The 107,687-nt window shown below is 40.0% G+C and overlaps 8 protein-coding genes across 12 annotated transcripts; 3 read left to right on the forward strand and 5 right to left on the reverse strand.

Annotated features, from left to right (window-relative positions):
* Positions 1 to 4,993: 4,993 nt before the first annotated feature.
* On the reverse strand, positions 4,994 to 19,024 carry LOC133017892 (cilia- and flagella-associated protein 251-like). Its single transcript, XM_061084138.1, has 3 exons — positions 18,751 to 19,024; positions 11,293 to 11,673; positions 4,994 to 5,931 (listed from the first exon to the last, which is right to left on the reverse strand). Exons 1-3 carry the CDS (start codon positions 18,923 to 18,925, stop codon positions 5,336 to 5,338), a joined length of 1,152 nt encoding a protein of 383 aa, XP_060940121.1. The 5' UTR covers positions 18,926 to 19,024; the 3' UTR covers positions 4,994 to 5,335.
* A 915-nt stretch (positions 19,025 to 19,939) lies between these two features.
* Positions 19,940 to 23,748, reverse strand: slc22a13a (solute carrier family 22 member 13a). Its single transcript, XM_061083658.1, has 10 exons — positions 23,374 to 23,748; positions 23,195 to 23,298; positions 22,950 to 23,104; positions 22,125 to 22,293; positions 21,756 to 21,876; positions 21,301 to 21,395; positions 21,012 to 21,226; positions 20,818 to 20,926; positions 20,497 to 20,703; positions 19,940 to 20,015 (listed from the first exon to the last, which is right to left on the reverse strand). Exons 1-10 carry the CDS (start codon positions 23,746 to 23,748, stop codon positions 19,940 to 19,942), a joined length of 1,626 nt encoding a protein of 541 aa, XP_060939641.1.
* Positions 23,749 to 24,389: 641 nt separating this feature from the next.
* On the reverse strand, positions 24,390 to 36,948 carry oxsr1a (oxidative stress responsive kinase 1a). 2 transcript variants are annotated; one of them, XM_061084072.1, is made up of 17 exons: positions 36,680 to 36,948; positions 36,008 to 36,120; positions 34,955 to 35,063; positions 33,272 to 33,413; positions 32,088 to 32,143; positions 31,779 to 31,888; positions 31,572 to 31,673; positions 31,260 to 31,393; positions 31,110 to 31,158; positions 30,939 to 31,004; positions 30,701 to 30,823; positions 29,889 to 29,924; positions 29,583 to 29,732; positions 29,378 to 29,483; positions 29,212 to 29,280; positions 28,423 to 28,487; positions 24,390 to 28,300 (listed from the first exon to the last, which is right to left on the reverse strand). In XM_061084072.1, the coding sequence occupies exons 1-17, from the start codon at positions 36,747 to 36,749 to the stop codon at positions 28,226 to 28,228; spliced, it is 1,575 nt and encodes a 524-aa protein (XP_060940055.1). In that variant the 5' UTR covers positions 36,750 to 36,948; the 3' UTR covers positions 24,390 to 28,225. The 2 variants fall into 2 exon arrangements, with proteins under 2 accessions (XP_060940055.1, XP_060940056.1); XM_061084073.1 differs by lacking the exon at positions 29,889 to 29,924.
* Positions 36,949 to 41,662: 4,714 nt separating this feature from the next.
* LOC133018099 (1-phosphatidylinositol 4,5-bisphosphate phosphodiesterase delta-1-like) lies at positions 41,663 to 49,962 on the forward strand. 3 transcript variants are annotated; one of them, XM_061084403.1, is made up of 15 exons: positions 41,663 to 41,810; positions 42,094 to 42,252; positions 42,743 to 42,971; positions 43,069 to 43,198; positions 43,575 to 43,803; positions 44,826 to 45,027; positions 45,760 to 45,904; positions 45,994 to 46,146; positions 46,260 to 46,415; positions 46,501 to 46,660; positions 47,463 to 47,579; positions 47,700 to 47,878; positions 48,023 to 48,155; positions 48,616 to 48,765; positions 49,008 to 49,962. In XM_061084403.1, the coding sequence occupies exons 1-15, from the start codon at positions 41,711 to 41,713 to the stop codon at positions 49,097 to 49,099; spliced, it is 2,334 nt and encodes a 777-aa protein (XP_060940386.1). In that variant the 5' UTR covers positions 41,663 to 41,710; the 3' UTR covers positions 49,100 to 49,962. The 3 variants fall into 3 exon arrangements, with proteins under 3 accessions (XP_060940386.1, XP_060940388.1, XP_060940387.1); XM_061084404.1 differs by lacking the exon at positions 41,663 to 41,810 and adding an exon at positions 41,845 to 42,010 and having other exon boundaries at positions 49,008 to 49,961; XM_061084405.1 differs by lacking the exons at positions 48,023 to 48,155; positions 48,616 to 48,765; positions 49,008 to 49,962 and having other exon boundaries at positions 47,681 to 47,835.
* A 932-nt stretch (positions 49,963 to 50,894) lies between these two features.
* LOC133017685 (CTD small phosphatase-like protein) lies at positions 50,895 to 65,285 on the reverse strand. Of its 2 annotated transcripts, XM_061083834.1 has the most exons (8): positions 64,612 to 65,285; positions 58,459 to 58,616; positions 58,189 to 58,221; positions 57,179 to 57,280; positions 56,371 to 56,427; positions 55,160 to 55,252; positions 54,466 to 54,651; positions 50,895 to 53,877 (listed from the first exon to the last, which is right to left on the reverse strand). In XM_061083834.1, exons 1-8 carry the CDS (start codon positions 64,685 to 64,687, stop codon positions 53,752 to 53,754), a joined length of 831 nt encoding a protein of 276 aa, XP_060939817.1. In that variant the 5' UTR covers positions 64,688 to 65,285; the 3' UTR covers positions 50,895 to 53,751. The 2 variants fall into 2 exon arrangements, with proteins under 2 accessions (XP_060939817.1, XP_060939818.1); XM_061083835.1 differs by lacking the exon at positions 58,189 to 58,221.
* Positions 65,286 to 67,048: 1,763 nt separating this feature from the next.
* On the forward strand, positions 67,049 to 74,883 carry hhatla (hedgehog acyltransferase like, a). The gene is made up of 12 exons (XM_061084982.1): positions 67,049 to 67,200; positions 68,351 to 68,478; positions 70,472 to 70,539; positions 70,632 to 70,745; positions 71,482 to 71,676; positions 72,590 to 72,799; positions 73,136 to 73,307; positions 73,570 to 73,714; positions 73,819 to 73,854; positions 73,945 to 74,146; positions 74,257 to 74,398; positions 74,741 to 74,883. Exons 2-12 carry the CDS (start codon positions 68,373 to 68,375, stop codon positions 74,881 to 74,883), a joined length of 1,533 nt encoding a protein of 510 aa, XP_060940965.1. The 5' UTR covers positions 67,049 to 67,200; positions 68,351 to 68,372.
* Positions 74,884 to 77,697: 2,814 nt separating this feature from the next.
* On the forward strand, positions 77,698 to 80,909 carry LOC133018432 (kelch-like protein 40a). Its single transcript, XM_061084800.1, has 6 exons — positions 77,698 to 78,819; positions 78,938 to 79,098; positions 79,233 to 79,340; positions 79,671 to 79,856; positions 80,051 to 80,200; positions 80,798 to 80,909. The coding sequence occupies exons 1-6, from the start codon at positions 77,698 to 77,700 to the stop codon at positions 80,907 to 80,909; spliced, it is 1,839 nt and encodes a 612-aa protein (XP_060940783.1).
* Positions 80,910 to 83,554: 2,645 nt separating this feature from the next.
* LOC133018354 (vasoactive intestinal polypeptide receptor-like) lies at positions 83,555 to 100,924 on the reverse strand. The gene is made up of 13 exons (XM_061084709.1): positions 100,868 to 100,924; positions 99,107 to 99,200; positions 97,322 to 97,435; positions 92,256 to 92,362; positions 92,037 to 92,134; positions 90,776 to 90,905; positions 87,948 to 88,101; positions 86,849 to 86,909; positions 85,044 to 85,110; positions 84,863 to 84,954; positions 84,581 to 84,710; positions 84,156 to 84,197; positions 83,555 to 83,746 (listed from the first exon to the last, which is right to left on the reverse strand). The coding sequence occupies exons 1-13, from the start codon at positions 100,922 to 100,924 to the stop codon at positions 83,555 to 83,557; spliced, it is 1,338 nt and encodes a 445-aa protein (XP_060940692.1).
* Between the last annotated feature and the right edge of the window lie 6,763 nt (positions 100,925 to 107,687).

Consider the following 107,687-nt stretch of genomic DNA (forward strand, 5'->3'; position numbering starts at 1 on the left):
ACAGCTTCAAATAATCAAGAGTCTGATTTACAGAGAAGTGAGACTAAAGGTGTGCAGGTCACTGAACATGGAATAACTGAGTCTGGAGATGATCCTGCAGGAGTCCAGTCAGTCAACCAACCATGTGAGGAGTCACTCAGTCAGATAACAGCAGAGAAAAGTGGTGAAGAAGTTTTGAGTGACATGTTTGATGATGATATTTTTGGAGACAGTATCACTCCTGTCCCTGTCCCCCCAGTTGTAACTCAGACAAACACTGACGGCTGCGTTCAAAGTCCAAATGACTTGTTTGATACACCAGACGATGAAGCAAGAAAACCTGAGTGTGGAGCATTTTCTGATAACAACCAGGAACCTCCTCCAGATTCCTCCCAACTTTTTGTCTCATCTGAATATCCAGGGTGTTTAGGGAATGCTCCTGGAGATGTGTTTTCATCTTCTGTGAGCGACACACCTTTGTCAACAGGTGCTTCTTCTGAAAGTCTGACCCTGCTGGACTCTCAGCCATTATCAACTGAGAATGAAGAGATTCTCACCTCTGCAGATCAGCCGATAGTTCCCAGTGCAGCACCTCTAAACCAAGATGAGTCTCAAACTTTCTTCACAAACAACCAGACAATGGAGCAGGGAGCTGATCTGGACATATTCAGCCTTAATGATGTTCTGTTCAGTCAGCCGCCTGCTGTTAATATGTCCAATGCTTCCATAACCCAAACATTCACCCTCTCCGATGATATCTTTGGATTGAGTGACACCTCAAACCGTACAGATGTGTTTGCAGCGCTACAGAGCAGTTCAGCCACCTCTGATTCATTGCATGATGTATTTGGTTCAGATGTGTTTTCCACTGGCGCTCCTTCAACTCAGGTTGATCTATTTGGCGATGACATCTTTGCATCAGGGACAGGGCTGCTGCCAGTTTCTGAGGCAAGTGATGCGGCTTCATTTATGGACAGTCTGTTGGTGTCAGAAAATACTGAGAAAGCAGCAGGAAACACGGTCACAAACAGCAGCTGGATGGATGATCTGCTTGGGTGAAAATGGGACTTTCTTGGTATCATAAAAAAAACTACTGTAAATGTCTAGAGAATGAAAGAAATCATGTTAACATTGTTTCAAAAAGCACATCTTGAGTAAACAAAAATGATCAACCACTTAGCAGTTACAATAACAGCTAATATTGTTTTTCGACTGGTCACCAGGTAGCATCTGGCTTTTACGGAGCCCCTGAAGATCTGTAAGTAGACATAATTTTTCTTGTGAGCACAAGATATTTATCTTTTGAGAACAAGATAAGATATAAACGCAACTCAGTGTTGTCTTCAAAGCATCGTCCAGTCATCTCTTTACTAAACAGATATTAACTCTGTGTGCACAAGATAAAAAAAGTATCAACTTTATGGAATCCAGGAGTTCCGTAGGCTTTCATCTACATTTGAAATGGATATAATCAGCATTCAATCCTGTGTCAGCTCCAATCAGCTGTAATAGAAGCGTGACACCCTGGTGATTACGCTTATTTGGGAAGACAGCGAGGTGAGAGAGCGCCTCAGTTTTTGGCATGTTTGTGATATTTAACATGACACACCAGAAAAAAAAAAGGAAAACTCCTCTACTGGAAATGGGAAATGATTAGAGTGTTCACCAGGGCTTAAAAAACCTTCCTATACCTAATTACTGGTTTAACAGAGGTTTACGTGTCCTTTTACTCAAACTGTTTGTAACTTTAACATGATCTGATAAATATGTCTCAATGTTACTGCTCCGAAAATGAATTTTACATGAATGTGTAAAAAAGTAACTGCACATAATATTTCTCATGAATACACAGGTGACAAATGATGAGAGTCACAAGTAATAACTAAGTTGAATCAGATAATTTGTCAAATATACTACTTCTACTACCACTATTACAATCAGCAACCTTGATACCAAAGTATAATGCAATGAAAATCAACTCAAAAATCAAAATGTAATTAACAACTTGCTGTTATTCAGCAGTTGACAGAAAATTACGTTATTATGTTAGAAATGGCTTTGAGCTCGAAGACACATGACTGAACATAATGCTTGATTTGATGATTAAAACAGATGTTAGTATCAAATATTACCCCTAAATTCCTATCAGCCTTCTTATCATTTTACAGATCACCACGATTAGCACCAGCACGTCTGATGGCATTTGGGGAACCAAACAGAATGACCTCAGACTTATCATTATTACATTTAATAAAGTCTTGGGACATCCATATGTACATGTGTTACTGATTGATAACCTGGCTAAGAGGCAGCATGAATAAAAACAACGAAAGAGAATCAAGAATGGATCCCAAGGGGACACATTGCAGCTGAGCCTTCTATTAAGTAGAGTTATTGAGAGGTCCAGATTTATTTCTGTTGGAGAGGTTTGAATATAGTGAGCTAAGAGCAGTGCCCTTTTTACAAAGGTCAACTGAATCAAAGAGATCTCACATTCACACACAAGAGGTCAAAAGAAAGAACACACACATACAGTCAATTGAATGTTAATTGTTATTGTTTACAGCTTGAGATATGCTGTGGCACTGCACCTAATGCCTGCTCTGTATACATCGTGGAAAATTATTTGCTTTGAATGAAAATAACGATTAAACAATCTACGACAAAATGAGACCTTTGAAGTCACTCTCCTCCCTACGTGTTTTGTTCATTGTTGTATGTTTGATCTTTGCATAATGGTTTGTGTGCAGTTTAACACTTACAAAAATTCTCTCAAATTCATCTGGTAAAAGTGGAACATTTCAGTTCTCACCTACTATCTAAGTATGTGTGTACATGCAAGCATCATTTGTGACATCACAATTATGTTGGAAGTCAAACCCTGGTCCAACGGCAACTTAGAAGAGTGTAGGCGTATTTCTCCAATGGTCTACAGGATCTCTACAGAAATAGATATGTTGATGTCAACTGTATTTCTCTGTGTTAGTTTTAAAAGATTGAACCACAGGTTTAAAAAAATCCATAAATTTTTTATTTAATTAAATAAATATATTTTTATACTTAAATAAATAGTAGATAAACATTATTACTATATTAGGCTGGTGCACTGTATTAAACATATTAGTTTGTTGCCTATCATCATCATATTAAAAATACAGAAGCAAGTACAAAAGTTGCAATGATAATAATAACAATAATAACTTAAACATTAAAATTACAATTTCTACAATTTCTAGGACTGGAAAGCAGCACTGAACGGGCCCGAGCACATGCCACTCATGCTTCACTAAACACTTCACTTCCTGCGTCTGTCACGTGATGTCGATCCTTGCCTGCTAATTGCTCATTAGATTAAATATGGTTGTTTTGAATCACTGCCCTATGATCTGTTGTTTTATATAGATCTGTGATCCACTGAGTCCAGTATCACACAGAATGATCGAAGGAACCAAACCATCCCAGTACAAGCATAGGCATATAAAAATAATTATTTTAAATTGTATAGATTGGGGACATCATAACTGTAATTTAACAATCCCGCTGTTTGACATTTACCGTCATTCATGTCAACGAGGGCTCCTCTGTCATCGCTGCTTCACTGTCCGTGTGTCTGAGTGTAAGGCTGCGTTCCAGACGACTTGTAGTCAGATATTCTGACCTGAAATTGCCCAGTTCCAACTTCATGCCAAACGTAACAAACATGTCTGATTGTGAGAAGCTGATTAATTTGTTTTGTGATTTGACAATTCAACTGTAGCCAGTGCAGCCTCTGTTCGTACAGAAACAAAGAGAAGGAGGGCTACCACGCCATTATCTCTTTATTAGACATTTATTCTTGGAAACCCATTCAATACATAAAGGCGAACACACACTGTCATTGAATCTCACGAACCAAGAAACCATTGTCTTAAAACAAACATATTTAATCATATGAACTAGTTAAGAACACACATAAATAATGTGAAAGGATTTATTATACAAATAAAAATCTTTCATATTTTAGCAACATGTAGCAGTCACGACCGGGGACGAAACACGGACGCACGATGCACTGGGACCAGCTGGACACTGTTGAGGAGGGACTTGCTTGTGTCCCCTAAATTTTTCCCTTGAAGCAGCACATCTGCATGTTGGAAATTTCATTGGCTAAACTATACGCCAGTCATCAGAACAATCGGTTGCAATTGGCTCAGTCTTCACACGTCAGAAGAGGGGCTAGCTCTGTCCGTCAACGAGGTGTCTTGTTGGCTATTGTAGGCTGTGGACAGCCCGTGCCAGCTACCAGTGGGTCAGGTTTAGATTGACAGCTCGCTTAACCCAATAGGAGCTGCTAGCCACCATTTTGATATCAAGAGACTGGCTTTGTTTACATGCAAACGGGAGTTACGAAGGAAAATACATCAGAGTTTACACATAGCAACTGGCTGCTCTGAGATTACGCAACAGCGGACTGTTGCTATTCTTTGAAATAATAGTGTGTTTTGGACTGATTATGTTACTGGTTTTGACCGTCAGGACCTTTGGCAATGCACCAAGACTGTTTTTGTTGGAATGTTATCGATCTGTGGATTAATATTATGCTTCTTAGGTGAGTGACGTCAACTTTGTCAATGTTTTGATTTTGTTTCTGGTCTGACTGAGACGTTGATTGTACCGGCTGTGGTGATCAGATCTTGAAATGGTTTACATCAGTCGAATAAGAGTAATATTAGCTTTCCAAAGATATGTTGCGTCAGTACCTAGATGTAAGTTAGCTACAGTTCTGTAAATAACAATGTTTGATGCTTATCGGTAAAACAGCCCACCTGGAGGACGCCCGCGGGCTGATGCTGCTCAACAGGTTAACCTTAAAATGACATGAAGGACTTTATGAAAAAAAGATAAATTATGTAGAAATCAGTAGAAACAAGATATATAAACACAAATCTTTCGTGTTATTCAATGAGTTATATTTTCTAGAGACATAAAAACTGTTAATAGTCTACCTAAAACAGTGAATTATGAATATGTAGAATATGAATATCTGCTGATAAATCCTAATAAATATTTTGTTGCAAAGGTTGCAACGGAATCACTTCTCTCCTTTATAAATCCTTACGTCTCGTACAATAGGACCGAATCTTAAAGCTTTTACCACTCTCAGATCAACTAAACTGTTTCTCTCTTGTATGAATCCTCATATGTAAATTCAGACTGCACCTATGTCTAAATCTTGTACCACACTCAGGGCAACTAAACGGTTTCTCTCCTGTATGACGCAGCATATGTCTATTTAGATTGCTCCTAAGGCTAAATCTGTCGCCACACTGGGAGCAACTAAACGGTTTCTCTCCTGTATGACTCCTCATGTGTGTATTTAGATGGTTCTTTTGGTTAAATCTTTTATCACACTCAGAGCAACTAAACGTTTCTCTCCTGTATGACGCCTCATATGTCTATCTAGATTGCTCCTATGGCTACATCTTTTATCACACTCAGAGCAACTAAACATTTTTTTTTCTGTCTTACATCCCATAGCACTTAGAGGCTGTTTGTTATTTCTTGTATTTAAACCAGTCTGAGTTTCCATGGTCTCCATCCAATCATCCTCACTGTCTTCAGTCTCAGAAGAGTCTTCAGTCTTGTCCTCAGGACCTGGTTGTAAATGTCCACCAGGACCTGAGTTCCTGGCTGGTTCTGGTCCGCCACAGTCCGCTCTGTTTTCCTTCGTCTCACTCGGATGAAGCTTTGACGATTTAAGTTTCTCTTCATCTTCTTCACTCTTCACAGCGACAGGAGTTAATGTGAACTTGATATCAGCCTCCTCCAGTCCTTGAAGCTGCTGTCCATCCTGATTGGTCCACTGTTCCTCCTGTTCCTCTTTACTGTTGGGGGGCTCTGGGTCCTCCTGGTCCACAAGAGGGCTCCACTCCTCTTTATTCACCATCAGTTGCTGGACATCTGCAGGACACACTGAAACACGAATACATACGTTTATCATTTCAGAGTTTCCTGAATGTTTTGAAAAACTTGTGTTGTGTCGTTTAATGTCGACTGTTGTGATTTTTTAACGATCGCATTCAGGAAGTAGAGATGTGTAGGTTGTTTAAAGTTGGTGTTACGATGCAGCTCGTAAAGGAAGCAGCATAAAACAAAGGGTTTCTGGTCAAAAGGTTTTTAGGTCACTCACAGAGGAGAACAGGGCGAGGGGCAGTTAGTTAATTGGTTAAGCTGCTTTCAGACAAGACCTGTGGGTAAAACGCAGAGAAATGTGGCGGAGTAGCGATGTGTGTGGACAGGACTTAATCAACGCATGCACATTCCCTATCCATCTATTCCCTTTAGAATGATCCAGGTGCTCATGCAGGAGCTCGGTTTAGTTCAGTCTTTAGTATTCTGTCTGAAATTTGGCAGCAAAACGAGACTGTGTCATGTGATTTTTCTTCCTGTACTAGCCCTGTGCAGGCTGTTAACAAAAGAGAAACTATCATATTTTGTGTGCCTAGTTTCCATTTGATGAGTTATAAGGGGCATTGTGTATCACTCTTGCTACTGATGAGAAGTCCAAGTTTAGTGATATTTACAGAATGTTTTAGTGGTTATACTGTGGTTTATTAATGTTCTTGGGCAGACACAAGAGGCACTTATTTATAGTTGATTATTCTTCTGATTAAATCTTGAGGAGAAACATTTTGGGTTGTTTTGTGTCTGTATAGGCCTACTATAAAAAGCACTTTGCATTTTTAATTGTGGTACTTGTACTTTTACTTTTGATACTTAAGTACATTTCAACACCAGATTCTTTTGATACTTAAGTACTTTTAATATGGGCTACTTTAAGACTTTTACTCAAGTCATTTTCTGACGGCTGACTTTTACTTCTACCGAAGTCGCTGTCAGGTAAGATATCTGTACTTTTACTCAAGTATGGCTTTCAAGTACTTTGTACACCACTGTCCCTGGTGGATAACTTGTCATCTGCAGAATTGTAAGATAGAGTGGGAATAGTGTTACAGAGGGTTAGCACAATAAGTACACCAACCTTTCCAATAAACAAATGTTGTTGCTTATAATTATTACTAGTAGTGACATCTGTAGAGGCATGAGTATTACCAGTAGCTTTATCTGCATTCTTTATCAAAATGGCACAGCCTAGACATTGAAAGACAACCCATTGCGTGAGTACTTTTACTTTTAATACTTAAAGTACATTTAAAAGTAAGTACTTTTTACTTTTACTTACGTAGGATTGTTGATGTAGTACTTTTACTTAAGTATATATTTTCCTGGGTACTTGTACTTTTACTTTAGTACTTAACTTCAGTACCTCCTCCACCACTAGTCAACAGTATATTTTGAAAGATCGCTTTGGATGCGTTTACCATGAATGTCAGTATATGCGCGCAGTAGAATTTCTGTGTCGGCTGATTTGACCGCAGTCGTAAAGTGAAGGAGGCGAGGACAATTAATAATGAGGAAATTTCAAAGTTCTCAGTTACAAAGTGTTTTTTTGGAGAGTGTTAGGCTTGCCATTGTTAAGGGTTTGAGTAACTGAGCACCGATATCCTGGGTTCACGGAGGAATAAAACACGCAGCCGTAATCGGTGTTGACCTGAATCGGAAGTGATTCACTTTATTGCGCACGCTACAGTCATTAAAAGGATAAAGCGTAGACTTCAGAATGAGGGCACATATTAATAATTGTTTGAATAATCGTGATTTCGATATTGTCCAAAAATCGTGATTATGATTTTTTCCATAAGCGAGCAGCCCTACTTTATACATATCTATGATCTGCACTAGGCCCGGCACGGAGAAATCACTCGGGCGGTTACAGAGTTCATCGCAAAAGATATGGTGCCTGTCAGCACGGTGACCAAGCCTGGGTTCATGGCATTGATTAATACGATAGATAAACGGTACAGTATACCCTCCCGGACATTTTTCAGTCAGACTGCCATACCGGAGCTTTACAAAAAGTGCAAAGAGAAAGTCGCCGCGGAGCTTAAAACTGTGGGGGTTTTTTGCTACGACTACTGATATGTGGCCAAGCCGCACATCTGAGCCTTACCAGAGTCAAACGGTCCATTTTATTGGTGAAGATTTCAACCTAAAAGCTCGCTGTATACAAGCTGCCTACTTCCCAGACGACCACACAGGTGAAAATATTGCAGCCGGCCTGAGAGAGGGGCTTTCCAGCTGGGATCTCCTTGAGGAGAAACACGTCTGCATCCCGACGGACAACGCGTCAAATATGGTGCTGGCTGCACGGCTTAATGAATGGACGAGGCTCCAGTGTTTTGGACACAGATTACATCTTGCCATTGGTAAGTTATCATGTCGTTCATGTGTGTGCAAGAGAGAGAGAGATTCACCAATTTACAAAAATCAGTGTAGGCCTATAGTATTGTAACGTCCCCGCCTCACAGATGACAAGGGACTTCTTCTCTGTTTAGTTACTTTATTACAGTTAACACAAACATGTCACATGTCCTACTCCGTCCTTCCACACATCAACAACGTCCTCCACTTCAATTCCTCATACTGTGTGTGTGAGCCTGACATCACACAACACCGCCCCATTGGTCCAGAACAATCACATGTCCCACCCCCGACCCCTTCATTGAGCCTATGGACATCTCAAACTGTTTATGTGTTGTGTGCGTGTGTGTGTGTGTGTGTGTGTGTGTGTGTGTGTGTGTGTGTGTGTGTGAGATAGAGAGAGGACAGGGGTGTGGGTGTGTGTATTTCAGAATGACAGAGAATGTGAGTTTGTAATGTTGATAGCCCTGTATCATAAAACTTAAATTGTTTGTAATACACTACTTTTTATTTCTTTCACAAAATGCACTCAAAGATGACAGTTTCAAGGGCAACAGCACTGTGCAGGAAGCTGGTGGGGCACTTTTCCCACAGTTGGAAGAAGAAGGCAGCATTGACAGAGGCACAGAGGGATCTCAAACTCCCTGAGCACAACCTCATAACTGAGTGTTCAACAAGATGGGGATCTAAAGAAATGATGATTGCCAGAGTGCTTGAACAGGCCAAAGCCATTTCTCAGGTATTGTCTGGTGACAGATATGCACGCTCCCTCATCCCAACCTGGCAGGATATTGACGTGTTAGAGTCAATCCACAAGGCACTGCATCCTCTACTGGAATTTACAGATGCTCTTTCTGGAGAGGAATATGTGAGGATCTCCTACCTCAAGCCAGTTCTCCACCTTTTTGCCACATCAGTCCTGGCTGAAGATGCTGAGGACACTGACCTGACTAAGTCAATAAAAAGCAAAGTCCTAGCATACCTGAATAACAAATATGCAGACCCAAACATCCAGGAGCTTTTGGATGTTGCCTGTTTCCTGGACCCTAGGTTCAAAACTCAGTTCATCATTCCTGACAATATCCCTGCCATCAAGACCCGACTGAAGACAGAGATGGTAGACTTGGCAAAACGCACATATCATCGGGTAAATGATAATTATGTATTTCACAAAAACACAATTCTTCTGCTAAATCTAACTGGAAAACTAATAGCTGTTTTTTTTCATCTAATAGGACAAGAGGTCTCGCACTGAAGCTGTTCCTAAAAGTGCACAGCCCTTTGGGGAAAAGGCGAAGAGGTCTCTTGGCAGTTTTTTCAAGACCAGTGCGGCCTCTCCATCTTTGCCTGTACAACCTGAAGATGTCGCAGAGGCAGAGATGAACAGTTACCTGATGTCTCCTGCCATTGAAAGAGAAGATGATCCCTTGGTCTGGTGGAGGCTGCACGAGATCAGCTACACACAATTGTCCACCATGGCCCGCAAGTATCTTTGTGTACCTGCCACAAGTGCTCCCTCAGAGCGTCTTTTTAGCACAGGAGGGAATATTGTGACTTGCACTCGCTCATCGTTGAAGGCAGCAAAAGTTAATATGCTGGTTTTCTTAGCAAAAAACATCTGAGCCACTGAGAAAAAAACTGTTGGATCATTATGGCTGGCAGTGCCATACTCATTGTGAAAAAGAGTCTGTGTGGTGTGTTATTGTGTGGTGTGTTATTGTGTGGTGTGTTATTGTTGTATATTTTAGATAAGTGAGGTTGATCTGTATTATAATATTCAAAAAAAAAATTATTGTCTCATTTACAAAGTTTCTGTAATGAGCAGTTCAATAAAAATGTAAAATGTATCTAATATTGTGTCGGTCATATTTAAATCATTTTTTTACATTTTTTGGGGGGAAAAAAATAGGAAAAAAAAAAATCGCATATTAAATCGCAATCGCAATTCTTGGTGAAATAATCGCAATTAGATTATTTTCCCAAATCGTTCAGCCCTAGTCTGCACAGACTTGTTCACAACATCATCAAATCCTCCTCGTTATTAAGACGAGAGGTGGAGCAGCAGGTAGAGTCAGGAAGTGGCGTAATTACTCCACTGCTCGAGCTGATGCTAGCTAACGTTAGCCTGTCAGGGGTTCCTCTAGAGACTGACCTGCTCTGTGCAGCCAGACTATGGGCTGCATCGCGACATTGAGCAGCCTCCTCGGGCGGCAGATCTCCCACTCGGACCTTTCTGACTGCTCCACTCGGTCTTCGTACTCTAACAAGTTTTCCTCAAGCCCCGCGAGGATCTCCTCCCCTTGCAAAGGTTGCAACTGATTCCCTTCTCTCCTTTATGAATCCTCACATGTCTCCTACAATAGGCCTGAATCTTAAAGCTTTTACCACACTCAGATCAACTAAACTGTTTCTCTCCTGTATGACCCGTCATATGTGTATTTAGATTGCCCCTTTGGTGAAATCTTTTACCACACTCAGAGCAACTAAAAGCTTTCTCTCCTGTATGAGTCCTCATATGTTTATTTAGATTGCCCCTTTCAGTAAATCTTTTACCACACTCAGAGCAACTAAACGCTTTCTCTCCTGTATGAATCCTCATATGTTTATTTAGATTGCCGCTTCCGGTAAATCTTTTACCACACTCAGAGCAACTAAATGGTTTCTCTCCAGTATGAGTCCTCATATGTTTATTTAGATTGCTCCCATGGCTAAATCTTTTACCACACTCAGAGCAACTAAACGGTTTCTCTCCTGTATGACTCTTCATGTGTGTATTAAGATGGTGCTTTTGGTTAAATCTTTTACCACACTCAGAGCAACTAAACGGTTTCTCTCCTGTATGAGTCATCAAATGTGTATTTAGATGTCCCCTTTGGGTAAATCTTTTATCACACTCAGAGCAACTAAACATTTTTTTTTCTGTCTTACATCCCATATCACTTAGAGGCTGTTTGTTATTTCTTGTATTTAAACCAGTCTGAGTTTCCCTGGTCTCCATCCAATCATCCTCACCGTCTTCAGTCTCAGAAGAGTCTTCAGTCTTGTCCTCAGGACCTGGTTGTAAACGTCCATCAGGAACTGAGTTCCTGGCTGGTTCTGGTCCTCCACAGTCCGCTCTGTTCTCCTTCGTCTCTCTCGGATGAAGCTTTGACGATTTAAGTTTCTCTTCATCTTCTTCACTCTTCACAGCGACAGGAGTCAATGTGAACTTGATATCAGCCTCCTCCAGTCCTTGAAGCTGCTGTCCATCCTGATTGGTCCACGGTTCCTCCTGTTCTTCTTTAATGTGGGGGGGCTCTGGGTCCTCCTTTTCCACAAGGGGGCTCCACTGCTGCTGCTCAGAGGGATCCTCTTCTTTATTCACCATCAGTTGCTGGACGTCTGCAGGGTACACTGAATCACAAATACACACGTTTATCATTTCAGAGTTTCCTAAAAGTTTTGAAAAACTTGTGTTGTGTCGTTTAATGTCGACTGATGTGATTTGTGCGATCAGATTCAGGAAGTAGAGATGTGTAGGTCGTTTAGAGTTGGTGTTACGATGCAGCACGTAAAGGAAGCAGCATAAAACAAAAGGTAACTGGTCAAAAAGTTTTTAATTTTGAGCCCAAATAAACCAATTAGGTCAGTAACAGAGGAGAACAGGGCGTGGGGCAGTTAGTTAGTTGGTTAAGCTGCTTTCAGACAAGACCTGTGGGTAAAACGCAGAGAAATGTGTCCAGACTTTCTGTTTCAGACATGAGCAACACAGCAGCAGGTTGTCTGCACCATAGATACATATAGAGGCTAGATGTCTCGTCCGCGTTGCAGGCCAACGTAGTCGACTGTCCGCACATGGCGGCCATCTTGCCACAGTCAGATCGCTCACCCTTAACATTGTGTTGGTAGTGGTTCATGTACTTTATAAATAAAATAAAATAAAATAATTCTTGATGTATTTGTAAAGGGATATCTTGTACCTATTTTAGAACATTCTTCTTTATTTAGAACATAACATAAATATTCATAAGTATGCAGTGTCATAACTACATCTCTGACGTTTATAACAAACCAAACCGTTTAAAAATCGGTGTAAAATTGAGCAAGTTAAGCTTATTTAAAAAGTACGTACCACTATCAACACAATGTTATGGGTGAGCGAACTGACTGTGGCAAGATTGGCCGCCATGTGCTGACGTTCAACTCCGTTGGCCGAGACATCTAGCCTTTATATTAGGGCTATGGAATTAGTCGAAATTTAATCATGATTTTGATTATGGGGTCAAACGATCTCCAAACTACTATTATCGAGTTGAAACGATTATGTGCCATTTTTTTCAAAAGAGACACACATGCGCAATTCAGTCCTTCCCCCAAAGCATTCAACGCGGCCCAGCTGACAGGCACTCACTCTCAAGCAGCCGTAAAGTACTGCGGTCAAGCCAGCCGACACTCGCATCTCTGTGGTCAAATCAGCCAACACAGAAATTCTACTGCACTCGTATACTGACACTTATGGTAAAAGCATCCTAACCACCCAGAAAGGGGATGGCAACGGAGTACTCCAAGTAAGAGGAAGAACACATGTGGGCCTACCTCCGGTTTTCAAAATAAACTGTTGACATGGAGCCTATACAAAATGCATGATTGATAAATCATTTCTTGGATTAAATTCACAAAAAGTATATATTGTCTTACCTGTGTCATTTTTATGAATAGCATTTCGACAATATCAATGATGAGATTTTACAAACTAAAAATCACACATTTTTAGCTTCAAGTAGGTTATTTCTGTATATTTCAAAGTTCTATAAAAACACTTTGCTCAATAAGTTCAGAGAGAGACTGATATGCCTCCGTTCAGGACCTCTCTGACTACCTACATTCTGAATATCAAACATATTTACTATATGGATTTGGAGATTTTTCAAAGTTAAGTCCAACATTTTCACTGTGGATTAGATCATTTCAGGATACTTCAAAGAACTGTAAAAACACTTTGCCCAATAAGTTCAGAGAGAGACTGATATGCCTGTGTTCAGGACCTCTCTGACTACCTACATACTGAATATCAAAAATATTAACTGTATAGATTAAGAGATTTTCAAAGTAAAGTTCAACATGTGTACAATCAAATCAGTTCATTTCTGGATATTTCAAAGTATTATAAAAACACTTTGCTCAATAAGTTCAGAGTGAGACTGACATGCCTGTGTTCAGGACCTCTCTGACTACCTACATTGTGAATATCAAAAATATTAACTGTATAGATTAAGAGATTTTCAAAGTAAAGTTCAACATGTGTACAATCAAATCAGTTCATTTCTGGATATTTCAAAGTACTATAAAAACACTTTGCTCAATAAGTTCAGAGTGAGACTGACATGCCTGTGTTCAGGACCTCTCTGACTACCTACATTCTGAATATCAAACATTTTTACTGTATAGATTAAGAGATTTTTCAAAGTAAAGTCCAACATTTCAACTGTGGAATATATCATTTCAGGATACTTCAAAGTACTGTAAAAACACATTGCTCAATAAGTTCAGAGTGAGACTGAAATGCTTCTATTCCCAATTCTATGACTAGACCCCTTTCTTGGAATCTGTAACTGTCCAACAGCGATATTTTCCATGACTTTTGATCAGAGCGTGAAAGACTCTTTGTTTGTTAATTGTGTCTAGCTTTTTGTGTATTATCTTACCATTTTATAGGGATAATGCTGATGTTAGATTGGGGTACCCCTTTACACTACACATAAAATCTTTTTTTCTATAAAATATTACAATGAAGAGGTTACTGCTTACTTCGGGTCCCTCTTAGAGTATTTAGATGTAGTTTTGTCCCCGCATATTCTTTGATTACGTTGAATTATGCTCTGTTCAATCAGTAATGTTGTATTTTGTAATATTTTTTGATTTGGCACAAGCTGTGGCTCCTTTGCTCCCTTGAGCTTGAGTACTTATCACCTTTTCACTATTGCAAATCTTGTAAGTACAGGTAATATATAACCAAATAAATACATAACACCAACAATGGAGGAAAAAATAGTTTTTATCGATGAAACACCTCGTAGTTCAGGTGCCATTGTTGGGCCACAACCATCTTCAAACTCGGCCTTCACTTTGATATCAAAGACACATAAAAATATGTCCACAGAGAGATAGATATTAAACACCTGGGGACTTGCACACAGACTCACAAAGTAAAAACAATACCAGTGTTGCTTTTGCAGCTGGTAATGTTATGATAAATTATGAATTATGAAAATATGTGTTTTAGGTCACCCTTTCATACACAGACAAAGAAAACAGATTTTATGTGTAGTGTAAAGGGGTACCCCAATCTAACCTCAGCATTATCCCTATATAAGGATAAGATAATAAACATAAAGCTAGACACAATTAACAAACACAAAGAGAGTCTTTCACACTGCGATCAAAAGAAATGGAAAATATCGCTGTTGGACAGTTACAGATTCCAAGAAAGGGGACAAGTCATAGAAGAGGGAATAGAAGCATATCAGTCTCTCTCTGAACTTATTGGGCAAAGTGTTTTTACAGTTCTTTGAAGTATCCTGAAATGATCTAATCCACAGTGAAAATGTTGGACTTTACTTTGAAAAATCTCTTAATCTATACAGTAAATATGTTTGATATTCAGTACATTGATAATTTGAGAGGTCCTGAACACAGGCATATCAGTCTCTCTCTGGAATTATTGATCAAAGTGTTTTTACAGAACTTTGAAATATCCAGAAATTAGCTACTTGAAGCTAAAAATGTATGACTTTTATTTAGTAAAATCTCTAAATTGATAGTCAGAATGCTATTCAAAAAAATGACACGTGAACCATTATATACTTCTTGTGAATATAATCCAATCAATTTCCTTTTCAATTAAGCATTTTGTATATGCTCCATGTCAACAGTTTATTTTGAAAAAACGCTTTGGATGCGTTTACCCTAAATGTCAGTATATGCGCGCAGTATAATTTCCGTGTCGGCTGATTTGACCACAGAGACGCGAGTATCGGTTGGCTTGACCGCAGTCGTAAAGTGAAGGAGGCGAGGACATTTAATAATGAGAGGAAATTTGTTACAACAAACCAAACCGTTTAATAATTGGTTGAAAATTGAGCAAGTTATGGTTATTTAAAAAGTACGTACCACTATCAACACAATGTTATGGGTGAGCGAGCTGCCTGTGGCAAGATGGCCGCCATGTGCGGACATTCAGCTCCGTTGGCCGGTCTTCCAGTTTAACTGGCGACCAGATCAACTGGCAATTTGTTTACCTTTTTCCAGATGTTGATGGTGGGATGCAGTGCTGGTCGCAGATTCGTCATTTTCACAAAGCGCATGTGTGTGAAGTTCGGTGATCTACTGAAAGTCTCGCTGAAATAAAAATCCTACAAAAACCCTTCCCGAGTTCATGTGTTCGTGTCAGCATCACGTTGAGACTTCATTATAGATTAAATGGTTAAAAAAAAAGAAAATCTTGACCGGGACTCGAAACAGCGAGCCGAAGCACTAATAACTTCTGGCCTGATGACGATCTCACTACGCCACTGAGCCGCTGAAGTTTCCATCGCGCAATAGATAAATGACTCGTTCCTTGCTTTGTCAGCTGTATAACAACAGATGTGCTTTAAGGTAACGCCCAGATCATCTGGTGATAGTCCCAACACAGACAAAACGCATATATACTTAATACCAGGCTTCACAATCTGATGCTCCTCTTCATTGGAGACACAGGGAGTTCTGAAGAACACACACGCGTGACCAGCTCCACGCCAAGTGCTTGTGTTTGACGCTGGTGATCATTACAACGCGCACACACCAAAGCAGTGTCAGATGTAAACATCGCCTCACAACAACAAGGCGGAAGCCTTAAAGTTAGCAGACGTGATTTTAAAACACAAATTATAATAGTGATAAATAATAATAATAAAACTATTTATATTTTGTTGTATTTTCACAAACAATGTGGTCTGGTGATACAAGCAATTGTGGACACTTCATGAAACATCATCATTAAAAATAAAGTGCATTTTGTGTCACTAAAAATGCCCCCCCCCCCCCCCCCCCCCGAAAAAAATAGGAATTGCAACTTTCAGACGGTATTTTGCCCTGTAAGACTGCATTTCTTTTCAAATAAACACAACGATTGCAACGACATGGTGCAAGCATTCATTTTAGACAGCGTCTCTCCTCAGGAGAAGGAAAATATTACGTAACGTTTTAGCTAGACCTCAGATAATATGAACGTGTTCACCGTTCGAATTGATTATTTGTCATTAAGTTGCGTTCAGTTCAACGTTCTCATAAAAATGAACGTGTTCAATGAACGCGTTCTTTTGAACGTGTTCATGCACAACACTGCCTGAAACTAATTAGCCTACTGGCCTACCTGCCTCGGCCCCCTGCGGGTGACTCTTCAGCTGTGCTGGATTGCTGTTCGCTGCAAAGTGAACCCGGATGAGCTCTACTCACCTTGAAAATTAGCTGCTGCTCAAACTCTACAAGCAGTTTGTAGACTAGTGCTCTAATGGTGGACCAAAGTTTAACCAAAAGTTTAAATATGCAGTGGGACAGCGGCATTTTAACTTTTTATTTTAGCTGTCAGTGTTGGGGAGTAACGGAATACATGTAACGGCGTTACGTATTTAGAATACAAATTATGAGTAACTGTATTCCGTTACAGTTACAAATTAAATAGATGGTATTCAGAATACAGTTACATTGTTGAAATCAGTGGATTACATGACGGTACTTCTCGAGTTTATTCACTCTCTCGTAAATCCACCGGCGGCAAAGCCCCCAGGAAGCAGCTTGAGACCAGGGCTGCCGTAAGAGCGCCCGGGCCCCCGGCGGCGTGAAGGAGCCTCACCGCTACCCGCTCGGGACCGTTACAGGCCCGGGACCGAGGCTCTGAGAGAGTTCCGTCGCTACCAGAAATCTACGGAGCTGCTGATCCGCAAGCTGCCCTTCCAGCACCTGGTGAGAGAAGACCGACCTGCGCTTCCAGAGCTCCGCTGTCATGGCTCTGCAGGAGACCAGCGAGGCACGCCGGGTTCACACCGGACGCTGAAGCGCCGGGCAGCGCTAATAATATCACCCGTTGACCAAGTAGTATAAAAGCATTTAGTCACTTGTTGCTCCAACATTAACTGCAACCGCGTCCCAATTTAATTTCATCCATCTTCAAGAACTTCTCCGCTGTTCTCTCCGTTCAATGTCGGGTGTCGAGGGTAAATTACGTATTCTCCGCCCCCCCCTCTCTTTTTATCTTTATGACTGCTTGTGTGTCTGTAGTGGATGGGCAGAGGGGGGCATTTAATAATGTGATCGGTAAAATTGGTAAAATTAAAACTCCAGGACAACAGAAGGGGAATACAAACTATGGGATGCATACTTTATCATTTATATCATATAAAATGTCATCAATATCGTTTAAAATCATTTTTCAGTGTGTTTCATGGAGCGATACGCTCGCGTCAAGCGCAAAAAAAAATAAACTCGACGCCGAAACGATCGTAGCACGGCGCGAGGCAGCCTTGGCGCAGGGGGGGGGGGGGGTCCTTCAGCCTCCGGTGGGGCCGGCACAGAGGTGGGAGTGGATGGGAGCCGGACATCCAGCTGGAGAGAGAGTTTAAACTGCTGCTTCTCCAGTGACTATAACAACGCCGCAATCATACACTTAAAAAATGCAATACAAACCGGAAGTATTCCAAGTATTCAGAATACGTTACTCAGATTAGTTAATGTAATGGAATACGTTACAGATTACATTTTTGGGCATGTATTCTGTATTCTGTAACGGAATACGTTTTGAAAGTATCCTTCCCAACACTGTTAGCTGTCATGTGGTTCATGGTTTGACATGTCCTCCCAAAGGTTCTTAAATGTTGTGTTGACATGTTAAATGTTTGACATGTTTAATGTCATTGCACTTAAATTTGTAAAGATCTCCTTTAATTAAAAATAACTGTTTTTGGACTGTATAGGAGCGGCCCCCATCAAGTTGTTGGAAGTAACTAAGTAACTTTTACTTAAAGTACATTTTAAATGAACTACTTTTTACTTTTACTTGAGTAGATTTTTAGATTGGTACTTTTACTTGTACTTAAGTAAAATTTCATCAAAGTAAAGTTACTTTTACTTGAGTACAATATTTCAGTACTTTTTACACCTCTGCTTCACACACATGCGCTTTGTGAAAATGACGAATCTGCGACCAGCACTGCAACCCACCATCAACATCTGGAAAAAGGTAAACAAATCGCCAGTTGATCTGGTCGCCAGTTAAACTGGAAGACCGGCAACGCGGACAAAACATCTAGCCTTTATATATATATGATCACATCCTCCTAGTTATTCAGGTGAGAGGTGGAGCAGCAGGTAGAGACAGGAAGTGGCGTATTAACTCCGCTGCTTGAGCTGATGCTAGCTAACGTTAGCCTGTTAGCGGTTCCTCTAGGGACTGACCTGCTCTGTGCAGCCGGACTACGGGCTGCATCGCGGCATCGAGCAACCTCCTCTGGCGGCGGATCTCCCGCTCGGACCTTTCTGGCTGCTGCACTCGGTCCTCGTACTCTGCCAAGGTTTCCTCAAGCCCAGCGAGAATCTCTTCCCCCGCCGCCATTAGCCGCTCGGTGAGCATCGCTCTCAGCTCCGGGACTTGAACCTTTCCTCCTCCTTTCTCCACCTGCAGCAGGAAGTCTTCAGCGGCAGCGCTGAGCCGCTCATGTACCGACACACGCAGCAGCTGCACGGCGGCCATGTTCCTCCTCTCTGCACTCTGAGTCTCGGAGGGGACAAGGACAGCCAGCGACCGGAAACAGAGACTCCGGGCTCCGAGCCAGCAGCGACCCCTTTTGGACTGGTGGACGAAGAGGAAACGAGAGTAATACTGCACAGTAGAAAGTACTAAAGTATAAGCAACGAAATAAACTTTACCAATGGTGGAAGAAGAATTCGGATCATTCCCTGAGGCTAAAGTACCAAGACAGTAAGTTATATTCCATTACAAGTAAAAGTACTAAGAACGTGAAGTAGAAATACTCAATAATTAAATTAAACAAACTCTGACAGTAAACCCAAAAATAAACAACAATTTCTAGGATGTCAACGAGGGCTCCTCCGTCATCGCTGCTTCACTGTCCGTGTGTCTGAGTGTAATGCTGCGTTCCAGTCGACTGGTATGTCAGATATTCTGACCTTAAATTGCCCAGTTCCGACTTCACGTCAAATGTAACAAACATCTCTGACTGTGAGAAGCTGATTAATTTGTCTTATGATGAGACAATTCAACTGTAGCCAGTGCAGCCTCCGTTTGTACCCTAAATAATAGCTTAGCACAGAGGATTGGATAAAATTCCCCCTGAAGACCAGTACACAGAAAACACATTTAGTTTGGCCCCTTAATTGAGATTTTACTGCTAAACTGAGCCGACTCAGTGACGCAGAGCTTTTCATCTTTACTATCCGTTCTCACAACCAATACTATTTTATTAAGTCAAAAGAGCACTACATACAGCAGTAAAAAAAAAACTTGAGTCAGATGCAGTAAATAAGCAAACACACTGAGTGACAGCAGTATCGAATGAAAATTTTATTTTTTATCTATATACAGCTTGTGTTACATACAGCAAAAAGAAAGGTTAAAGTATGCAAACTAGAGTTTCGTGGATTTTGTTATGTTGTTTTCCGCAGTGTCGGAGTCCTCTGCACTCTTCTTGGTTGTAATATTCCTAGAATGAAAAGGAGCAGAACATGATTGCATAATTTCAACCTCTACCTTTCTGCCCTCTGGTAAAGTTTTATCTTTATCTTAATTATTACTGGAGTGACCACGCATGGGTATTTCATGGGTTTCACTAACACTGGGAGAAAAAATGCTGACTACTACAAAACCAAGACAGTTTATGGATTCATGAACTCAGGTCTACTGTTTGGCGGGTCGGTGTGTGGCATCAGTACTTACGCAAATTGTACAGGACTGTTGTGGTCCACATGGAGCTGAACCACAAGGTAAAACGATAGATATACCCTGGCCTTTTAGTGGACATATATCAGAGTGGTATCAACCTTCTTATAACTCAATGCACTGTTCAATACAACCTAACTCCATGTTATATGTGTTAATGGGGATGGGCACTGACCCCTAGTAAAAGCAAACATTACTTCTTCTGTAAATCATCACAGTAATTTGGTATCCAAGTAGTTTTTTACCGGTTGTCCTCGGCCTCCTCAATTGAAGAAGGAAGATCCTTTTTGCTGGTCTCAGGAAGGAGGAGGGCAAGAGCTCCACTCACCACCACAAAGCTGCTGAAAACTGCGATGGGTATTGAATGGTGGTAAGTGGCCAACATGTTGAGCAGCGGAGATATCAACCCCGCTACTCTAAATGCTGTGGAGCCCAGGCCAACAGCTGTCTGCCTGAAAGAGGGAAACATGGTGTTAATTTTTAATCCTAAAAATATATATATGAATATATATATAAAATGTACAATTTATATAACTACATATTTCGCATTGGCTACTTTGACATACCTGACAGAAGTGGGAAACAGCTCTTGAATGTAGACCATACAAACTGAACCACCCCAGTTCAAAAAGAATTTCCCTGTGGTTACAAGGGATGTGACTACAACAGCGTTTTCTGAAATGTAAGAACAATACATTACATTTCAAGTTCAAATTTAAATTTATCATCATGTTCTGAATCGGACACATTTGAAATTCACCTTGAGGAACAACCAGGATAAGGAGGCAAACCAAACCTCCTGTCAGGAGGGTTGATATCAGGGATATTTTTCTCCCCACCAACTCCAGAACCCAGATACAAAGGAGATGTGCTGGGATCTCAGTGATTCCAAACAGGAACTGAACCAGGAAGATGCTGAGGCCAAACTTACCCACATTCAGAGCGAGGCAAAAGTATCCAAGATTTAATGAAAACCTTGATACCACAAAACACAAAGAAAATCAAAGTATGTCATATATTTCAAATAAGATGTAATTAAATGTTCTTACCAGGCAAATGATATAATAAAGAAATATTTCAAGAGGACTTTTGAGGTAAATATTGTTTTGATTCCACCACTCTGAACTTCTTGTTCTCCAGTTACCTGCAAGGGAAATGTATTTTGATTAAATAGAGGACAACACTAACACAGTAGAGTTATCGCCCTGCAGTTGTATGCCTCTGCTAACCAGTGCAGTTATACGAGGTCATTGTTTATGACTTTTGACCACCCAAATCTAATCAGTTAATCCATGTGTCTAAGTGAACAGTTGTGCTAAATTTGAAAGGATTCTCTTGAGGTGTTTGTAAGATAATGCATTCACAAGACAAAAAAGGGTTTTGTGAGGTCAGAGTGGACTGATATATCATGAGGTCACTGTGACCTTGACCTGTGACCTTCTAACTCCAAGATGTATAAGTTCATTCACTAGCTAAATTGTAGATTCAACTTATTCCAACTTGCCGTGTGGAGAAGATTTTCTGGGATGTTCTTCCTATTGATTGCTGAAACTTTAGATATCAACTTATTAGCTTCTTCAGTTCTTCCATGTGCCAACAACCATCTTGCAGATTCGGGGATCCACCTTAAAAAACAACAATTTAAATGTCAAACAAAGAATATTTGCCTTATTCAGAAACTGAGCTTCCTGCAAGAATAACTGTTCAACATGCATTGTAAGTGAACCAGTTTTACATTTGCTCATTAAGTGACGTAACACAAGAGCAAAGATGCCAGATACACATGGGCAGACCGAATTTGGTCAGATAGGTGTAAAAAATAGCTGAATACAGCCACTGTACAAAGAATTGAAATAAATTATAGAGCACATACCATATGTACAAGAATACAAAGGCCTGTGCTCCTGCCAAGACAAACTGTGCTTTTCTCCAGTCACGAATAACATAGACCAGAAGAGAGGTGGCGCACTGTCCAAGAGCCCCAAACATCTGGCTCAAACAGGACGCAAGGGACCTTTTGGTGACCCCAGTCCACTCAGTGGCTACAGACAATTTGAACAGCAAAATCATGATACAGCAAAGAATATTTCTAATCTTCAGGATCTTTTAAGTAAAAGAATGAAAAAAAGAAAAAAATCGAGAATTAATTCCGAATGTTACAAAAGAAAAAGTCAGAATATTATGAGAATGAAGTCGTAATTTAAGAGAATAAAGTCCTAGCATCATGAGGAAAAATATGTTATCTTAGGTTACATGTAATTTCAGGAAAGCAGCCTGCGCCTGTGTTTAAGTGACATGGAGCATCTTGAGAAACTATACTTCGCTATAGGTTTCACAAACAACAAATTACTCTTTTGCCACATCAGCACCACATTATCTTAAGTATGAAAAGATTCGGCAAAAAAAACATGTCTATTCAAACGAAAGAGCCACACAGATTTGGTGGAAAGTGTCTCTTTTGTGGAGGAGGACATTATTGTGTTTTTCTCCCTCAGTTTTTACGAATTTATTCTCATAACTTTTTCCTCAAATAATTACGACTTTCTCCACTTAAAATTAAAAATGTATTCCCGTAATATTATCCTGCGATTCTGCTCACGTAATATTAGCCTATGATTTAATTTTTGTACAGCAGTAATACTCGTAATCGTCTTACCATTAAAAATCAAAGAAAAGGAACATTAAAAAAGTGTCATACCTATTACAATGGAGTTAATCCTGTAGCCTCCAAGTGCAGCTGCAACAATGAACTGCGAAACTATGTAAACATAGACATTTGGAGACAAACCAGAAACTACGACAAATATTAGCAGAAAGACAACTGTCAGCTGGGTAGCTCTCCTGCGGCCATACCTAAAATTTAATTTTAGTAAATGATCAGAAAATGAGAAGGTTCTGCAGCATTTTGCAAATGACCAAATAAATCCACTTCAAGTCACTTACGATTCAGCTGCAGGTCCAAAGATAATGGCACAAATAAGTGTACCACCCATAAAGACTGTCTGCACAACTTCAACCATAAAAGACTTGTCACAGATGAGATCAAACTGCAAAAGCAGCAGCATGACAGTCAGCACAGATTACAGAAGAAATCATAAATCCTACATCATACTTCAACTCACATCAGTGACAATTGTGGCCTCATACAGAGTTCTGTAGTACACCCATCCATTCAGGCAGCCTGTAGTCTCATTGAGTCCATACTCCCTGATGACACTGATGTCCCAGTCCACAGGGACAAACATCTGACACCTGTTGAAGGTCCCATCCTTTTCCCGGGGTAGAGTCAGGTTCAGTTGCTCATCTGTGGTCAGGTTAGCATCAGCTCTGAGGATCCAGTCTGTTTTACAGTGTCGTTCTGGATTTAACTGGACAAAAAGAAAACTACTAAATAAAGGTGGCAGCAAGAAATTTGGGAAGGTTAAGGCAAGAATGAGAACCTTCTGGAAAAAACCAAAGTCTCCGATGGTAACCAGAATCTCTCCGAAATCCACCATTTTCACACTGCAGATAATGTTTTTGACAAAACTGGTCAGTTGTGTTAGTATGGATTGGGACACTGTCAAATATTTAACTACATTACTAGTTAGTCTGTAAATGTGTGAACACTTGAATCTAGACTTGGTCTGCAAATGATTGACATGTTATTTCAGCAGATAAACTTTGTTTCATACAATTTTTAACAAAGATTGTCCTCCCTCATTGGACTCTATCATGTGACTTTATGCAGCTGCCCAAAATTATTTTGCATGTGTCATCATTTTAGGTTAAGCATTTGTGAATGTACATATTTTATGATTATGCATATTAAAAAATATGTAATGACTTGTTTTAAAAATGTATTTGCCATTTGTGTAATAATGTCTGGTGCAGTGCCGGTTGTAAACTTGCCTGTTTGGAATGCTCTGTTCTCTTGTCCTGTGTTAATGCTCCCGAGTCTTCTTCAAAATGATTCCTAGACATTAGAGTCCTCCTTAAACCGTTCTGCAGTATACTGTCACTTTTTATTGTTTGTGTGTTGGACGATGTGTGCAGAGCTTTTTATAAACAGCCTTTGTTGCAGAGTGAATTTTCTGTTCATCCTACCTGTTTTTTCTGCAATTAATGTTCTAAATGAAAACTTACCCACATTCAGAGCGAGGCAAAAGTATCCCAGATTTAATGAAAACCATTAGAATACAATTTAAAATAAACTACAAAAGAAAGTGTGAAGTAAGTTATTTTGGAAGGTTAAGGCAAGAATGAGAACCTTCTAGAAAGAACCGAAATCTCTGATGGTTGCCAGAATCTCTCGAATTCACCATTATCACACTGCAGATGATGTGTTTGACAAAGTTGTCAGTTGTCCTGGAACAGTGTCAACACAAGTGTTTTAACTACCGGACTCGTCACTAAGAGTCTATACAGTTGAATCTAAGCTGTGTGCTAATGGTGGCGAATGGACATGTTAAAGCACATAAATAACAAAAACTCAGTTTTATCATATTTTTAACAGACTCTGTCCTCCATCAATAATGTGACTTGCATAATTTGAAGTGGAATAGTTGTGAAAACATACAAATGAGATTCATTGACTAATTGAAGACATTGTTGGAAAAGGTGGACACATGAACAATTCTTTTTAGTACGTTTAGCATGTTTAGAAATATACATAATTATCTACTCTTACATGCCAATCGTATGATTAAGTTAATACTAATCATTCAGTGCTACCACCATGAGGCAGAAGTATGTTTTTCTGATGAGCAAACAAAGAAGGGAAAGAAATTTAGAGTCCTGGAGGATTTTGACTTTGATGATCAATCAAGTTATCATCAAAATCACACACAGTGAGAGAGAAAAAAGTGTAACTTTTGCCAGCTGTCTTTTTTTTATCCATTTGCCTTGAACAGGCTTCAGAGAGTCAAACTGCTTATCAGGATGCCAAAGCACAGACATTGTGGTTACAAGCCTCCATGTTCTTCCAAAAATATGCACGTTAAACATATCTTTAAGGTGCCAGTTGAACAAATATTTTGTGCATGACTAGTGATGCTCGAACAAAGGCAAACAGTGGAAAACACTACAAAACAAATGTAACCATGTACTGAACATGAGTCTCAGGATATTCGTCATAATCCATATTTACAGGTGAAATGTTCCTTTTGTTTGACATGAACATTTAAACGGTCACATCATTACATACAACTTGTTGGTGTTACATTGCATGGAGTTTATCATACGTACATTTACAACTTCTTACATACACCATTTACATCAGTACCTAAACCAGGAGCTGTATCACAGCCCTTGGTACATGGTACAAAACAACCATACAGCTACACTGGGAGTGACAAAAGTGATTTGTTGTTTGAAGAGACTACACACTGTGAACACAACTTGCCTATTGACTCAAAAACACTAAAGTAATAAATGGCTTCTGGAAAAGTCTTAAGGGTTACTTCACCCAACATATGAAAAAGTGGAATCCAGCCATGCAGTCACATTTGAATTTCACTGCCCTGAAAACCTACATTGAAATAAGCATGACTCATTAGCACATAACACGGTGTTCGCCCTTGGCTGAGTTTCGCAGGTATTTGGTTTAAGTCAGGAGAAGATCCAAGTTTTGAAATTGTTGAGTGGGGACCAAAATAATTTTTCATAATTTCTTTCCCAAAAACTCAAATGTCAACCTTATAGACTTGACTTGACCGTGATGGATCAAGTCAGTGCCTCTCCATCCATAGAGCCAGGCTGCTAGCATTCCAAACATTGTCTCCTTTTCAATAAATCACAAATATTATTTTAAAAGAGTTAAAAGAAACCCACAATGGTTCAATGATTTATCCAGATGAACAAAGTCCCTGTCTCAAGAAGTAGAAGTAGAAAAGAAAAATATGAACCGACAAGACTAAAAATTCTACAGCCGTGCCGTGGCCATGCTTCAGCTCAGCAGTGATATGAGCAACTAGCCAACATGCACACAAACACAATTGTAGCATTTTAATATTTAGCGGCTATGTTTACTATAGCACTAAATACAAAGAGCGCCTTAGGTCAAAATGAAAGTAATTCATTTAGTTTTTTTCAAAGAACACCGTATTGAGAGGACTTTATTTTGACCTTATAGTCGACCTGATGAAGAGTCAGAATTACTTAAAGGTTCAGTGTGTAAGATTTAGGTGAAAGGGATCTATTTAACATTTATAATAACATTTTATTAAAAAAATTCCTACTGATGTTATTACTAGTGTTTCATCTAAATTGTACAAATTGTTGTTTTCTTTACCCTAGAATGTGCACTTTATATTTAAATATTTCAAACTGGACAAACTTAACACCTTCAGGCTTCTGCAGGTTCTTTCATATTTGGAAGGGGAGGGTGAGGGGTATTCAGCTGCAACATGCAACTTCACCACTTTCTTAATCTTACACAATAAGCCTTTAAGTCAAGTGAACCCATTTCATAATTGTCATTACAATTCATCAAATAGTCACAGGAGTTATTTCAATGTGGATGACAACGGTCGACAGAGTGGCTGACACTGGTTCTAAAGCCACCTTAGCTACAAATTCAATTCACCACTCCGCTATTGTATTGGGCTGGAGCCAAACATCTCAAATAGTTGAAATCCTTAACAAATAAACCAAATCTCCATGGATAAAAGCCACTGGTTTTGCAATTAGGTTGAACTGCCCCTTTAAACTTTATTTCACATTGATAGAACATTTTCAGTTTTTGAGCATGCACACCTCCCCAGAAGTTCATCAGCAGTCGACCTGTAACGCAAGCTGCTTCGAGATGTAACACTCATCACCAGCACTCATGATTCTTCTCAGCTGTTTTATCAATAAATTGGGTGAGTAAGAACTATAAAGGGGGACAGAAGAAAGCAAACAGCCGTGACCGTGTGTTTAGTTTTCCCTTCATGCTTGTGAAAATGTAAGTCAAGCCCATTGCTGATTCTTAGAGACGCCTGTTTTGCTGGTTGCAATTTATGAACTTCTTTTGAGGTACAAGCACAAAAAATGGTTTTATTCATCCCAAGAGAAATATTATAAGCGACTAATGGTCACATTCGGTGAAAAGAAAAAAACGATTGCATAGTACAAGAATATGAGGAAGGTTTCAATCTTTAAAAATAAGCCTGTCATTATTACCTCAGGAGAACGGCCTCGGACAACATATTGAAACTAGTTATGAGACACAGCAATTACATCTGATTTGCCTATATCTGAATGACTACAGCAGTGCAGTCAAAGCATTAGCACTTCCATGCTTTAACAAAATCACCGCACACTGATCCTGTGGAGGAGAGCCCATTGTACTGCTCTAAAAAGTAATCTAGTCATTTTTACATAATAACCTGTCTGAATTTACAGATTTAAACCTGCAACTATGCTGCAGTGTGTTTATATTGGATTTTACAAGGGTTTCCTTTTTGATTTCATAAATCTGTGTTAATAGAATACACCAAATAATCACAAATGGACTTAATTTTTCACCAATCACACTGGTAAAATCTATTGTTTGAGCACCTAAGGCTGAATTTATTCTTTTTAATTTCAATGTATCATAAAGTGCCATGTAAGGTCGCGCAACACTCATGAGTTTTGTGGCACTATTGATTAAGGAAAAAAAAAAAGGCAATCACTTCCAGTACTGGCAGGAGATGTTTGGATTGTGCTTATGTATGAAGAGGAAAAAAACATAGGGAAAGAAATTAGGAGTTCTTATAGCTGATTGCATCCGTTCTCCCATTTACTGTATAAGCGCACTGTAAACGTTTCAAGTGTGATTCCTTCGATGAACTGAGCCTCGTCTCAATGTGGTCCTCATGCATCCTGCAGTAGTGTCACAGCCCTGCCAGCTTCCCGTCTCAGCATCATCTTCCTCCTCCTCTCTTTGGCAGTAGTGGTCTCTTGGAACTGACTACAATTCAGCTGTGCAATACCATTTGTTTCAGTTCCTTTTTGCTGGCTCCGCTTGACTTAACTGATGCTGAGCTGCGCAAATCCAATGAGTTTAACATCATCAGGAATTTCAGACTCCTCCACACCTGATGCCTGGAAGACAGGGAGCAAAAGAAAAACATGATAAAAGAAAAAGAAAAAAATTGCTGTAGTATAGATTGTAAAATATACATTAATATTACAAAATCCATGCATGGGTATGTCCATGTACTTACCAGTTTAAAGGTCCGATTTTTGTTACTATGAGGATCATCAACAATCTTTTGCAAATTGGCAGCAACTAGACAAAAGATTAAAAAAACGACATCAGACTACCCATGAATGTGGGAAAAGGTTAGTCTCAGGATTTTAAATAAAGACTTCTTCCAAGTGGTGAAAAAACAGGAAATTTGTGTTTCAGCGACAATCTGCATAATAAAATCATATAGTGAATGTATTTAGGTCATACATACCAACCGTTCTTTAAAGCTTTATCAAACCTACTACAAATCTTCCTAAATTTCCCACAGGATCAATAAAGTACCCATCTATCTAAATCACACATACAAAAATATTGTACTAATTTAGGCATAGAGGGTATACCAAAGTAGATCAGAATTTATTTTCCTCATATTTTACCAGTTTTCTATACTCAAGAGAGATAAAGGAACATTAAAGCAGTGACGTGACTTCATCAAATACTGGGCCCTTTCACAAAACCTCCTTTTCCTTTGGTTGAAAAACCCACTAACATCCTCTACCCGTGGCTCTTCTCTGTAACGGGAATGGATTTTATAGGCATTCACACCCAGGTTAAATTAAATGGGTTTTAATCGGCTCCAGCCCAGATCTGAACTAATGGAAATGTGACACCTAGCGCTCAGTTTAAACTGCATTTGTGACATTGTACTTGAATCAATGAGGAAAATGATTACTTAATGCTGAGAATTGCTAGATAACCAGTAAACCAGATAACCAATGAGACTTTAAGGATCCGATAATACAGTGCTATTTCTGAAACTTACCAATGACTAAGTCCCTCCCATCCACCAGCCCAGCTGAAACCAACTCCTGAGAAACTCCATCAGCAGAGTCTGGGACGCAGAAAGGAAAATCCCAAAACAAAGATATTAGACTGGATTATAAAAGTACACGTGAGAGGGGGAAAAAAGGTATGTGAATTACTCCTACCTCTGCCGGACATGAACTCAAATCGGATGTCATTGAGTTCCTTCTTGAGATTTCTCAGTCTCAGGACGAGGCTGATGGGAACGCTAGCATCGCCTGCAGAAGGATCCTGCAACAGAAAAATAATTGGTGTGCAAAAATCCCAAATTATCGACAACACATTTGCACTTGCCTGAGCTAACTAAGCACTCTCTGTCTTTGTTTTTACCTGAGCAGTGGGCACAAGTGACAGGCTCGCTGTTTGCATTGGAGCCTGTGGGGGGGCATCCTCTCCTGTCTTGCCCGCACTCACAGGGCCCTCATGTGCTGCAGCAGGTGGCTGCAGATGTCCTGTGGAGCCAGCTGCTGGTGGAAAAAGCTAAGAGACACGAATTTGTCAGGTGAGGGATTTCAACTTTACGAGAATGGAAAAAAAACAAAAGAGGACACACATAAGACAGTCATGCAGATTGTGCTTTCAAGACATCATGATAAATCAAGATTTTAAGGTCATGTCCACTACAAATGGACTCACCTCCATATTCTGGGACCCGTCCTTCACTCTGGGCGACTGCAGAATGGACATGACAGATTGTCAGGATTAAAAACATGCAATTTTCCTTTTATCCCCCAAATGTATGGACTGATGAAGTATTATAGGATTGAAGTAATTTGACACACGGTAGGTGACGTCAAACACAAGGCTTCACTGGAATCACAGTCAACAGACGATGAAATCCCTCACCCAGACATGAATTGAGTGTAAACACATACACACACAATTATACAGGAAAACTCAGCAGATGTTTTAGGCCAGGTGACAGTTTTTCTCCAAAGGATTAATTCTGACAGTTAAAATCATGAATTCTATTTAGTTTAATAATTGTTCCTGTTATGTTACACTCTTAAGCTTTACTGTATTTAATTAAAATTGCTAAAATAGTTAGTTTTTGCTCATTGTGGGACCTGTAGTTTCTCTCTATAATGTTGTAATGTATCAACCTTTCCACATGAAGTGTCAGTGAAATAATGAATTTTGAGATTAGGTGCAATAAATATAAAACTGAAAAATTAGAATGCAGAAACATGGAACATAGAACCAACCATTTCTAGCTCTAATTAAATTTGGGAAATAGGACTTTCTTAGTGTATTTACCCGAGTAACCTAAACCTGAACTACACTGACAACTACAGGGTAGGCCTCAAAACCAAGAAAGTGAACTCCAGCACTCCAACAGCACCACCTGCTGTTTAAAAGGATACTATTTGCATTGAGAATATACAGTATGGTGGCCTTGTAAAGTAAACCGATTGAGTATTGGGAGACGAAGGCATGCAAAGACTCACCCGCAGAGCTGTAATAGCAGCTATGCCCTCCTCACTCTCCTCGTCCAGCTCCTCGTCACTCCACTCCCAACCACCATCCTCCGTCTTGTGGAGGCGGCCACTCGAGCCAGGCACACGACGCACCTACACAATGCATTAAAATAATAATTATAGACACACCCTGGACTATGCACCAGACAACACACCAGTTCACGGCAACACAAGGTTGTATAGCCACAATCCTCTAGTAACAGTAGACCTTTTTTGATCGCTGTGTTATTGTTGGCCCTTTGTGTAGAAGCCTCTCCTGCAAGTACTCGTTGTTCTGTGACAGGAAGATAAACATTTATTACAGTATCGATAATGGTTCTCTTTCAAGCATCCCAAAGAAATGTTCATTGCATTTTCATGTCACTAATGCAGGGTTCACCTTGGCTTTAGTGAAGAATTTGTGTTTCAGCAACTCAGCAGAAGTTGGCCTAAATAAGAAAGAGACACGTTCCTTGTTAAATTCAATGAATCAAAACAGAACTTTTATCTGGTTTTAGGCAAAAAAAAAAGGGTTTTGGGACTAACTGACCTTTTTTCAGGATCTTTCTGTAAACACAGGGAGATCATTTTCCTGAGGGACTTTCCATACTTCTTCACCATTTCCTTATCTGTGATGCCCGTCTCCAGACAGGGAGGGTCATTCTGCAAAGTTAACATCAGCACCTACAGAAAGGCAAAGGTCTGATTTAGTCGTTTCACAGTTTATAAAGATGAACTGTTAACTGTGAAGAGAGACAAACCGAAACTAAACGAGATCAGGATTTTGTTTGAGCCGTTTAAAGTGTTATAATATCCCTCTGTTGAAATAAAGGAAATAGACAGTAAGAGCAACAACACTTACCTTCATTGGTGGGTATTTGTGATATGGCGCAGCCCCTGTGGCGAGTTCAATGGCTGTTATCCCAAAACTCCAGATGTCTGCTTTGAAGTCATAGCCATGGACCTGTGGATGAAAAACAGAACCACGTGAGCAAAGCTCTTAAGTCTTTCACTTATATTTAAGTTATGAGGCAGAGAAAGATGTAATCTACAAAAACGAGCCTCCTACCTGCTCCATGACCTCCGGGGCCATCCAACACGGCGTCCCCACAAACGTCTTCCGAACCTTATTCCGAGTCATGTCTCCTCCTGTTGCTAGAAAGGCACTCACACCAAAGTCTACACCGTGTGTAGATTTGAGTGAATGAAACAGGGAAAAAATGAAAAACAAGTCATGTTAAATTGATTTGCAAGATTCAGCCTAACTATCTTTTGTACAGTAGTTAATTTGCATTATGTTATTACTGTATGTATCAGGATTGCAAAGTGCAACTACATAGAGTATCATTTGAAAGTAGATGGAGAGAAAACACTGTACCAGCAATTTGCACTGAGCCATCATCCCCAAGCAAAATATTTCCAGCCTTTACATCCCTGTGCATGAAGAGAAGAAAGATTAAACATTTAAGATAACACGTCAGAGATGATTGACAGACTATCCAAATGAACAAACACTCTACACACTATGAATAAGGTAAAGCTCTATATTTAATCTGCTTCATCTCATTCTGCTTGATTGCTGTATGCAAAAACTAAGTGCAAACCATATTTCTATAATTTACAGGCAGAAAGACTTCACCCAAAACTTAGGGGAGAATTTTAACGTTAGATAAATGTTTTAATAAAGCTGCAATAATGACAGTGAAGAAACCCCTTCAAGACACAAGTCTGATCATTTGAAACAATAAAAAAAAACTAGAACTACCTCCGTCAACCGGTGCAGCTTATGTAATACAGTTTGGCTTCTTTTTTTCCAGATTCATATAAATGTCACTTTAACCTTCACTTTAACCTTATGACAACTGAAACATAATAATTTATCCTTGAGTCCACGTGACAACTGAACAAAAGCTGAAGATATTCCCTCAAGCAGTCTTGGAATATTACATTCAAGAGGCCTAAAACACAGGTTTTGGAGCTACCGTGACCTTTGACCACCAAATTGTATACAGGTCATCTTTGAGGCGAAATGAATGTTTGTGCCAGATGTGAGGAAATTCTCTTTGGGCATTGATGTATTGAGTTCAACACACGGTCAAGTGACCTTGACCTTTTGACCTTTAACCACCAAAATTGAATGAGTTCATCTTTGAGTCAAAGTGAATGTTTGTAAAGAATTTGATGACATTCCCAAGCTGACCTTAAGATATGACATTCAAGAAAAACATAGACATAATTTGTGAGGCCACCTTCTTGAGATATAGCATTCATGAGAATCAGAAGGATGGACAGACCACACGAAAGACATAAAAAACAGAGGCTGTCTTCGCAGTGTTGGTTCAATGTTCCTCAGAGGAACCTTTATGTAAAACACACCTGCTTAATTATATATTACGAGTGTATTAAATATTGAAGCAGCGAGGTCTAGTTCAAACCAACATTCACATGCAGTGACAATAAGCCCAGTGTTTGAGTGAGCTGAGCTTGAGTGCGGGTGTATGACGGGACACTAAGTCTACCAGCTGGTACTCTGCAGACAAGTGACACACCAGAGCAACTCACCGATGAATCTGCCCGTTTTTGTGAAGATACTCCAGCCCCTCCAGCACTTCTTTCAGGATGGAAGCGATACTGGCCTCGTCCAACACCCCGCTCTTGTGCTCGCCACGAGAGATGATATGTTTGATGATGTCCAACACAGAGCCTGTCAGAGAGGAAGAGACAGTACATGGAAGGAATCTTTAGTTTGGCAAGTAGTTAAAGGTATTTGTCTGGCAGTAGTCTGTACTGTACATAAAGTAAGACATCCTGCCAACAACAACACCTGATCTCCAAAGACGTCAAGTGACCTTACAATTAACCACCTAAATGTACCAACAAAATTATTACATGTTTTGTGTCTGTTGTTTTCTTTTAATTAGTGAGCTTTAAGAGGACGGAGGCAGATTTAGCTACCCCTGTACAGAGCAAGGCTAGCTGTTTCCCCATGTTTCCATTCATTATGCAAAGCTAAGCTAACCAGCTGCTGGTTGTAGCTTCATGTTAGGCAGATACAAGAGAAACACGTGAAAAGAGAGTAAATCAATTCTCTCAGCTAACCCAGCAAGAGAAAAATTAAGCTTATTTCCCAAAGTATCAAACTGCTTCTTTTTTGCTTTTCAAGGAAGAGTAATTTCACACATTGAGCAATATTACCAGCCACATTTAATGTCCATTAAATAAAATGTTGTGACATGATCAAGCCAATATTGGGACCTATCCCACAACATATATATGTATATGTTAAACTGAGCTGAAGGAACGAACATGAACGTCTTTATTTTTTTTGTTGCAGGTCTTTATGAAAAAGTAATATCAATTCAATATCTATCAGCTCTAACTTCAACATGATCCGCTGAGCAACAGTCGCCCTTTTCTGAAGTAAACAGTGGTCACCACTGTAAATAAGAGGACCACACCTGCCAACAACTATGAATGCTCACAACGGTGTTGGCTAGGGCTGCTCCATTATGGAAAAAATCATAATCACGATTATTTTGGACAAAAACGAAATCACGATTATTCAAAAGATTATTAATATGTGCCCTTATTCTGAAGTCTATGCTTTATTTTTTTTAATGACTAACCGGAAGTACCAGTCACTTCCGGTAAACACCGACTACGGCTGCGTGTCTTATTCCTCTGTGAAACCATGCAGGATATCGGTGCCCGGTTATTCAACCCTTAATGATGGCAACATTAACACTCTCCGTAAAAACACTTTGTAACTGAGAACTTTGAAATTTCCTCTCATTATTAAATGTCCGGTCCCCACACACACAACTCGCCTCCTTCACTTCACAGCTGCTTGAGAGGGAGTGCCAGTCAGCGGGGCCACGCTGAATGCTTTGGGGGAAGGACTGAAATGCGAATGCGTCTCTTTTGAAAAAAATGCCAAATAATCGCTTCAACTCGATTATAGTAGTTTGGAGATCGTTTGAACCAATAATCGTAATCACGATTAAATTTCGATTAATTGAGCAGCCCTAGTGTTGGCCCATTGCATATGCTACATGCGTATGTACGGCGTAGCGCCAACACAAAAGCATGAATTGGGCCTAAGCCTAACACTCTTACTGCAGTTTTCAGACTCCACATGGCTTCAACATCATGTTTAAACCGGAGTTTATGTGATATAAAAGAAGCAGGTTAAATAAAGTAAATTCAAAGTCAAGCTGAAAAAAGGTCTTCTTTTTCGGGACTTACCACCACTGAGAAGCTTCATCACGAGCCACAGTTCATCCTTCACCACAAAGGAGGTATAGTAAGACACAATGTTTGGATGGTGGCACTGGCTCATAGCCTGGATCTCTTTCTGCACAGTGAAGAAAACGTGGGATAAAAGGTCATACAAGGAGTTTATCTTTTTAAGTGAACGCCCATTTAATAAAACATGAGTCAAAGTGTGGCTTGAATGAATCAACCCAGTCCCTGCTATTAGTCATTGTTTACAGTAAAACCCTCCATGTTAAAATAGCGAAAACCTAATTCCGGGTAGCTGAGTGCATCTGACTCAAGACGTTGACCTGCGTTACATCACCACCAGGTCACAAAGCCAAGACATTTTTAACCTAGATGACAGACAACGGTGAATTCAGGACCTTGATATATTATATAAGCACTGAGTAGTTGTAGGTCCTGGTAGAAAGGGAAATGTTATGATATATTCACATCAGAGGGCATACATTTAAATATCAATGCACAACACACTTTGCAAATCAATAATTAGACAAAGATGAGCAGGAATTGACTGATGCAAAGCCGAGTCATCACTCTTATATGTCTTAACATTTTAGGTACATTATTCTCTCTGATAAACAAGTAGTGTGCAAAACTGCACAATAGTTATTCTTAGATATGTGTCATGCATTTGCTGTTGATATATTGTTAGATGAAAACGATGACAACAGGTAGAGATATTATTATATTGATAGTACACAAGTCGTCATCCTATATGTGTTAGATTTGTGTGGGTACCATTAAGCAGGACTGCTTCATGACAATTTGAGATTGAAAACATTATTAAATAAATGTATAGGAAACTGAATCTTAAGTGTTTGTGGTTTTGTTCCAAATTAATACCAATATCCCAAAATTGGGAATAAATTGAAAATACTCCTGTGTAAAAGTAATTTATTATGTTCTAATTTGTCTTTATTAGTGTTAACTTGGGTTGTATCAAACCTCTAGAGAACAGACACACACATATAGAACATCTGGACTGCAGATGCAGGCCCACAGTTTGCAATGGTTTCTCACCAGGAGCTCATCCATGCTAGTCTGACACTTCTCCAGGTTGATGCGTTTGATGGCCACCTTCTCCTTCCTGGGTTTGCAGTAGGCTGCCTGGACAACTGCAGTGGCTCCACTCCCTGAAGAGAACACCAGTATTTAGAAACTGAAGCGGTGAGGAACAGGGGAGGAAGGCCCTTCAGTTTTCATAATATGACAGCTTGTCTAAAATATTTAACGTCTAATATGAAAGGGCGCTGAGTTTGCGTCGACTAAGGACACTGAGAGAATAACACAGTGACGTGCAGAGCCCACTCAGATGTAACAGCGAGATGCGACATCAGAGCAACTGGCTCGGTCGAGCTGCCTAGACTCGTGTAAAGTATCAGTTTACTGTAAGCTGTGATCACACCTTCAGGAGAAGACACAGTTCAAACACACACTCACAGTGGGGCTAACTTAGCTAGCCGTTTAGCTTTGTGTTGACTTATTAAGAAGCTGTCTCACTTTAGCTCTCCAACTAGCAGAACTAGCTGGTCATTTCTCCGGCCCTGAGGAGAACCGGGCTGTTAGCCTCCCTGTTATGTAGCAACGCGCTGTGGCCACACACTGGCCCTCTGTTAGCTAGCTGGCTAGTAGCAGCCGATACCGCTGTGAAGACAGGCTGGGCTGCTAGCATTAGCACGCTAAGCTACTCACCTATCACCTCGTTGAGTTCGTAGTCATCCTTGTCGATTGACCAGGATTGGGAGGACTGGTCGTCTGCCATGGCGTCGCTGTATGTACGGTGTAAACAAAGCTTGTAAGTAAGACGCTGTGTGGGATAGTAAGTCAGTGGTTACTCCATTCGGCTCCGGTGATGCTGTCTGCTGCCGCCGCTCCGCCGACACTACGCTGCTGTCAACACTACGCGCTGCTGACTCGCCCGGGCCACAAGTCGGACGCGGGACGGCAGCGGAACAGCTCGGGTTCCATTTCCGCGCCCATGTTAACAGACGAGAGATGACACACCTGCCGTCGAGTGTTTCTGAAGACCTGTCTTTATTATCTGTCGAATGTTTCTGAAGACATATGTTTACTTTCCGTTGAATAGGACACAACACACAAATGTAAATGTTTGCCACACTTCCTCTATGTTTTCAAGATAAAGGCACTCCGGCGTTTCTGTTGACTGAACTCATTAATTTGTTCTAGAAGTTTTTTTTTTTTTTTAATTGAAACATATTTCTAGGAGCGGAAAGGTGCACGGCTTCATTCTGTAAAGTTCACGTTTTTATTTGAGTTTATATTTGAGTTATATTAAATGTTAACCCAAATAACTTAAGGTTACGGACAATAGGCTCTCACCCTCTGTTTCTCTCTGCCTCTCTCTTTCCCTCTCTCTCTGTCTGTCTCTCTCTTTCCCTCTCTGTGTGTCTGTCTCTCTCTTCCCCTCTCTCTCTGTCTGTCTCTCTCTTTCCCTCTCTCTATCTGTTTCTCTGTTTCTCTCTGTCTATCTCTTTCCCTCTCTCTCTGTGTCTGTCTCTCTCTGTCCCCCCCCTCTCCCTCTCTCTGTCCCCCTCTCGCTTTCCCCCTCTCTCTGTGTCTGTCTCTCTATTTGTTCATCTGTTTCTCTCCTTCTATATGTCTATCTGTCTATCTCTTTCCCTCCCTCTGTGTCTCTGTGTCTGTCTATCTCTTTCCCTCTCTCTCTCTCTGCTTGTCTCTCTCTTTCCTCTCTCTCTCTCTCTCTCTCTCTCTGTCTTTCTCTCTCTTTCCCTCTCTCTCTGAACCTGTCTGTCTGTATTTCTCTTTACCTCTCTCTCTCTCTCTCTCTCTCTCTCTCTCTCTCTCTCTCTCTCTCTCTCTCTCTCTCACACACACACACACACATGCACACGCTGAGTAAAAAGCACAAAACGATGCGCTACAGGTAAAAAAAGAACTTCCGATGTGGAGCCACTCCTCAAGGATTAAAACTTATTGATGTAAAGTGTCATAGTAAGACATCTGTTATTTACGGTCACTTCCGGGTAAAAACATGTTTATAAACCTTTTATAAACATTCAATGGTATAAACACAGTGGAGCAGAGGAGATGGCAGTAGGCTATAGACGCTCCGCTGCTGAACTGCGTCCCGGCACTTCCGCTGCCGTTCCCTAAAGTGACGCAACGATTTACGTAATAACCTGGGAGAAAGGGCGAAGGGGCCGCCATCTTGAGTGTGGCATACACTGCTAATTAACAAAACAATATATGGTTAAAATCTGAAGAAGTAAGAAACAATCAGAACAACGTTACACGTATAAATATGTCCGTCTGTAGAGAGGAGATATTCAGTATTTTATTCTTTTTACATCCCGCTCTTAGAAAATTGTGCACAGTGCAGTGGATTTCTTGGAGGAAAACTCAGACCATTCACTCGAGTAAAAGTAGCAATACTATACATTACAAATAAATTAAATTGTATCTATCTTCCCAAGCTATCAAAAGCTATCATTGGGTAAACTGCTCACTTGGTATAGTATTATCAGATTTTGGACCATCAATTTATTAATCATAGATTGTATATAAACATGGATGACGTGTCTACGTTTCCTACCATTACCCAAAAATAAAGTAATAAGTATCCTGCACATGAATACATTTTATGCATCAGGAGCCAAAGTCTGTCCAGAAGCAATCGACAAATCACAAGTCAATCTCAGCTGTCCATCGTAATGTTTCACCCCATTTTTATAGACTCAACTAACTAGTTAAAACCAAATGCTTGAACATAAATTATTGTGAGAAGAACTATAGCTAAAATGATAGAAACCATCATGGATAAAAATGTGTTTGATGAATACTTTGACATTTTAGTTTGGCCCATGTCCCATCTTCTGTCATTGAAAGGGGAAATTCATGAACTGTACTGCAGCAAGCAACTAGGTGGCGTTTGAGATGCTTTGGCTTCACTTTTTGGGGAGCAGTGTCATCCATCTTTATGCGGTCCATTGTTTCAATAGGCTGATTTAAGTGATTATATTTATAATAATGGATAATTAATTCCGTAACAATATACTCTTCTATCAGTGTTTTTAATATCTTGAAGGTATCTATTTGAAAAATGAAAGTACTTTAAATTTGCACTTATGTATAGTATATGTTCAGTACAGTGCATGTTTAGAATGAATTGCATTGCTACTCAGTCAGATGTGTCGTGTCATAATGTTCTGTTGGCACCCGTCAAAGTTGATCCACTGAGATATGAGCATGTTTTGGGGGAAACTTCTGAAAGTATGTCTGGCATCTGTGGTATCTGATGAAACAGCAGGGCCTGTTCTTGCTTGTTTGACAGGCACAACCAACAAGTAAAGACACAGACTTGAATATATTGCAATGATTGTTTTTGTGTATTAAGTAACATCCTGCATTGACAAACACTTGTCTATAGCACTCACACCAAAGGGGGAGGAACAGGCTCTGTTTTCCTGCCTGTTTCCCGGGATCTCTGGGATTTCAGACAGGGTCGACCCCGCTTCCGGAAGCTCTGGCCCTGATGCTGCATTAAAGCTCACTGATCGTGATGCTGACAGTGCGCTGAGAGTAAGCCGTGCCTGAAAGGGAAGTGCTGAGAGCCACAGGAGTCCCCAACACACCAGTGACTGCAGTGCTATTATCCTGCCAAGGCTAAGCTACACATGAAAAGGAAAGCTAAACTCACTGTTAACTATATGGTGAGCCAACTCTACCATTGTTCAAATGAGGGAAAAGGAAATAAAATGAAAATAAAAAGATAAGGAAATGATTGCCTAAAGCCTTAGCAGAACTTGACTATCGAAATAATGTTATAGCAGAATTCCACACTGTCTAAGTATTTCTTGTAAAACCTGATTACAGGGCTCCTGAGGTGATCGTAAAACGGTATTTTTATCCTTTGGCTGCAGGTGCATGAGTGAGCAGTAAATAATGTGGCATGCTAACAATGTCAAGTCACTTTTATTCAGGAGAAGTTGTGTGGGGACACTTTTCAATGCAGAGCAGGCGTGTACTGTTAATCTACAGAGACCCACAAATCCCCACCATTAGCAAGCACTTGATGAAACCCAGAGCAGAACCTGGCTGAAGAATGCTGGATATACAATAAAGTCACACAGTGTGTAAACTGAGCCCATGACTGGTGTTTAGAGCTGCTGCTGAGGTGTGACCTGCCCTCCTGTGACATCAGCAGAGCAGCTTGCATGGCAGGCTTGTCAAACCGGTGTGAGGTGCTGCAGAGCTGGAACCATTCACACCGCCCTGGAGAGAGAAACACACCAGTCTGTCCCCGGACTCCATTCAACAAAGCAAAAACAAAACCAAACTGGTTTTCCAGTCTGCCTGCGCTCATGGACAGAAGGTCAAGTGACAAGTGAGACGAGGACGAAAAAACCTAAACTGTAGGCTACACAAGAGAGAGAGAAATCCAGAGAGGATGGAAATGAATGGGGGTGAAAAGACAAACAGCGGTAGGACACATGTTTGTTTTCTGTTTTTTTGTACAAGTTAAAGTGCCTGTCGGGAGTAATCAGGTAAAGCCCTGTATAATTATTGGGCCAATGGGAGTGAAGTGACTTTATCTCCTTTTTCTTACAGTTAAATTGCTGCTGAGAAACTTTTTTTCTCCAGCAATGGAGAATATAGAGTGAAACATGATAGAATAATAACACCTGTGGAGTCGCACTTGTCTATAGGCTGCCAAAAGGTGTGGCCCTATAATCCAGCCTAGTTTCAGCATTGGTGCAAGCAGAAACTAGTTTTGGCAAACCATGATAGTCTCAAGATTACCTGGGAAGAAGAAATCTACAAACTATTACTGCAAATGTTTGAAACTGAACGTAGCTCTCTGTTCTCTGTGATGAAGAAGTTTCCACGGGCAAGATGTTGAACACCAAAAATGGCCCCTAATAGTTGTTGAATGCACTAAATGTAATTGTAAGTCGCTTTGAATAAAAGTGTAAGCTAAATGACATGTAATGTAATGTTTGTTAAATTGTTTTACAGCTAATTTTGATGACTGTGTTTCTTTAAAACGGGTAAACCTGGTGGACTTTACAGCAAATCACAGCAACTTGCAGTATAGCAGTATCGCCACTAGAGAGCGTCCGTAAAGCAACAATGTCAGGACTGAACCTTCACTGTACAGTAAAAGTGGACTGTGCCGCTTTATTATTAATAAATCAAGTGAAACGTGATGTTTGATTTAGTTTTTTCTTTTCAGATCAAATAGATAGATTGACCTAGCTGTATTTTAAACATGTATTGTGTTTCTTCTGAGGTTAATTCAAGTGTAATGGCTGTGAACCTTCGTTATAGGAGGTGAGACGCAGTCCGGTATTTAGGATGGTTAGCGAGCTCAAAGCTAAATCAAGCTCAAAATCTGTAATTTAAAGTCCTCTACCGGGTGTGTGGATGTTTAAAAATGACGTCACTGCCTTCAGACTTTATCAAGCCACTTCCCTGCTTCATATCAGATGGAAGTATCTTAATAAGACATAAACTAATATGTTCAGGAGAGGTTGTGTCGCAGCTCCTAAGCACTGAAGCAGCTGGATAGGGTGTGTGTGTGTGTGTGTGTGGGTGGGTGTTTGTTTGTGTGTGTGTGTGTGTGTGTGTTTATGTGTCATCTGACTGAACTTTGACTGAGGCTAGTCCACGCCTCTTCCTGCACACACGGCTCGCTTCTTGCTCCCTGCGAGCAGTAGGAGCGTTTCAACACCTGAAGGCATCATGAGCTGCCTGCAGAGACAAGCCGAACTCAGCTCATCTGAGGAGCTAATGCGCTGTGCCAAGAGCCAGAGAGCCATGCAAGTGAACTCGAAGCTGCTAGGTAGGCTGCACAGCAGGTATCTGAAGTGTAACACAGAGGAGAAGGAACCGAGGGATCATCCAGGGTCGGACCACAGCACACACTGTGAAGACCTCACCTTGATCTGATGTGTGAAGCTGTTCAACTTTGCTTCTTAAAGGGCTTTTTAATCATCCTGCCTGGGTGGCGTTTTGGACATCCACTCTTTGAGATGAAAACAAGTTAGGAGACAGAAGGGCTGAGTTTCAGGTTTAAGTCAACTGTCAGAAATGTAATGTTTCATCTGTTCTCTCTGGTCTCTCAGGGATGGAGGGCGATCCGGACCTCCAGTTCCTCCTTCAGGGTGGAGATCTCCTCAAGGTCCGCTCCTCGTCATGGAGGAAGACCCGCTACTACAGACTCCAGGAGGACTGCAAGACCATGTGGCATGAATCCAAAAAAACATTCAACGCAAAACAGACCTGTGAGTGCTGTCCCAGCATCCCGCCTGCCTGTGTGTGAGATATTCTGCCTGTCTGTTTTCAGGGTTAATATGACTTAAACCATCAAGGGCTTTAAAATAATATTTCTATCTGAAAGACCTGGGTATTTTCAAATACTAACCTTGTTGCTGATGGGTGTGTCTGGAGAGATAGCGATGACCTTAATGCAGTCACAGTTTGATAACTGTGGTGTAGTCATGTCTTCATTGCTCTAGCTACTTCTGATAACCAAGATCTCTGCACATTAGTGACTTTAAACTTTACTAAAAGCTCTATTCCTTCAAACCTGTAATGTGACGTCAGTATACTGCAAACAAAAGGCTTATGTTTACCAAGCAGGCTGGTCTGTAATGCCTAAAGATACCAGAAGTACAGAAGAGCTGCTATTTTTTGTCAGTCCTGGTCGGGAATCCCTTTATTTAACAAAATACCATGAGTGCAGCATAATTTACGCAGCTTCTCTGCTTTCAGTCTCGCTGTATGACATCTCAGCAGTGAGGATGGGCCGACAGTCGGAGGGTTTAAGGAAGAACACAGAAGAAATGGTGGAGGGTCGTTGCTTCTCCATTATGTTCAAGAACCGCCGCAAGAACCTGGATCTCATGGCCAGCTCCGAGGAGGAGGCCAAGCAGTGGGTCAGCAGCCTGGAGAAGTTGATTTTGAACTTAAACAACCTCAGCTCCCAGGAGAAGTCAGAACAGTATCCTTTACATGTTCATGTTTAGTGTTTATTGTTGGTGGTCATACCTTGTATTGTATGTATGCATTTGTCCAATCCTTACATGAGAAACTTTCAGTTGGATCTACAGCTGCCTGAGGAAAGCAGACAAGGACAAAGACGACAAACTGAGTCAGTCAGAGATGAAGAACTTCCTCCGTCTGGTCAACATTGAAGTAGACGACGACTACGCAGAAATTCTCTTCCAGGTGAGGCCCTCAGAGGTTTTTAATGCTTCATAATGATGGAAATGACATGGAAATGCAATGAGACACTATAAAAACACACTGCTTCAGTGAAGATTTAAACTTCAAACCATGTTTAAAGGTCTCTCCTAGAACATTAAGTAATTCATTAAAGGTACGAAGACAGACAGGAAAACATGATATTTCAGGCAAATTGTGTGTGTGTGTGTGTTTGTGTGTGCGTGTGTATACACTGTTGTTCTTAAGTAAATTGCCTGTTTGAAAAATAGAGAAATACTTCTCCTTAATTCTACTAATATAGTCATCTTATATCAGTTGTATTGTACAGTTAGTTCAGTGTCAATTAAACCTTCATTTATTATCCAATTTTCTCATATAGCAATGTGACAAATCCAAATCTGGATACCTGTCTGGAGCGGAGATCCAACACTTCTATGACCTGTTGACCCATCGGGAGGAAATTGACGTTATCTACGAACAGTACGCTAAAACTACAGGCTTCATGAGTCCTGAAAACTTAGTTGAGTTTCTGATGAAAGAGCAGAGAAGCAAAGCCTCACTGGCCCTTGCACACACGATTATCGAGAAGCATGAGCCGGATGAACATGGTCAGTACCTGAACTGAAATAAGATGTTTTTTGTTTCAGGTTGTTTCTCCACAGTCGGCATCACAGCTCTGCTGGTTTTCTTTAATCACGGACTGATACACAGCGCTGAATGCTCCATTCCTGGTAGAACCGGAAACCAGCTGGCTGTGTTTTTGCATTTGCCGTAAAATTAGTAATTTCTAGGTTTTAATATAGTGCTGCTAATGCTTTTCTTTAATTTCCAAAGATTTTTCATATTTGGTATTTACGAACGACCCTTCAGAATCAATTTGTGGTATTGTTTTTCACAGTCGCTCAGCATTAGGGTTTAAAGTAGCAGGATCTCTGTGACACCTGTATGGGCAATATTTGGCCAAGTTTAACAGCTCTGTGGTTGGGAGCATTGTTATTGCTTGTTTGCTGTACTGGTGAGTAATTATAGATTAAACAACCAAGTGTAATAAAAGAATGAAAGGTAATGTGTAACTTTAAGTGTGCTGATGCCATAAAGAAGAAACTGGATTAAATTAGTTAATGTTAAACTACAAGATAAAGTTAAACACATGCAGTTTGCAATAAATACCACGGATTCAATGGGGTTTGTGCATATATAGATCAGTAATATGTTACAATATATTTTTTGTATTTATAGACCTCACAACGTCCTGAGTCTGGAGGGCTGTTTTTCTCTCTAAGTAAAAGAAGATATCAGTTTATTTTTATATACCCACAGCCTCTTGGATTGTTTAATTATTATTTTTCAGTTTCTTAACATTGTTAAGTAATGTGGGTACCTTGAAATACGCTGTTTACATGCATTATTATAACTATGATAAGTTATTATAACTAATCTAAGTTATTATTTAAGTATCCTTTATCCTGGGATTGAGTTTTAAATAAGAAAGGAACCCTGATCCTCTTAAGAAAGACAACATTATGTAACCTTCACACATTGTGTCCATGTGTAAATGACTGATCCTTCACTTATTGTTGCTTTGATGCACCACTGTCACATCAGCCGCCTTACTCTTATTTTCTGTCAGTCAAGGCGAAGAAGATGCTGTCTAAAGATGGCTTCCTCATGTACATGCATCACCCAGAGGCCATGATCCTGAACTCAGATCACAGTGAGTTGTACCAGGACATGAACCAGCCCCTGAATCACTACTTCATCTCCTCCTCACACAACACCTACCTCATGGAGGATCAGCTCAAAGGGCCCAGCAGCACAGAGGCTTATGTCAGGTGAGAGCCCACCCCCGACCACCTGAATCAGTAGACAAAAACAAAGCACTTCATCAAAAAACTAAAAATATAGGGAAATTACAGAAACCATTAGTGGGAACAAAGTGGCTTGTCAGAAAGGTTTAATACTATTGGTCCAGGTTTAAGATTATATTAGCACTTTCACCCTATTTCCATCCATCCATCCATCCATCATCTATACCACTTAATCGTTTGAGAGTCGTATGGGGCTGCAGCCAATTCCAGCTGAAATTGGGCAGGAGGCAGGGTACACCCTGGACAGGTCTACAGTGGATCGCAGAGTCAACGTTTACAAACAACCATTGACTCTGACATTCACACCTATGGTCAATGAACCAAATCCAATCTGCATGTCTCTGGAGGAAGGTGGAGTAGCCGGAGAAACCCCAAGATGACACAAGGAAAACATGCAAACGAAGCAGGAACCTTCTTGTTTTGAGGCCACAGGGCCAATCACTGCAATACCGTGCCTGCCTTTTTACACAAAAATGATATATGTTATATCTGGTCTTGTATCTGTTAATTTAATGTTCTCTCCTGTGATCTGCTCCACTGAGACAAGTTCATATTTTAACCATCTGCCTGCAGGGTTACACTGACACTCACGTCAGGCCTCTCTGGGGCTATTTGTCATATTTGTATGTTTGTAATATTGTGGTATTTCTATTTACAATATATCATATTCACTAATACTGGTTGTGACTCTCTCAGGGCTCTTCTGAAGGGCTGTCGCTGCGTGGAGCTGGACTGCTGGGATGGATCTGACGATGAGCCAGTGATCTACCACGGCTACACACTCACCTCTAAGATCCTCTTCAAAGACACAATCAAAACCATCAAGGACTATGCATTCAAGGTGTGTGTGATAGTGTAGCATCCTGTATAGTATTGTGTAGTTTCCAGTGAGTGAATTCTGTTTGTCTCCTTGTCATGTGTCAACCTCAGACGTCAGATTACCCTGTGATCCTCTCGTTGGAGAACCACTGCAGCCTGGAGCAGCAGAAAGTCATGGCCCACCACATGAGCTCCATCCTGGGCAGTGCACTTGTTACCACTCCGCTGGGGCACGGCATGCCCACAGATTTCCCTTCTCCTGAGGTTGTTATTCAGTCGTATCTATCTGTAGATTTTATTCTAGTCCTTTAGCTAAAGATGGTTGTAATGACATCAGTCACTCACACTCTTTGATATGCTTGTGTATTGACATCTAGGAATTAAAGGGAAAGTTCCTAATCAAAGGGAAGAGGTTAAACAAACTGGAGGCCATCTTTGCCTCTGAAACAGCAGCAGATGATGAAGACGACGATGTGACGGAAGAAGAAGAATCAGATGATGAGGATGAGCAGAAGGAAGAAGAGCCAAGCAAGGTGGGAGTTCCATCAAGGGAGAAAAAATGGATCAATTGCAGATAATTGAGTTTTACTTACCCTTTATCTTCTTTTTAACGTGTAGAAGAAAAAGAAGCTGAAATTAGCAAAAGAGCTGTCTGACATGGTGATCTACTGTAAGAGCGTCCACTTCAACGGCTTCGAGGACGCCGTTCAAAACCTGAGCTTTTACGAGATGTCGTCCTTCAAGGAGGGAATTGCCATGAAGCTGGCAGAGGAGTCGGGTGAGGAATACCTCGGGTGTAACTCACCTCTGTGTTTTAAGCCTCTTTCAGACATGCACTGAACACTCATTTTCTCCGGTTTCTCTTGCTATCCTCCTAATAAAAACTCTGGATAATATGAGAATTAGCCCATGGGAGAACACAACAGGAGCTTCCCTAGAGGATTCACCCTAAGGGAGTGGGCGTGTGTATGGGGATTCTAACATGGGACATAAGCAATATAAGAAAACTAAAACGAGTACAAATATCTCAGGATGAAAAAACAGTGCCACACACATAGAGGACACTGACAAAATTGTAGACAAAAACAGCAGAATGAATCAGTTTTATTCCGTCTCTGCCTACCGCACCAACACTTACCTGAACACTCCAGAGATTTCTGTGTTGTTGTGAACATGTTTGAAAATCTCCTGCTAAATTGTTCATACGTGAAAGGTAAACTCTGCAGGAAGTCCAGACAGACAGATTGTATTGAGATTCAACAAGAGTTCATGTCTGAAAACAGCTTTCGTGTTTTGATCTATATAACTTTCAAATTTGTTTCTTTAATTTGCTTTCTGAAAGAAGACTTTGTGAAATCAGGTCTAATGTTTTTGTCAGTTTTGTAACATCCTGTTTCCCTTCATATCCTGTTCCCTCTAAACTTGCTTAATGGACACTGATAACCAGCTGTTCCAGTTACGATGGCACTGCCGTCAGAATCAAGTGCACATATGTTCTGTATCTGCTGGTACTAAATGATACCATTTAATTTCAGATCAGTAATTGACAGTAGGTTCCGTTGTTGATGTTTTGTTAACAGCAAATGCCTACATCCTTCATAATGAGAACAAGCTGAGCCGGATCTACCCAGCAGGCTCCAGGACCAACTCATCCAACTACAACCCTGTGCCCCTGTGGAACGCCGGCTGTCAAATTGGTACAATCCTCAGACTATCCCATAGTAGAGTCGGCTCTGATAGTATGGCAGCCATCAAGGGGAAATCTTGATCTAATGAGTCTTATACATCCCTCACTCAGTTAAATCATTTCTGTTCAGTGGCTCTGAACTTCCAGACGACGTGCCCGGACATGGATTTGAACCAGGGCAGATTCCTGGTGAACGGTAAAAGTGGCTACATCCTGAAACCAGCCTACATGAGGGACGAAGCCACAGGGTTTGACCCCAACACTTTGACCCGAGGAGCCTGGCTCAAGCACAAGACGCTCCATGTCATGGTGACGATTGTCTACACAAACACAGACACTGGCATTAATCCAAAGCAATTGCTGTAGAGTCCGGTTCTTCATGAAATTAGTCCATTATGTGACGGATGTTTGTTTTTTCTAATCAGACATGATGTGCCTACCATCTGCCACCAGGTTATATCAGCGCAGCAGCTCCCCAAACTGAAAAAGAAGAAATCCTCAATTGTGGACCCGCTGGTTAAAGTGGAGGTTCACGGAGTGCCGGAAGATGTTGCTGTGAAAGAAACCAACCCTGTTGAAAACAATGGTACCTTTCCTTTTATGTACAGTACATTGACATTGAGTGTTCTTTACATCTTGATGTAGTTAAGCATTTCAAGGATCTTTACATTTATTTCTGTATTTTTAAAGCAAACTACAAACTGAACTGAACGCAGCCAATGCAATGTATTTATTTTTATCCCAATATAGCGTCAGTATTTTGGCTTACTTCCGGATTATCTAGAGGTCTGGTAGAAACTGTCTCTTCCAGCACTAAACAACACACGCAGCACTTTTACTCTCTAGTAAAACCTCTTGTCACTCGGAAAAACACCTGCTCAGCTCACTCTCGGGCAGCTGCCAAAATGCATTCTAGGAAATGTGGCAATTCTTTTCAAGTTCAGCAAAACAGGTCGAAAGCAAACAAAATAATTATTGGAATGTGACATACATGAGAAAGAACAACCATGAAACATCACTGAGTGAATATCTCCCGTTTTTTTCAGGGTTTAACCCTTCGTGGAATGAAAGCTTCGAGTTTGAGGTGTACATGCCAGATCTAGCTCTGGTGCGCTTTGTTGTGGAAGACCACGACACAACGTCTGGTAACGAGTTTGTCGGACAGTACACACTTCCCTTCAACAGCCTGAAAATGGGTGAGTTCAGTATCTGGCTGCAGATGGTTGCTATACTTGTCAGGTCGTGCTTTTTTCTCCTCACTGTAAACCCAACAATTTTAAAGCACTGATCGTTCTTTGTGTTCACACTTGATAAATGAACAGAGACATCAACTCTCTGGTCGAGCAAAAGAGAACTCCATTCACACGCTGCACAAAGAGCTCTTCATATTCTTCTTGTTTTTCATCGCTGACTGCAAACGCTTTGTGCTCTCTCACAGGATACAGACACGTGCCTCTGCTCAGTAAGAACGGAGACCGTCTCCCCTCAGCCGGACTCTTTATACATGTCATGGTCGTAGATGTTAAGTGAGACGTCGCCGACTGAAAAGTGCCTCTGCAGGAAACTAGGACCCCCATTACACAGCCGTGTCTCAGCTGCTTTGAATTCGATTTTATACTTTTTTAGATCTTGATTGACTTATTGGCTTCGTTTTAGAAAAAAGTTAGATAAAGACCACAATCTTAACAGTAAGAAAGTACAGATCTCTCTCTGAAACAATGAGTTGTTTGAGGAGCTGTTAGACTCTATATCACTCCAGATCAAAAGCCTTATATAGGTTTAATACAATGCAATAGTTCAGGGGTGTCCAAACTACGGCCCGTGGGCCATCTGCGGCCCGCCATCCATTTTCAATTGGCCCGCCTCAAAATTAAAAAAAAAAAAAAATTTAATTTTTTTTTTTGTTCTATTTTTGAAGAAATTGTACTTTCTTGATACTTGTTGTTCTGGGTTTGTACCCTCGGGTACCCTTGAATTCACTTATAAGTAGCTTTGGATAAAAGCGTCAGCTAAATGGAATGGAATGGACTATGGCCCACTGTATTGTACTTCTCAGTTAACGCCTTTATGCCCCCCCCGCTCCAGGGCAGGGGGGCGTGGCAGCGTGAGTGGCCCAGACCTTCGTATTTTTTTCTGTATGTGGCCCTTGGGATAAAAAGTTTGGACACCCCTGCAATAGATGTTCAGATTGCAATAGCATTGATTTAGTTTTTACTATGAAAGCTTGTGTCCCTCATTTCTGGTCAGTTTGTTTTGTATATTTAAATCTTTTTATTCAAATGGACCGCTTTATGAATCCTGGAAAAACATAAGCAAACTTTAAAACAATCTACTTTGTCTTCATCAGTTTATTTTAGTCATCAATTACATGTATGAATATTGTTCATGTAACATCATCTTGACTACTTTTATCTTTTTATAAATCAAGATGGAGATAAAATATTCAAACACAAACACTGGTCTCTCTCGATATTTTTTTCCAGCTCTGATTTAAACAGTGTTTCCAGTCATAAATTATCTGTTGCACCAAGTGGAATAAAACTGTGTAGTTGTTAATGACCAGGTTGTTGATTAACTATGACGATAATATGGTTTACAGCTCAGTAGTAGCCCACAGTGCACACCATAGGAAAACCAAGGACCATTTAAAACCCCTTTGTTTAAGGGAACCAGCTTGAGTCATTACCAGTTGAACCTTGAATGGACACACCCTTGGTACACACAGTGTCAGGACATTGGTAGATAAATATAGAGCTTGTGGATTCATATAATAGTGAATGGCATGAAAGCCCTTGACAAAGCTATAGTTCTTTAATTCCTTAAGCCTTCAGTTAAATATTCAATGCAATATTTTATTAAAACAATGGATCACTTGACTGTTGTATGTTCTGACTATCCCACATAATGATCACACACACTTTGTAGGAGCTTATCTGCACATTCAGCTTATTGCTTTGACTTTACAACCCACAATGTTCTGTCTGATTCGGGGTTATGTTTGAGGACAGGAACACGACTTAGCAAAGGTTTACCATATCTTCATGAAGGTTTGTTTTGTGTTTAGTTTGTTCCCACAGCACGAATATGGCCCAAAAAGTAATTTGTCGTACGATCTGCATTTGCCAGTCTGCTGACAGAAGACAAGCAACATTTCTCCATAAACATGTGCTTTATTTTAAAATAACTTGGCAAAATAAGGTTTATAGAAAGAGAACACAATAACGTTCCCTCTCATGGCTTAGTTTCCTGCGAGTGGATATTTAAATCATACCAGCCTTAATTCATGTATCCAAAAAGAAATTAAAAACAAATAGACCTGACGAAATATTTTCAATGAAGCCTTTTATTATGGAAGGAAAACAAAAAAAATATGCTCAGGATGATGACACATTGCAAACACTCAACATAAACAAGAACAAAAAGTGTAACACCGGCGGTGACTTGAACTCAAGTGTTGTAGAACTTTGGTGTTAAATCAATACAAAATGATGAATATGTAAATTAGAGTGAGGTGACAAAGAAAAACTGTAAGGACGCGAACACACACATACGCACACACGTGTCCCCTGATAGGAAAGATGAGACCTGACTGAGAATTCTTACCAAAGGCAAGAAAGAGGAACAGAAAACCGGTGACGGTGGGTAATACGTGATTTTTTTAAACCAAATACTGATAAAAAGGTAGGTAGAAAAATATCACAATGATACAAACAACATCTTCAGAGAAAGGTAATCATCGAGAGGTTGAGAAGAGTGGACCGAACACTTCTTAGAAAAGGACATTGCACTGAAACCCTCATCACCAACACAGATGCTTGATGCAAAAGAATGCTTTAATACACCCGACAGAGCAGCAGCCTTTCAACTGGACCAACAAAAAGAAAAAAAATTGGTGGAACTTATGAAGGAGTGTCGTTTTACTGTAACATCATGACCCATAAACCAAGCAATGAAGCAAATGAGGTTTGTTGGGGCGTACGATCCCTGGATGGCACAACAGAGCTTTTTCACGCTTCATTGCTTCATTTTATTGTATCACAATGTTAATTCACTTGACCATATATGGTCCACATACATGGCCAAGCCGTTTGCACGCTCCATGAGAAACTACTAATGAGGCGATGGTAAAACGATGAGTAGATGTAATCTCGGAATTAATGAAACATTGCTTTGTGCCTCCACAGGCAGTAAGGCATCAATGCCGTAATGAGGTTCTTTACAGTCCTTTTTGCAGTGGCCCAGTAGTTTCATGTAGAGCTGCCCCTTATGAGTGAGGGTCTATTTGGAGAGGCCAGGACTGAGCACCCAACTGTAGGTTTGGAAGGCATCCTTTCTCGTTGTTTTTTTATACTTTCTTCCACAACAAAAGAGGACGACTATGGCAACGAACTCGACTACACAAGGTTATTTGGCGGCTGTTGCTGAAACAAGCAAAATTTAAGTTGATTCAGTTTTTGGGTCGAATAATGTGAAAAAATGTATGTCTGAGGGTTCATTGACGAACACTGAAAGCTTAACTGTAAACAAACCAATCCTGGGGTTAGTTTTGTCAAGTGCTCTCGACACCAAAACCAAAAACTTGGTATGGAAACTCTCCTAAAAAAAAAGAAGGTATATTGCCATGATAGCTAATGTTGCAGCATTCGGTTTGTGTGGCTCCTCTCTAAGATAGGCACTGAGGTGAAAGAGCAGTTCAAAAAAATAATAAAGTCATGAGGGTAAACCTCACACATCGTTACTGCTGATTTTACACCAGGGCTGGACGAGGCCACGTATTCACTGTATGTAAATCAGGAGAGCATGGTGTGATTTCAACACTGCCCAGACTCTTATCAGACACTAACCCATATTCCTCAAAGAAAATAACCATGAAAAAATTTAAACATGGCACTCAACCCATTTAACGAGAGATCCCAGACCACTGAAAAAAAGAGACAAATGAACAAAAGGGATGCCTTTGCAACCGTGTACAATTTAGGAGAAAGATAACTCCCTAAGAGTGGAGTTTCACCACTTTATAGTGTGCCCAAACAAATTGTAAAATAAATTAAAACAAAATTAATGTGCTAAGAGCTAGCCGTCTGATAAGCATGACGTGACGAAACAAGGACCTCATAACATTAGAAAACATACAAATGAATTTGACATATACCTGTCAAAAATAATAAAACCTATAATGCTATACTTAGTACTAATGGTTTCACAGATACAACTGAACCCCTGTTTAAAGATATGAAGCCTGTTAAAAAATAATGTCCTTATTTGGCAAATAATACAATGAGATAAGTGGGAGTAATGAGAGACACAGAAAAAACAAACGGCACAATATTATCTGAGCTTACAGATCAAAACTATCAAACGCAAATAGCAAACATACTTTGTTGCCTAAAACAAAAGAACTATTTCTATGCATAATGAAAGCAGAAAGAAACAAAATCACATCTATATAATGGCACAAGCAGACCAGGGAAAAAAGATAATAATATTGAGACGTTTACCAAGCGATGATCAAAAAAAAAAGCAAAACTTTAGTATAAAGATACTTCTGTGTCCACTTTAAAGCATATTGTGTGTGTGTGTGAAAAGACTTAAGTACTCAGGAAATATGCCATGTACAAAATATCTTCCCATATAAACAACATTCACACAAGGCACTTCATTCAGTAAGAAAAGAGAATCACAGTCCTTTCTACTACCAGAAACTGCCTGCATAGCAACAATACGAGGACAAAATCTTTTCAGACTCTTGTGGTACCACAAAAGAAGGTTCAGACAAAAAGATGGGGTTTTTGGTTTTAAAATAAGCACTTCACCGAATAGTAAAAGTTGGTTGGTTTGAAAATAAAGACCAGAGTTCATTCCTCTTAGCATTTTGTCCCCGATATTACCAACTTAGGTCGCTCTGTACACTTTCAGGTGTGTGTGTGTGATTCTTGTCAGTCACAGTGCTCCTGGGATAGTAAGTGTTTGTTTTCGTATGATGGCACACAGAAGTCAGCCAGTCACCAGGAGATGAGAGCAGAGACAGGATTAAGGTTTCCACAGTGAGACTCCAAGGCGTCCCCTTGGGGCAGAGACAAGAGGGCCGCGTGTGGGAGGATCTGCCTGAGTCTTGGCTGTAGAAAGAGATCGCAGAGATCGATAGAGTATGGAGAGCACAGGCTGCGCTGTCATGTGTCCTGCTACCTGCTCCTCAGATTCTGCAGGACTCCGTAAACCTCCTCTTCTTTGCTGAGTCCCTCAAAGAAAGGCAGCAGGTCCAGGAGCTCTGTGTCATTCAGGTCGTCAAACCAGGACAGGACTGGGACCTGGGGAGATGTGGAAAACATTTCGAAATAAGCGTTTGCTGACAAAATTATCCACATAATCAACAAAATGTAATCATTTTCAAAAAGTGGCGTGAAGTTACTTGATATAATTAAGTATTAAATGTTTATTTTTGCCACAGCTATTTTGAATACATTGTAATCTAGAATTATGAGACAATGTTAGAAAAAGTACAATATGAACTCGGCAATGGTCCGTCAGTCACTAAATTGGCATTTTTTCTTACGTTCTCTCTAACTGTTTTTTTTTTCATAAGCTTCATAGCTCTAAACTGAGTGAAATGTAATAACGTCATCGCGAGGGTACATGATGAGGTAGAAGACAGATTCCTTGACTTTCTACCGCAAGAGGAATTTATGTTTTAACCATTATGATTTATATTTTAGGTCAAACAAACAAGAATCTCCCCTGGCCAGTTCATCGCCTCCAAAGTTTCACATGGTTAATATAAATTGTTATATCAAAGGTGGGAAACAATGGGAGCCAGGGACTCCTTGTTGACATGTCAAAATTACAGAATAACACAATAACCTTTAAGTTGCATTTAGTAAACTCCTTTTGGAACTCACAGCATTTTCAGGGTGGAAAATGTAAGAGGCGGGTGAATTGTCAACAATGATGACATTGCTGAGCTCTCGTCCAAGCCGGCTGAGGTCTTTGACGTAGTTTCCTCTGTGAAAAACGCAGGATTCTCTAAAGAGTCGTTCTCGGAACACACCCCACTGGTCAAGAAGGTCTGCCACAGGGTCTGCATACTGCCCAGGTCACACAAACAGAGAAAAGTTGAGCACTGCTAGAGATAAACTCAAATTCAAATATAAGAGATTAGCTATTATAACGAAAGTAACTCAACGAGAACAATTCAAAAACTAAAGTCTACACTATTATGTCAAAAGGAAGCAGAACAGGTTGTCCTCCTCAGCTGTGTTTACCTGACAGGGAAGAAGCCTAAGGAAACAATTCTATAACACAACAAGCACCACTGACACCTAGAGCTCTGATTGAGGATTATTTAACACTAAGGGTTTAAAAATATCCTTGAACATGACTGTTTCTACCTCATTACACTTACCCATGCAGATTTGGCTATGAGGTAAAAGACACAGATTGACAGCAAAGCAGAGAGAGTGTGAACATTCAGACAGGAAGAGCAGATGAAAAGTACAGACCAGAACGAGGAACTAGAAGATAGTCTCATGGGTAACACTGGCCTGTTACCAAAACACGTCAGAACAAAAAGCATCTTCTTTTGCTTAAACACACCTTGGCAAGACTGGCTGTAAACAGCACACATTCAAACAGCTCCCCCATCTTCTGAAGAAACTCATCCACGTAGGGTCGTTTCAGCACATACACCTGCAACACACACCACAGATAAACATGTGAGGTGCGAAAAGAGTTAAACATTGAAAGAAAAAACTTGGCACAATTCACTATAATATATGCATTCTGTACTCTGTCGCAGATACACACATACAAACCACCATCTTTAAAATGGAATCAATCAGATGTCATCCAGTCTTTTGTCCCATCACCAGTCCAGCAGCTGCCATCTAGCGCAAGTAATCATGAATAGGCCAACCAGGATACACACAGCCTATCCTGGATTACTTGAACTGGATCACAGCCATTCTCTTCTGGGTCTTCACATGAACAAAATTTTTAATTTCTCCCCTTATACAGGGCTACAGACCTTATTTTACTGAGAGCACTGTAGCCCTTAGGGGCACACCTTATTTCATTTTATAACATAGACAACTTACAGAAATGGCAATGTCAGGGCTCCAGACTAGAGGTGTGCATCTTCACTAGCCTCACAATTCGATTTGATTACGATTCAGCAGTCAACGATTCACAACGATGCATTTCATTGTATCACATCCACAATTTTCTATAGTACGGCACATATCTGCTTTTGCATCCGTAAATACAATCAGACAAACATGAACTCTGTTTTTATTAAAAACGAGCTTCAAAAATACTATCGATATTAGTATCAAAATATGATTATATGCCTTTTATTACAATTGTGCTGTAATTTACAAAATCTTTTTTTCAATTCAAAAATCAGACTACAACAGTGAGTCTATGTCAGTGGACAATGCTCCGCGCACTGATTTGAGATTCATTTTAGACTTGTGTGCTGCACCTAAGGCTTAAAAGGACAAACCCCGATAATAGCCTTTACTGCATAAAGGTGGCCCCGCCTGGCCACACCTTAGCAGCACCACTGCACTGAGGCACATTACTAAGCTGGACAACAAGTGACTCTGCTCCTCTGATGTTTTCTAATCATCAAACTTAGAACTGATCTTTTTAAAAACCTGCTGAATTCATATTTATGTTCCTGGGTAAACGGGGCGTTGTTTTTTCTGGGACAATGAAGTTAAAACACTGCGTTACATCATAATCTGCAGGAGGAAACGCAGGAGTGGTAATAAAAAAGTGTATTTCTGTTTCTGTGTTAACAATACCTGATGAACGGTGCCATCGATCTCCACTGGAACAATAAAATCAGCATTGCTGATGGGCTGTGAGGAGAAACAAGATAATTGCAAATTATAATTTAACAAACTGTTGGTGTAGTACCACATCTAACCAACAGAGGCCCCACCAGTAACACTGAATATACAATTTTAAGCTCTATGGAAGGAAGATTATCTCTGTTTTTGTCAACAAATATCCCTCAAAGTTGCTCTGGTACTAGAGATATAGTTAGATGTGGTCCTCATCAGAAAAGAACTGGATAAAGGGAGGAGGGGTTGAGTCGAAAGATAACTGTGACACAGTCAATAACTATTGCTTCACTTCTGGCAACTTCTGTAGTGAATGCTGCTAAGGCGAAAAAAGAAATGACATGAACAGTGACAGTCTTTTATTTAATCATGCTGTATTTATTCTTATAGGCACAATCAGGACTGTAATATTGCTCTTGTTCTTAATGCAGCACGCGCTCCACCACCTGCTCCTCTCCTGACTTTGCTTACATAGTAACCGGATGGATTTAGCACGTCGTAAACTTAGTGCATGTTACTGGCTGAGCTCTGGCAAGCATACTGTCAACAATGAAGGCAAATCTGCTTGTGTTGTAAGGGCAGTGAAACTTTTTCTTCCATTTATGAATTTAGAAAACCTGATGTGACAATTTAGATGTTCAAGCCGAATGGTGATAGTATTTTTCTAACATAAGAGAAGAGAGCTCACACTAATATACAGGTGCTAATGTACAACTGTAAAAAACGTTCAAAGTGCACATCAAACAGAGCTTTGTCCTCATCTTACCTTGAATGAGCTGTGGACAAGTGTTTCATCTAGGTCAATCACCACACACTTTTTGCCATAGTCAGATATTGTCATCTCTGGCAGGAGGTATTTTGCTGGTGGCTGAGGGGAAGAAAATACAAGCAATCAAACATTGGGGCAGAAAGGAATTATGTTAAAGAGTGAGACAGAGATTAAGAGTTTAATAAAGACCGAACTTGACAAATTAATGTGTAAGGCTGAGCAGACAAGCCACTGTTACATTAGAAAGAGCATTTCCATTGGCAACGATGCAGCTGAGATAAAGCAGTGTCTGATATGATGCATTCAACGGACCCATAGCTTGAAAATGACTCTTCACCCAACATTCTCCTGCTACAGCCACACAAAGCAATCTTAAAATCCCCACAGATTATTGTCAAATCTTTGGATGTTAAATAGAATTTCCACATTCTCACAAAGGCCAGGAAATGTTAGCAGCGGATGCAGTCCAGCAGTCATTTTACTCCCTAATATGAGTATTTGCCGGCCCAGTCTCTAGCAGGAACAGTTCTGTATTAAATATCCATTTAGATGAGCTTCATAGTCAGTTATGGATTATTTGATCATTAGATAATCAGATCACATCGAATTTTTTCCTTGTGTTACAGGATCAATTTGTTTTACCTCCCAGCTTTAGTTACTTTGGAGCTTATTAATTGATTCACTTCTTTCATGGAATCTCCTGAGACATCAATTTATTGAGACAGTTTTAGACTTAAATTGTTAGACAGTTAGTGTCACAGTACTTCTGAAAGCATACAAACCACAACGAGTCACTCATGCAGGCCAGGCACTGAGGTACCAGATAAACCCACAGGTGATAATAAACCTTCCACACAGCCAGTGCTACGACGGGCCGAGCATGAGCTGCAGTACGGAGGCAGAGCTAAAGCCCAAGTGAGGAGCACTGAGGCCCACACAGACAGGATGAACCAGCACCAGCCCACTCAGCCTGCATGCAAAGGAAAAGAAAAAAAGGCAATACATACACTAGGGACAGGGATGACCTCGACCTGGTCACACTACAACACAAGAGAGATAGACAGGTGCATACAAAACAAGGTGAGGGGTAGGAGGGAGAACCAAAAAAGAGACAAAACACAGAGGGTCCATGGATGTAAAGAAAAAGAGAGAAACCTCTACTCACAAAAACAGACACATTTACAACAGATAAAAAAAACTTCACGTGTGGACTCAGGAATATTCCTGTTACAGTTTATAAAATGGAAAGTGTAGCATGTAGTGGTGCAGCAGCTTACTTTAGGAGGCGATCCGTTCTCCTCAACAGGTGGAGGCAGGGAGCTGGTGTTTGTGTTGGTGGCGGGTGGTTCCACATTGTAGTTTCGGAAGCAGCAGAAGAATGTGCTGAAGATGCTCCGGCTCCTCTGCTTCTTTAGGCTGCTTTTCGACTGGGACGCTGTTGAGACAACAGGAGAGGGTGGGGGTGACCGGTGAACACGTGGATATGCAAATCAGTGTTGTGTTGTAAAAATGGAGCAGGCTGAAGGTGGGAGGCATCTACGTTTGGTTTATTTGTCTGCCAAGCTGCGGAAGCTGCTCGAATAAGTGGGAACAAACTGTTATGTGTTCATTACAATTCTCCCAGTCACCACGTGTGAGTGATTCTGAAACACAACAAATGGTGAGACCGTGACAGTGTGATTAAATGCTTTAGAGTAGGTATTGTTGATCAGGCCTGGCGGTGGCACCCATCAGAAAATAACGTAGCTGGCCGGGTCACTTCATCGGTCACACAAAACGCCAGTAAAGAGAGCGCTATGCACTGATTGCAAATCGTGGACTACTGAGCAGGGCCTAAATCAGACGCTGAGATTTTATTAATAGTGACCAGTTGGAAGCCCCTCCCTTCTCTTTTTTGCCATGTCGTGGCTACTGGCACCGGATTGGCCCGGGGTCTCCATTTTGAAACACTTCTGCTTCCCCCCCATGTTTCGGCTGGCAGGTGAGTGACTGAAGCAGCCTGGACATGCACACGAGGCGAGGGAAGGGAGGGAGGTGGGAGGCCCTCGGACCCTGCAGAGCCTATACAAGGCTGCATTCCTCTCCAGCCATTAGTCCCCCCCCTGCTCGCCTCCTCAGCTCACACCAGCAGAAAGCTTCTGTGACTCAAGACCAGTGAAGAGCAAACAGCATTATGTCATGTCTTTTGGCATCTTGATATAGTGGCACTTTGTTCTTCTAGACTCAAGAAACATCGACCAAATATTTGTGTGAGGAAACACTGTGTCTGAAGAAAATAAATAAAATAACAAGATATTTCCCCGACAGAATTATTTTTCACAAGACTTTGAGTTTAAACACGACATACCTGTGTATCTTGAGGCCATATAAGCAGCAGCAGTCTAATGGCATGTCCAGCAAGAGCATAATGTTGAGTTGCCAAACTATTTGCTTTAAGAAGATTACTTAAATTCCATATTCTACAGCTATAAATACTCATACGTGTCTGGTATCAGATACTGACGGACTCACGGCATGTAACAGCATGAAACACTTCATGCACTCCCTGATCGCTGTTGACTTCCTGTCATTAATTACTGCCTCTTTAATAAGAGCATGCAACACTGGAAATATTTTTACAACTATTCAGTGACACAGGCTCCTTAAATATATTACTGCTTCAAATTCATAATTTTTACACAGCAGCACCATCCTCATATCTGCCACAATATGCTTTGTTTTTATTCTAAAAATAACATTATAAGCACCACCAGACTCCTGCTCATTAATTTGGACTGGGTTTCTTCGTCACAGCTCTGTGTTACTGTAAAAGTGAGACAGTTTTCAACTTCCTGTGACTCATCACTACAAACTGGCTGCTGTATTTATTTCCTGAACAAAGACCCTCAGAAAAACTCCCAGGATGACTGAGTCATGAACAGAGCGGAACTGGGCCTCAAACACATCACTCAACTGGATGGTGGATAGTAATTCACTAATGAGAGGGTAAACTCACTTAAATGAACCAAGTTCAGTGACTTTATTAACCTATCCACAAGAAGTAACTATTTACTGGACAGAATAAAGTACTCCCTGTGCTGTCCCTCTTTGCAAGTATATCCAGGACAAAACGTGTCCTGGGGATCAGTCATCTCTCCCTCTCACTAAGGAGTGCATGTTGTGTCCTTCATTGCCACTTCATATAGGTCTGACTCAGGGTTAGTCCAGTACAGTCAGAAGAAGTGCAGTTGTCACAGCAACAAGCCCAACATCATTTCTGTCTATTGTCAAGGCATTGCAAGTTCTCCTTGGGTTTTTCTCAGTAAAATGCCAAACGCCCCTGATGATCTTGAACACCACACCATAGATTTCCTTAGTGAATCAGTTCACATTATTAAAGCCTACTGCGCTACATAAAGAAAAACAGGATAACACTCCTTTCAATAAATAATTCTGTCAACAAGTTTAGGAAATGTGGGCTCTACCTTTACAGTTTCTGGGTTAACAGTAGCCGATTTCCCAACTAAGCGTATTTCTCCACGCAAAAGTTTGTCTTCCAAATATATAAGGAAACATGATGAGCTTTGTCCAAGATAAATTATATGAAGACAGAAGGACAACAAACAAATCAACTGTTTCTTTAGGTAAGAGATTGAAGTTCTACCTTCCCAAGAATCAAGCCACCCAACTATTTATTCATCAAATGAATCACACAATTCAACATCCTCCATTCCTTAAACAGAGAAATATACACATTTAAAAAGTAAGCATAGCATCCTTTTGCAAGGATATTTTCTATGAAGTAAAATAATTAAATTATCAATACATCAGCTGACATTCTTAAATTTATATATACTGTACATGGTAAGTTGTTGGCCCAGAAAAAAATCGACATATCATCATATACAAACATATCTGTGATATGTGAATATATCACTCTAGTCTTTATATATTTTATGAATCAAAGCTGTAAGTCTACACAGCTTTATGGATGTCCAAATCCGATGGACCCTTATGCATACTAACAAATGGTGCATGAAAAATGGAGACAATGACAATGTGGAGTTTGATTTTTATCTACAGTTAAGAAATAGGTTGGCTGTAAAATACTTAAACGTCAAGAGAGACAGAATAATCTACAAGGTGCAGACTAAGCTTTTATTACCTGAAAACGACACATTCACAAGTTTCAGGACTGTTTGACAACACAAGCATTTATCTAAGCAGGCCTTAGTTCTGCAATATGAGAAACTCTTTAACTTCCACCGTTAATTGATCCGATGTTAAATTAAAACAACTACTTCTTGCAACAGCCTTATTAAAAAGGATTATTCTATCCAAATTTGGGGATGAATGGAAAACATTGAGCAATTTATTTTAATCCGGTACAGACTGATCAACTGATCTATGCCGCTGTTCATTTTGTTATTATCCTATGCAGGTGCCAAAAAACTATCCAAGCACACACACCGACGGGAGAAAAGTATACACAAGTAAGCCATGTCACTCTTGTTCATATGGGGACTTTTAAGCATCCAATTGATTTAACCTGCATCAGTCACAGGGTGAAGATGCAAACTCCACATAGAAAGGCTAGCCCATGGATACAACTAACCACTGAACAGCTGCGCCACCTGGACAAATATAATTTTTAATAATAACAAATGTAATAAATGTTGTTTCACTATAATTTAAAATCTAATTTCCTTGGGGATTTGCGAAACAGTAGGCTACAGTGACAAATCAGATATTTAAAAACCTGAATATAATGCTAAATAATACTTTATATAAAAAGCAGAAAAACAAAATACTGAAATCTGGCTGAAATTATGGTGACCATCATTGAACTGCAAAGCTAACCTTACACTTAATCAATCTTCAGAAATATGTTCGATTCCATGACTGCCTTAGAGTCTTGATCCAAAGAGTAAATGAATTGTATAAGAGGCAACTATTCATCTCACAGACTCATCAGACAACTTTGTGTATTTGTTTTCCAAATTAAGGCATTGCATGAGTTAAATGAAGAAATGGTCATTGTCATCTTTGCTAGTAGTTATACTTGGCTTCGAGGTCAGCAGTGCCCTGGCCAACAGGGCAGTGAGTCTATATTTAGGCTGCTGCTTGGCAGCCAAACCTGTGTGAACAGCAGGCACATGTTGCAAGACAGCTAGTAAAGGCACACTGAGAGCAAGGTGGTCAATTTTTTTCCAGACAGTTTGGAGCCTGTTCAAGCTATAGAAGACTACCTGTTAAATTCCTCGAGGTCATCTGCTGGGATGGGCTGCGTGCTATGTGATTTGCAATAGATAAGGGGCAATCAAATCATAGGCTATTGAACTCCGGAAATACAGTTAAGAAACCTTCTACACACCCTGAGATACAGTGGATTAAATTATACCTGCTTAACTGTTAAATACCAAATAAATATTGGGTCTTCCTTCCATAATTACACAACATGATGATGGTTATCACCCTCAAATGTTGTTAAAAACAAATGGAAGACAGCACATGGTCATGCACATCTTAGGATGATTGTAATATTTGACTTAGCCCCAGTGGAAGAATTCAGTAACAACGCATTCTCAAGACAAAATAAAAGAGGTAGAAAACAAACAGCAACAACGCGGCTCTAATTTGTCCACTCAACTGTGTCCTGTGCAACAGACAACTCTTACTTAGGCCAACATTAGGTGTGGTTTTAATGCAACAGTGGGAACCTACACAAAAAAGTAGGTTCCCACTGTGTGACTTTGTGCGTGGTGACACTCAAACTTTTCTGTTCTGAACATTCATATTATTTTCTATATTATCTCAAAAGTATGGAATAAAGAAATAAAATTAATTTACGGATTTGTGGACTAAATTCAAATCATAAGACCGCAACATATCCTTGACTATCATTGCATAACATGAGCTCAATTAAACAACAAACATTTCAATACATGTGGGCTTGCTTACTAAATAAAACTATCAGTCTATCTGCCAATTTTCCAATTGACAAATTAATTGCAAATGCACATCACAAGCCTAACATGATGCCTCATATTTGCTGAATTTCTCTAACCGACAGCCAAAAGACCAAAGGAACAAATTCCATATAAAGTGAGGGAAATAAAGGAATGCAAAAACAGTTCTGCCATAACAAAGCCTACAAAATGTAGAAAAATTATGCCAACCATTAGTAGATGAGTTTACCTATCAAATCACTATATAATCAACGCCTCACTTCAAAATTAATTATATCAAGTGATCACAAATTATTTCATCACTGTTTCCTAGCACAAGGACCTAAACTCCAAGTAAAATTATTTTTATGATTTATAAAATGCAAACAAGCCACTGAAAAACATCATGTGACACCTTTGATTCAAATACCGGTATCTTCTAGTGTCTTTGCTGAGACATAATATGAAGCTGCTTATAAAGTGTGTATGACTGAAGTGGAACTGCATAATTCTCCCTTGACACTCACATATGTACATGTCACTCAGAAACCACAGTGCTTGCTGGGGATTACTTTTGAACCCTCGGAGGAGAATGCATTGTTATGCTTGAAAGACTTAAGTTCTCACATTACTAATGGACTGACAACTGAGGTTTGAGATGTGATACTGATACAAATCCCATGGGCCCGAGTGACCCGGAAAGCGTCAGTGCAGCCAGAGGAATGGGAATGAATGAACAGCGACTGCTATGGTCTTGAAGGAGGGATTTGACCTCCAGTATAGATTATACTTAATTATGAGTGGAGAGATCAATAGAGAGTAATGGATGATGGAGTGGAAGTGAAATAAAGACATTGATCCTGAGTTTCCCAAATATGTGGACGATTATGAACAAAAAATCAAAATAATCATTGTAGCAGAGATAGGAATTAATGTAAAAAGGGATAAAATCATGATACAAACAGTCTTCATGACACTGCAAATGACAGTTTCATCTCTGATCAATACGGGTTTGTCTCATGCAACACTTTGCTCCCCCTCAGACCAAACCATGGTCTGAACTCTGTCATGGTCGTGATTCATAAAGGGAATCACCTGTCAAAACATTAAGCCCAGTTATTAAGCCAAACCACACAAAAGGAAAGTGTTGCATACACCCAGGCGAACACCTGGAATTACATGGCTTAGCGTGGACAACAACAGTTTGACAACAACGTTATTTTTACCTCGGACAGTAATGGGATTAAACCACACGACTCGACACTGGAGAGCTCTTCGTGTTGTAGGCACGGGAAACATTTAGCTAGCTCCATAACGTTTCTGTGTCCTCGGATAAACGTGTTGCTTGTTAAGTTTGTTGACTAATCGTGCTTGTGATCCCGGGGTTTTAAACGAAGACCACCACAGACCACCGGCGCCAGCTAGGCGCTAATGTCAGTACAGAAGTAGTAAGTAGTTAGCCTGCTAGCCTTAGTTACCTCCCGTTTACTGACTTCTTCTTACCTTTTTCTTGGTTGAACGATATGATTTCCTCCTCCTTCGGGTTGGAGACCTGGGTTATAATGGACATGTGGTCCATTTAGGCGGGTGGTTGCTCCGGTTTCGTTTCCCACAATGTTATTCGTACTAGCGCGCTGGCTGGGTTCGCAAGCTACTGCTAGCTAGCTGTTCAAAATGGGGATGACCAGCTAGCCCACAAAGCCCAGGCAACCGTCCGTGGCAAAGCGTTGGGGCAGCGGGGGTAGCCAGTCAGCTAGCACGGTGGTGAATGGAGGCCGGCGAGTGGCTGTCATTTACGGCTCTCCGCAAAATACCATCGCTGCAGACGAAGTATTTGGTGGGCGACGCGGACACACACGTGCGGCTAAAAATACAAAACAAAAACAAACGACTCTGAATTGCTAACTAGCTCAAGTTAGCACCTAGCTCGGGTTAGCAGGTTAGCCGCGAATGCTGCGGGTCATCCAAAAATGCGAGGCCGTGACTGGAGCGACGCTGAGAGCCCTGCGGGGAATTCGGTTCTGGTCCCAAAACAAACATGTGTCAACCGCGAAGTTGTTGAACGCTGAAGTTCGCTAACTCCTCCACGCAAACAGCAGCGGTGTGTTGGTCCTACGTCCCCTGTGCAACATGGAGGCTTTATGCATTTGAGTTGCAGATCTGAAGCGGGGGCACTCGCAGTGGGAGGGGGCGGTTTGTTTCTGTGACGGATCCTCTCAGGCAGGCGGCTCCAACCCGCCGCACATTGCTCAACCCCTGTAGCTGGACGCGGTTTAGGGTTTACTCCAGCTTCTGGTGCTCTGCTATTACTGCTGGTCACATTTAGATCTTTACTTTAAAAACACGTGTATATTTGAACATAACACGCGGTATGTTATTGTATGCGGCGGATACATAGCTGCAGCCTGAATATCCACAGGGAAAACAACACCTTGTGTAAGAGTCAAAGCAAATATTCCACATTGATCCTTAAACCATTGGTGCACATTCTTTCGCAAATAGTTCCAGTGGACACAATTTTTAAGAATCGAGAGCGCCACCTAGTGTCTGAATTGTCAAACTTCCTCAAGAGTACTCGGTATTCATATCCCGCCTACGTTTGGATTCAGTCCCATTGGAGTTGGGAGGATGTTCTCCATCAGGTGACTTTATTTATTGTTTCATGTTGATAGAAACAAATCCATTTGTTGTTGTTGACACCGTCTGATACTATATAATTGTTGAATGCCCTATCTTCAAGGTTTGGAATAAAAAACAACTGTTAAAATATATCTGTTTATGCAGGCTTTCAGGTGATTCTAGTTTTTATTGTGTATGTTTTTATATTTGTGTGGTATGACTCTGTTTTTATCTTATTTGGCCTTGTAAATCACATTGTGACTTTTTTCTGTAAAAAACACATTTTACTTAATTACTTGCACATGTTATATTTTAGTGACAGAGCCGCTTTCAGTGAACTAACATTATTTTAAAACTGGTTCTATGAGATGGAAACAAATTATCATACCACAGAGAACATATATTTACCACATCAAAGGTGTGTGCCTGTGTGTCACTAAGACAGTATAACTGCATGTCTCTTGTAAATTATTTCACATATGAATGCATTATAAACTTGTGTGTGTTTGTGGCTCTACTCGTTTTATATATGCTAGATTAATTGTCTATATGCAAAGCTCCCTTGTACTTCTGTGATGTGTATAATTAATTCAGGTCAAATAAGTTTCATTCTAATTTTATGTGATTCCACCTCAACCTTTCCGTCTTGCAACTTACTGACTTAATACAGGAGCACGAGTAGCATTCAATGATACTGAAACTGTCTCTATTGTGTATACTTGTGATTAATTCCTGTCAATATTTGTGACATTAAAATCCGTTTATTATGTTGTATGTCTTGTTTCATGCTTACATGAAGACTGGTATTGAGGAAGGTAAGGTAACAATAATAAACTTGTGAATCTTATAACATTTGTGTATATGTGGACATTGTATAAACCATCACTATATTCCTTAGTATATGACTGGTTACATAATCTCACAGAGTAAATATATTTTAATACAATATCAAAAGAAAACGTAAAAGCACTTGCTATGACTGATATCACTTGTTATGAAATCTAAAGCACTTTGATATCATAACTTGAAGTCATGCTTCATTTAGTACATTCTGCCATATTTTCATCCATTTTATTCAAATGTCTGATCCATTATAGTTTTGATTGGGGGATTGCCACAGGTATCTCGCTTTGATCTAGTCTTAGATCCACTGGCTCAGCTCCTGTGTGTGTGCTCCTGTAAGGTCTGATGGACTCAGAGTGCACGGACCACCCCTCACTGCGGTACTGTAGTGAGGGATAAATATATCCCCTCCTCCCCCTCCTCCTCCTCCGCCTCCTCCTCCTTTCGTTGAGTCCGCAACATCCTGACTGGCCCGAGGCTGGTGATCGCAGGCAGCAGCAAAGCCCCTACAAGACGGATGATTTAGACCAAAAAAAAAACTGCTGCACCAACCCTGTTTCTTTTATTATACTGAAGAGTCTGGCTGTAAACACTGCCGCCCTCTTTGTGACAGTGTGAAGCGGATACCAGGTTAGTGAAATAAAGTCTTCTATTTGCGCATTGGGGTAAAGTGCAATTGCAGAGTTAAAAGAATAGAAAAAGGTCCGCGCATTGTTTCAGCTCTATGCCAGCAAGGAGCAGCGAGACAGTGAAGCTGGATTTGTATTCAGGACGCTGTGCTCAGCTCCTTCTTGCCCATGGTTACATCTTGGCATTTGAAGAACTTGTTTGTCCAACTCTTTTAACTTTACCACACACGCAGACACATACACACACACACACACACACACACACAAACACACACACACACACACACACACACACACACACACACACACACACACACACAAACACAAACACACACACACACACACACACACACACACACACACACACACACACAGACAAACAAACAATTGTCCAACCCACTGGAACCTGTCTGTCTATTTGTTTTCTCACTGTCATACACCATTCTTGGCCAGTCCCATTCAGTTCTAATTATTCTGAGGAGTGAGTCCCCCTGCGCCTCTCCAGATCACATAGCACTGCAGCTGCCCTGCTCTGTACAGCACACCAAGTGCAAGAGCTATAATAGGAAGGAGAGGTAGGGTTGCGCAGCTGACGGTGCTGAATCCGAAGAGCCAGGGCTCTGCAGTCCTATTTCAGTCACCGACTGCAGGGATCCTAGGCTTAAAAGTAGAATGTCACCTCTTTAAAACACCTTGTTCTGGGTTTGACAAGAAGAACCTGTGCTGATAGGTGCTGGCACAATGAGTGTTAGAGTTATTCACCATGATGATTTTCTTTAGATTGGGCTATCATGTAAATCATATGGTAAAGAGAATCGATATGCTGATGACCTCACACAACAACCTACACAAATAGGGAGGCTATATATATATGAATTCATATAGACCATTTTGTGTTCTGTTCTTTGTGTTAAGCAAACCTTAAATTTGTAAGCATATTAAGACAAGGCTGTCTCAGTATCATATTGAGGTCTCAGGCCTAAAACATAACAAGTGTATTCAGAATAGTCAACAGCCTATGAAAATCTCTGGTTCAATAAACCTCGGTAAACTCCTTTATAAAATGTTCTTAATCTGTCTGTTTTATTCATACTCTAATTGTTTGCCTTCAGTTGGTTCTCATGTTGTGTGATTGCTTTTCAACCCGGCAGGCTACCTGTGTGCGGATTCACCATGGGGCTCAAGGCTGCCCTCCCCAGATATGAGCTGTATCTGTACACAGCTGTACTCGGCGTGGCCTTGATATGGGCAGGCAGTTGGATATTAGAAGCTTCGAGCGGTGAGTGGACAACAACGTGTCAAGAGCTCTAAAAGATTAATAACTGAAATCCTTTCATATTGAACTGGGAGTGAGTGGAGAGTTTTTGAGCATCTGGTCCAAAAACTGTTCCAGCTTTACAAGTTCTTAAAACAACCAAGTTAACGACATCAATTATAATTATTGTTTTTAAGTGAAAACATGAATTTATTCTTAAAATCTTCATTAGAAATAATAGGTCCTCTGCTTAAAAAAAGTTCCATTTTACGCAAATCTCCGAGGAATTCCTGCATGTATGTATTAATATCAAGACAATTTAAATATGTTCCAGTTACTTTCTAATTATTCTCCTGATGGAGATAATTCTGTTTAAGTATCGGTTACACAGAGCCAAACTAATTCCCAAAACCTTTGATCCTGAAATAAAAACGTTTATCAAGTACATTTTTCAGGGACATTGCATATAACTAGCAACACTATGAATATGCCAGAGTTAGTTAAGAAATTAATTTTCATCTGTGGTGTCTGGCCACAGGGATGAAAAGGCGATAGAGTTGGCAGCTTATAATGAAATAACAACAAATAAGTTACATGTTTATAACAGTTGTCATGATGATCGATGAAGTAAAATATAGCAGAAAACAAACATGGGCAGCATTAGAAGCAAAGCAAAAAATAATGAGTCAGTAACAAAAAACAAACACAATAACCAGCGAGGACAGACACAATGTAAATTATAAACCAACTTTGCAAAACAAATATGAATAAAAGCATTTTAATGACTAATTACTTTCTGATTGTCCTCCTGATTGAACTATTTCAGTTTAATAATGATTTAAACAGAGCCAAACAGACCCTGACACACTTCATCCTTAAAAAAAAAAGCCAAATCTTTGCATGTATTAAGACTAAAATACTCAAACTAGCCTCTTCACACTCTGAATGGACTGAGTGTAATCTGGTGAGTGGTACTGTCTGCCACAGCCTGTGCTGTCAGAAGGGCCAGGGCAGAGTCATGTCAGTCCTGATTCTGTTTCCTCTCCATGTCTTGAAATGGTCATTTAAGGCTGTGGGCGTTATTACAGCTCAGGTCTGCACGCTTCAGTAGCACTGTCTACTGGTAATAGAAGTCTGGCCATGTTCCCAGAAGTAAGAGGCTTTCCCTGACCGACCCTCACATTTTGATAACCCTTTTCATGTCCATTAGTGTAATCAGGCAAAGCTGGAGGAGCTGCTGTGAGACCGGATGTCAGTCGCATATGTTGCTGCGCTTTGAATGTCTCAGCAGCATTGTCATGATTGTAATTATTATCATGACCATTTTCGCTTACTATTTTTTATAATTTCTACGTTAGATTTTGGTTCAGGTTTACGCAAGACTTGAACTAATCTCCTACAGGCAGATTATGACTGTGTGAATGAAGAAGTCAGCTTCAAAAATAGAAAGCTCTCCAATAAGTACATTATGTAATATCTGATATCATCAAATGGATGGAATGTGCTCTTACACATTAAATTATAATCCAACAATTACACCGAATATGCTCAAATTCTGAGGACATTTTTCTCAGGAAGATTATTGCTGAGTTATCAGACGGATCAATAGCTTAAAATCTGGATTTATCAGTGGTTCAAACTAAGGGTCGGGACGCCCTGGGATGTCACAAGTCACAGAAAAGATGTTTGCAAGAGGTTTTCCAGGAAGCAAATACAATTTTAAAACAAATGTCAATATCATATTTTACCCATAATTGTTCCAAAAGCTAAAAAGAAACCTGTCTTAAATTCAAAATACAACCATGAAAATAATCATCAGCCTACTGATTTTTTTTGCTCCACATGACAACTGAGTTGATCATGACAGATTGGTTGCAGCATCAGATGCAGCAGGTTGAATTTCAGCAGGAAAACATTGCAACATGTGCACATCTTGTGAAGTATCGATTAAAGTGTTTCCAGCGAACAATTTATTATTTACTGTTTGCTGATTATCCGTTTGTTCTTCTTTCTTCAGAGAATGTAAACAGAACGGCTTTCAAAGAAAGTGTGAAACCAGGATGGCATTACTTTGGCAGGAAAATGGTACATTGGCCATATTTATTTCATGTGTTTTACTGATAAATGTCTAAACAGAGCACCTTTGTGTCTTAATACGGCATCTTCCTTTCCAACAGGATGTGGCGGACTTTGAATGGATGATGTGGTTCTCAACATTCCGCAATCATATCCTTTTCGCTCTCATCGGTCATGTGATCTTTGCCAAGATATTCACCCTGATAGCTCCAAAGGTGCGTGCATGTGTGTGCTGTAGAGGCAGAAAGAGTCTGTGTGAATTTCAGTGAGATATAGAGCATCATTGTGACTACATACAGATATAACTGCATGTATCTTTGGTAAATTCATGTACATAAAATATTTCTTAAATTAATGTGTTTGCACTTGAATGAACTCAGGCTCTACTCATTTTATAAGCGTCAACGCAAAGCTACCTTATACGGATGTGTTCTGTATAATCAATCCAGTTCAATTAAATTAAATGTAATGAAATTTGATTTCCGTCCACTAAACACATATTTTGTAATATGTCTACCTCAACCTCTTTATCTAATAAATTTGATGCATGAGCATGACTTGCATTCAGTTAGATTGTGACTGTGTCTATTGTGTGTACTCGTGATTCTTTTATGTGTTTATTGTGACATATTTAAAACAGTTTATTATGTTTTAAACATGTTTTCTGTCTTTTTTCATGCTTACAATGCAGATTGGTATAGATGGATGTAAGGTAACATTAATAAACTTGTGATTTTATAACATTTGTCACGTGTTTCATTTTAAATAATTTATATGTGGACATTGTATTTGTTGTTTTTCCCATCACAATTTAATCTTTCCATCCTAAAGTGTATCCATTGTTGTTCAACTGTGTTGTTGTACTAACATCATGTGTGTTGCATTAAATAATGAACAGTACAATCATCTTGTCGCTGTGTTACACTGATGCTGGCCCCTCTTTACCCACAGCACAGATCCTTTATATTTGGTGTGTATGGTGGTTTGGCAGTCCTGGTGACGATGGGCTGGACCTTCATGGCTCTGGTTCTGTCTCACTGCATCATCCTCTACAGTGTTGCTCTGGTCAAGAGGAAATGGTTGTGCTTTGGAGCCGGCCTCACCACACTGGCCTCCATCAAGTTGGAGCCTTATAACTCCTGGCAGGTGAGAGCGTGGGTCCTGGTTCAAACCTCAAGTCAGTAGTTAAGTCCTTTTTTTATTATAGGATCCCTATTAGCATCAGCATAAGCATTAGCTATTCTTCCTGTGGTCCACCACACACACAGTCATACACATTACATAAAACAAACAACCACATAAACAAACAAAAAGTTAAGTAATAATTATTAACAAAAATGTTTATCTAAGTTCAAACATTTTACCCATCCTACAAAATGCCCACTTAAAAAAAAATCCTAGAAAACAGGGCTATTATATTTCAAATTTCACCCTAATCCATATATAATACTTTTCCAGTTTACACAAAGACATAAGTCAATTACTGTTCCAGAGTTATTTGGAGATTCTGTTTTAACTAATTTGAACCACTCTTTAATACTCTTTTGAAAAATATGCATTAAATGAATTCACTCTAACCATGGCTCTGAAACCCTAACCCTTTTATATCTGTAGCATATCATGTTTGATAGTTGTGTTGAACAAACTGTGAGAGTAACTTTTTATAAACTTTGTTTGGTGATCATGTCATAAGTACATTTCTAATTAAATTCAACAAGGCATAGGTAAATCTCTCACTAACAGTTAGCGAACTCAAACTCTCATGCATATCCATTACATTGTTATATAAGAGCACTGTAGAGCACATAGTGCAGCTTTATTTTGTGCTACTTGTAATTTCTTTATCTATTTCATTGAGTCACTGGAACAAATCATGGAACAGTTATCAACCTGTGACAGAAATAAAGCATTTAGAAGCCTGTCTATGTTTTGTGCAATAACTTTTGAGACTCTTCTGACACACCTCTCCCCATTTTGCTCACAACTTTATCAATCTGTTTCGGCCATGATCATTTATGTAAAAAGCAGATAATCTGAATAATTCTGACTCCTCCTGTAGGAAACCTTGGTGACTGGTTCCTTTGACCTGCAAGACATCCTGTTCTATGGAGGCTGCGGCTTCACCATCATGCGCTGTATGAGCTTTGCTTTAGAGAACTGCGATAAGAAGGATGGCAGCTTCACATTCTGCGACCTCCTGACATACAACTTCTACCTCCCCTTCTTCTTCTTCGGACCCATCATGACCTTCGACAAGTATCATGCCCAGGTGAGGCTGTGAAGATTCAACTAGATGCGGTGACTGCCAAATTAGTGAAAGTGCAAAGTGAACAGCCTTTCTCAACAGTTATGAGGTTATTACATTGCATGGGACAGCTCAAATTCTGTGTCACTTTTACGGCAATATGCATGTAAGCTGATGTGTTTATACATGTAACTCAATTTGAAAGCCAGAGACAGAAAAGAAAGACAAAGTATTACTACTATTTTTACTGCTGCAGTCCATAACTAAAAAAAAATCGTCAACATACTATAACATACAACACACTGGGACAAACCTATATATCTTAAAAGCAAAGATGGCTAAATGTGTTTCATTCTACAGGCCAACAACACCCAGCTGACCCGCAAAGAGAGGGAGATGTGGAACATCACCATCAAGGCTGTGTTGCACCTGGGAGTTATTTTGGTGGTGGACGTCTTCTTCCACTATCTTTACATCCTGACAATCCCCAACGACATGAAGTTGGCCTCCAGGCTGTCCGACTGGTGTCTGGGTGAGTTCATGGTTGTGGTGTAGCTGCCACTGATGCTTCAATCAGTCTTTTTATAAAATGCTGAGAGTTGACTAATGTCAATTGAATGTTGACCCTTGAATTTATTTAAAATAAAAAGTTTTCATATCAGCAAACATATCACCAATACAAATATGGATGTGAAAGACTCCGATTTTCCAATATATCAGGCTCTCAGTGTAAATTAACTAGCATTAATTTACAGATAGTTAAAATGACCTTGTTTCCATATGTGTTTTTGCAGCTGGCCTGGCTTATTCCAACTTGGTGTATGACTGGGTGAAAGCGGCTGCGATGTTTGGTGTCATCAACACTGTGGCTACATTGGACCATCTGGACCCTCCCCAGCCCCCGAAGTGTCTGACCATGCTCTATGTCTTCTCTGAAACGTACGTGCGACCTCCACACGTTGTGTGCAATCTTTATAAATCACTGTGTAACTTCTCTGATTACGTGCAAAAAGATTTACATGGAAAATCTCTGTCTGTTTCAGGCACTTTGACAGAGGCATCAACGACTGGCTGTGCAAGTGAGTGTTTGGCTCTAAATTCATGGGTTTAAATGACAGATCACGCAGTATGAGAGGATTTGATATTAAACGTGAGCTGAAACATTGCAGGTATGTTTATGACTACATTGGTGGGGATCATGACAAAATCTTCAAAGAACTCATAGCAACCATCTGCACCTTCGCTGTCACCACCTTGTGGCTGGGTCCATGTAAGCTGGTTTACATCTGGTCCTTTTTCAACTGCTTTGGCCTCAACTTTGAGCTGTGGGTCGCCAAGTTCTTCTCCTTTCCACCATTTTCTACCATTGAGGTGAGGAAAATTAAAGATACTAGAGTAGGGATCAAGTAGACACATATTACTTTGTGGCATTTAGTTTTACACAAGATCTCGGCATGTGTTCATGTTTCTTCTGTTTCTAGGGTATTATGGGTGAGGGTATGTCACGCAGGATCCGTGGTGTGTTCAACGCTGCCAACTTCTGGACCATCATCCTCTACAACATTCTTTCCCTCAACAGTTTGGAGTTTGCCAAACTGGTGGGCAGGAGACTGATTTTCAAAGGTAGGGAACAACAAGGGCATATTATATCAAGTAAAACTTAGGCTTCTCTGTTACTTCCAGTAAAAGTGAGGACAACACAGTCTGACAACAAAAGCAACAGTAACTTCAGGGGGGGGCGCCATCCTCCATGGATCATATGACTTGAGCGTCCTCTTTGTTGCTTTCTTTCAAAGAGAATTAAATGCTCCTAACAAGGGAGCACTGAGAAATGGAGAGGTTCACTCACAGGATTATCTGCAGCTGAACATCAACTCATGACACAACACAAAGACAGCTGCATTCCTGTGAAGTCATACCTTCAACCTCTTGTTTTTTCTCATCTCCTACCGCTCTCTTTTCCAGGTTTCCCTCTGTCCACCCTCTCTGTGTTGCTTGTGACCTACTGCGGCGTGCAGCTGGTGAAGGAGAGGGAGCGACAGCAGGCCCTGCAGGACGAAGCTGAGGCGGCAAAGGCAGTCAATGGCGTCAAAGAGAAAGCAGAGTAAACGGACGAGAGAACCCAGAGGTTCACAGACTTGGTCAACAGCCCCCTCACATTCTTCCAGTCTTGGCTTTGTGTACTGTAACTTAAACAGACTGTAACAGCCGGTCAGCACCTACTTTGGTCACAAGCGTGCGTTTTAGTTCATCAGAAGAGAGGCAAAGTGTCTAACTGTGAAATATCTTATAAGTGCACTTGCTGTAGATAGTCGTCACGTCCTCTGGCACAAACCCACCATAGGTGCATTTTGCATTTGTATTTTATCCAAACAAAGGATTGTTGAGCAAATGGTAGGCCTTTTTTCTCAAATTTAGATATCATTCTTTTTTTTAAATCCTCCTCAAAATGATTATTTTTAGTCAGATGGTTTCTCAGTTTTCCATTAGATGCCTTGGATCATAATCCTCATAATATTTATCACACTTAAAGGGTTAGAAACTTGAACAAACTTGACACCCTGGTATCATGAATAAGGGCAATGCAGAAAATAAAAGGGTGCTGTGGAGACCCTCCACGTTGTTTGCAGTTGAATGTAAAGTATATTTGCTCTTCTGTCACTAAAGCAAAAATACAACCACGGTGTGGGATAGTCTGTTTTAACGTTTAGAATGTATCAAAGTTCTCACTGCACTGAAAAAAATAATTTAGTTCAAAGTTATCCAGAGAACAACAGTTTACATATCACCTACAGGAGAATAGAGAGAGAGTGTGTGTGTTTATGTATGCGTGACATGTCAGTATTTGTATTCTCACATGATCCAGGTCATCAGTTCACATATGAAAGACAACAGGTCCAGCAGGGAACATGGGTCAGGGTCATTCTGCCTGTAATTCAAACTTGCTGAGTGTCTTCAGAGCAGAGGTTCATGGGAAAAGTTCAGGCAGATTGTAAAACCTTTTCTCATTGTAGGGTTTTTAATTAAATAATGGTTATTTCATATGTTTGACTTGGAATAAAGATTTGTTTTTAATCCAGAAGTGACACTTCTCGTGTGATATTTTTGGCACTGTATGTAAAGGAAATAAAATGGATGTATTGATATTCACTTGGATAGCCACAAGCATTAAAACATTTCACAATTAAACATTTTTAAAAAGATGACATTGCTTCAATTAGAACTGTGTTGATGAAGAGTTCTGATAGTGAGACATTATCATCTATCCCCACAAGATGGCTCAGTTTGACCAAAGCTGATCACTGGCTGCTATCAATACCGATGTGATGACATTATGATAATTAAAAACCTATTAGAGGTCCAACAACCCACACATGAGTTTTAATTTTATGAAACTTTGAATTGCTAAAGGAAAAAAATTTAAATGATCAGGGAATAATTCACAATTGTGCATAATCTTAATTAGACGTATCATGGTCTTCAGCTAAACTTAATAAATTGCCCACAGATTTCCTTTCATTGTATCATTTCAGTTAATTAGTTCATTACTTTTAATTTAATTTCAGATAATTGACAAAATCTGACCTGAGTTCCTCTTTGGTTTTTCCTTTCTCCTTTTATAGACAAGCAGATTAATGTCAAAGTAGGTTTTCATCATACAAGGAATTTGCTTTGGTAAACAGAGATAACGCAAATGAGAACGACAGAAACAGAAACCTAAAGTATGATAGCCATGAGAGAGAATATGAGCTTAAATTAAATATCTAAAAATAAAAGTAAAAATAAGTATAAAACACATGAACAATATGTAAATTGCAGATTGTGAAGATGCCATATCAAGAGTTTGTCGATGACATCTATTATTTTCAGGTGGTAGGTGTCAGTGTTGGTTATCTCTGGATCTATGAGTGAAAAGCTATACATGTAACTTGAGTTTTTTTTTTGGTAACATTTTGACTATTAATATAACAATACAGTTTATCAGTCAGTGTTCACTTTCTACTTTATTCTTTTGGCGACAATCATTTAAATTGGACTGTTAGTTTTTGATACATACTCAATTTGAAGGTGAAAGAACAACTGTGGAAAGCTGCCATAACTGTATGTATATGGTGCCTGTGTCAAGTAATACAGTATATAATGATGATAATAATATTGATAATATTAATAATAACAATAATAACAATAATAATAATACATTTGATTTCACAGCACCTTTCTTGACACCTAAGGACAATATATCACAAATAAACACACAAATAATTAGACAGAAAACACCACCTACAAAGCAAAGCAAAGTGTGAACGTAAAAGTGACCTATGGTTAAAATCTAATCATCTGATCAAAACAGATATGTTTTGAGTTCAAAAGTTTTTTTCTGTTTGTAACCTGAGGATGGTTAAGTAGTTTAGTAGTTGAGTAGAACAGTACATTTAATTGTTGCTCCCATGTTAACACGAGACTTTCCAAAGTCTGGCGAAGTTTAATAACCTGCTAGTCTTTCAGGAACCAGAGCGATGAGAATAAAACGAGTATATACAGAGTGTTGCATGGAAAATACAACTTGGTAAAAGTGTGTCAAAATGTCAAAGTAATCAGATCCAGTGAGGCTTCCTGGTGAGTTGTTCTACTGGATTTAACATGCCGTCAGTCCCGTGATTAGTCATTCAGCTGTTTGTTGGGGTCTGTGTGGCGTAGTCCACCAAAATGGATTCCTCAGCTTTGTGAGGGTCCTGTCTATAAATACCCGTGACTTACAGTGTGACTGACAGCCACAGACAGCTGCAGCCAGCAGCCGACCAACTCGCAGAGGCTATCCACAGCGTCCTGAGCAGCCCCGTGACAGGCTGACAGTTCTGCTCTGTTGTGGGGAGTTGAGTAGGGCTCCCACAAACCAAACCAGGTCCAGGCGACAGAACAAAATGGCAGCCACGACCATAGACCCAGTGGAGCAGCCTCGGATGTACCAACAGACCCTCCTTCAGGATGGACTATGTGACCTGCTGGAAAATGACAAGTTTGTGGACTGTGTCCTTAAAATCCAGGAAAGGGAGTTCCCCTGCCACCGCTTGGTTTTGGCAGCCAGCAGCCCCTTCTTCAAGGCCATGTTCCTGTCTGAACTGGAGGAGAGCAAGAAACGGGAGATTGTACTCAAAGATGTGGAGCCAGTTGTTATGGGGATGATCCTGCGGTACTTATACACCTCTGACATTAGTCTGACAGAGCAGAATGTCCAGGATATCTTCATGGTGGCCAACATGTACCAGATCCCCTCCATCTTCTCCGTATGTGTCTCCTACCTACAAGAAAAGCTGGTGCTTGGAAACTGCTTGGCCATCTTCAGACTGGGGCTGCTGCTGGACTGTCCCCGGCTCACAGTCAGGGCTCAAGAGTTCATCTGTGAACGTTACCAGGTCGTCGTCAGGGACCAGGACTTCCTGCAGTTGGGCCCAAGTGAGCTGGCCATCGTCATCACCTCAGACTCCCTCAATGTTGAGCGTGAGGAGCAGGTGTTTGAATCCGTGATGGACTGGGTAAAACATGATGAGGCAAACCGGGTCAAGGACCTTCCAGAGCTGCTGCACTGCATCCGTTTTAGGCTTATACCTTTGGATTACTTCAAAGAGAAAGTTGAGAGCCACCAGTACATCCAGTTTAGCCAGGAGATCAAGAAGGAGCTGGATCTCGTCAAGGACGCTCACAGAGGGCATCTCCCAAAGCCCAGGAAGCCTAGCAGTGATGGGGCAAAGGGGGGAGAAGGAAGTGAGGATGAGGAGGAGGATGAAGAAGGGTATCTGCCGGGTATACTAAACAACAACCCACGCTTTGGGATGTTTGAGATGGAACTGATAGTCATGATCAACAACACAGGGACTGTGGCCTACGACCCAGTAGGGAACGAATGCTTTGTGGTGTCAGAATCAACAGATATTCCCAAAAACCACTGCAGCCTGGTTACCAAGCAGAACCAGGTGTTTGTTGTCGGAGGACTTCTCTACAACGAGGACGATAAAGACGAACCGTTCAGTTCTTACTTCCTGCAGGTAGAGTATCAATCCCAAAGTCCACCATTAACTCTGTGATCTAAAAGCAAGGAGGTTTTCTCACAACTTCTTCTGCAGATTTCCTGTGTATTTCACTACTTATTCCCTTCATCCTCAGTTTGACCCGGTGAGTTCAGAGTGGTTAGGGATGCCCTCACAACCCAACCCTCGTTGCCTGTTTGGACTGACAGAAGCCGAGAACTCCATCTTTGTTGTGGGTGGGAGGGAATTGAAGGAAGGCGAGCACGCCCTGGATTCAGTCATGATCTATGACAGACAGTAAGTACAGTCCCACTCAATTCAATGTCTGATCAATTGGAAATATGCCATATTGATAATTAATCAAGTCTGTCCTATCAGTCAAATAGTCAGTAATATTAAATTTGTATGTATTACTTTGCTTTTCTACACAGGTCATTCAAATGGGGTGAATCAGACCCTCTGCCTTATCAAGTATACGGCCACGGGACTGTATCACACAATGGTCTCGTCTACGTTATTGGAGGAAAGTCTGAAAGCAAGTATGTGGCAATGCTGATTGTCTACTAAAAGCTGATATTTTAGAGTTTAATCACATCTTTTTGTAAAAAATAACATTGTTTGAAGTTCCCCATTCATTACTATACATACAGTTTTTGATAGGATAAAACCTTACACAGTTTGGCCGATGGGCTCCGAAATTGGTTCAAATTCTGACTCTTTATTCACTATCAATTATGAAACTAACCCCAATAAGCATGGTCCTTCTGTAACGTTCAGGAATCCCAATTGATAGATCAAAAAGAAAAAGTAGAATTTTCAAATCAAACCAGCCCCTTTAACACACTGTATTGGATGTTTTTTTTGAGCAGGAAATGCCTGAGAAGAGTCTGCGTCTACAATCCAACCAAGTTTGAGTGGAAGGACCTGGCTCCCATTAAGACGGCCCGCTCTCTGTTCGGTATCACCATCCACAAAGAGCAGATTTACGTGTTGACGGGGGTCACAGATGCAGGCCTCACCAGCTCTGCTGAGGTCTATGACATCGCCACCAACAAGTGAGACAACAGTTTTTTATATGACCCACTATATCTCATGGTTATGAGGCGCATCTGTCCACATTAGTGAAATGACTCACAGAGTGTGAACAGCAGATCATAAGGTCATAAAATCCCACAGATTGTCCTGCTCTGGGTATCATTCAGTTATATAGCAGTTTATTTAACACTATTATTGTCCTGTTGTGTTCCAGGTGGTCTGAGTTTACAGAGTTCCCTCAGCAGCGCAGCTCGCTTAATCTAATCTCATCGGGAGGCTACCTGTACGCGTTGGGGGGCTTCGCTATGATGCCCAGTGAAACCAGTGAGGAGCCTGTCCCAACAGAGATGACAGACATCTGGAGGTATTAGTCCACTACAGTAACAGTGCGATTCAGTCCATGTATTTAACCTTTACAAAAACTATTTAAACATTTAACAAAAATCGTGTAATAATGTAGTTGTAAGCAGACTTTCTAAATGTGCATGAACCTATTTTACTTTGTTGTTCTTCATGATTGTCTGCTTATAACTGCTTGACTACTATATCTATATAACAATAATTACTATTATAGTGTGTGATAATGTAACATGAAATTCAATGTTTAAATGTGACGCATACATGCTACCAAAGGAACTTGAAAGTAAAGTTTTACCTTTAGCTCAATATATAATCACATTTGTTCCAGTATAATGAAACACAATTTTTTTTTTACATTTATTTTTTACATTATATTGTTTATCAAAACCAGAATGTGGCTAGGATTTAAACTCTAATAAGAGATATTCGGCTTCTTAGAGTTTTTGAATCAAATAAGTTTGAAAACTAAACAATTAAAAGAAATCTGATCCCACAATCTTGATGAGACCATAATTTTATAGACTTTAATAAACCTTAAAAATAGTAATGATGGTGCAATGATAAAAAAGACCAAACACTAACACATGTATCTCTCCCACAGATATGATGAGGCAGACAAGGGCTGGAACGGCATTTTGCGAGAGGTGAGCTATGCAGAGGGATCCACGATTCTTCCAGTGCGTCTCAACACTCTGCGTCTCTCCAAGTTATAACTGAGTCCAACTGTCGCTGCCATTAATGATGTATGCATAGCTTTGAAGTGAATGGGTACCCTCATTACGACCAGTATATTAGGGCACAGGAAATGTGGTCTCTGAAGATGAGAAAGTGTTTTGAAAATGAGCACCAAGTTGTTTTATCTGATGATTGGCAGCAGGGGGAGACAGATACAAGTCTAAGTACTGGAGGAGAAAGGAAAGTTAGAATATCACACCAAATTTCTTTTATAAAAAGCTGTTGATTTGTACATCTGTTTTTGTTATATTGTTTCCAAAATTGTCTTTAATATCCATTTGCTTTATTGAAGCCTAAATAAAGATACGTTGATTCTGTTGCTTTCACAGTGCAAAAGGTTTTATTCACCTTTATCTGACATTTTGTTCAATAACATATTTACAGCTGATTCCACTGTACAGTACACAATATGTACACAACATGTACAACTTGACAAATAAGAGACACTTCATCAACTTTACTGACATTATAACAATAGCAATGAGGGAGAAACTCACATGTTTAAATGTAAACATTGATTTCCAGTTGACACCTGAGCTCTACAAGTCATCAACATAAAAGAAATTATAAACCAACTCATGAGGCCTATCTAAAGTCTCATATACAAAAGCTGTGTGTGACATTTAGTCTGAGGTACTTTCAGTTAGTTTCATTTTAGTTTCAGTTCAACACACATGCACGGTACGACAAGAACAAGGTGGGCATTCAATTAAATGTTGAACACTATCACTACTTGAACGTGAAAATTGTCTTATCCGATTATGTGGCTTCAAATGTAGGCCTGTGTATAAAGTGGTATGTGTTATGATAGCCTATGTCCACCCTGTTCACCACCATGCATGTTAGCATGTTAATTAGCATAACGTAGGGCTGAGGCTGATGGGAATGTCTTTAGATTTGAGAGTAAAAGATACAAAATTCACCTGATGGTGCTGAATAAAAACATTAACCATAACCATAGTTATGACAATTAATCCAAGTTTGTAACATGAAGGTCTGAACTAAATATTAATTGTGATCCATCCAGTAGATGTTTGAGATGTTTCACTTTAAACCACAAATGAGCTCATGAACTTCAGGGGGAACGTCAGGGTAAGAACCAAGTCATTAGGATTCATATCCTCTGAATCATCAATGTCTGAACAAACATTTCTGGGCAAACTACACAACAGTTGTGGAGATCATTCAGTCTCGACTAAAGTATTGTAGCAACCAACTGAGCAGGACATCAACAATGTAACACTGCTGGAATGACAAAAAGGAATACAATACAACATACTGTATGCAGTTAAAGTTACTAAAAAATAAAGCAATACTACATACTGCATGCATTTAACCTTTAAAAACAGAGCAGATGAGACTAGACTGATTTGAAGGGACTAGACTGGAACAGATTAGTATTAAACAGACTAGAATAGAACAGACTAAAACAGACGGGACTAGAGTAGAATAGATTAGCACAGAACAGACTAGAACGGAATAGAATAGAACCACAAAGACTAGACCAGTACAGACTAGACTCAAACAGAATAGAACAGGTTACTAAAATCATTCCAAGTAAATAAATAGCTCTTACACTTGTTAAGTGTTGTTGCCACATATTAATTCCTAACGTGGTGTATTGTGAACGAATAATCAAACACATCTGGTCCATTAGTGTCAGAACCAGTAAAAAACAATGTCTGTCAAGCGACCGAGCGCTCAGAAGAAAACTAAAAGCCTCTGTAAACTGAGATAAATTTCACAAGCAGGAGCTGCCGTCCCTCCTCAGGAATGTTATCCGGTAGTAACTCAGATCAGAGTGTAGGTTCTGTGTGAAACTGTCATAGACAGGACAGGGAGCGTCTTGTGTGCTGGTTATGCTATATGCCTTCCTTTGTATTTACTCTTTATGACAGCCTGACACTGTCATTACCATCGCTCCCCAAGGCAACTTGGACCATTTAGTTAAGTGCTCGGAGTCCTCTTGTGTAACAAACACATTTTCATAAACATGTTTCTTAATGGACGCAGCTCGTCTCTGGCTCCATCTATTGCCTAAGATCAGATGGAAAATGCAGGTCGTGAATCCCACCTCCTTTTAACTCACATGATCATGAGGATCTTTTCCCCCCCTCCCCTCTTAGTTCATGTTATTGTGACAATTGGTTTTCAACAACTTGTCAATAGTCAGCAGAGGGTGACTCATCATTTAACCTCAACGCGGCGGTACATCAGTGTGACGATGACCTTTATGTAGAGATCAAATTACCTGCCAGAGCAATGCTTAAAGCTTCCTAAACTCCACACTGTTTGTGAAAATGAAATGTTCCTGTTTTTCTTGCTGTTATTTCTCCATGTTAAGATAACTTCTTTTTATCCCGTTCATTGAGCACGTGGAACGTTTCCATGCTGGTTCAGGTTGTCCTTCTGCTTGTGGGAGAAAAACACTGAGCACTTGCCTCTTTTTTCCCTGACAGGCAATGGATCAAATTACAATGAACAAATATTAGCTTCAGCACTAAAATGTCATATTGACTTTCAGCAACCAATATCAACTGCATTGCATCAGTGAGTCACACATTCAGTACATAATGAAAGAAACACAGAGAGAGAAAGAGGGAGATTAAATAAGCCGACAGTTTCAGATGGTTGACAGTTGCTCCTGACATGCGGATGCCCTGCGAGTGGAGGGGCTGCATTTGGTCAACATGGTGATCTGGGTGCTGAAGTTGTTGCCGTTGCTGCCTATGGAGGGCTGCTGGTACTTGGTGTCAGTGCCCAGGAACCTCTGCAGCATCCATCTGCGCCACTTTCGCTTAATCTCCGACTGCACCTGCAGAGGAGAGAGTGACGAGGAAGAGGTAGACAAACAGGATTTAGAGTTAAAGGTTGAGTGTGTAGAACTTAGTGGTGAAGTTGCAGCTGCCTCCCCCTCCCCCTGCGGTTGCCTTCAATTGTCATAAAAACTCAAAAGATGTTTAGTTTTTCCCAGTCTGGACTACTGTAAAAACATGTAAATATAATGTATTTAAATATAAAGGACCCATTCTTGGGTAAGGAAAATAAAAATGTGTACAATTGAGATGAAACACACAAGTGAAAGCATCACTCAGATTATTTTATATTCAATGTCTGCCAATCGATCCATTTAACCTGAATGCTAAACACTGAACCTTAAAGCGGGTATGATAGAGTAGGGAGGTAAAATGACATTTAGCGTTTGTACATTTGTATTCACTCACCTCTCCATTCATAAAGCAGTACAGAACTGCAACGACAAATCCCTGTTGAAGAGAGAAGCAGATAATATGTTCTGCCTGATAAGAACTGTGCAGTTGAAAAGCAATACCAGCATGATAGTGATACAGCTGGGAAAACACTCAAAATGTTTGTGCATGAATAATGACTGTTAGATCATGACCAGCTTTAGGCTCAGGCAGGAGCTTCATCATTTAAATCTCTGGGAAGTTTTCCCGGGAGATTTCATTCTGAGCTGCAACAGTTATAAATTAGGAATACTTTCCATTGCTAGGTTTCCACATGTTCACTTGGCTCTCTGCGTTTACAATCAATTTAATACTCGGTAAATCATAAACCTCATTATTCAACTGTAAAAAATTAAACACGTCAGCTATGCAAACCATTGTGTGCTGTCATGTGATGTTACCTGAAAGGAGCCCAGAATGAGATCGAATACCATCCTCACTTGAGGGTGGATGTGGTCCGGAATGAAGGCAAAAAGCATGTAGTTGATCCCAAAGAGAGGAATCAACAACAGTGTGGATTTAGCCAGTCTCCTAAAAAAGTAGAAAAAGAATAGAAGACAAGACACTTAATCTCCCATACATTCGAGGCCAGAGTATAAATGTATAGACTATTATAGCTCACCAATAGTAACATAAGCGCAGTCACAAATATTCAAAAATTTGAGTTGACAGTGAACACCTACGAGTAGTGGTTGGATTCCTTTCTTCCGATGTCGGGGCAATTCATCTTCTGTCGCAGAATCCGAATTATACAAATGAAGAGGAAAAAGTTCACCTGCAGAGACAGTAACATGCCTGTTAATGTGATTGCATTACATAGCGTTGTATTTAACATGTTACTTATGAAAAGGTGCAGAGTCTCACAATTATGGTGACTAAGATAGGTGTTTTGATGATCCACCATGGACTGTCATCGATCGTCTCCCAGCATCTGTCAGTGGAGAATAGAAAGTCAGAATTAATGTTTCTATTATCTATACTGCCTATCCTTTGAGGGTCGCAGCGGAGCTCAATTCTAGCCCACATTAGATTCTCCAGTTAATCTTATCTCAATCTGCAAGTCTTTTGACTTGTGAAGAACATGCAAACTCCACACAAAAAGACCCCCAGAGAAACTACCATTCCAACCCAGAAAGTTAGGATAAATTATTTCTCATAAAAAATTGTTTAAGTTAACTACCACTATTGTATGCATTTAAAACACATTTATCCTTACAAAGCTTTATAAGAGAAAAAAATAACTTGTTACATAGGTGATGAGGTGCTGATGGAGGTGATAGGTGCTGATGGAGGCCACCAGAACAATAATATTTCTTTCTCCAAGTGAGGAAATAGAATTGTTATGGAAGTCCTTATTCGGCTGCATATATATATATATATATATATATATATATTTTTAGCTGGTTGAGGATATGTCTCCTGTGTCATAACAAACAACAAATAAAAACATTCTCTACTCTAATCCCTTCTACCATCTCTGTATTTTAAACGGCCCTGGTCATTTATGGAGCGTTTGCAGTGTGCGTGTGTGAGCCAGGGCTTGACTTGTTTCACCAACCTGACCCATATACCCTTCCCCTGTGCATGCGGAAAATCATGGGGTTCATTTCATTCCCAGTCGAACCCGGGGCTGTACCAGGATGAGGGTATCATCATTTCTCAATGATCTGCTGGAGCAACACAGTGTCCAAGGATTCAAGCTACTCGATCTTAACATGCAAACTAGATCACCAAGATGTTGAACAAATATAGATAAATTGCGTGCTCTGATGCATAGACCTACATATTATATCATATATCTTATACAATATATATTATACCCAGCTTGGATAAAGCTGAGCTTGTGTAGATTATCTGTATCCATGGGCCCGTCTGTTCCCGACCACTAAGAAATTATGCTGCCTCCAGAGAGTCAGACTTCTCAGTATTACTAATAAGAGGCCTGGCTTCTTATTATAGACAGTATATACATATACAACATCAACCACCATGTTCAATAAGAGCAGAATCTTCAGAACATGAAAAAGAGCCATGTTCATCATGTATCTCTTCTCTGCACATGTTAGATCATATAACAATATAGGAAGTTATCGCATAATAAAGACACATTTTTATGATTACAAGAAAATATTCTTGTTACATAATAATAAAGTTTCTTGTTATAACAAACTTTTTAGACTTAACTGCATTGCTCTATTTGTCTCTGTGTTTTGTCTTCAGCAACACACTAAGGCAGAAGCTTGTTCACCCTAAAGACAAAACACCCAGACACAAAATGGAAAATGTGGTTCATGCAGTCCAATCCAATGACGATTGCTCCTACTTGTACCTTTCTTTTTCTGCTGTAGCAGCAATAACATTATGCACCTGCATATATGTGCCTTGTAGGTGTGCTCCGCTACTTAAACAAACACCACTACGCCTCTGCCTTTGGAGTATTTAAACCTATTATTTTAAACAAATATGGTGTAAGTGCATTCTGACTTTGCCATGAAACACTCATTTACTTGTTTGCTGCTCATCAATAGTTGAATAAAGAAGTCACCATTTGCAGTCATTTGCCTTCCTGCCAGTGGAAGGCTCTGAAATGAACCCATTTAATCTAAAGGGAAGGATGGTAATATCACATTTATCAACACGATTAAAGTCCAGACAAAGGAGTAACTCACCCAGGATCGTTTAAATATGCCTTGGTAATCACCCACGCCGAGATAAAGATAGTCGGAGCCCCTATAAACAAGACAAGACAATTTGTAAATTAATTCAACATTAAAATAATCTCAATGAGAAAAATTTCAATTATGTCCACTGTGTTCAAACAAACATTACCAAATATGACATTGAGTGGTGTTTGCACTGTTAATCTTCAGGATGATTTTATTGCTTTAAAGTGGAATTGCATTTTGGATACGCTCATCATTTTTAACTGGATCAACTGACATATTTGCTCTTTGCCAATATTGGCTCATTGTGGTTATCTGCAGGGAAGCTGCACGCTTGTTTCCATTTTCCTGTCATCAGATGCAGCATCTCAGGCCTATTTATAGTCACTTTATTGGTGCGATGGGAAAAAAAGGGCAGCAGAAAATTGGGGAGAGGTTGCTCAATGTTCATTTCAAAGCCAAGCAGCAGTGGAATTTTTGGACAAGAGGCCAAATGAAGTATTTGAAAGATGAAAGTGTTGGACGGAAATAGTGTTACGAGATGAATGCACGAAAGAGCTCAGCCAATTCTTCTGTATTAATACATGCATGTTATGGTGAACCACTACAATAAGCCAGAGGTGTAGTGAGTGGACCAAGAGCTCAAAAGGAGCATCAGCAACCATTAGACTGATAGTATAAGTTCAAATCTACATTGTTAGATCTGTTTATTGAGACAAGGTGTCTGCCATAAATCCAGAAATTATTTAAATGAGCTATAAGCAGCAGAAGCATAGCAGGACTGAATGATAACAAGAGCAGAATGGCAACTGCCTGCTGCTGCTCATCTAAAGCTGGCAGCAGGACTCATTCATATGCAGAAGGGAAGGCACAGCATTTCCCCCCATAGCTACAGCATGTATTAAACCTCACTTCCATTAACATATGATCACGTATGTTGTGGCTGTTGTAGTAGAGACACAACAGACTTTCAGGTTGCCCGATGATTGCATTTGATGATCTCTGGTTCCCACTCCAGACAAATGGCCGGATCGAATGTCCTTGAAAATGAGCTTGTGCGTGCCATCACTATTCATAGACATATGGCATGGTGGCCAGCACGTACCCCATCCGATCAGGATGTACCACCAGAAGTACTTCCTCTCGGAGAAGAAGGAGACGGCTAACAGGGTGTGGAGGTAGAGGCCCTCCACCAGCAGCCAGAAGTAACTCGCCATGATGCCATACTGGAAGAAGACCACCACTGCCTTGCAACCCACCTAGAAAACACACCATAGTGTTAGTGGCTCATTGCTTTACCAGTGAATGTACATAAATTAAATTCTATCACAAGTCAGATGATGAAGACAAATTATTTGCCCGCAGACGAGGCTACATGGAGAACGGTTTTAGTAAATTACTCTTGAATAAGTATTGATGTCCGACTTAAAAATTAAATTATTCTGCTAGACTTGGCAAGACACTAATCAAACGCAGCAGTGAGGAGATGTCATTATCACGATGAAAATGAACATAATCTACTGTGAGTAGAGAAAATTCTACATGGGTTATGATTGTGCTGAATCTGATTATACAAATGGATTTCTAGACTGATTAAATCTGTAATCAAAGTGCATTTCAGATTCTTATTGATGGTTTCAATCTCAAGTGCCACACATGGGAAGATACTGATGTTTGTGGCCCAGGGGGCGTAACAGATGCCGTCGCAATACCTGCTCTTCAAATGTTACTCAATAGGTCTACAGTGTGAGACACAATTTAAATAGTCTGCATTTATATTGCGCCACTCAAAGCTCTTTATAGTACAGTTCTATCATTCAACAATTCCCAGAGACATTTATACAGTGCATCTGCGTCCAGCAGTTTCTCTGTCACACATCACTCATACACTGCCGGCACAGCTATCAGGGGCAATTTTGGGTTCGGTATCTTGCCCATGGGCACGCTGAATGGGGGAGAGTGGGATCGAATCGCTGACCTTAGTGGATGACTCGTGCTATCTACTGAGCCACAGCTCACAGAAACCACTGAACAATGGTAGAGGTAAAATTCAGTGTCATGAATTTAGCAGGATATGTTTTACTACTTATGAACCTAACTTTCTATTTGTATTAGGAAAATTATGCTCTGTATGTGGTTCAACATGTTGTGAAATACATTTATTTGGTTTGTTGCTGCAAATAATTGTAGGATAAGTTACAGGTCCTGGTTACACTTTCCGATTTAACATTAAAAGGGAAATCAATGTTCTGGCACATCTTTGTAGTCATGCATCCTCTCTTTCACTGGTCCCTGTCACTTGATGCAGTCTCTACCTGCTGAAGGTTGCTTTGCATTTTCTGAAAATAATAGTCTGTTGCAAAAATGGAAACCCCCAAAAAACTGAACATCATCCTCAGATGCACTTCATATTCTAAGGTAATTCAGTATAATATTGAGCCTATTGATCTTTGTCATTGAGCTGAAATCTTTGCGATATAATGAAAACCACAGTTTTAACAGCTAGAAACACATGCTACTTGTATAAGTGTAACTTGATTTCTTCTATCACTGGCCCAATATTTTTACTGTAATCTCTGCATTCTAAAAATGTCGGCCTTGTTCGATCCTGGACTAGTGCAGTGCCGTTGTAAACCTGGTAGTTATTCCTTAGTGAGTCCTCCTCAAAAAGTTCAGCAATATAATGTCACCTTTTCTATGGTGCAGAGTGAAGTAAGACAAGTTTGTGTTCATCCCACATGGTTAGTCTGCATGTGAAGATTTTATAGTAAATGTTTTTCATAGTATGAATAAATGAATTTGCTTTAATTACTATTCACGTATGTGGCTTTGATACATAAACGTTGTTAAGATTTAACGAACTGGTTATTTTTACATACATAGAATGTCGGTTATTTCATAAGTCTATTAAGCAATTCACACAATTTTTAAACCTGCAAATTTTCAAAATAAAGTTTTGTAATTCTGCTCATTAAGCATTGCAGCAACAAAACAAACATTGTGCTTTTTAGTTCCAAGGTTGTTTATAAAGGTTTTGTCCCCTGCAGGAGTTTTAGAAATTTGCATTCTTCCAAATGATATTTTAAATTAGTCTTTTTCCAGTTTTACATCATCTCTGTTACCCTGTCATGTGTTACTTTCTACAAAAAAAATTCTGTCTTCACTAAATTAAGAGTTGAGAGAGTGAGCAGCTGTGTTAGGACAATCTGTGTACCCTGAAGAGGAAATATCTGAATGAAGCCATTAACGATCGGCTAGAGACAGTAAAGCAGGTGATTTACAGTCGGCTGATCTAATCCTCCCTTGTGATAAAACAGTAGATTCAGCTGGAGCGAGATTTGAGCTTACACCAGTGACGTTGGTGACCCGATCCATCAAATGAAATAAAAAAAGTCTCATGAAAGTGGAACTAGATCCTGGAGTTTATCTGGCTCCTTATCTCACATACAGCACTTACGATACTGTCACGATCGTGTTGTCGAGACACATTGATCAAAGCTCTGTATGTGATTTATTGACAAAGCTGTCTGTTGTTCAGGTTTATGTTCGGCAAACAGGAACTCTCACAACATCCTGCTGGACACATGAATGGGGAAATGGCACATAAGGAGTGGACGCCACTCAGCAAACAGTGCTGCACCCAGGAGCACTTGAGCTCTCGCAGGTTAAGTAAACTCTGAGACAAAGATATAAAGTCAGTAAAGTCTGCGTGCGTGAGTAATTAAGTAGATGCAGTACAACAACTTCAGTGCTGCTTGCTTTCAATTGAAGAGTTAGCTTGATCTATGTAGAGCAGGACCTTCAATTATACAGGGAGGAAAATCAATAAACTGTGTGGCTTTGCTAATAAAACCAAAATATTGGCGAATGAGGCGGGAGTGTTCAGCAGCACAGAGAGAGAGGGGTGTGGGGGGGGGTGTAGAGCGCACTCACAGATGATTGGCAGTTTTCTGTCTCGCCAACATCGTACAGAACCACGTCCTTGATGAACACAGCTACGGCCTTCAGTATGAAAGACACAAAGAGATGCATGTGGATGCAGTTTCTCGTGCAGTGCAGCTTCCTGTGAAGAAATAAACCAGACAAATTAAGTCTAATTTTAAAACTTAAAATCTTTTTAAAATCAAGTTCTTACTTTAACGCAAGTTGAAAGGTTAATGTGGTAATTTAACTGGACTTGTCCATTTGCCCATATATTTGTATTTTCACTTAAAAGCTTTCAGCTCTTCCTCAACCATTATATGTAGTGAACAGTGTAGCCATTATAAACACTTACTGTACATGACTCATACCCTGTGATGTGCTCCTACTGTGCTGAGCCGTGCTGTTATCTAAATGTCAAGTCATCTGTATCTGTTTCATCCTTCATATGGAATTTATCTTCCAGTTGAAACATATATTTATCAGGCAGAAAAAAAGTGAAAAACTAAAGTAAACATGGACAAATCAGACGTTTTTTTTCAGAGAAAATGTCACTAATCTAAATTGTCTCTGCTAGATGCTTTCCAACAAATCCCTTCCCGGTGAGCTTAGGATTAGAGGGTGAATTGTGTCAACCCATCAGGAGAGTTGGCCCAGAAGAAATGGGCGCGAAGACACACAACATCGGCCAGCTGCCTGTACACCGCGGCTGCAGCTGAACATAAACAGTCAAACGCTGTTCACATCCTGTGTCCCTGCTCACATATCCAAACCATTGGCATTTGGCATTCATAAGGCCGAGGAGTAAACACATCTCCTGTTGTTTAGCCCATAACACACAAACAGTCCGAAAGCAAACACACCCAAATGAAGAGCGGGGCCTTTAATAGAAGCTACACACCAACCCATATAAACCTATTCTAATGATGAGTGCTGTTCCAGGCCAACATGAAGACATATTTTTTCTCTGCAACCATATAGGACTGATGGGAACACGCTGTGAATAACAGCAGCTCCTCTTAAGTGCATGGACTTTATGGCCGCTTACATTCGACCACTTTGCTTGAGAGATGCTGCAGCAGCACATCGTGTCAAATTTGAGCAACAATTTATTTTTGTCAGTCACATTACTGTGTGGAAAACACAGTAAAACTTCTATAAAACACAGGACGTATGGTGTGAAACCGGAATTTTATTGTTCCAAATGATGGAAAAAAGGTGTTTGATTGCCTTCATGCGGGGACATTAGGGGAAGGTTGATGGATCTACTTACCGAAAGAGACACAGTATGATGATGGCAACCGTGAGAGAGATGAGCGACACGCTGTGGCCAATGGTGTAACCCACTTTGATTGCGGTGAAGAAGTGTCCCTGCAAAGAAAAAGTTACACAAACTGAAAACGAATCATCTGGAGTGACAATTAACTTGTCGACCACACAACCATAGGAACATGGGGCCATTGTGCGGGTTTAAACTGGTTGCCATACTGACCGTATTATCATCAATGGTGCTGTTGGGATCGTATCCGCAGTCCATTATGTAGGAGTCCATGCTGATCGGGGTCCAGCCGTCCTCGGTGCAGGTCTTTGACAGGTTACCTAATGAGCAGAGGGGCAAAGGGAATACTCAACATTACTCTTATAGAATACAATTAATTGCTTCAGTGTGTTCCAAATAAATGAGTGTGTGCGGGTGTGTGTGTGTGTGTGTGTGTGTGTGTGTGTGTGTGTGTGTGTGTGTGTGTGTGTGTGTGTGTGTGTGTGTGTGTGTGTGCGTGTGTGCGTGTGTGTGTGTGTGTGTGTGTGTGTGTGTGCGTTTGTGTGTGTGTGTGTGTTTGTTTGTGACTTATAAAAATAATGCACACAATTAATTATGTCACTCTGAGATGCATGTGTCTCAGTGGAATACTCTCATATACAGAAAGGAAGTTTAAGGAAAGAGTGAAGGGGATCTGTACACCCCACTGGCTCAGAGATGCCAGGACTGTTCCCACGTGTATTGGCCACCATTTGTTTCTTAAGAAGACTGCCAGGTTGCACACACACACATGCACGCACACACACCAGGAGGCTAACAGTGGAGCAGGGAGATATTTTTACACTGGCCTGCCCATGGGGGCAGAAGTGAAAGGTGAAAAACTGCCTTGGAGTGATCATCTAGGAGGAGATTAAAGCTGCAGAGTAGAGCTCTCGTCTCTCAGCTAAGAACAGCAGAGACCACTGGAGCTTTTTACAGAGTTTGGAATAGATATAGAATAAACCTTGAATAAAAATAAACAATTTTTGAAACTAGCAATTTAGCAGCACTTAAATGGCACTTACATATAGCACTTTGTAGTTTTGCTTTATTTTTGAAGAAATTGTACTTTCTTGATTCTTGTTGTTCTTCATTTGTACCCTCGGGGTTGAATGCACTTATTGTAAGTCTCTTTGGATAAAGCCTCAGCTAAATGAAATGTAATGAAATGTAGTTTTGCAGTGCAGAGCACAATTCAGTCGAGCTCTGGAGACAAAAGAACAGACTAGAGCTCAGTGCAGAGTTCAATATTCAATACACTCTACACATTAGTGTTAATGAGAAAAAAGGAAATTTTTTATCTTTGGATTGTTCACAGATCTGTATCACTTAAAAACAAGGACACAGATAAAAATGTAATTCAAAGCTATTTCAGTGAACACAACTGAGATGGATTAGGACTTCCAGGTTAGTTTTAATGACCGAATATATGTGCAGCACTACATAAATGTCAGAATCAGACATCTATCACACACTGAAATTATTTAAAAAATTAGAAATTGACTTGAGTACTCATAAACATGATCCAAATTAAATCATTTTTTTTATATTTAGATCATGTTGCATACAAAGATACGTTACAGAAGAGTTGTCAGGAGTTATCAGATTTTTATACAGTAAAATCAACAAGTAAATGCCTCACTATTCAGACGAGGCACTAATCGTTAATTAGACATCGCTGTGATTTAGCTAAGTCTCTTATTGTGTAAGATTTATTTCTTGCATTTCTTAATTTCCTCTCCTGTAAATATAAGAAAAGAAGCTGGCGACAATTTAATCCGTGTGCTAAATGCAAGCGTGGAAATCTAAATGTAGGACATTCCTCACATTTCCCGACCATATCGCTGCGCAAGCCACTATCAAATCAAGACCGTGTTGGGAAATGACCAACAATACAAAGTCTTAGAATGTATTTGGCATTAAAATACGGTCAGCTCACAAATACCTGAGTGGCGTATTGCAGAGAAGACGGAGGCTTAGCCTCCTCAAACAACATGACAAGACACAAAGGCGATGATAAGCCTCTGCTGTTTCAGTCCATGCCACCACTGGATTTGGCTTGTTTGAGGGATTGCCAGAAGAATGCTTTCATCATCCCCCAAAACATGACAGCAAGGATTTCAGAGTAATGCACGACAACCAGGAGAACTCAAACAAGTTAATCACCCCATCATCGGTTTAATTTCCAGGATTTTTTTGTATGAGCTTTTCTGTCAATGTTTAACAGTCAAATGCTTTATCCTTCCTAATTATAACTCGGAGGAAGATTCATATTAGCTAGCCATGAAAAGCTTGAGCTCAGCTTAATATTATGGCATGAAGGTGAAGCCACTCAGACAGAGAGTGAGTCACACTGAGCCTGAAGAGAGGGTGAGTTGCTCGTCTTATTAAAAGAGATGAATGACTGTATGTTTGCATAAGACCTACTAGGAGTTCATGAAAATGGCAAACTCTATCTCAACAAAATGTATGACTTGGCCCCTGAATCTCCGGCGCCAAGTTTCTGTTCCTTGTTTTTTTTTGTTGTTATGTGAAATGAATGGCTCGAGATGTGTCAATAAATCATGTTTCTCTAAAATTCTTCCCCTTCTCAAAGTTCTGAAACCTAAAAATGAAAACAGGGCACTAGTACACAAACAAGGCTGTTTTACCTGGTCCCTGACATGCTCACACTTGTGGATGAAAGGCTTTTAACCTCTCTACCACAATAATTTACAATGCAAATAATCTGACTGTTTATCAACCCCTAATTAAGTCCTTGCTACATGACCTAAGAGTGGATCAGGTTTAACCAGAAGAGACCTGCACTGATTTGCTGGTTTACTGCATAATTTATATCATGCACATCAGTGGAGCAGAGGTCACTTACAATCCCCCCGTCTTTCTTGTAAGGCCTCTGCACGTCATTCTGGTCCCTTGAACAGCAAAGGCCTGTTGATCCTGTGAACCTCTGACATGTCTGCAAAATATACTTCTGCCTTCAACCCCACAAATCTGGCAATTCCACATCTGTCTCTCTCGTTTCCCAGGAGAGCATTCCTCTCTCAGGTCACACCATCTCCCATCTGGGTCACATCACTGCTCCCCCCCCAAAAAACGTCTTTCTCCACATAGAGCGTTGCCTACTGATAATAAGTCTTTGGGTCGAGTTCCTTCCTATGCCCTAAATGCGATTGGGGGGAAGTACTGGTTAGTGTTCATGGGGAGAGAGCTCCATCAGGCAGGTTCAATGTAAAAGCACTGCAGTCACTAACAGCTGGAATCTGTTGACCGTACACTTGTTCATAGTACAGATAAGGCTGTGGGTATCTGATTTTGGGAAAACTTTATGTTTTCACCCCTGTGCATTCTAGTTTGAAGTGTTTTTTTCAGATATCGTGACAAATCTGCACCAATATTCACTTTCTTTTTAGTCGTTTTTTTTTTGAACATCTAACTGTACTGACACAAAATATGGCTCTCTAGCCACCAAATGCTACAGCACTGCAGTAGCTTATCACCAACCTTGTCTTTATTAGGAACTGGATGGGTAGCTTACAACTCTGCATATCAGAGCAGCTGAAAACAGCTGCAACCTCCTCCCTTAACAAAGGTTCATGAGAGCAATTACAGTTTCGTGGGCCATAAACTCAAAACAATGCTAAAAAGCTTAACAGCTCTTTAGAGCTGATGGGAAATACAGAGCTGATGCAATTCTCTGTAGATGTTGTCACTATGACTGACACGTATTCAGGAGATATACTGTAAACACAGGTTTTGACCAAAACGCAACAACAACATATTATTACATGAAAATGTGATATGGTGAATTTGTTTAGCATTCATGTGGACCTGTTGTTTCTGTCCATAGGATGCAGGTTAGCCCTTTTTTTATTTTAGATTTGTTTAGGTCTTCACCACCTGAGGGATCTCTATAGATGTTAAATGCTGCAATATCTTCACAAGCAAGTCACTTTGCTGTTGCTGCTTGGGCCTGACCCTGTAATGTAAAGTAAGTGACTATATAAGAACAAAAACAATGCCTTTTTTTGGTGGTAAAAATACTATGCTATGAGAGCAGTGAACCAAAACAATGAGCTATTTAATTGGTTGTAAATATAAAAAAAAACTGACGGGTGTTCCTTTTAAGGAAGTCAGTGTTCTCTAAATACAAATACAAAACTGCATCAACTCTTACATCATAATTACACTGAGGAGACTCGTGGTAATTAATGACAAATGGAGATATACGGGAAGTTCAGGGGGGAATAATCTCAGGAAGTACTGTACAAACACATGCTAATTCATCCTGTAAATTCTCAAGAGAGTGGTTTCCCTTAGCGATACATAATTAGTACTGCTTCCCTGTGAGGCTTCTCCTATATAAAACCAGGACAAACATATGTTGTGGCTGGATGATGCCAGGATGAGAAGTTTGTCTTTTTTGGCTCGGCTGTGCCATGTGTTTTGAGTTTTACGATACTCTAATATATGAGATGGGAGGTCAGGAAGCATAGAAACAACAGGTGAACATGGGCAACAATGACATCATGAAAATAAGTTGCTAAGATGTCGTCTGTACTTCATAATTTCTAATTTATGTCTCAAATATGGAGCATTATGATGCCAATAGAGATTCAACAGCAGATGACAACAACAAATTAGAGGTTAAAGGGATAGTTCCGCGAAAAATGAAAATGCACTCATAATCTACTCACCACTATGCCGATGGAGGGGTTGGTGAAGTGTTTGAGTCCACAAAACCTTTTTCTGAGTTTATGTGGTAAACAGTGTTGCAGCCAAATCCAATACAATTGAAGTAACTGGGGACTCCAAACATAGATTTGAAATGCAGATTTTTTGGGGTGAAATGTGTTATACAATTTGAGACACATAGTCAACTGATCCATGTCAATATAAAAACATGGATTAGAGCATTTGCTAATTGGTTTGTTCAGTTGGGAACCAATTTATCTTTCCTACTTTGCATTTTCCTTCCTATGAACAAGGATGACACTGACCATTACTTCACAGATTTTCTCAGACAGGTGTCACCATTTCAATAAACCTCACTGAGGAGATAATGTGAATTAAATTCTAAATCTCAGTGCCAGTGACTCTTAACTTTGCATGATTGCAAGATCTACCTTAATGTTTCTACCAAAAGGCCTCACAAACCTCTGAGATTACGGACCATCACACAAACCAACACAAAGTAGTCACTTGATTGTCTTTTCATTCTTTCACACACAAACAGCCTATTTAGCAAATGTGATTCTTACGTGTATGGAAATCCCTGGAGAAGTAGAAGAGGTATTTGGGACAAGGGATGGTGACCACCTCTCCGACGTCGGCACTGGGCCAGCAGGTGATCTTGTCCCACGTCCCACTGCAACCTGACAGAGACAGCGGAAAAACATTTGTCAAACACGAAGATACCATACAATCAAAGAGAACACGCTTTAAACACAAGATTTTGGACAGAACGTGTTTGATGCTGTTGTAACATTAATCAGGTCCAGAGACAAACAACAGTCTGATTAAAGGTGGAACACTGAAGTTCCCATGGCAGCCACAGCGTGTGGCTCAGGTCAGCTGTCGTTACAGCCAGGCTGGGTTCCAAACAGCAGATGACCAAAGTTAACACGCAGCCAACATGACTAATAAAACAGCCCCCTGTGCTTTGCTACACATTTATCATTTCAACTCAACATATAGTGTGTTTGGTCTCTGGATGCAGAATCAGGTCACGGCTCTTGGAAATCAGCACCTGCGCAACAGTTTAACAACATGACAAATCAGTTGGCCAAGTGAGATATCACCCAGAGGATTAACCTGCATTTACATTTGATTGAATCTATAGTGTGCAACGTGATATTTAAATTAAAAAATAATTAGTATTTAATTACTTTTACTGTGTGTGAAAGCAAATACAGTCTCCTAAAACCTGCAGTACGGAAAGACAGTGTTAACATTACACTGGCATGTAATAGAGGCTAAACAAAGTAGAGTTATGTTCCTATAGAATATAAATATGTGCGGTAAGTGTGCACTGCACTCAGCAATTTGTTTTATGTAAATGTCCTTTTGTGCATAATTTTTGTATAATTTACTTAACAGTCTATATATGCATATAAACATATATTTATTTCAATATCTCTTGATAGCAATGCACTTATACAGCATAAAACCTTTTGCAATTATCCTCCACCACTGCACTTTACTTAAAGGACAAGTGTGTAGAATCTAGTGACATCTAGTGGTGAAGTTGCATGTTGCAGCTAAATACTCCCTTACCTCACCCTCCACTTCTTAACATTAAGTGGAACCTGTGGTCAGTTTTCATAAAAACTCAAAAGATATTTAGTTTCACCAGTTTGGATGAATAACATGGCAGAGAAGACCTGCGCCTGATGTAGATATAAAATAATTAAATTAAAAGGCCTAAAGAAAACAACAATTTGTATATGTTTGAAGAAAAACACTAGTAAAAAAATCACTAGAATTATTTTATCATTTCCACCTATAGACCTAAATCTTACACACTGGACCTTTAATAAAATGTTTCTACAAACAATAGTTCCGTCTGTAGTGAAAGGTTTATATTATGGACTTATTCTCTGCATTTTTGTTTTATTTTGTATTTTTATATAATTTTTTACATATTCTATTGCCTTTTTCCTTCGCCTGTCTCCCTCCTTCGGATGTTGTGGCCTAATGGATCGTGGGATCAATAATGTGTCATCTTACCTTTATTTCATCTGCTAATTAATCGAAAAGACAAATCAGTTCCAGTGTTGCACACCCACTGCTGGGTTCATCTTCAAAGCATTTAGTGTTAATGAGAGTGTGATCCCTTTGAAACTAAAGATGAGCACATGTGACAACAAGTGTCTGGCTTTAGGTGAAAAACACTGTTCAACCATGCTCAGTGTAATGTGAAGCCAGAGGGGAGGTTAGAACAGCTTCTGTTGTCTTTAGAGCTTGTTGTGCCACTTTGGTGAATTTAGCAAATTTCAACAAGACAGAGTGGGCAGCCAAGACACATGCACACAAAACCCACATACCTGTTGTTCTGTTCTCAATCTGAGCCTCACACGTGTCTCTCTCTTTTTCTATCTCCCTCATCATGTCGCACATCTGATTCTGCGCTGAAAACACCTGTGGAGAGAACATTTTAAACATGTTTTCTGTGCATCTCTGAGGTCACACTTCATTTGTCTATTAGGCAAAGAGTTGTACAGCTTGAAACAATGCTTCACATGAAGGTAAGCACAGCTATCGTCTCCACTGAAGTCGAGATGAACCAGCCGGAGCCACTATTAATCTCTCCAACCAACCGACACATGGCAGACACAAAATCAATCTCTTGCCGGTGATTCAACAGTCATATTCCGTAGATTTGCATATTTTGAAATTGTGGGGAATCCTCAGGCATGAACTGGTTCCATATGAAGCTGAAAACATGAGGGTTTATCACCAGGGAATACAGACACCCGCTGCAGGACCACAAGATTTATAGCTGTTACTTAGGCGGATGAGTCTCTCTCTCAGTGGACATTAATCAGACTGGTAGTATGTGGCTATTGTTAACCATAACATGACTCCATATGACTCCAGCCTCTCTCCTCGCCACACAAGGTGACTCCCCCTTTAAATTATGATTTATCTAACTCCTTGGGCAACGTCGCAGGTCCTGTGATACTTTGGACTACGTGACTCCAGAACATGCTGTCAGTGATGGATCAGTGGTGCCTTCAGCGTTGCAAGCTGGAGTATCAGGAGAAAACGTCCTGCACATCATCATGATGATCGTCATTACTTTTACCTTGCTCACCCCCCGCACAGCACTTCCCATCATTTCCCTCACTCCATTTATTTGATCACTGGTGGTGTGGAAACATGGGTGTGTGCAAATGCTCATATAAAAGCCAGGTTGCTATTCTGAGGGATGTGACCTCCCCATTGAATTCCAGCATGAATCATACATGCTTCTCCACAGAGACAATTTGTGGATAGAGACAGTAGAGACCAGAGAGTACAGAGACAGACCTAGGAGGTCGTTGCCATGGTATCCCTGTTGGGAGACAAGCGGACACCTTTAGTGGCTTCAGCAAGGACATAAAACACATGAGTGTCACTGAGGAACAATCACAATGTTCTGTATGGTGTAAAATGTCATTAAGAAGCTGCTGGCTTCGTCTGTGGTGCCTGAGGAGACACACGCAAGACAGACGCTCAACCTGGAGGCAAGAGTGTGAACATGTGAGAAAACAGTGATGATGCTGTAGGAAGTGTTGGAGACTTTGAACTTAAAAAATTTAAAAAGAGGGCTGGGGTTCTGCTCCCCATGCCCATCCACATGTTCCTATGGTCTCTCTCTCCTCTCTTCCCTGTTTTTCCTTGCTCTCATTGAGTCTGGCTCTGCTGGAGGTTCTTCCAGTTAAAAGGAAGTTTTTTCTCTCCATATCCTCATGCGTTTGCTCATTGTAGGAACTGTTGGGTTGCTTTATAATGTTGAAAGGTTTCGACCTCACTAAGTAAAGTGGCTGGAGATAACGTATATTATGATTTGTCACAATACAAATACAATTTTACTGCATGGTGGCCAGTGACATCGAGCTCCCCACTGGTGCGCAGCGCATCCAAAACTGGGTTTGGAGAGCACCGGCGTGCGCACCAACTTCCCCTTACAGAAAACTCACCACAAGATTAAAATGTGTTAACCTTTCATGGCCAAAATTAGGAGAGAAGCCGATAGAGAAGCTGAAAAGCAGCACATGCTGAAGTCATGAGGAAATAAAGTCAAAGTAATCAAATATACTCACGGGCTCCAGAAACATGGATAAAAGGAGAAACATTCCCTTTGAAACGCCTCCCGACATATCCGCCAAAGTATTTTATTTAGTTTGGTAAAAACGTATTCGATGTTAGATACTAAACTATTTGGTAAAGAGGTGAAAATCTTGTAATAATCCTGCGCTGGTTTCTGTGCGTCCCTTTACTGACTCCGTGCGTTCTTGCGCACTGAAGTGAAGGGAATTGCTGCGCTCCTGAAACCCTCCTCCTCCTCCTCCTTCTCTTTCTCCTCCTCCTCCTCTCTCTACCTTGAACAACTTGCAAATAACCAATGAAACAACATCTGTGAACGTCAGTGGATGAGGGCGTAAACACGCAGCCAAGAGAGAGAGAGGGAAACGAATACATGCCTTTGTGTCATATTGTACAGCCTGGTATCAGCCTTAGCATTTTCATCATCATTATGACGTGCAGTTGCTTCACGGATTGAGGAATTTGCATATGAAATATGATCGGTAGGATTAATACAATACATTGTTAAAGATTAAACTGATGGTTCTCAGGTTATAAAAATAGTTTAAGGTTTCAGAGTTTAAATACTTTCACTTCCAATGTGGTTTTATCTAAATAACTTCCATGTTAAAACTGTTTCTTAAAGATTTAAGTCCATCAATGAAAACTGATTTGTGTATCAGATTGAATTATTCATATCAGTATCCCCCAAATTTATCTTGTGGCACTTTTGAGGAAGCCTGGCCCCAAGAGGAATCACTTAACCATTAGCCATAGGTTCTCCAGTTGTTTTTCAGCCAAGGACCCCCTCTCTACTCGATACAAAATATTCAGTGGACCCTCTCATGTATCTCTTTTGTAGTAATTTGACATACTTGACACAGCATATCTTTCTTCTTTGTGAAAGATCGACATAAGAAAAAATGTCTTAGAAAGATATGACATGTATTAAAAATATTGTTACTATGTCTACACAGACAGAACCCTTATACTAGTAGCCTAATATAAATATAAATGGATCAATCTGTAAACCTTTTAATGGACCCCCGGGATCTACAGACCCCCCAGTTGAGAACAACCGCTATAAACTACCAAACTGTAGATAATAGTCCTTTTCAAAATATAAGTATCAATACATTTAACAACAAACAATAGTATCAATAGTCTAATTATAAAGTTGATACATCTGTGATAATATTTTGATCCATTTACCTGAATAAGATGTTTAAAGCAGTAATGTAATTCCATATTTTTTGCATTGTTGTATTGGTAACTATGTTTTTTCAGCAAATGACCTGCAAGTAGGTTAATTCTTCCATACAGTGCTTATATATAAAGCAATTTATATACACAGCTATATACACTGCTCACAAAAATGAGGTGAACACATAATCATCACAGTAAAACACATGATTTAAACTTCAGGAATATCAATCTGTCCATTTAGGAAGCACAAGGGATTGTGAATCAAATGCATCTGCTTTGGTGTAAATGAAAGTGACAACAGGTGCAATGGAGGTAAAAGCAAGAAAAAAAACCCAAAAGGGAATGGTTTTACATGTGATGGCCACAGACAGTTGCTTCTCCTCCTTCCTGACTCTTCTGGTGCAGGACAATGCCTGGCCTCATGAGTCACATGAGTTGCCATGTTTAAATTCACATTAGTTGGATTACACTGGGATTTGGTTCTGAACTAATTGTATAATGTACATGTGTAAAGATTTTCAACTTGAATAATTCGTTCATCAAGATCTGATGTGTGATTTAAGTGCTCCATGAATTCTTGGAGCAGTGTATACAGTATATACAGTTATATATGCAGTTACAAAAGTCCCTTGATTTTCCGACATGTGAGAATTAAACCTAAATAAATGTGTGGAATAAGGAAAAAATGAAAGCTTCTGTCTTACCAAAAGTACTGTAGGTCAGGTCATCAGGTTTATCGAAAGTGAATTATCATCCACAGTCCACCAAAGTACACACTATGACTATTTAGACATTTTAGATTTATGGGCTCAGATCATGTAAAGAGTCATATAGACATGTAGATGAACTGTCAAGTTACATGTAATAAAAAAAGGTTTCTGTTCGGTTCCCAGATATTATAGACACAGACTATTATAGACACAGACTAAAATTACAGATAAGATACTGTGCATACGCATGGAGCTGCAAAGTACACATACGGCTCACAATAAAGCTAATCACTCATAATTAAACCGTACAACATTATAGAGTCACAGACAAAGTGAAGAACCCTGCAGCATGTGTGTGTTTGTCTGTGGTCAGATGGTTGTTCAGTCATCAGTCATCGTGTTACAACATTTAACTTTATAACACACTAAATCGCGTTTTGTTTTCTGTGTCTCCTCCAGCACCACCACATGCCTCTACTGCTTTGCTATCAGCAGGTGAGTCAGTGAGAGTTATGAGAGCTTTTATGGAGTAACCTACTTCTGGGATGAAAGGCAAAAGTTTTAGGCTTTTGAGGTTTGCTGAATAAATCCCATGGAATTTTGGAAGTGATGGAAAGCTCCTTTGCATTTGGTCTTCCATGAGCTCATCCATTACCACACTATCAGCTCAGCTATATGCCATGTTGACAGCCGTGGCCAGACACACGTTTGCAGGATGTACGTCAGTTTGGCCCATTCCACATGTCCACACTTAAATCTGCTAACTAGAATGACACTCAGATATGGCATACCTCCCCCATGCCCCCCCCCCCTTGTGGAGCCACATTTAAATTCACTGGATACAGATTTTTCTTTGCATCAAATTGCATGCACTCAAATCGGTCCACTATACTTCAAGATTGATGAATTACTCGGAGAAATCAATGTTGATAAATGCGATCTTAATGAAATCTCAAATTAATACAGAAATCTGGAAAAAAATCCTATTTCTACCCCCGATAACAAACAAGCTAACAAAGAAGAAAACAACTTCTTGGCAGATGTAAATAGACATTTTAAAATGGGAAAGCCCTTTGGGAATAAGTATCTGCTAGTCTGATTCTCTTGAACATGATGGAATACCATCAGGGAACTGGTCCAATTTTACGAGTGAAGAATGAATTGTCTCTGACACAGGAAACAGAACTGTTGTTTACATCGACTGTTTCTCACCCAGCTCAATCCAGAGACACAGGAAATAGCCATGATAATAATACCTTAAAGGGACCAAAAATCTATTTAACAACATTTCCATTTCAGGCCGAGCTTGTTACTTGGCTAATCACTCCTTCATTCCAAACCTGAAGAATCTATAACAAATATTTAACTGTTTGACAAATCTTTAGTTTGATTCAATGAGCTAAACAATGTATTTCTGTCTAGAGTTTCACAATAAAAGTCTAAAACATATAAAGGATAAAACCAATTCAGATACCAAAAATAAGCTGGCCTCATGCTCTCTGGCTCAGGTGTGCCCCAAAGCTGGAAGACAGGCCAGGTGAGTTTCCCACCCCCTTTCCCTGGACTTCCTGATACCTTCCTTTCTATACAAGATAACTAAAGGTTAAGAATGTAACCCAAGCTCTGCATTGCTTGTGTGTCGGATCTTAATATCAGTATAAACATGTATTTTATTACTCTGATAAATTCCAGAACAAATGGAACTGAAGATTTCTGAAACTCAACCTCAACAGGAATGTATTTGTATTTGTAATAAAATCCACAATAGTAAAAACAAGACTGCATAATGGGCATGGTCACACAGAATAAGAAAGTTGGGTTTGAAGCAGGATTTAAAGTTGGGGAGAAAGTCATTGTCACGGCTTGTGGGACAGTTCCAGAGACAAGGGGCTGCACAGCTGAAATATCACTACCTTTATTGGAACACATTATACAGAGTAAGTATAATCTTGGTATGAGCTACAGTGTGACGTCTTCAAATCATTGTACAACAGTGCAAAATATAATAATTAAAGTTTTAAACTTATTGTTTCAAGTATTTAGTATCAGAATCCGACAAAGGTTTATTAAAAAAAAATAAGGTAATACAATGAATTGGCCTTGTATCACCTTCTGGTAGAGGATTTGTCCAGTCAAATTCTCATTATCATTGATTGTCTGACCAATGAAAACTTGATCAGATGATAGCAAACCGACTGGTCGTACACAGCCCTTTTCTGATTGGACTGTATGCTTGCTTTCTTTTTGAAGTTGTTCGTAAAAATAAAAAACATTCATTTTCCACATCCAATCAGCAGGTGCGTAAGAGACGGACGAGAAGATCAAAACTTTTGAGAGAACTCCTTTGACCGTCAGCCTGGGATCTGCTTGGTCAAGTGTCCGGTTTTGACAAAATCACTGTTGATAATGGTTATTGTATATATTTATGGAGCTTATTGGAATTTTTATAAGGCCTGATTATATATTTTATGATGATGATGATGATGAGGAGGAGGATTTAGAATTGTTAATTACTGGTGATTTTATGCTTGCCATATAAATATATTTCTGCAGTTTAACTTGCAATTGAAGCCTGTAATTTGTAAGAATATGATTGTGTGGCTGTCCTGTGGCCCCTCCCTGTTTAAGATGACTGATAAAAGTCTAGTACCAAACGTTGCATAATACATTTCTGATTGACAGTTAGACAGTGTGGGGGAACTTGGTTATATAACAAAACTAATAATTAACATTATCTGAGATAGTGTGTAATGACATAGAATTTCAGAATGACCGTTATGGATATACAAGATAATTAGTCTCTATTGTAATATCTATGCGATATCTATTGTAATATCTATTACACAAACATTTGACACCATTATTGTTCATCACTCCTTTATACAAGTTGGCTGTGGTGTTTTATTGCCACCGTGTGTGAAAATTAATTACACATTTCCGATAAACCCTCAGTCATAAAGATAATCTTATGCTTCTGTAGAAGATAAACATGTTGACATCATTTGCATTTACCATCTTTCTTTGGCTGCGGGACATATTTGTGCCTTTAAACCATCACACTACTGTGTGACATATGTTTCCAATCAGGCGATACATGACCTCAGTGACTGTAACTCAAGCGTTAATTACTCAAAATGACTGAGGATTATTTATCAGCAGTAATTGCTGCATAAATTCTTGCCTTTTACACACAGAGCGAAACATAACTGTGTCTGTGGGGATTAATTTAACTGAGACGCTGATAGAAAAGTCAGGATTGATCTACATGCCGTCAGTCAACAACCTTAACAGAGGCAATGATCAAACTCAACTTAAGATCAGAGATAGAATTTATTTTTCCCCAGCAGTAAATCCATAGGCAATCTAAATCTGATACTGCGCACACACAGTATCAGTGTGTGTGTGTATATATATATATATATATATATAAAATTGAAACAGGAAATCATTTTTAGCCAAACTGCTGTTATGGGTATACCATACTGTATAAATAGACCTGTTGTGCTGGATGGTCGTCCACCATTTTGGTTAAAAATCATTAAAATCATTAAAGTCGGAATCTATGAATTATCCCCTGGTATAAAAAAGACTTTTGTAACCATGTTAAGAAATCATCCAACTGTATCATCCATCTCATATGACATGAACGTGCAATAAAAACCTGCAAAACCCACATCAATGTTTGCCATACCTTTAGTGCGAATTCGCAAATGTTGGCATGCTAACTACAAACTAAGCTAGTGTACATGATTGACATTATACTGCGTAACATCAGAATGTGAATATCACTGAGTGTACATAAAGTTCGCCCTCTGGTGGATGGATACAGTGCAGGTTATAAGTCCTGCCTCCTCCATGTTAGCAGACAGGACATGGATAAAAAAAAAGAAAAGAAGTTCAATACATTGTTCTCGAAGACGGTTTCTGTTAATATAGGTACGTCTTATCACACTGATGTTTTAATTTTTCTGGTATTTGATGAAAACGGTGTCTAGAAGTCAGGATTGTCAGCTGTGACTGAGTCCCGATTGGTCAAGCCTGTATCGGTGGGACCTCAATACTCTGGCTCCATCCCTGATCACTAATGTGTAAATTGGCTCCAAATCCAGATGTGTGCCTATATGTTTCTTTAAATCTATTCAAATCCAACTTTGTAACATTCTATGGAGAAATAGTTCCATTTACCTTTGACAAATAAAGGCCATATGACTTAGGTCACACTGAAGATCTCTTGTGGTGAGATGGGTTCTTTTGTCTGAAATCCCAGACCTCACATTTTTCAAGGCCACTAAGTCTCTTGTCTGGTATTTTCTGACGTACGAAACATGAATGGAGGCATTTGTATTAACCGTCTTTTGCTATTAAATATACAGCTACAGCTCCTCTACCAACCACTCCACTGAAACACCACTGAAATAGTGCAGGTAAATGTTTGGCTTGTGCACCCAGGCTTTCGGCAGTGAAGCAGCGTGGCTTTTCTCTTCTCTCACTCACCAGAAAAGGGAAAGAGGGTTTGCATCATTGAAACAAATATTAGAGATTTTAGAGCCAGTGAAGACAGAGGAGGATTCTGGGGGATTTTTTGCTGCTGAAATAAGACTAACAATCTTTTCTTTGCCAGAGAGTAGATTACGGGAGACTATTCATTTGTCTTAGTTTATTGTCTCTGTTTTCACACATCTGCTTGCACTGCTGCTGCATTCCGACACAGATATACAGTTCTGGTTCACAGTCAGTATGTCGGTCAGTTATCTGTTGTCTGTGCTGCACCACACTTGCCAACAAATAAGAGAAAGGTGTTGGTAAGAAAACTCAACTTGTTATTTTGAGCTGAACTGAAAAAAGCAGTTCAGTGAGGTGTCAAGGACGAACATGTTGAAGAGGAATGAAGCAACATTTGAATCAGGTAAAATTGACTCCT

Source organism: Limanda limanda, chromosome 13, assembly GCF_963576545.1.
Source record: "Limanda limanda chromosome 13, fLimLim1.1, whole genome shotgun sequence".
Taxonomy (NCBI): Eukaryota; Metazoa; Chordata; class Actinopteri; order Pleuronectiformes; family Pleuronectidae; genus Limanda; species Limanda limanda.

What these genes read in the sequence shown, in the direction of transcription:
- LOC133018432 (XM_061084800.1), top strand. Translation starts at nt 77,698, where the DNA reads ATGGCAGCCACGACCATAGACCCAGTGGAGCAGCCTCGGATGTACCAA. An exon ending in GGAGGAAAGTCTGAAAGCAA is followed by an intron (nt 79,341 to 79,670) that starts GTATGTGGCAAT and finishes TTTTTTGAGCAG; the next exon opens with GAAATGCCTGAGAAGAGTCT. An exon ending in GAGATGACAGACATCTGGAG is followed by an intron (nt 80,201 to 80,797) that starts GTATTAGTCCAC and finishes TCTCTCCCACAG; the next exon opens with ATATGATGAGGCAGACAAGG.
- oxsr1a (XM_061084072.1), bottom strand. Translation starts at nt 36,749, where the DNA reads ATGGCAGACGACCAGTCCTCCCAATCCTGGTCAATCGACAAGGATGAC. An exon ending in TGGGAGGGACTTAGTCATTG is followed by an intron (nt 28,488 to 29,211) that starts GTAAGTTTCAGA and finishes TCTTTTGTCTAG; the next exon opens with TTGCTGCCAATTTGCAAAAG. An exon ending in AAAATCGGACCTTTAAACTG is followed by an intron (nt 28,301 to 28,422) that starts GTAAGTACATGG and finishes CCTGTCTTCCAG; the next exon opens with GCATCAGGTGTGGAGGAGTC.
- slc22a13a (XM_061083658.1), bottom strand. Translation starts at nt 23,748, where the DNA reads ATGGTGGATTTCGGAGAGATTCTGGTTACCATCGGAGACTTTGGTTTT. An exon ending in TTTATTATATCATTTGCCTG is followed by an intron (nt 21,227 to 21,300) that starts GTAAGAACATTT and finishes TGTGGTATCAAG; the next exon opens with GTTTTCATTAAATCTTGGAT. An exon ending in GAGGAGGCCGAGGACAACCG is followed by an intron (nt 20,016 to 20,496) that starts GTAAAAAACTAC and finishes TTTTCATTCTAG; the next exon opens with GAATATTACAACCAAGAAGA.
- LOC133017892 (XM_061084138.1), bottom strand. Translation starts at nt 18,925, where the DNA reads ATGCTCACCGAGCGGCTAATGGCGGCGGGGGAAGAGATTCTCGCTGGG. An exon ending in AGTCCGGCTGCACAGAGCAG is followed by an intron (nt 11,674 to 18,750) that starts GTCAGTCCCTAG and finishes TTTGTGATTCAG; the next exon opens with TGTACCCTGCAGACGTCCAG. An exon ending in CTCTTCTGAGACTGAAGACG is followed by an intron (nt 5,932 to 11,292) that starts GTGAGGATGATT and finishes TTCGTGTTTCAG; the next exon opens with TGTGTCCTGCAGATGTCCAG.
- LOC133017685 (XM_061083834.1), bottom strand. Translation starts at nt 64,687, where the DNA reads ATGGACCACATGTCCATTATAACCCAGGTCTCCAACCCGAAGGAGGAG. An exon ending in ATCGTTCAACCAAGAAAAAG is followed by an intron (nt 58,617 to 64,611) that starts GTAAGAAGAAGT and finishes TTGTCTCAACAG; the next exon opens with CGTCCCAGTCGAAAAGCAGC. An exon ending in TTGTCCACAGCTCATTCAAG is followed by an intron (nt 56,428 to 57,178) that starts GTAAGATGAGGA and finishes TTCTCCTCACAG; the next exon opens with CCCATCAGCAATGCTGATTT.
- LOC133018099 (XM_061084403.1), top strand. Translation starts at nt 41,711, where the DNA reads ATGAGCTGCCTGCAGAGACAAGCCGAACTCAGCTCATCTGAGGAGCTA. An exon ending in TCCCAGGAGAAGTCAGAACA is followed by an intron (nt 42,972 to 43,068) that starts GTATCCTTTACA and finishes AGAAACTTTCAG; the next exon opens with TTGGATCTACAGCTGCCTGA. An exon ending in TCAAGGACTATGCATTCAAG is followed by an intron (nt 45,905 to 45,993) that starts GTGTGTGTGATA and finishes TGTCAACCTCAG; the next exon opens with ACGTCAGATTACCCTGTGAT.
- hhatla (XM_061084982.1), top strand. Translation starts at nt 68,373, where the DNA reads ATGGGGCTCAAGGCTGCCCTCCCCAGATATGAGCTGTATCTGTACACA. An exon ending in ATTACTTTGGCAGGAAAATG is followed by an intron (nt 70,540 to 70,631) that starts GTACATTGGCCA and finishes CCTTTCCAACAG; the next exon opens with GATGTGGCGGACTTTGAATG. An exon ending in CACCATTTTCTACCATTGAG is followed by an intron (nt 74,147 to 74,256) that starts GTGAGGAAAATT and finishes TTCTGTTTCTAG; the next exon opens with GGTATTATGGGTGAGGGTAT.
- LOC133018354 (XM_061084709.1), bottom strand. Translation starts at nt 100,924, where the DNA reads ATGTCGGGAGGCGTTTCAAAGGGAATGTTTCTCCTTTTATCCATGTTT. An exon ending in GCACCATTGATGATAATACG is followed by an intron (nt 92,135 to 92,255) that starts GTCAGTATGGCA and finishes TTTTCTTTGCAG; the next exon opens with GGACACTTCTTCACCGCAAT. An exon ending in CAGAAAACTGCCAATCATCT is followed by an intron (nt 88,102 to 90,775) that starts GTGAGTGCGCTC and finishes TGTGTTTTCTAG; the next exon opens with GTGGGTTGCAAGGCAGTGGT.